The sequence below is a fragment of the Bradysia coprophila genome (assembly GCF_014529535.1).
Source record: "Bradysia coprophila strain Holo2 chromosome IV unlocalized genomic scaffold, BU_Bcop_v1 contig_144, whole genome shotgun sequence".
NCBI lineage: Eukaryota > Metazoa > Arthropoda > Insecta > Diptera > Sciaridae > Bradysia > Bradysia coprophila.
The window spans coordinates 1,210,314-1,326,350 of record NW_023503373.1 but is presented as its reverse complement, the minus strand read 5'-3'; the positions used below and the strand labels follow the sequence as shown (position 1 = coordinate 1,326,350).

General features: G+C 34.8%; 9 protein-coding genes and 1 long non-coding RNA gene across 24 annotated transcripts; 6 read left to right on the top strand and 4 right to left on the bottom strand.

Moving 5' to 3' along the window:
* Positions 1 to 717: 717 nt before the first annotated feature.
* On the top strand, positions 718 to 9,873 carry LOC119071194 (glycerol kinase). 4 transcript variants are annotated; one of them, XM_037175975.1, is made up of 14 exons: positions 718 to 865; positions 7,041 to 7,171; positions 7,235 to 7,391; positions 7,452 to 7,553; positions 7,620 to 7,709; positions 7,780 to 7,907; positions 7,970 to 8,185; positions 8,248 to 8,440; positions 8,506 to 8,588; positions 8,652 to 8,743; positions 8,817 to 9,022; positions 9,106 to 9,149; positions 9,215 to 9,267; positions 9,323 to 9,873. In XM_037175975.1, exons 2-14 carry the CDS (start codon positions 7,106 to 7,108, stop codon positions 9,552 to 9,554), a joined length of 1,662 nt encoding a protein of 553 aa, XP_037031870.1. In that variant the 5' UTR covers positions 718 to 865; positions 7,041 to 7,105; the 3' UTR covers positions 9,555 to 9,873. The 4 variants fall into 4 exon arrangements, with proteins under 4 accessions (XP_037031870.1, XP_037031871.1, XP_037031874.1 ...); XM_037175976.1 differs by lacking the exon at positions 718 to 865 and adding an exon at positions 882 to 1,034; XM_037175979.1 differs by lacking the exon at positions 718 to 865 and adding an exon at positions 5,690 to 5,872.
* A 3,411-nt stretch (positions 9,874 to 13,284) lies between these two features.
* Positions 13,285 to 16,668, bottom strand: LOC119071204. 2 transcript variants are annotated; one of them, XM_037175992.1, is made up of 7 exons: positions 16,360 to 16,668; positions 15,957 to 16,280; positions 15,734 to 15,809; positions 15,385 to 15,661; positions 15,060 to 15,323; positions 14,737 to 14,991; positions 13,285 to 14,677 (listed from the first exon to the last, which is right to left on the bottom strand). In XM_037175992.1, the coding sequence occupies exons 1-7, from the start codon at positions 16,421 to 16,423 to the stop codon at positions 14,366 to 14,368; spliced, it is 1,572 nt and encodes a 523-aa protein (XP_037031887.1). In that variant the 5' UTR covers positions 16,424 to 16,668; the 3' UTR covers positions 13,285 to 14,365. The 2 variants fall into 2 exon arrangements, with proteins under 2 accessions (XP_037031887.1, XP_037031888.1); XM_037175993.1 differs by having other exon boundaries at positions 14,737 to 14,988.
* Positions 16,669 to 23,760: 7,092 nt separating this feature from the next.
* Positions 23,761 to 28,965, bottom strand: LOC119071186 (poly(A) polymerase type 3). 2 transcript variants are annotated; one of them, XM_037175959.1, is made up of 10 exons: positions 28,731 to 28,965; positions 27,585 to 28,123; positions 27,270 to 27,525; positions 27,134 to 27,205; positions 26,925 to 27,049; positions 26,649 to 26,863; positions 26,415 to 26,583; positions 26,153 to 26,272; positions 25,866 to 26,082; positions 23,761 to 25,682 (listed from the first exon to the last, which is right to left on the bottom strand). In XM_037175959.1, the coding sequence occupies exons 2-10, from the start codon at positions 28,026 to 28,028 to the stop codon at positions 25,513 to 25,515; spliced, it is 1,788 nt and encodes a 595-aa protein (XP_037031854.1). In that variant the 5' UTR covers positions 28,029 to 28,123; positions 28,731 to 28,965; the 3' UTR covers positions 23,761 to 25,512. The 2 variants fall into 2 exon arrangements, with proteins under 2 accessions (XP_037031854.1, XP_037031855.1); XM_037175960.1 differs by having other exon boundaries at positions 25,202 to 25,680; positions 25,876 to 26,082; positions 28,731 to 28,956.
* Positions 28,966 to 32,477: 3,512 nt separating this feature from the next.
* On the top strand, positions 32,478 to 50,938 carry LOC119071178 (dystrobrevin beta). 3 transcript variants are annotated; one of them, XR_005086607.1, is made up of 11 exons: positions 32,478 to 32,651; positions 45,655 to 45,775; positions 45,835 to 45,989; positions 46,335 to 46,479; positions 46,545 to 47,515; positions 47,576 to 47,726; positions 47,784 to 47,894; positions 47,957 to 48,046; positions 48,263 to 48,307; positions 50,190 to 50,301; positions 50,359 to 50,938. XR_005086607.1 is itself a non-coding variant. In XM_037175946.1 (11 exons), the coding sequence occupies exons 2-11, from the start codon at positions 45,655 to 45,657 to the stop codon at positions 50,419 to 50,421; spliced, it is 1,896 nt and encodes a 631-aa protein (XP_037031841.1). In that variant the 5' UTR covers positions 32,479 to 32,651; the 3' UTR covers positions 50,422 to 50,938. The 3 variants fall into 3 exon arrangements, 1 of the variants encoding a protein (XP_037031841.1); XM_037175946.1 differs by having other exon boundaries at positions 32,479 to 32,651; positions 50,258 to 50,301; XR_005086608.1 differs by lacking the exon at positions 50,359 to 50,938 and having other exon boundaries at positions 32,479 to 32,651; positions 48,238 to 48,307; positions 50,258 to 50,301.
* Positions 50,939 to 54,495: 3,557 nt separating this feature from the next.
* LOC119071335 (lipopolysaccharide-induced tumor necrosis factor-alpha factor homolog) lies at positions 54,496 to 55,392 on the top strand. The gene is made up of 3 exons (XM_037176220.1): positions 54,496 to 54,684; positions 54,747 to 54,897; positions 54,964 to 55,392. The coding sequence occupies exons 1-3, from the start codon at positions 54,555 to 54,557 to the stop codon at positions 55,067 to 55,069; spliced, it is 387 nt and encodes a 128-aa protein (XP_037032115.1). The 5' UTR covers positions 54,496 to 54,554; the 3' UTR covers positions 55,070 to 55,392.
* Positions 55,393 to 58,256: 2,864 nt separating this feature from the next.
* On the top strand, positions 58,257 to 59,262 carry LOC119071310 (coiled-coil domain-containing protein 124). Its single transcript, XM_037176189.1, has 3 exons — positions 58,257 to 58,721; positions 58,784 to 58,887; positions 58,947 to 59,262. Exons 1-3 carry the CDS (start codon positions 58,374 to 58,376, stop codon positions 59,131 to 59,133), a joined length of 639 nt encoding a protein of 212 aa, XP_037032084.1. The 5' UTR covers positions 58,257 to 58,373; the 3' UTR covers positions 59,134 to 59,262.
* Positions 59,263 to 60,404: 1,142 nt separating this feature from the next.
* On the top strand, positions 60,405 to 61,203 carry LOC119071336 (dynein light chain roadblock-type 2-like). The gene is made up of 2 exons (XM_037176221.1): positions 60,405 to 60,753; positions 60,817 to 61,203. Exons 1-2 carry the CDS (start codon positions 60,745 to 60,747, stop codon positions 61,150 to 61,152), a joined length of 345 nt encoding a protein of 114 aa, XP_037032116.1. The 5' UTR covers positions 60,405 to 60,744; the 3' UTR covers positions 61,153 to 61,203.
* Positions 61,204 to 62,405: 1,202 nt separating this feature from the next.
* LOC119071341 (dynein light chain roadblock-type 2-like) lies at positions 62,406 to 63,073 on the top strand. The gene is made up of 3 exons (XM_037176226.1): positions 62,406 to 62,511; positions 62,574 to 62,652; positions 62,772 to 63,073. The coding sequence occupies exons 1-3, from the start codon at positions 62,509 to 62,511 to the stop codon at positions 62,981 to 62,983; spliced, it is 294 nt and encodes a 97-aa protein (XP_037032121.1). The 5' UTR covers positions 62,406 to 62,508; the 3' UTR covers positions 62,984 to 63,073.
* Positions 63,074 to 63,213: 140 nt separating this feature from the next.
* Positions 63,214 to 109,117, bottom strand: LOC119071232 (KH domain-containing, RNA-binding, signal transduction-associated protein 3-like). Of its 8 annotated transcripts, none has more exons than XM_037176053.1 (8): positions 108,777 to 109,104; positions 71,907 to 72,031; positions 71,106 to 71,222; positions 70,690 to 71,003; positions 70,555 to 70,607; positions 70,303 to 70,503; positions 69,672 to 69,852; positions 63,214 to 63,518 (listed from the first exon to the last, which is right to left on the bottom strand). In XM_037176053.1, exons 1-8 carry the CDS (start codon positions 108,988 to 108,990, stop codon positions 63,458 to 63,460), a joined length of 1,266 nt encoding a protein of 421 aa, XP_037031948.1. In that variant the 5' UTR covers positions 108,991 to 109,104; the 3' UTR covers positions 63,214 to 63,457. The 8 variants fall into 8 exon arrangements, with proteins under 8 accessions (XP_037031948.1, XP_037031949.1, XP_037031952.1 ...); XM_037176054.1 differs by having other exon boundaries at positions 70,303 to 70,479; positions 108,777 to 108,990; XM_037176055.1 differs by lacking the exon at positions 63,214 to 63,518 and adding an exon at positions 68,726 to 68,872 and having other exon boundaries at positions 108,777 to 109,109.
* Positions 73,652 to 80,032, bottom strand: LOC119071372. The gene is made up of 3 exons (XR_005086639.1): positions 79,786 to 80,032; positions 76,519 to 76,523; positions 73,652 to 73,662 (listed from the first exon to the last, which is right to left on the bottom strand). It is a non-coding gene; the product is annotated as an uncharacterized LOC119071372 (long non-coding RNA).
* Positions 109,118 to 116,037: the final 6,920 nt, after the last annotated feature.

Here is a 116,037-nt window from a genome sequence, read left to right as displayed (position 1 = left end):
AAATTTGGGTAAGAATATTCATTTTTTATGCACATCTTTACCGGGCTGTTTTTCGCAAACTAGAAAATTTGATAGTTGGATATTTTCTCCATTTTTCGACTTACATTAACAATATACTTACGTCATTCGACTTAAAACCATGCATTTTGGTGTTCCGCTCTAAATATTTATCTATCGCTGGGAAATTTGCAGGGCTACCACTCCTCCTAAAACTTCTTAAAAATGTCAAAAACCATCTTAAAACCTCCCAAAGCTCCTAAAATGGAACTCTGTACTCAAAAAATAATTGCTTGTTAACACAACTCATAAGGCTTTCGCCTGCGGAGCAGATGTCTTCCCTTCCTTTTTACTTATTGGAATTTCATTTTGAAGTTCACATGCAACCGTTATTCAGAGGTCCATACTTGATACATTAATACAAACATTTCCGACACCAAAAGAGAATCTCCTAAAATCCTCCTTAAATGAGGCATCAAAAGTCATAAAACTCTTAAAATCCTTCTTGAATCAAGACTTGTAAATTCCTCAAATAGGAGGCATTTTAAACCACCATCAAAAGAGGTCTTTAAGCACATGACAGTTCATCCACCTAGAGCAATGTTATTTGCAAAAAAACAACCAAATAACATTCGATAATAATATTTCAGTGATGAGAATAACACATGTTGAAATCGTCCAGCACTTTTTTTTATCAATGTGAGTGAATATGAAATACACACAGCGAAAAAAAAGACTACGAGACTGTGTTATATTGCTGTTAATTCACACAGTGATGTGGAAATCATCTAAACGTACCTAACTTTCATTTGAAAACAGTTCGACGCGGCTGTTCAAACCAATACGTGTTTTGTTCAGTAACTTTTTCGTAAGTCTTTTTTATCAGTACGATTGTGTCTTTCCGCTGTTTTTCAGGAAGCATGTGCTATTGTATCATGAGTTTAGTGTGTACTCAGTACTCAGTGCTACACTTGAACCATAGAAATTCGTTTCAAGCAAAGAATACTCTTCGTTAAAAAATTTCTGTATTTTTTGCGGTACGTGCAAAAATTTTGTTGTGCATTTGGAATGAAAACAAGGAGGTGTGTGTGTTAGAATGTGTGTCGATCCCGAATATAAAGTCGAATAGTTGAACTATCAGTGAAATGGACTGACTAAAAATAAACAACAACCGGTTTTAGCAGATTCATCGACATTTCAATCAACATGTTTTTATTTTACGTTTTCAAGTATTTATTATTACTGCCTTGCTGCAAGGTTACAAGGTCCCAAGGTTACATCTACAATCTACAATCAGATTAGATATAATATGTATCAAAATGTACGTTACAAACTGTGTTTACATTCTGTCAAGACCGGTTAAGTCGCAGTTGAGTCGCTTTTCAGCTTTCTAACTTTGAACGCCTATATTTCACTAATTTTGTTAATTTTTTTTTATCTGATCAAATTCAGAGCTTTACAATGAAACATTCAGTTTGTGCATGATGCTTGTCTCTACCGACTATCACTTAAATTTTCAGTTCATATCATCTCAATCAAAATTAAATGTTGTCTACACAAAACTGGAACAATCACCTAAGAATGTGAATGAATGAACATCAATTCATTCGTGATCAACAGGTGTAAATCTTTTATCATTTCACTTCGACTTCGTCTTATCTATTTATGGGATACAGACAATTCAAAATTCTAAACAACCAACATAAAACTTTTGGTTTTACACTTATTCCGCTAAAATCGTACATTACGCAAAGATTAGCAACGATAATTGCGCATTTTTATTTATTTACGATTTCTTCGTCATAAAATGCGTAATCACATCACGTGGAGAGTCAAACTAATTATCATAACTTAAGCTCTGCCGAATTCCATAGTTAAACACTAAGGCACGCGATTTGTTATGCAGACTGCAAGGTGAAGAGCTTTGAAAGTAGTATTCATAGTGAATAATCGCCATATCATATCAGTAAACAGTAGGGTGTGTCAAATTTTCAAAAAAGTCAAGCCGGGATTCTGGATCCATATAGTCCGAAATTGTCTTGTTCTGAGTCGGACTAGGTGGGTCCAAAATCCCGGTTTGACGTTTTAGAAAATGTGATACACCCTAGTGAACAACAAGACATTGTAATATAAAGAACACCAGGCATTGACAATTTCAAATGAACATTTCTCTGTCTAGAAATTTGATTCATTATTTAATTAATTTGCTAAAGAGTTACAGATGGAAAGCTATCTAAAAGCTTTCTTAAATCTGGAGATTCGGTACTTAGACGACCCCAGGCTTATGCGGTGGTACGTTAGTGACCCCATTTATACATACATGTAAACAGGTCAACCTGACCTCTAATATGTTTACTTATGAAGCACCAGCAGAGCCTATTACAGACAAATTTTTGTGAAATTTAGAGAAACTTAGTGAAACTTTTTGCATTGAGTTTCGCTAAACACCAATTTTGAGAAGTTCGTTAGACTGTTTTCATAAATTGTTGACATTTTACAAGAGTTTACCTTTCTGAACTTATATAAATTTTAAAAGTTTTACCTACAATTTTCAATAAATCTGCCAAAACTTCATGAAATTAAAATTGGTGAAACTCAGCGAAATTAGAGAAATAATTTCACTAAAATTTGCTCTGAGTATCGGTATGTGCAACGGTGAGCCAGTGTTGTTGACTATAACTCATAATGATTCATTCATTACTCTACTAGAAGTCTGCACTGCCTCAGATATTTGGTTTGAGTCTTTCTGAGTAACTGCTGTAACTTCTGGAGCCTTTCAGAATCACAAATTCTTCAGCAATGAAAGTATAAACCAGGTATGGTCTGTTCATACAAACCGGAGGACATGGCGATTTCATATAAACAAACTCACCTCTCATTAGAGGTGAGTTTCTTTATATGAAATTGCTATGTCCTCCGCTCCATACAAAGTTTGGCATTCGACCATACCTTGTGTTGACGTTCATTGTTCTTCAGGGATCAATCGTTGAGAGTTACGTGTATGAATCCTTGAGACTTTCGAATGCTTGAGAGATATGAATCCTCGCTAATTATGACTACAAATATGTGTTACAAATGCAACATCTTATTACAGACAGTTTCAATAAAATGGTAAATTGCACCAGGGCCTATTTTTGGGAAATCGATTTTCCACAATTTGCCATAATTTGCCAACATTTGCTAAGATTTTCCAAAATTTTCCGTTTACGAAACTTGCTAATGGGAAATTCTAGCAAATTTTAGCAAATATTGGAAAATTTCGGAAAACTAGCAAATTTAGGAAATCAATTTCCCAAAAATAGGCCCTGAATTGCACTCGCGGTAGAAAATACGTTGCATCCATACCATCATGTTTTTTCCTTTTTGCACTATATACAATTAGGAAGTACTTATAATGACAGTTGAGCAATTTATTGTGACAGTGGGCACGCTTCTTGTGCATTTTATTTATAGTCAACGACCAATATACAGACACCTTTGCAACTCGCAAAGTTTTAAAACAAAGACGTCAAAAATACACTTGCTGACTGTGTATACTCTAGTTGTATTACGCTACATATATAAGTCTTGATTATGTAAAATCGATAAAGTCGATCTTTGGACCATAATTGATTTTCGATTCTTAAAACCATAATAGGTTTATTGACACAATTTGAATGGTGTTAGCCTTATCTTATCGTAAATGAGAAAAATGTTCCTACAAAACAATTATCGGTTTTTTATTTCCATATTTTCTTTAATCTGACGGTTTATAGCTTTAACGTTTATCACTAAAAAACACTTTAGAATCGGTGGAGTTTCATGACAATTCTGAATTTAATCTCAAAAATCTAACAAACAAATTCTTACGAATTTAATTAGTTTATGACACTCTCCTGAGAAAAGCATTATCGAATTCAACAATTCACTTATTTGATCGACAAATATTGAATTTCTGCATCTATTTATAACACACAAAAATCCGTATTAATGTCTACCAAACGACATATTTTATTATCACTAAATACATGGTGTAATATGATCAGTGTAGTGTAGAGGTTTACGTATACACTCATTCTTATCGTAATGTTTTAAAGAAAATAACGATAAGGATGATTAAATGATTACATTCAGGTACATAAAATGATTGAATCGATTTTTTAAATTCTGACCATTCTGACAAGTAAAAAAGTAGTATCTTGGATGGTAACATTAAGTGATTTGAATTGTCAAGTAAAAGAATCACTTGATATACTAAGTCCAGAGATTACGTTACCTCAATCCTTCCATCCCGCCGGTCGGTAATGATTCTCGTGCTTTCATTATAAAGTGCGTTGTTTCTGAAGAAACTCTGTTGACGCTATTTTACGATTGATATACGTGATATCAAAATACAAACAAAACGCATAATTTTACTACAAATCTAGGCAATTTTACTGCGATCTAATACAGGGCCTATTTTTGGGAATCTAATTTCCTTATAATGTTCCAAAATTGTAAAAAAAAGTCCTGACATGTTTGACCATTTTTCCTAAAAATAATCGGCCTATTATAGTCCCTGAGTCAAATAGTTAATGACATAATTCTATAATAATTTTATCATCCAATCCTTAGCCGCAAAACAACCTAAGAATAATCGTTTTGAACCTCAATACTTGCTGTTAACAATAAGTCTCATAAATATTTAACAATGCCATAACTACATTACAACATTGGAAAGTTAAAGTCGGTAGAACAAGAAATTCCGTTGAAGAAGACTTGAATTTATTAACAATATGTTTGATGTTGATGCCACCACCAAACATTTTAGCCAAGTACAGACGGCAAGCATATGGCCAGTATGATTATTAGGGAGGAGTGATTAAAAAAAAATATTTCGGATATAGTGGGCCGTGACCGCCAGAGCTGATCATTTTTACGAAAACCATTTTTTTAAATTTTACATTTTAAGGTTACCGCACGACCAATTTTTGAGTAGAGCATTTTCATAAAGTTCACAAAAATATTTTTTTCAAATTCAATGTAATAGTAAAATAAACCTTGGCATTTTCTCTACACTTTATGACCAAGTTCAACAATTTAATTGTCATCGATTCAATGAATGACCCTAATGATTATCAGATCTATTACTTCCATCGATCAAAGTATTTTTAATCTGTTGATTTCAAATCTTGTACTTCAATTTTTTTAACATGGATTTTATATATGAAGAACCATATTACCCAGAGTTTGTTATTATTTTTGTCGTCGTCATCGATAACAGATGAATAGCCGTATGTGACAGTGGAATTTTTTCTGGAAATTGCATCATTGATAGAACATAATGCACATTTTGTATATTTGACTGTAAATCCTATTCGAAAAAGAATAAGAAAGAAAAAGTGAAAAGGAGAAACTTACGCAAAATGATTATTGAGTCAGAAACCACGCATGCCTTCTTGCGTTCACACGCACGTGGAAAACGAATTCCAAACAAATACACCCATAAGCCAGTGTAGAATGTGTGAGTGTGATGGAAATTTCATTGGATATTTTCAGAGGCTTGGCAAACACACCAAGTGTTGTATTTCTTTTGCTCATGTCTGTACATTTCAGTGCAAAGACAAACAGCGATTTCGTTCCATTGAAATTTTTATAAATAATTTATGAACAGAGGGAGATATTTGATTTTAATTCAATACCACTGGCAGTCAAGTTTTTCCTTTTTGTAAAGACACAAGATTTTTGATTTGACCAGTGATTTTTCATTGAAAATTTATTTTTGAATTGGATTACATTCATTCTTAAACTAATGAAAGTGTTCTGTTAAAATAAAATGCTTAAACGTGTGTGTATCAGCGGCGGAATTACTTCTTAGGCTGTGTAACATACCGTCTTTGAATTATATTAGTCGAACGTGCGTAAGTTGATAAAATTGTGATAATAAGTTTTAAATTTAGTGCTGGTTGAGACGGACCAACTAGTTTTCAGTTTTTATCAAAAATAATTTCTTTCTTATTGTGAGTCGATGGTGTTGGCTGTTATAGTTATTCATTTTTCGGTCTGTCTATATTTAAAACATTCAAGCGAAAATAAAGTGGCATTGAATTCCTTTTGAATAGAGTGTGTGTTATCGCAATGTTATGTCATTACATATCGGTTTTACTGTTTGCGAATCATTCATCAACCTGTGGAATTTGTTAGTTCTCTTGTAAACACAGCAAATTTATGAATGTAACTATTTGTTGTTTGATAAGTTGTCGCTGAATTTGAAATCATTTTTACAAAAACACTTATACAAGACGATATAAATACTTAAAGACTCATACGTTTCGATATTACCTATAATTCCCATTAGATAATGAAAGTCTTTATCCAAAGATCGTGATGGAAAAATTATTTTTTTTATGAGACTTCAATTTTCGCTATTCAGTATGACAATTCAAAGTAGAAGACGAACACACATTTTTTTTTCTAACATTTTGCTGTTATCGGAACCATACTTCTGTTTTGACGAATTGGAAAATTGATAAAAAAAGTGCCACTTGACCTAAACCATGCCCCCTTTTTTTGCATCATTTTCGCTTTTTATATTTAGATAAACTTTCAACGTTAAAAAACATTAAATTGACGATAACACAGAATTACATCGCCTGATGTACCATTCTGCGTCCGTGATTGTAATGGTCTATCGATGATTACTTTAGGTTTACCTTCAAATGAATATTTTCTGCTTTAAATAAACATGAAAATGGACTTTGTAACCAATACAGCAATTTGGATAATTGTGCGATAATTGAATTATTTAGATAATTTAGATTTAATCGGATTTGAATTCTGTGCATTATTCGAATGTGTGGTGTAGTATCAGCATAGCAAACTAGAAGAATCATAAAAATCGTGAAGATTGTACAAACCTCAAGTGGAATTAGTAGCATGAGTAGTTGATACTGCCACTTAACTTACAAATTGTTCTATTTTAACTTGCTTCGTTGATTATCTTCTTTTTAGGCTTCTTTGTAATTAAACAAATAAAGGATGACAACAAAAATGATAGAGATGTTCATTTACTTATTTTCTTTTAGCAATTGGTTGAAACGATAATTTAATATATCTAACTGGGACACGTTCAACAAAAAACAGCCCAAAAATGCACATCGACAGAAGTAAATTAGTCGGGGTCATCGACGAAGGAACAAACTCGGCCCAGTTTATCGTAAGTTTGCGTATCTATAAATGTGTTGTCAGGAAATAACGAGCCAAATTTCGACAATCACAGATCTACAAAATACCTGAATTTGAAGAGGTAGCATCACATCAAATGGACATCAAAGTTATAACACCTAAGGACGGATGGGTGGAACAAGATCCTTTAGAGATTCTAGAAACTGTTCGTCAATGTGCCAAGATAGCTTGTGAAAAATTGACCGCCTTAGGTAAATTTCAAATGATTTAAAATTACGACGAGTTTTTAGGAATTTTATTTTGATTTAAAGATTACCACATAAAGGACATGGTTTGCATAGGAATCACCAATCAGCGAGAAACAACTGTTGTGTGGGATAAAATTACCGGAAAACCATTGTACCATGCAATTGGTAGGAATACTTTGAAAATTGTCTACTAAATCCGTATTGATTCAACCAAAAAAAAATTTTTTTTAGGATGGAATGATATCAGAACTGACGAAACGGTGGATAAAATTCTAGCTAAGCTCCCCGACCAAAACAAAAATTATTTTAAGTCAATATCAGGTATGGCTCGGTAACTGATGCTTTCTAACTATTACAAGTCCACTAATTCGTAGTTATACATTCTGTTAAGGTCTCACTATTTCGCCTTATTTCTCGGCCTTAAAACTTCGGTGGTTAAGCGACAATATTCCAAGTGTGAAAAAAGCAATCAGGGATCGACGATGTTTGTTTGGGACCATAGATTCATGGTTAATTTGGGTTAGCAAGATTGTGTGAATATATTGTCAACGTGAGTTTTCATTGATTGATTTTGTTCTTAGAACCTAACTGGTGGTCCAAAGGGAGGTCTACACGTAACTGACGTAACAAACGCCAGCCGAACACTATTAATGAACATTGAGACGTTAAACTGGGATCCATTACTCACTAAAACGTTTTCAGTAAGTCCGACCATTCTTCCAGAAATCCGGAGCTCAGCGGACATCATAGGTCCAGTAAATGACGGATGCATCTTAAATGGTATACCGATTAGTGGGGTGAGAAACGTTACAGCTAAAGAATTGAAAACAATTTTGATTTTTGTTCAAATTGTCAATAGGTTCTGGGAAATCAACAATCCTCACTGATTGGACAGTGTTGCCTTAAGCCTGGTCAGACCAAAAATACTTATCGAAGTGGTTGCTTCTTACTCTGTAACACTGGTGAACAAAAAGTGTTGTCAACGCATGGTTTAGTGACAACGGTAGCATATAAGTTAGGAAAAGATAAGCCAGCGGTGTATGCATTAGAAGGTAACATCGAGAGAGTGCGACATTTTGATCTGTGTCATTTACGGTTCGTTTTTTTTTCGTTGTAGGATCAGTAGCAGTTGCTGGATCAGCGTTAAAGTGGTTGCAGAATAATTTGAAAATTTTGAAAAATATTGACGACTCAGAGCAAGTACGACCTGATAATGTTGCAATTAGGTGATTAAAATCTAAACATTTCTTGTCCGTTTTACAGTTAGCTGGGAGTGTATTTTCTACAGGTGATGTATATTTCGTGCCTTCGTTTACTGGCTTGTATGCTCCATATTGGAGAAAGGACGCTAGAGGGTAAACACTTGAATAATTTACCAAATGAAAAATCAACAATCAATGCTAATTGGTTTCCTATTCGTCTGTACAGAATTATTTGTGGTTTGACTGGATTCACGAACAAAAATCATCTGATTCGTGCTGCACTCGAGGCTATTTGCTTCCAGACCCGTGATATTCTCGAAGCTATGAACCAGGATTGCGGATTCGTATTGAATAAACTCAACGTCGACGGAAAATTGAGCGGAAACAATTTGTTGATGCAATTACAATCGGATTTGTGCGGCATTCCTGTTTGTGAGTTTCTCATTCAGTAACTAAATTGCAATAGTTATATTGGATTGACAGACAATTTTGAAAATTTCAATTTATTGTTTCAGTTCGGGCACAGCATAGAGACACAACTGCATTAGGTGTAGCAATGGTAAAAATTATGAAGTGTAGATGAGTGAAAGCAGAAAATTAATCTAAATTTTATCATTAAAACAGGTAGCTGCCCAGGCCGATGGAATCAACGCTTTTGTGTTAAAACCGGACACTAGGTAAAGTAACACTCAACAATGGGTCACGAGTATTTCAATAATCTTAATTCCATAGACTGCCGAATCACCTCCAAGATACGTACCTTCCAACAACCACCGATACTGAACGCAATTTACGATATACCAAATGGAAGATGGCCGTCCAGAGGAGTCTCGGTTGGGCTGTAACGAAAAAGAGCGAAGCGATGACCGACGAACGTTTCCGATTGTTAGCTTCGATTCCATGTAGTCTGTTTATCTTTTCGACATTTTTGATGCTAGTTCATTCAAGGCGACATATTTCTTGATCAACAACCGCGGCGGATTGATTTTTGATTAGTTTTATTAATTGGATTTTTTTATAGTTCATCGTTAAGTTAGCTAGGAATTTTAGGAATAATAATTACAAATGTTTTCATCTTCTTTTTTAAAGTTTATGTTTACTGCAAAGAATCGGAAGTGTTCATTTTTATTGCATTATTATGTTACTATTATATACAAACTGTCTCTAAAAGTTTACTATTAGTTGATATGATTGTATTAAGTTTGAATTTATAAGTTACAATTTTCCTGTAAATTTTAAATAAAATTTCGAAATATTATTTCAATAAAATAATTTATATTAAATTGGAGAGTTTCACTAGAGATCATCTCAGAACTGGCAACGTAAACCCTTCGTTCCGAAATTTTATAACGTGCATAGTGGAAGTCAATCGTTGTTTAAAATCAAAAATCTGAAAGATTTGTCTACACATACTGAGAACCTGTGTGCATGTCAGTTCCTCATTAGGTCATACCCGTGAAATATCGTCAAAAAAATGTTTGCGACTATTCGCATTCTGAAGATAAAAAAAATCAAAGGTAAATCTCAAAATCGGAAGAATAGCCAAGACGTATCGCCGAAATAAATCGATGAATTAAAAAAAACCCTAAAGTTAAATAGCCAAATAAGAATAATCGCCAAAAATCTTGACCTTTTACAGACGGTAAACATATGGCCAGTATTATTATCAGGTCTATTACTTCCATCTATCGAATCATTTTTAATTTGTTGATTTCAAATCTTGTACTTCAATTTTGTTAACATGCATTTTATTATGACCATATTTACCCAGCTTGGCCCAGAGCTTGTCATTATTTTTGTCGTCGTTATCAATACCAGATGAATAGCCGACAGGGTTTTTCTTGATTCTTTTCGTTGATCCCGATTAAAAAAAGCCAAATTCAAATGCCCAAAATGAAGACAATCGGCAAAACGAAAGAATCACCAGAATCAGAATCCTTACAGACCGTCCTCATGTTTAATCTCCCGATAATTGCGCCCTGTTTACAGAACACAAGAACAAGCGCGCGGCGGTGGAGAAAACAGAAGATTCTGACGTTTTTGAATTTATTTTTAGGTCTTTTTTCCATAGGAAAAAATACCCTATTGTGGACACTTTGTCTGTCTGTCTGTCGGGTGTTCCAACTTTATAAAAATTTTGGAACATATTATTTGATAATGCAATGTCACTATGAGCAAATCAACACCAGGCAAATAATAATTATTTGTTATCTGATAGTTGATAGCTGATAGTTGGCATTGCAATTCGAAAACTTGGTATTTGGTACTTGACTACCAAACGTAATTTTCCGCAGAGATGTTTACTATTCGAGAGCTGCTCACCGACTGATGAAAGTATTCTGCCTGCTTGTCTATTTATATTCGAGTATTTGGTAGTTGGTAGTTGTCAGCTGGATTGACATTGAAAATTGCAATGTAACCATGAGCAAATCAACACCAGGCAAAAAATAATTATTTGTTATCTGATAATTGATAGCTGGCATTGCAATTCGAAAACTTGGGATTTGGTAGTTGACTACCAAACGTAATTTTCGGCAGAGATGTTTACTATTCGAGAGCTGCTCACCGACTGATGAAAGTATTCTGCCTGCTTGTCTATTTATATTCGAGTATTTGGTAGTTGGTAGTTGTCAGCTGGATTGACATTGAAAATTGCAATGTAACCATGAGCAAATCAACACCAGGCAAAAAATAATTATTTGTTATCTGATAGTTGATAGCTGATAGTTGGCATTGCAATTCGAAAACTTGGGATTTGGTAGTTGACTACCAAACGTAATTTTCGGCAGAGATGTTTACTATTCGAGAGCTGCTCACCGACTGATAAAAGTATTCTGCCTGCTTGTCTATTTATATTCGACTATTTGGTAGTTGATAAATCAAATATTAGAATGGTGAACTATGTTAATAATTTCTATCAGTTGCCAATATTCGAGTTATGAAAAAAAGAAAAAAGACCTCACCAGGCTTTTAGCCGGTCGATTCTTGTTCTCTGTTTTTGGCAATTTTTATAGCCTGTTACAAATTTTTTTCGCTCGCTGAGTTCGCGCCATTGTTTTCTTAATAATTACACTTTTATTCGTCCGTAAGACTCCAGTTGGCGAGAAGAAATAGTGAGTTCCTGAAGAAACGTTGACTACTCGTCATTTCTCCAGTAACTGAGTGTTTCTTCAGAAAGTCACCGCATCTTATGTCGTCGAAACTTCAATGAATTGAAAACATGGATTCAACCATTTTGTGACTGACACAGAGGTAGGTTTTGATGTGACGGAAAATTTCCTAGTTTCTTGAAATTCCTTTTCCTTTTTATATTACAAATTCGTTGCAAATCGCGAGATAAATGAAATACTAACTAGAATCGTTTCATTCAAACCTAAATCTGTAGAACTGGGTTCTTCCTTTCGAACCATATTCAAGCCGCGAAGGTGCCTCAGAATTTGAATTGTCAATGAATGCTCGAATAAACCGAAAAGGAAATTTGGGGAAGAAGAAAACATTTATTGACTCAATAAAGGTGCTGCCCTTCTTTGATCTACCCAAATGACTTTTCATTTCAAATTTTAGCACACTTCCAGCGTCAATTCGGTTTTATAATTTAGTAACAAATACGAATTTCAGCGCTTAAATTGTATAGCAGAATCACATTTATAGATTCAGTACTAACTGTGAAGTGTGTAACTTTGCGTTGAAAACTAAAAAAAGTGTGTATTCGCAAAAAGGTATTATACACATTTTTTTGGAAAGTAATGATCTTGGAATAAACAGAAAAGACGCGTGTAAGAACTCGAATAGCTTAAAAGTGCCCGTTCCGTCATCTGTTATCGACAACGACTTCCAGAATAAACGACAAGCTCTGACTTATATAGCAAAAATCATCTTCAAAACAAATGAAGTAAAAGATTTCTGAAATCAATCTCTGAAAATCTTCGATGGAATGAAGTAATAGTTTGAATAGTAAAACTGTTAATATCTGTGACAGATTAGCGATTCGTCTAAATGTTGACGCCGATTTGACTTTTGCGATATTTCACTAGAATCATTATATGTTATCAAAGAGAATATTAACATACTTCGAGGAGTGGGTTGAAAGTCATGTTAAGCCGGTGGTCCAGCACTTCTTATTGGCCGTAAAAAGCTGTTAGTGAGGTCTCTAAACAAATCAAATAAACAAAGAAGAAAATTGACTGGTCTTGCACGGTCCATGCAGATTGCAGAGCACATGATTTATTCTATGATTTAGATTTCTAAACGTAGTCCTATGAGATACTGATATACACATGCTGTATGTGACATACACACAAGCTCTCAGCCTATGAGTAATATATATTATGCACTCACTGTTTGCCAAAATTGATATTTTGATGTGTAGGACATTATTGCCCTAGCCGAAGGCGTCAAAATACACGTCAAAATAACAGTCTGGCAATAGGTGCATATCAGATTTTATCTGTCGAGAACAGATATATCGAGATAAACAAAAACTCCATAGAGGGATAAGCTCGAGATTATCGTTCTAGACAGATACATTCATGTATTTAACCTGTTACGCCTGTTACAGACGTTAAGCATATGACCACTGACCAGTATTATTATCGGGTCTATTACTTCCATCGATCAATGTATTTTTAATTATTGATTTTAAATCTTGTACTTCAATTTTTCTAACATGCATTTTACTGTATAAAAGACCATATTACTCAGAGCTTGTCATTTTTTTGTCGTCGTTCTATCGATAACAGATGAATAGCCGTATGTGACACTTGACTTGCTTAAACATATATTTTGCTTATATTTTGCTGTGTAAAATACATCTGAGAGCTCATGGCTTATTTTTGTAGTTCGTCGTAGTCGATAGCCTGTAGGTTACCCGTCAACGGGTCTGTTTCTCGATATTAACTTGACTTGATTCGAAATACTAATTTGACTACGGCCGAAGAATTGAATATCCGTAATACAGACGAAATTTGAAGATCTAGACACAGACAATAAAATATTTATGGAATTTTAAGGAATTTTATAGAATTTTTAAGAATAAAATTCTTAAAAAAAGGCACTGGATCTAATCTGAATTGATCTCACCCCGAAAAATTTCTAAGAAAATTTAATAATGCCTAATACTTGACAGGTTCAGGTAAGTTCTCGTATTCATTATAAACTAACCTGGCCTGACCTAAACTTTCAGGTAAAAGTGATTTTTGCAGTGCCTATTTTTGAGAAGCCGATTTCTTTTGAAATTTCTAGAGTTCAAGAGACCGACTTCTCAAAAATAGGCACTGGGTTTTTGATCTTGGCAACGAGATTGGGTACGAGATTTGTAATTGGGGTGAGAAGTTAGTAATTTCTTCGATTTTTAAATCAACGACACACGTCATGCGTTTTCGAATGTTGTTATTCGCAGTTGTTTGGCTGACCATCGGCATTAAAGAGGAGAATGCATGTTAAAATAAGTGAAATAAAAGACCTGTGCACAACACATTGAACAAATAGTTTGAATAGGTTTAACGATTTCACCGGATTCGCCTGCCTGTTGCCCGTACTCAAAATATAATTTGTCGAAGGAAAATGTGAGAATTTTCATTTTAATTTCGTTGTACGATCTCTAAATCGTACTGATAAATGTACTGTAAATCTGTCATTGAACCTATTTTCTGTTCCATACGGAACATTCTCTTAAAAATTTAACAAGCAAAACACCTTAAAATTCTACAGTAAAAACAAATTATTTTCCAATTTCTAAACTATTATACCTTAAGTTACTCAGCTAAAATCTTTTCTTTAATTGCTTATTGTACTTATGCAATCCAAATTAACATTTTCCATACTCGTTTCCCACGAATTCAACTGTCCGCACAATGTACCATTTCCAAACAGATCGTCCACATTCGGATTCGAATTGATGGGATTATTGCCAGTTGTCACCGAACAGAGCAATGGAATCGTATCCATACCACTGGTTGGCTGGTTCGTGTCATCGTTGTTATTACTGTTCGATTCAAATTGTACGGCAGACACGGACTGTGAGTGACTGTTCGATGCAGTAATAATAACTGGACATATTGACGATGATTGATACAGAATGTACCAATTCTGTTGACAAAGGAAATTAGTGTAATAATGTACGGTGTGTGAAGGGTACAACCACTCACCAGTATATTACTAACAATAATAAATGCCACCGGCATAACACACGACTCCCGGTTTTCCAGAGCGACAACGCCTAGAAACCAACAGACCGCAAACGCTGGTTGGAAGAACAACGAAAACATGCATGCATGTTTGAATTCTGCATAGTCCTGGGAATCCGTTGAACTTTGCAACGACAGGTCAGCGATAGATAGTGCACCCAAATCGAATTTTGAATCGTAGAAGTCAACTCGCTTGAGATCTGTATCACAAACCTGCTTTAGAATCAAAAACTGAATCAAATTAGGGAAGTCTTGAATAATTAGTAACTTTGGTAAAATGTCACCTTATCCATCTCATCACAACATTTCTCCATGGTGGGTATGACGGCAGATACGTGCTGACATTTCTCGAGTATATTCTCAATACTTTCAACTATCACTTCTCGTTGCTTTGACGCAACCGATCTCAATGACAATGTTCCCAAAACCGTTGTGGCGACTATAAGAACCGATATCGGAATCATAAAATTTACTATCATTCCTCTAGCCACGGACATCCAACAGTAGTCGACTACCTCGAAACTTGAACTTGAAACAAGGAACGACAACTGTAACGAGATACATTAAGTGAAATGCTTTGATAGATTGGATGGAGTGGTGAGCACTTACCATCACATAAACTGCTGACCCAACGTAGGCAACTAGATTATGATACTTTAAATTTGGCGCATTGTCATTTATAATAAAATCGTAAATTGTATATGAGTGGGATAAACCCCACAAAGATGTCGATAAATGGAAGTAATGCAACAGAACGGCAATCATTTCACATTTGAATAACGTCTTGGAAGCCTGCACACCAACGATAAATACAAAATTGGAAGCACATAGTGTCGATAACAGATTAAGTGATATGGTGGCCAGGTCGTTTTGACGACGGAAACGACTGCAAAAATAAGTCAGAAAAAATTAATCAAAAATGATTCAGTACACCATCGAGTCTATGCTCTTAACATACCGATTACGCAGCAGCGACAAAACAATGGCCAATATTTGAGCTGCCAGTGCGAAAACAGCACCCACAATAATTATGCCTGAAAAAATGTTGGAAAATTATGTCGATGGAAGAAAGACATAACATATGTAAACACGATCGGACATCCATGAGTGGAATATATTCACTCTTCAAATCGAATTAAAAATCTGTCGAAAAATGGTCCACCTCTCAGATTGATACTCACTTCCACCCAGACTCTTTCGCATCGTTCCCACCGATCCGTAATAGATGTACATGATATTGTCAATGGTATCATGTTCCTTCAAATCGTCATTCCTTTCCACCAAATTTCCGCCAATCGTGGGTCTACGTGGTGGGTCTTTTTTGAATGGTATTTTCTTCGAGATTAGTACACCCTCCGGATCGGGATAAATTTCTGGTGGGATGCTCGATGTGTAGCCATCCTCGGACACATCTAAGTCGTAATATTCGATCAATTCCGGTTGTAGGTTGGAGATATTGACAAAGTTGTTCAAATATTTATTGTCATTTTCGGTGGTGATGTTTTCTGTGTGATAATGGAGGATGGATTTTTTAAAGAAAAAAAAAATTCGAATTCAACTGAGGAATCTGAACTGTTTACTTACCTCCAGCTACGGCAAAATACCAAACTGTAACAATGAAGCACACATTTTTAAAGTTTTTGCTCATTATTTGCGTTGTTTTTGTCGGGTTTTTGGAGGACTACGCCGCAATAAAAACAAATCCCATTTTCATCTTTTCACGAAAACTGATGGAATGAGAGATGGATGTACAGTACACACCAATACGCGGATGCTGGATATTGCAGTGCGTCTGTCGAATAATTTTCCTAGTAACAGGGTTGATACATTTTCAACAACATACACATACTGTTACAGGACACGATATCTTTGGCGTACACACACAAGCAACGATTTTCACCCACTGAATTGTACATTTGCCTGTGGATGTTTTTTAATTTTCGGGAAAATCGATAATTTTCACATTTTAAAAACACTGGGGAAATGTAGAAGTGAATGTGAGGTGTGAGCGTTTCAAAACGGTAGTAAACTTAAATTTATGTGAACATTGTCGGAAAATCGATATGAACACAATGATTGTTGCTTGGTGTTGTTGTTGATTCTTTTGTTTCACTCACACTTTTTTTTGGCGGTGCAAATCAGAGCTTTATTTAAGCTTGCACACACGACAACTACATACCTATATCAAATCTGCTATTTGATTTGATAGAACCAATTTCAAGATTTGGATATGTCTAATTACATTAGTTTCACCATACATTCTGCTATAAAAGTCCGCCTTTAACAATATACCATCGTTAATTTTTACTGTTTCAGTCGATAACAGTGAGGATGATATGTATATTACGTCCGTTATTACGGTCGATATTACCTTTCATTACATTGCTTTTGCTGCCTGATCCCAAGTTGTACGCAGAATGATCCAGAGAAATTTAGTTAAGTTTATTTCAATCACGGACTGATCATTTTACAATTTGATTTAAAGATACATCGGGCGTAACGAGCGAAGGCGCTATGATAGTGTGATAGTTGGAAACGCGAGCTAGATGACTTGAAAGAACCACTTTCTGGTAAAATTCACTATTTCTCTCTACCAATAGCAAAGATGACCTTCCCAATACTTCGTGTAGTATCCCCCTTGTTAAAATTCGAGCGATTGATCAGTCAAACCAACCTTTATGTTTCGCGTAATTCGAACAAGGCGAGCGAGATTTTTTTCTGGATTAAGCGATTCAGTTGGCGAACACTGTAATTACCCACAATTTCCAAGTTGTACGTCTAAGTGAAAATAGAATCTCTTTAGTACTGTCTTTCCTATTTACTTATAAATTAATAAACTGACGGATTCTGAAAGTTAGGTCGATTTATATTGGCCTGCCGACTTTGTCGAATTAATTTTTTCAGAAAATTATCCGGATATCCTCAAAGTCCCAACTTTTGACACTACAGAAATTTTTGTACGTTTTAATTGGGAATCAAAATGCTTCGATCGTTAGATTTACTCTTTCAAGGCTTTAGACATCCCATTGAACATTCAATGCCCTAGTTGGTCTCATGGTCTAATGGTCTCACAAGACGTGAATTGAGACCGTGAGACTACGTATTTCGAACTTTTAAGATTTTCATATTCGCAAGGGTGAGTGGAGTGTATAACAGCGAAGGGGATAAAACGTAGTGATTACTGAAACTCGGAATCGGTCGACCGAGTACCGAGGCCAAAAATTACTCTGAAACTTCAGGCCAGGTCAGGTTTTCATTTTCGAAGAAGCTTGAATTTCGGAAACCTGCAGGTCAGGTCAGGTTTCAGGTTAACCTGAAATTATCATACACATTTTTTCTATGGTCAATACTCTCGATGGTACCTCGATGTATCGGTAAAAGCAGCCGGCGAAGCGGATTCCCTTGAATTTGTTCTTGACGGTGAAATTCTACCTTGGGAATCGCGTGGTGGTGCTGGTTGAACGATGCGGGATTCTCGGAAGGTATTATCGCTTTTCTTAATCTAACCAGTACCTCGACCAGTACTTAATGGTATGGTACTCAAGGTGAACATACTTTTTGGCTCGCTCTAAAATCGCATCTACCAACCCTGCCATTCCAAGAATGATCTTTTCGGTAAGACTAATGAGTTTGGCAACGAAGGTGAGTTCCATATTGACAGTAGCGTGGTATCTGCCTGCATACCCTACTTGGTACGTAAGCAGACGTGTAACTTATCGCCCAACTAATGCAGGATGTCTAATGAGGAATATGACTCACAACGAATTTTGATCTGTATGTAAGGAGGGCATGTGGTACCAATAAAAGTAATAAAAGAGCTCAGTATTGAAACACCTATAAATAGTCCCAGTAGAACTCTACAAGACCACACAAAGTCTGGAAGTCCAACTAGTTCGGAGCGTTTCGAAGTAATGAACAAATTTTCTTTGAAGAAGATGGAAAAGGAGGCAAATTGATTACATGTTCGAAATTGATCAATTTTAAAACCTTCAACCACCGCTCCGGTATGATTTAAGGCTTTGTTAAAGTTATTCCATTCGTATGACGACTGCGACATTTCAGTATCGTATGAAATGGAGGTAAATTAATTTTCTTGGACGTTTCAACCGCGTGTGCAAATAATGTGTATCCTTGGTATCCCGGATGCCGGGAAATTTTTTGGCCGAAAACCGGGATACCAGGAAATCCACCAAAAGAAGACACAGAAAACAATTCGCCGAATGCGAATTTTTGTTGTACTGGGAAGTGGGAAGCCAGGGGAAAAAGAAATTGACGGGAAATCGAAATTGAAGGGAAATCGAAATTAACGGGAAATCGAAATTGATGAGAAACCGAAATTGATGGAAAATCGAATTCACCGGGAAATTGAACTCACCGGGAAATCGTACTTACCGGGGAATTGAATTCATCGGTAAATCGAAATTGATGGATCAAACTCATCGGGAAACCGAAATTGATGGAAATCGAAACTGATGGGAAATCGTACTGACCGGGAAATCGAAACTGACGGGAAATTGAAATTGATGGGAAATCGAATTCACCGTGAAATTGAAATTGACAGTCAATCGAAATTGATACTCACCGGGAAATCGAACTTACTGGGATATAGAACTCACCGGGAGATTGAATTCAACGGGAAATCAAAATTGTTGCGAAATCAAACTCACTGAGAAATCGACATTGATGGGAAATAGAAATAAATGGGAAATCAAACTCTACAGTAAATTAATATTGACGGGAAATTAAACTCACCGGGAAATCGACATTGATGGAAAATCAAAGTCACCGGGAAATCAAAATTGTTGAGAAATCAAACTCGCTGGGAAATCAAGTTTGATGGTAAATCAAACTCACCGGGAAATCGAAATTTATGAATAATCTATACAAAATATGCTCCATTTATGTTTTCGTATGTAGCTTAAAGGTTTATGAAATTATTGGGAAAACGTCGAACGCCGTTCAAAGGCCTGGAATCCCTCAATACTATGAGTACTATCCAGACATACATTACTACTTTTAAAAAAATTAGCATTAATCTAAAAAAATTTAAAATTGTCTCTCTAAATCAAGAGTCTTGAATCAAGACTGAAATTTCGTCAAATTTACAATTTATCTATTTGTTAACATGTACAAACAATTCTTAGCGTCAACGTTGACATTTTAAGTAATAAGTTTTTACTTTACTAGTGAGGTAATGTGGCCATTCCCTCACTAGTGAAGACCCTTTCCCTCGCTCGTAAAGTAAAACGCCATACTTTCCACGTAAAATAATTTGATATCTCGTATCACGATGAGTAAAAGTACCTCGGGCTGAAGCCCTCGGATACTTTTACTCATCTGGATACGAGATATCAAATTACTTCACTGGTATAGTAATGTACTATTGTCTTGCTATACTTTTCTAATACGAAAAATCAGAATTGTAAAAATCGTAAATGTAAGCTACTCGAATTTGAAGAGCGTAATAATTTTTGGATGACTTGTTTTCAGAAGTCATCCTACAATACAGTACTCTTAAGTTCACTTTTTCTTTGTTACGGCAAATTTTTACCAGCTCAGAACTCACAATACTAATCGCCGTACTAACTTATCTTTATTCCAAGTAAAATTACCTTTGATTGCCTTTTAAAATACAACAATTAAACTCGAAACTCTAATATAATCCGGGAGCCAGTATACCAAAAATTTAGCTCGCTTCGCTCGCGATTACTAACATTCATACCAATGTTTTCATTCTAGTAATCACAATCATGTTGATATGCCAACTAGAGCTGTTGTCATATTTTGTAGAATCATTCCAAAAATAGTTTGGGTCCGTTCATAAGGCATGCGAGGAGAGGACCTGGCCTACGCAAAATTGAAAATGAAACCATTTATAGTCAGGAGAAAGTTAACACCGACTTGTTTTCTAATTTGACTCTGACTTTCTATGTTTCATAGTGTATGTTTGCGACGACTGTTTAACTGTACAGCACCCCAACTTGATTAATTAAAAACAAACTTGCACCGGGAAATCAATATTCCTTTCACCGGGAAATCAGAACTTTTTACCGGGAAATCTAGGCAAATTTTAAGGATACCAGGAAAATCGGGAAATCGGATTTTGGATACCGGGAAAAAAACATTATTTGCACACGCGGTTCAACTGTATCGGAGTCCTCCAATAAATCCATTTCTGCCTCAATGTAACAATTCACCTTAGCTATGCCACAAATTGGCGTTGTTCTGTCGTGAGGCATTGCAAATTTAACGCATCCGCAAAATCCCAGTGAGTAATTGGCCAAGCATTCCACTTCACAATTTCGTTTACTGTACGTTCTCATGTAGCGCAGTTTGCGTTCAAAGTTGAAGTTCAAAGTTGTAGCTCAAAACAAGTCATGTTAGTCATGTTTACCTGACCTGTATCTGATCTAAAAATACCTAAAGGCCAGGTTAAAGCGGTTTACTGTCGCAATGTTTACATACGATGTAAGGCGCTCTAACCTGGCCTGAACCTGATTTTAATTTTCTGATATTAAACTGACTCCTGAAAAATTATGAAAAATTCAGGTAATGATGAAGATGATATAGATAAAGTTGAAATTATCATACACATTTTTAGGTTCCAGGTTTGAGTTGACTTTACTTGACTTGAGTAAGCAAAACATGCTCTTGTGAGCAATCCTATGAGAACATTGGACGTGAGGTCTTTGGTTTGATTGTGGTGAGTCACACTCTAATCCCCCCTTTTCGTTCTCCTTGATTACATTCAAAGCACACATTAAAACGTCGTCACTCTCCCTGTCCAACTCCCACCTTTCGACCCTTATGTGTGTTCTGAATGATATCAGTGTAGACTCTGGTCTACTATTTTCTTATATACCACAGAGTACTTTCTGTGGTAACTAACTCAACCACCGTCGCAAGATCTATGTGGTCGGACTAGCTACTTTATGTAATTCGTAAATAGCTACTTTATCATCTTTCATCAATTACCTTTGCCACTTGTCTTTACCTTTTCTGATACTGTTACGCTCTTTACCTTTTTAGTTCCTGCCATAATCTCATACATCGTTCCTTCATTAATGATTTTTCACTTGTGTCCGCGGTTGACTTTATTTTTCGCATTGCACTTCGAGCGTGGTAAGAAAATCTTGATATGTTCAGAGGTGAGGTGAGGTGAGGTCAAAATTGATTGAATCACGTTCAGCTCAAAACAGGATCAGGTATTTTCAGTTCATACTTCGGATAACCTGACCCGTTTCGAGCTATACTGGTGATACGCACGTTCTCACTTCACTGTGTGTCCAAACACCAACGTAGTTTTAGCACCGTAGAAACAGACGAGGCAAATACGTTTAATGAAGGGACCTGAGGGACAGTTAAAATTGTTTTTCTCAACTTATGCCAAGTAAACTTAGACAATGAAGAAAATAAAATCCAAATTTTGACGGCGCAATGAAATCTCTTTATTCAATTCAAAAATTCAGTTACATTAAGTCGTACAATAAAAAATTAAATCTATTTTTCTAAACCATTTCAATGCAGCGAATTTTCAAATTATTATTTATATTCATGCAAAACGAATTTTCTTTCCGTTAAATTGTCAAACAAGAAATTGATTTTTCATGAATCACATTTTGTAGCAATTGTTTAATGGATTATAACCGAATGATATTTTCTGCGTTGCTGTTGAACCACGTCGTCGCGCGTCTTTCAATTAATTCTTCTTTTTTCATAATTAATTTAATTAATTTTTTTGTTTATTTTATATATTCCTCAAACCATATTTTGTTTACTTAGGTAAATTTATTAATAATATATAGTTTTTCTGTTGATATATAAATATATACACATTTTTGAATTCGTTCATTTTGTGGAGAGAAAAAAAAACAACCAAAGACAATTATTGAGTCTAAGTGTTCGAATAGTAATAAGATGTCTTTCGGACCATGGAAATTGTGCTTTTTGAGTGAAGTTCATTAATCCGAACCGAAGACGATCAGGGTCAATAATCTCACAATAAGTCATTTCCATCATTAGACCCTTAAATATGTTAGATATTTTACTCAAAAATGCGAGATAACGTTTTTCAGCTGTGACTCGCGTTGTAAGTGATTTACGACATTGTTTAAACGTTTCAATTTGACAAGTGAAATGAAAGCACCGAGGTAAAGACTACAGTCCCACTAGCAATGTCCAAACAATTACATATGTTATTTTACTAGAGATGCTCAGTGGAAGTGAACATTATCCAAGGCTTATTATTGAGAATTGTAATTATGAAAATTCTGACAGAAAAAAAAAGATTTTTTCGGAATTTGTCAGAATTATTCGGATATTTTCCGAACTAAAATTCCCAATAATAATCCCTGTCATTATCAGGTATCATTTACGCGAGGTACTACGAGTAAAATAATGAAGAAAGATTTTTTGAGAAAGTTGCGTAAGGAAATGTTTGTTTTTTGTTTGCGACTAAACAAACCGATTATAAAAATCTATTCGCTAAAACATTTTAGAGAAAAAGCAAATTCATTTCGCTAAATCGTTCATTGTTACTGAAACATAGTTCTCGTTTCAATATTCAGGCCCTGAGTTTCAGAGAAAACTCTTAAAATACACAAGCAAAGGCATTGTCCGAACTGAAGGCAAACAAAAATATTTCACATCATCACCACACAAATTTCCTATAAACCAGAAGGCACAACCACTCATGCACTGCACAGGATTTCTAATCGAAAAATAATTATCTGGCTCGGTGGGATTGTCGTATTATCATTGTTAATCGGAATATTTTTTTTAAAATTATTAATGGACCACGTAACACGAAAATGTTTTTAAACTCTCTGCCTGCCGCATTCACCTAACTTAGAATTAATCCTGAGATTTTCATTGTGTTCGGGCCGATAATTTTGTTATTTTCATCCCCAAAAATCTTGTTATATGGTTTGTGCTGAGTGGATGATGCAACGATATGTAAAATAATTTTGTTTACTTTACTGAATACTTTCCTGAATTCAACAGAATCTAGAAGGACTAAAATATTTGTGAACAAATTCGCTAGAATTTACTGAATGTCAGAGAATTTTAAGCGGATTTAGCGAATTTCTATAGTGACATTTCAGGCCCTGAGAACAATTGGTAATTAAGTATCAATAAGTCAAGTGGTTGTGTCGTAAGAATTCCACTTTATCCGGAAACTCTGTCAACTACATGGCTTGTTGGTAGTCAATTATTTACTGTTTGGTGTTCAATTCTTGAAATTTTTGAATCGTTTTGTCATATTCATGACGATATATCATTGTCTCGGTACGGCTAAGCAAATTTCATGTGATTTTATGAACAGAACAAATTTACGCAAATTTCAAAGTAAGAACTAATTGAGAAATAATTTCTCTAACATCTGCATCGAATGTAAATTGAAAATAAAAAACAATCTTTCAGCGGGCGATATGAATATAGTGCAACTGTGCAACGTTCTTATCAATTACCAAGAACTCACAAATTCATTAACAATTTTCGGTCAACATTGAATGCCGTTTCAATTTCTCGGTGTTTCGTTAAAATGAAACTTGTATGAATCTGCGATAAGCGTCGAGTGCTGTGTGAATGTGTGCAAATATTATGGCAGAACGAAATGATTTTACTTTTTACTGTTTCTTGTTGAACTGATGAGAATTTTGTAATCGAAAATTATGTTCGGCTTCAGAACAACACATTGAAGCATTAAGCAAAATTTCACTAAGAAAATATGGTCGCAGTATGAAATGATTTGCTTGAAAAGATAAAGATGATGTGAATAGACTGAAGGAATTACCCGGTATGCGATTAAAAATTGCAAAATTGGTAATATTCCGGTACTGTGCAATAGAAAGTAACTGAAATGAATTCGTCCATTCATGATTTATTTCAGAATTTTTACATGGAGCGTTGAATTGTATGTTCACTTGAATTAATTTACAAAAAAAAATTGAATCGCAAAAATGAATCGCGAAATTTTTTTGACTTCACATTTAAGATTACACCTCGTTTTTTTGCGTTTTCTTTTTTTTTAGTTTTTTTTTTAATTTTTTAAGTTTTTTTTTTGTAATTTAAATTTACGTTTATCCTTTTAGAATTCATGAAGAAATCCGGTTCGCAATTTCCTCTCGAAAAATGATTGGAATCATCCATGAACACGGTTTCGATTGCATTATTTACATTAAAAAAAAAACTTTTAATCAGAATCGTGAAAAAACGAAAAATTTGATATTTTAGTTTAACCTTCAAAGTCTTATTATATGTGAAGGGCGCGACACATAGATTGTAATATCTTTTTAAAAAAATATTTTAAACAGAGGGCGGATAAAAATCAAAAAAATTAATTTCTAACTGAAACGATCCGTCTGAACACGGATTTACATATTAAAATATACAAAAAAGGGTCCAAACTGACCGAAATGTTCAGTTTGTTTCTTTCTTTTTCCTATTATGCACAAAGTTATACACACACAAAATACAAAATGTCTGGTCCGAAGTCGGTACCAATATGTATCCATCCGTTATGTCGATATTTTTGTATAACTTCTCTCTCTTACTGGCTAATTGATTTCTTTTTTTTTTGTTGAATTTTTGCATTTTTTGACTTAATTTTTTTTGTTTTTTTTTTTTTTGTTAGATTTTTATGGTTCGTTTAGTCTCGCTGCGTACTTACATATTTACTGTAGTTGCAACTTGAGGAATAGTAATATTTGTTCCACCATTTTTCGACAATGGCTGTCACGACGAACAAGCAACCTCAGTCGATGTTGCTGTTGTGTTTGTGGTTGACGTAGCTGCAGTCGATATTGCTGCCGTCGACGAATCGGCGTCAGCTGTTGTGGTTGTTGTTGATTGCTTTTCGGTGGTTATCGATGTGTCTGGTGTAGCGTTTAGGCTATCGTCAAACTAGAAATTATGTTTAGAGAAAATCACAGCCGAAACACAGTCTTTGTTTGGGGATTCGGGGGGAGGGAGAGAAAAAACAAATAGAAGAGAAAAGCAAAGTACAGGACGAATACGAGTATACACAGTTAAGATGAATTGAAATGAATAGTGATGTGATCATCAAACATTTTTTTTCCTCTTAACGATTTTACTCACTGATTCGCTGACTCTTCCTTTTTTCAGCGATGCGTTTTGTAGCTCGCTGGACAGTCGTTTTTTAGCGGCCATTAGTGTCATTAAGCTCGGTTCGGTATTTTTGCGTTCGCGATTTAAAAGATCTTTATCGAGATATTGGCACAGTTGTTTTCGTCGTACATGGCGAGCCTCGATTTCCATGCCAGTTTTTAACATTTTTATGTTAACCTGAAACGATTGAAGATTGATTAAATGGCGTCCCGATTGGAGTGACGAGGAAAGGTGAGACTTGACTTACCGCATGTTTATGCACAGCATTTGTGAAACCTTGAATATTTTCCGTTAAATCAACATTCAGATTTTCGGTCTTTTCGAATTCCAGTCCTATGAACCACATGGAACAAAATGGTGCCTGTACCTAGATTAATTTTTGACATTTTAGATGAGCGAAACAAAAGAAAATCCGAATTTTAATGGAGCTTTCGAATATCGAGTCTGGGGAGACCTCGACCCCTTCACTGCCTTCGATTCAGATACATTTTAAAAATTGCAATCTTTACCTGTTGGATTTGTTGAAAACATTTTGGATTGACGTGGGCTAGCGCAATATGTAGATTTCGTTCCAAATTGTTGATTAACAGTCGAATTTTCGATTCAACCAAACCACACCATTCCAAGTGGTCTTCGGCTGATTGAGAACTTACTAGCAGAACGATAAAATGACGGTACCTGAAACGCGACAATCGATGGTCATTAATATCAGCCCTGGAAGTGGATTTATCATGTTGTCATACCTGAAGAAAAAACTCGGCGCTTCGAATAACCGTTCCCATGTAGCTCGGCCGAACATTATTTCGTCGGTTATAGCCATTCCTCTTTCGAATTCGTTCATCATCACTTTCTTATTCGATATTGCCACGTTAAAAGTCGAATTCTGTTGTGGATAAGCGGGGGTTATGATTGGCATGAGATGATAACGATCTCCTACACTGACTCGGGGATCCCAAACCTAGACGGAAGGAAAATTGAAAGTTCGGATACGGCGATAAAGTCGAGTCTGATTTTCTTACCTGAAAACCAAGGTTTACGTTATCGGGTTGCTTTAGCAATACTGGGTGTGGCCACTTCCAACGCGAGAAAACTAAGAAAAATTTATGTACAAGTGTCGCAGCACATGCGTTAGGATACAATTGACCTAAAAAGGAAAGATAGAAAAATCAAAATCACTCAAATCACATCTGCTATCGGCAACTTCGTAACTATTCAATGTTATACTTACAGGTTCGAGCGACCAGCATGGCCCAGGATACGCCACCAAAATAGCCCAAAGAATTGGAATAGATTCCGTGTTCTGCAACGAAATTGGCTGATTAGTTTCATCGGGTCGATTTGATTAAATGGCGCAACAAACTTACTCTTTGCCCACAATTTTATAGCTCGCAAAGCTAGACGAAAGTTTTCGATATTCGGAACAAGTCTCAATATTTCATCAGTCACTCGGCAACCATTTAAACTACGCACACATTTCGGATCCAAATTCTTAAGTAATGAGTCGTCACGTAAATCGAAATTGTCTGGAATTTCTTTGAGATTTAGTCTGGCGAATAGTAAATCGATTTCTATTCCGTCAAAGTTCATTTTAATAACAGGTACAAATGCCTCTTCAACTCCCTGAAAAAGAAATTTTTATTAGCAAAATTCAGTCTCGTCCCGAAAAATTCTCTACTTACTCGGCACTCGGTAACTTCAGGTTGCTTCTTCAACAATTCCATAAAAGACGTGAAATAATCGACCCGATCAACATTACACGGCGCCACACATAACGCATCGATATCGGCTCCTTTGTGGTGTACACCTAAACGGTACGAACCGAATGTGTAAATTTTTCCGCCCAATTTCTCGGCCAATGTCGGCGGCATATTCTTTGAGATCGACACTTTCTTGATCCATTCCTTTACAAGTGCGTTCAATTTGGCCAATATTTCCATGCGATGGTTGAGCTCGCTTTCCGTTTCGAATACGTTGTACGGTTCGAGTGTTCTCTGCAATTCCGCCGTATGAACGAAATCTTCTGGTTTCGGTTCAGCCAGACTAATGGCTGATGTCATGCCTAACGTTAGGATTTTCGGTGAGGTGCCATTGGCTTGCAGTGGTTTCGGTTCTGAGTTCCACATTGTCCGGGATTTCGATGGAGAGCCGCAATCAAAATGCCAAACTAATGTTGATGATGATGATCAGATGCGGTTTATTGATGAATTTACACAGAACCCTGGTTGGAATAAAGAGATAAAAATTAGTTTTGTATTCCAGGTCAACCGAGGACCATAACTTCAAATAGACAATTTGAAATCCGCAAAAAATGGTTTTCCACTAGATCCGCCAGACGAAGACTCGTTCCGAATGTAAGAGTTGAAAACTGAATCGTAATGGAAAGTACGAAATGACAGAAATGATAAGCAAAGGAAAAATTTGAGCGTGAGCAGCCGATTCAAAACACAACAAAACAGTGACTAATAAACAAAAACAAACTTCAACACTTTAACCGATGGTAAAATTGATATTTAGTTGGCTTCAAATTGGCTGGCATATCACAATCGTAAAATGTAAAAGTTCCCCAAATTGTGAAACACAATGTCATTCAAAAAAGCAAAACAAAAACTCATCAACAATGACGCCACTACTATAAGCTGTACAATAATAATGAAGATGTGGACAACTTATGACGGTTGTTTATTAACCAGTTAATATTGGAAAAAACACACAAAAAATCAAAATGAGAATTAAATAACAAAAAGTGAAAAAAATCTTAAACATTTTGACAGATTCAAAGCGGAAAAAAAATGGAACCTTCCAAATATATCAGAAAGTATATTCACCTGTTTCAATAAGTACATTCCATTTACGTCAAACTATTTCTGAATTCTTTTATTTCACTGTTCTTCAGCACATTGTCAACATAGTTTTTATTACTTAACCGTTACTGTCGACCATAAATGATAGTTATTTTGGTGTGAACAAAAAAATTAAAAATAATAATGCAGAAAATAACATTCGATGCGCATTCAAAACGCAATGTAACGCGTTATGCACGGTTTTGCTACTAAAACAAAAAAAATGCTCAAACTTCTTCTCTTTGAACAAGTTCCCACCCGCACTATCTGTGTTGTTATTGGCTGGGACTGGAAGAAATTGGTCGTCTTGCAGAGACATGAAAATCAATCACAATTTCTTTGTTTTTGAAGAATCAAGTAAATTTACTGGAGCCTATTTTAGTCGGTCAAAATCGTCAAAAGAGATTATCTCTTCCGGCTCTTGCCGAACAAATTCCTGGAATTACTTTGGTCCTGGTTATATCATTGATGTACGCGTTACTTTACAGGCTTCGAATTAGGTTGCCTAAAACTCGTATTTGGCTGAGCGTTCTATCCTTTATTATAAGAAAATTTGATCCAACGAATGAAAATCGTTGTTGATCAAAAATTTAATTGGTCGAAAAGTCGCAGCATTTACAGTAACGAACGAAATTAGAGGTTACAGCTAAATTCACGTAGACGAAAGCGGCTGGTAGCAATAGGGGCTTGTGGAATTTTCCACGAAAACTTTTTATTGCACAAAATGTGTACTTTTGAACCCTTTCCAAACGAAACGTCTCCGGAATGGCTATGATTCTGATTAGAGCCTTGATTTTTATAAATTATTTTAATTACTTCGTACTCCCAGCAGGCGGTTGCCTCATATTCGTATTTAGCTGAGACGTCTATCCTTTATTATGGGAATTTGGTCCATAGAATAAATATCGTTGTTGATCAAGATTTTAATTGATCGAAAAGTCGCGACATTCAGAATTGTTTGCAGGATTTTTCAGATATTACAAATCATTAGATGCCTCAGTTAAAGTCACGTAGACGAAGGCAGCTGGCTGCAATATTTGAAGGGGCTAGTGGAATTTTCCACAAAACTTTTAATTGCGAAAAATGTGTTCTTTTGAACCGACTCTTTCCAAACGAAACGTCTCGGGAATGCCTATGGTTCTGATAAGAGTCTTGATTTTTATAAATTATTTTAATTACTTGGTGCTCCCAGCAGGCCACGAATTAGGTTGCCTAATATTCGTATTTGGCTGAGAGTTCTATCCTTTATTATGGGAATTTGGTCCAACGAATGAATATCGTTGTTGATCAAGATTTTAATTGATCAAAAAGGCGCGACATTCAGAATTGTTTACAGGATTTTTCAGATATTACAAATCATTAGAGGCCTCAGTTAAAGTCACGTAGGCGAAGTCAGTTGGCTGCAAAATTTTAAAGTGTCAATAGAATTTGCCATACAAAGATAAGAGCCTTGATTTTTATAAATTATTTCAATTACTTCCTATTGCCAGCAGGCTACGAATTAGGTTGCCTAATATTCGTATTTGGCGTATCCTTTATTATGCGAATTTGGTCCAACGAATGAACGAATGTTGATCAAATTTTTAATTGATCGATAAGGCGCAACATTCAGAATTGTTTACAGGATTTTTCAGATATTACAAATCATTAGAGGCCTCAGTTAAAGTCGCGTAGACGAAGGCACCTGGCTGCAAAATTTTAACGTGTCAATGGAATTTTCCATAAAAATTTTCGAATTTCTCTTTACTAATTCGCTTATTAACTGAAAATTTGAGCGTTGCACTCGAAATGTTGAAACCGCAATTGAAAAATTTGACTTGACTTTCAAAATTGTTAAAATTTTCTTCTTTTATTCACACTTTTATAACTCGATTACAATTAATTTATAATGAGATTCGTTTTAGGGTCCGTTCAGCATTGGCGTCAGCCTTCATAGTTTCAGGCTCAATAGTTTTATGTAAAATAAAATTTCTTTGCGTTATCCAGGATTTGGATCATTTTACGGAAATGATAGGATATGATTCTGTATCTCAATTTATGAGTGTTTTTGTAAGTAAGTTTTTCAGTTTTTTTAATTGAAGAAAAATTGATGTTTTTTTATATTTACCTTTTTTGAAGTTCTTACGGGCGTTGATTTCAAAATAATTTCTCCAACTCGTTGTTCTTTTTCACTTTCCGAATAAATGGAATCAATTCTTCCCTTTTTACTGTATATCTTTTTCACTTTCCGTAAAAACGGAATAAATTCTTCAATTTTAATTGTCTATTTAATTTCACTTCTCTATTTACTGATTAGTTAAATAATTTATTTGATTGAAATGTGAATAAATGTTAACAACTTCACAAGCAATGACTCACTGTTCTATAGAAATAGGACTCTATTCAATTCAAACAAATTCTTAGTAAATTTTCTTTGACACTGACACTAGCTCTAAATTAGATGTGTTCCGTTCGGAGGTCTCAGGAATAATGAACTCTTCTTCGCAATTCAGATCGGTTTAAATACAAGAGCTCACGTCATGTGAGGGTGCATTACTTAACAACCAATAGAATCACGCGGAAATTATATCCAACTATTCTGCTGATAAGTACAAGGGTTATAAAGTCATTAAAATTCAATTAAGATACTTGTTGGATATTATACAAAACAAAAAATGTAAAGAACACTGTACTGGCGGTAGGTAATCTTTTCGGAAATCGTGAATCGTTAGTCGCTAAAAATATTTTTTTTGGCGATTTGGTTTTTGGTGATGTTTCACAAGAATGGTGAATTGAATGGTTGAACGTAAGTTTGATACCCATTTTGGCCCTATTTTTAAAAGGAACATCAGATCTGGACTTTGTTGTCCAGCATTGATATGAGTTTGACTTTATCGTACAGATTCGTACCAAAAAACCGGATTTTCCCAAATATCATTGGCCGCAAATCAAGGTTCGGCATTACCATGGCTACTAGAAAATAAATCATAAGCGAATGATAGAAGGTCATCTTTAGGTCTTCATCAAAGTCGTTTTTGATCTAACACAAGTTTGGAAACATTGCCAAGATGAAAAGTTTTATTCGCTTGAAATGAAGGTTTTGTATACTTCTAAACTTTACAGTCTTATAAAGATCAAAAACTCTCCATTCCTAAAATGCTAAATTTATCCTATTCAATATAGCTAATGCAACTTCTTTTCAAATATATGAGTGAGCCGAAATGTTCATAAGACTTTTTTTTACTACAAATTAAGTTAAACGAAATGTTTTTGGACAGATTTCATAACATTTCCTTGTAAGGCTATACATTCCGACATTCCGACTTATAAACTGCCGGTAATCATTTCTCTGCAATCTGCAATTAAAGAAATTGTTTCAAATATTGGCGCCATAAATTCCTTGTACGATTGTATAAATTTTTCACTGGGATGTACAAATTAACAAGATCAAAATCGCTGAGTTTCTTTTTCGATGAGTATTGAAATTGAATATTTATTATAACGACAATATTTAATTCGAATTAGAATTCGGCGATTTAGCTCAAATTATCCCATTATTTTTATGGGAAGAGAATGTTTGTAGCAGGTAAACTCATGATCCTCCCAGGAACTATAGTAGCTATGTATACTAGGCCCAAGCTAAAGCACTGTTAATACGATAAACATCAACCGAAGATGGATTTCATACATTTGACATTTCCATTGGAGATGGATTCTAGGTCAACTTTCGATCTGACTTTTGCGATTTTAGAAACTTTTTGAAACTTTAGTCAACTTCAGTATCGTCGCGAAGGCAGGCATCAGTCTTTGCAAAACTTTTTTAATGGCGACAGTGTTTTGTTACTAATAGTGATTGTTTTTTGTGCATAAGAATCAAATTGGATTAGTGACTGTTCTACATAGGAATTTGAGAAAGTTTTGAATAGAGTAAGTTGACCAGAGTTCAATTGTCTTGATAAGATTGCGTTGATATACCGGATTTTTTCCATTGAAGTGCCCAAAGTTTTGAATGGAAAATTGTAGGGTAGTTTTTTATACGTTCGGGTGAATGATTTTTTATGTGACGGAATGACGAAGAATTTGGATACATAACATTCCTGTTAAGTTGTCTGATTTATTTGAAATTATACATGTTTTCCGTTCCATTCAATTAAATTTAAGTTCATCCATCGATTGAACTCGGAAAAACATAAATTTTCTTATCTGTTTGTTTTGGTTGGTGTAGCTTAATCGACAAGGTTCTTTAAATAAACAACTACTTACAAATTACACACAACGAAACGTTTCTTCGGGTTAAGGGTTTGTGTAACATTTTCGACATTTGTACGTATATAAATCCATCGTATTTGTTGATGTGCAACATTTTTCGATGGTAAATATATGAAAATGTTTTTTGGCTGTTCGACGTGCTCCGGGAAATGTAATCTAAATGTTTTTTTTTTGCGTCGAATTTGCAGATTAGTTCTCTGCAGTGTGTAATATCTTTCCACAACAATTTATTGGTGTGAGGCTTCATTCCTTTAAAAAGAACATTTTCTCATAAATAAACCCGTATTAGTGTGCCATATTAATGTCAGGGATTTTAACCCCATTGCGTTTGGGGCAGACAGATTTGATGAAGAGTCACTTGGGAATGGTTATGACGATACAGAATTCTTTTTTACTTACTGTAATATAAAAAATGACGTTGCAAGTGGTATTGTCGTAGTTTATTACTTAATCTATGAGTTAGCGGTTAATAAGGTGACATTTTCTTAGAAATTTTACCTATTTATCACAATGTTCACACGTAACATTCAGCTTCCAATGGACATATAAATGAAAATGTGACAGACTTGATTAGCTCAGTCGGCTATATTAATGGTCGATGCTGTGAATTAAATTGCATTTACCACCCACAGTTGAATAAAACCGACTCCCTTCTGTTTAATTTAGGAGAGCTCACATTGAACGGTTTCTTGTCAGTAAAAATAAACCGCGATGCTGCTTATAAACGCAATAATTTCAATTTATCACAAACTTGTTTGTTTTTAGATTTTTTTTTACGCTCGAAGACAATTTTATTTCCACCTTATTGATGATAAGTCGTCGTTTGTCTCATAAATATTCATATAATTTTATCTGCTTGCCGCCGAGTGATAACACACATTTTTTATTGTGTATTTGTGTTGTTTTCGTTGTTTTAACGACGTGTTACGTTTCGGTTGGATAATATCAAAAGAAATATTTGAGAATTAAAAAAAAAAATTATCGGGAGTTGTAACGTTAAAAATAAAATGTAGTTAATCCGCCTGGTGGACACTCACTCTTATGTTTCGATAACGATCATGAATTGACTTTTATTTCGGTAAACTAATTAGAATTAACGCGATGTTTGCCATTACGTTTCAAGTATTTCAAAGTCCTTCTTTAAACGATTTTCTTATGACGAGTTTGTAGCCCGACCCGAAGATAATAGATTAAGCCTACTAGTCAAAATAATAAAGCCTAAACAAGAACTATAACTAGCGAAGCCCCGTGCAAATGAAATGTCTCTCAAATATCCTCCAGCGATTGCGATAAATCATTTCAGTGGTGTGCTTCGAGGAATAGTACATTACTATGCAAGGGAAGTTTGACTCTTATAACCACATTACTCGCCTTCGACTGCAGCTGTCACACTCTTGAAAATGTAAATTTCGAACCAGTGCGTCATCTACTATTTCGTCATTACCCACTACCCGACGCTCTTCGTATCTTTTGTTTCCAGTCAAGATGACTATACTATTGCTGTTTCTAAGTCGTTCGTAAACGGTACTTACGATTTCAGAGCGCTCTCCCCTACGTTTCCTGTTTACAGTTTGCTTTTTTGCTTCGGAAAGGTTTTAACAACTATTTCCGAATTTATTTTTATGTGGGGTTGATCGGCGGAGATACACCACCCTTGACTTATTTTGTAAATTCTCACCGTATATCATATCAAAGAAACGTACGCTTTACACATTTTCTAAATTTTCTCCATACATACGCGAGGGAAAGCGGTCTGAAATTTTCATTTTCGTGTTGTTAACAACACAGCCCTTGCTGCACTCGAATATTCCAGAAATTTAGTGACTTAACAGCATTTTTATATAATAAAAAAAAGCTAACCAATATAGGAAATTCTGTAGCAGGTCTGGCAACAGTGACAATAATCGATATATTCTATAACAACAATGAAATACTTACCATGCAATCGCACACAACCATTACCTCACATTATTACCTCCCATTCATTTTCCGTTGATTATTTATTTATAAAACAAAACAAACAGCTTCTCAATCAGTGCATATTTCTCCACTTTTTAACATCTCAATGTCTTTCGGTTTCACTATAATCGATCCAATCAATTAGCGCTTTTAACTCGTTGTAAGTCTGTGATATATTTATACATAACCAGAACATAAATAAATAAACTGAAAATGTGAGAGAAAAACGAGTGTATTGGAGAAAAGTGTTTTAGATGGAAGTAAAGACAGTTCACTAAATGTATCATATTTAACACAAGCCATACTTGACTTCAAAACAAAATATTTTTTTGTTAAACACAAATGTTCACAAATGAACTTTTAATTTCTTTTTTTTCGTGGTTTAAGTTGATGATTAACATGTGCCAGCAATTTGATTTTTTTTTTGAACAAAGAGAAATGTGTCTATTTTCATAATGATCTTAACTTCTCTTTACTTTTTTCACTGTAAGTTTTCTTTCATGTTTATGATTATTGCTGCATTGACGATAATGTACCGTTCAATTGCCTGTAGCAAGCATTCTTTTCCAAAAGCTTACCGGACGTAGGTAATTATTTGCCAAAGTAATGAATTGTAGCAGGTACAATATATTACCTGCTGCAGCTTCGTAGAGCTGAAAACATTGCCTGTTCCACGTATAGAGCTTAAAACATAACCCGTTCCACCTGCTGCAGCTATTCAACCATTTTACTGTATCAGAAGGTTTTTACTTAAATTGATTCTTTTTAAAAGGTCGGTCGGTACCTAAAACTTTGCAAGTACTATTGGAATTTTCCCTATAAGGGCGCCTGATGAGTCAAATGACCAATACACATGGTTAGCTAATTTGTTTAACAGTCATGATACGTTAATAGATATTGGGCCGAATTCTTCAGATCATTTACTGCACGACTCTAATTATGCGATTATGATACCGCAATCCCTAAATACTATTATTGAATCCCAATCTAGTGATGGGAAACCTTGTAACAGCAATCACTATTTACGGTTAATTAATTGAACAGGTGTTCCAGACATACTTATTTCACAAACCAAAACGCTTCATTCAATAGTCTTCTAAATCAAAACAAATTTCTGCAACCATCAGCCAAATATTCCGAATCTGTCGAGTTGATTAACCCAATAAATTTCGTTATCGCTAACTGAAAAATTTGGTTGATATCAACAGCGATACGGTATAACTAACAACGTACGCTGGTAGCCTGAGCTAATAAATTTATCACAAAATGAATTAATTGGCAACCGTATTGTAATCACTATTTGGGAATTTGTTTGCACCCATTAAACGCCACATTGGCTACATTCCACTCGACGAAAAAAATGTTGAGATATTGCTGAACGGAGGAGATGATTTCCTAAACGAAATTACTCAATCATCTTCCGTTTCTCGATATGTATTATTATATAATATGTGTGTATGCAGTATACTCGTTTCTGTTTAGAGATCGGATTTTGTTTACATTGATGAGTGATGTTTCACAAATCATTTAAAATATATTTTTTATAATCTTTTTGTTTTGTTGGACAGTAGGTGGAAATTAAAAATAGTATCCGCATATGTTTCGATACAAGAATAAAGAAAAGAAGAAAAAAAAACTAATTAACGATTAATTCAGACACGAAGGCGTTGGCTATCTCTCTTCGATCATTTCAGCAGACTTTTTTTTATTTCTATTTCAAGAATTTAAGAATTTTTACGTAGATGAGTGTTAAATTGAGACCGCTGACAAACTGTTTGTGTAAATAAACAATTTGTTGTTTATTTTTCATCGAAATAGGTCACAAAGTCACTACAATAATTGTAGAATGTATAGAAATCGGAGGATTGCTATTTCCACTTATAATTATAAGTCTACGTTAAACTTGTGATTATACGTCGACTCTCCATACATTTCACTGAGAGAAGTAATTCATGTTTTTACATCGGGTTATAATTGGGTGAGTTCTATTCACACATTGCACTTCGTATAATTGACTATTCGCACATTATGGTAGAGGTGAGTGGGCTGCCCATAAAAGTGGGCTGCCCACGCCCATGGGCATGCCCACGGAACATGGACATGGGCATTTTTCAATTTCGTGGGCATAGGGCGCAGAATGGGCACTTTTCAAAAATGTGTGAGCCCACAAACTTAAGTCTTAAGTGTAGTCAAGATTTTCCGTACGATGTAATATTCATCAAGAAATTTTAAAACGGCTTTCGCACATAAATCCAACTCATCAATTTACTAGAATTTTGCACGAACGATGTGCTGTCAACCTCAGTTTCGCCTCAGATTGACAATTTTCAAATTTTTTGCGAAAACTTCCGATGTGGGTCTTGGGCATGGGCTGGGCAGTGGGCATGCTTTTTAAAATTCTTGGGCATTGGCTGCGCCGTGGGCATGTTTTTTTTTTAAATTATTGGGCTTTGGGCAGGGCGGGCATAAAAATTAGGTATGCCCATGCCCACTCACCTCTACATTATGGCAGTACTGAATAAACTAGACGTCTTTAATGGACAGTCCCTTTTAGTGATATTTCGTTAAGGGCTACTAAATTTGTATAAAGGATGAATTCAGTAGTATCAATTCAAACATCTTCTCTGCACCATTTTTATAAGAATGAATTCAATAGGATCACACCAACAATTTGTATGAAGATGAATTCAGAAGGATCCAACCAAACATCTCCTAGTTGTTATAAGGAAAAAGTCTCAAAGACTGGTGTTGTTCTATAAGTTCTGTATTTCTTTTTTCATTTGCACCTGAAATTAGGGAGAATTTAGCAGCAATATGCACCTATTGTAAACGGATACGATATTTATGCTTTCGATCCTCTGCACTTGTATGTGATTACATTCCTCAAAATGATACTTAAAATCAACCAATTTCCCTTACAGTGTACGAATAGCAAAGAAAAGATTATTCGCACATTGTGCGAATAGACTCTTTTTATTATTTTGTATATAAGTGAAAAATGAAAATCGCAATCTCCCTCGCAATCCTAACAGGATCCCAAGAACCAATTTTCTAGTTATCATATGAAAATTTGGAAAATTAGCGATTTTTTTTTCTTCTCTAAAAATGACCTCTACGTGAACTAAATGTGTGAACTATAACAAATTGACCCTAAATGTCGTTTAAATTCATTTTGATGAAGTACAGGTGATTACAGCCTGTAACACTTGGCTCCCTCTCAAAATAAATTTATTGAATTTATCGTCCAACATTCCTCCAACCAAAATTAATAAAAGTAATTCGTTTAACTATGTCTACATACATTGCCATTGCAACAACTATTTGTCTGGAATTTCCATGAAGCTGTGGATGTTTTTGACACATTTCATGAATGGAACTTTTAAAGCAGTCGCCACCATAGCGCGTTGGTAGAACATTATCCTCAATTATCTCGATTCGTTTTTTTTTCTTCAATTTTCTAGATTATGTTTCAAGCGAAACAATATTGATTGTTATTTTATCGGTATTATCAGCTGGAGAACAGAATACAGTTCATTATAGTCGTTTAGTAGTTAAAAACTCGATAAATTTGTCTCAACTTTCACAGTTTTTCTTGTAATAACAATGGAGTTGCGGTTATCTTTATTTATTTGTTCTGTTCCTAGTGTTTGTGCGCAATGAAACAAATAGCGCTCGGTGAAAATTTATTAAAAAACTTTAATCAACAAAACTCATTTCTTCTGCTTATTTTTCTATTCTAAACTTCGGTGCTGTGTACGAAACATTGATGTAGCTGTATGAGAGAAGCTTTATATATATTTATACACACAACGTAATCATATCAACAATAAAAAATCTATCTGAAAGAGTTAGTTAGTCACAAGACTAACCAAGACGAGCTATAGAGATATCTTGTTTATTATACTGCATCACATAATTTTTTGTAATTATGTAACAAGCAGAAAACACAAACTTAGCCCACATCCTAAAGAAGTGAGACTATAATCTGTTGGTTTACAATGAAAAATCTGTAGGAAAAATAAAGAATCGTTTTAACGTCACGAACCATCGCATATGATAATTAACAACTTCAAATTGTTAAGTGAAGCTGAACAAAACGTTTATTTATTGGTTTCACTACATTTATCTACATCTACATAATAAACGGATTAACGATTAGCACACGCTGTCTCTGTTGAAATAGACATTCTTTGTTATTGAAGATGAAAATCAGTTTCAGAGTAGTTCGCGGAAAATCACCGAAAGCCAATCAAAAATTTAATTCGGGATACCCATTTTGATTTGGATGTTCATTTAGGATCAACGAGAAATGGTTGAGTGAATGTTTTTTTTTTGTTATGCTAGCGGTGAATCAGGGTTTTTTCTCTCGTAAACAAAAGCATCCACAACACACAAGATACGATAAATTCGTTTGAACAATAAATCTTGTTACCCACACATGGTGGAGTGATGTATATGTTATGATGGTCACAGACGTCGAGTGGATGGGTTATTTATTATGTGAGTCGGTATATGTTTTGGCTGTGTTTATTCTTTGACGAAAAATAAAAGCAGTTTTCTGGACTCGAAGTGTAATGATGAATAATCGAAGGACTGCAGGAGAGTGACCGAATTTCGTTCTAATTTTTAACAATTTCTAAAAATAATGTCGTTATCCACTGTTTTTAGCTTTTATTTGGAATGTATATTCAGAGAAACTGTTATTGGATGGTTTTTGTAATAAATCAAAACAATTTCGATTGGTGAAAGGGACTTAGGTAGTTACTCCTACGTTAAAATGTTTGTCTTAAACTATTAAAAACGATTTGAATTCATATGAAATGTCTTATAGAATATGGAGACACTTTTGTCACAGACTTATACAGAAAACAATTTTTTTCAATTTACTTTTACCTAGCACATCACTTCGATGCATTATAAAGTTATCTTAAATATCTCAGCATAGCCCCCATTGAATTACAAAATTAATTTCATTTAAATCTATAAATCAAAATCTTTGTGTCGAATGGTTAAAATGTTACTTTTCACAAATAAGAGTTAAGAAATCAAATGGATGGTATACCACATTCGTATCGACCAATATTCAAAGTGACGAGAAACATTCTTTTTTTTATTTGATAAAAGTCCACGGTGCGCCTAAACCAACTTTAAATAGAAGTGTCGGATAACAAAAAATTTTCTTTTGTAATATCGACGAGGGGTGAGTTAGTAATTCATTTATTCATAAATTAGCTCGAACCGCTGGGAGATTTTTGAGGTGCAATGACTCCTCATGACCACCCATGGTCCGTCGAGTCGCCTAGCGTCCCAATTTACATTGTGATTAGTAGAGTGACTAATTGCAAGAGCGTTCGTATAAAAATAGTTACTCTACTCCACCTGGTTGCAGAGCAGTGGCCTTGGAAAGTCAAAAAATCATTGCAAAGCTTAGACCTCAAATGAGGAGGAGTCATTGCATTCCGACCTCAAAAATCTCCCAGCGGTTCGAGCTAATTTATCAATAAATGAATTACTTACTCGTCCCTCGTCAATATTACAAAAGAAATTTTTTTGTTATCCGACACTTCTATTTAAAGTTGGTTAAGGCGCACCGTGTAGTCTCAAGTAATGTATTCACAACACCTAAGAACGAACCCATAAAACATCAATGTAATATTCCTCAAACAAGAACATAATAGATTCACTGCATCAAGTTCTTCAAGCGGAACCAGTCGTATGAATCAAATATATTTCCAATGATTCATAGCAATTGTAGGAGTAAGCATCGATGAGAATGTTTATTGCAGCTAGAACACATCAATGATTTACATAACAACAACAAATAGCATACATAGACAAAAGTATCCCCATAATTTATTCCCTTTTAATACGTTTCCAATGCGATGAATCAAGTGAATTATAATATATTGACCTTGTTCTCTTTTAGCTTCTTGCCACGTCTGGCACAATTCCCACTGAAATAGTTTTTTTTTTATAGCGAATAAAAACAGACGTCATAAAAATTCGTATTATTCTTGGCATTTTTTACGTTTTATTCTCTTGATCAATTTGATAGAAGCGACAGAAAGAAAAATCGGAAAAATCCCTTTCATGAATTAATGTTTCGGTGCATCCATTAAAATTGCCTTGACCTTTTGTTGGAATGCATTTTATTGAGCATTAGATAGACGGATAAAAATATTTTAATATTCCGAATGACCCAATTTCGAACCCACATACAAAAAAATTATGTGATAATGTCCGCATTATATTGCCTTCCAAGAATGATGGCAGCAAAACTTTATTGGATGTTCTTTCTTTTTTGAAAGCATATTTTACGAAGCAATAAGACGGTCTCCACTTTCGTTAATAAAATGTTGAGAAGTTATTATAGTTTTCAGATCAACTATTCCGTGAATGTGAATTTTGGGAAGCTGTGCTCATGAATAATTATTGGTAATTTTAAGTTCGTAAAGTTCGTAAAAGTTTTAGCAAAATCTCCGAAATTACTAGGTCGAGATATTAGTATGATATACTGTTGTTAGTCACATTGTGCTGGTGTACGCTCCACTTGACTATGATAATAAAGTTACACGAATTGTTATTCGTTACGTTATCAAAATACTGAGACGAAACGTACCGTGTCTCCGAAAGATTTACGTTACTTCAGAAGGTAAAAAGTGGCAAACAACAATGCACTCTCTCCACTACAAATTTGTCTATATTTTCTAGGGCACTTGCAAAGTGCATAATTTAAAAAAAAAATGAAAAAACTCGTAACAGGCAAAGATAGTTGCATTAATATTCAGCCACATTTTGTATAAAATGCATGCACACACACCGCATATGGGTGACATTATACGGTATGTCGTGTGTGGGTATGTAGGCAACCCGTGGCATAAAGCATTCATTTTTGTTCAAAAAACTGCAGCATAATACTGAACGTAACATAGAAGAAAAAAACTTTACAAGAAAATGTGAAAAATGAAACTGACACAATAGTATGAAGTTTCCATTTATTTTAATGTTCATAGTAAATGAAGTATTTAAAAAAAATGTATCTAAACTTATATAAGCAATATAAGTACGTGCAGTCGCTATATTGTTGCTTGTAAGACAAGTCACAATGCCTTTGCAAATCGTCTGCCTAACTGACAATAATATTGTTATTGTTTTTACACTGATGAAGATTACGTGCATTACAGTACTTTTGCGAGTCTTTAACCTGTGTATAATACCCATACCCAATGCATTCGACTGTTTCAATGAATTTATTCTTTACGCTATCACATTCAAACCGAAAGCATCTTGGTCATAATTTTTACAAGACGAAAAGAAAATCGAAAAAGAAAGTTCTTCGTGGAAACTTTTCCCATTTATCAGTGAATGTTCAAGAATTTTGTAAATTCTACAATTCAATGCTCAACTTGCTGCCACATAATATATTTTAAAGTTGACACATAGCCACAATTGCAGGATTATTCTGTTAGATTTCAAGTGCGGCTGTTGTACACAAATTGTTTCAATTGTAAGTGGTATTGTCGAAGACAGAGAATGAATTCGTATAATTTAACAATTCACCGCGTCTGCATATTTGCATCGAGAGTGAGATGATTTGTATCGCTGCAATGCATCGATAAATGTACACCCAAACAACATTTACAATTGAGCATATCAATTTTTCAATGAATATTTAAAATACAAAAAAAAAGTCTTCGACAGAAAGTAATACGAAAATTCGTTATAGATATCACATCATTTGTCATTCCGAGGAGCGTCACCGGTACATAGTTTATCTTCGTTCACACAGTGCTGAGACCTCAGACACATTCTGCACACAATTCGTTTTCCTTTTAACTCAAACATTGAATGTTAACGTAGCTACATAAGACACCTGTTCAATTTTTTTTCTCTCGACACCTTCCGCCTTATACGTATGAGAAATACCACCTTGGATTAACAGATAGTGTCTTGTCGTTCGATACGGCATTTCGAACGGAACAATGGAAAATCAATTACCAGTCCATAATATCTATCTTATTAAAGTTTTAATTCATGAAGACATGAAATACAACGACAGACGTGCTGTTCAATTAACATTTATAAAGTGAATTCACTTAACACCATATATTATTGGTATCTCTGTTTGTATCTATTTGTTGGTCGATTCATTCGCAAACGAGCACATGAATGCCCTATCTATATATACTCTAAACTTCTTTCTGTTATGTTATTTGAGCTGCTGATTAATGAGCAGTGATTTTATAATACAAAAACTAACTGGAAATGTGTGTTTTTGCCATATTCAGTTTTACATTACATAGTTTTGCTGTAAAATAAGGTTTCTTTTCACATTTCTTTCGGCTGGAAGCTTGTCTTATCGAAAAGTATTGCCCTATACATTCAAATGGGAGATATTGATGATGAATGGCATTCTTTTTTCGATGTGAGTTTTAGAGTGCATTTGTGTAAGACTGGTAGATTTGTTTTGTTGTTGAAGCCAATAGTGACAAGTGAGTAAGAGGGATTTTTTTTTTGAAAGTAGACCAGGCTCCGTCGGAGCTATTTTTTTGCGACGGTTTGTTCATATGCCCAGATAGCCCTTGGTCCCAACAGCCCAAAACCGCAGTCGTTTAATTTTCATGTTTGCGTCTTTGCTGGTGGTGAAGGTGCAAAAGTCGAAAAAAGGGTGTTTTTATACGTGATTTACTGCCGCTACAGACAATGGACACACATGTGTGGCGGCTCGTTGAATAGGTACTGTCCAGGAGACCCGGGGCAAAGACAGATGTCAAATGTGTACTCAAGCACTATTCAAAAATAACAAAAAGTATGTATCAGTCAAAGGCCGGAAATTTTGATGAGCTTTATTAGGTGATATTTTGTACCTGGTGACTGTTGTTGTACAGATCAGTGGTTGCCCTGATAGAGGCTTAACCCAGCTCTACTGGTCCACTTTCAAAAAAATCTAAAAGGGTTTTTTGTGTTTTTGCGTCAGGGGTTCGCTCTACCCATTTTACTGAAAGAATTAAACCGAATTTCTTCTAATAGAAATTAGTTTCTCTAATTTTTCTTTCACTTGTAACACATGCCCAATTTCAGTCAAAGTGATGGTAGATGTTGAGTGGTAAAATTGATTTTCGAACCGTTCGATAACCATTTTCTCTTAGAAAACCCTTACCCTCCGAATGTTTTTAAACATATCTCTAAAACCCCAAAGTTTTCTTATCCGGCCGACGTTGAACGTTGTAATAAATGAGACAGTTTCCCAGTTTGTACTGAGTTTAAAACAACAAAGCCCAGAGAAAATACATGTCCTTGAGTGATAACGCCCTGGACCTCTGTTTGTATATTTTTGTTAAGTTGATGTTTTACATAACATTGATCCTTTGATTGTCAAATTAATTTCTTCAGCTTTGATACGGTGTGTGAACCTGTCTTCAGATGGATTATGTTTAACATGTAGTTACTGTCTATTGTGGCATAATCTTTGCTTCGAATTAAGATGTTACGTATATCGCGATATGTTCTTGTGAAATGGCTCTTAATTTATTATTATTTGTGTGTGTGTGTGTGTGGAATCACTTTGTGCCACCAACGATCAACCATAAAATATTAAAGTTTATGTTGACTTGTTTGTCAAAACGATTTGAAATAGATTTTTCTTTGTAATTATATTACTAATTCCATATCAACGATGGACATTTTTCGTGAACATTTTTCATTTGTCTGTGCATCTCTTTCGCTCCAACATTTCAGACATATTAACATTAATGTATTTATGGAAGCCAAGTGACGGCAGTCAGCCATCAGCGAAATTGTTAAATTTTTAAAATTAATTTTTTTCGAACGGTTATTTTGCCATGCGATTGAAAAATTGGATGTGTTTCTTTTAAACGCAAATTTTTATTTAGAATTTTCTCTTTTGCATTTTGGATTTTTCATTGCCGTTTTAATTGATGTGTTTGGGAAACTATAAATTAAAAACGAGACGAAGGAAAAAAAAACTATTTTAAAATCTTCCCAAATTGTTTTTAATAAATGTTCAACGAGAATTAATAAAATTTATTTCGATCAGTGACTTTTAGCATGGTGTGTGAAATCAATTGAAAATTGATTTGTGCCACCGAGAATTGAAATACGACGGATTTCAATATCGATAACTAGATTGAAATGTCCAAAATTACAACACCCGTTTTCATGGCTTATTACAACACTCAAACCAGTGTTGAAATGAAATTCGTATGAGTTATTACAGCATTCGTTTTAAAAAAATGCAAAGCAACGTGATCGATCAAATTCGAAGAGTGATTGTTTACAATGAAAATTCTGAATTTTTGTGCATTTGTCTATTTCAATTCTCGGTTGGCACAAAGCATGATGTGTTACACGTATTGTAATGAGATTTTTTCAGCACACGACCCAATTTTCCTTACTCGCTCCGCTCGTAAGGAAAACTTGGGTCTAGTGCTGAAAAAATCAACATTACAATACTTGTAACACAACATACTATTGTAGAATTTAATTTGGAATCGACCTACTATTTTTAGAGTTGTTGTAGAGTCAAGTCAATGTTTATGGATTTTCATTGACAATAACTTTTTGTGTGGATGCTTCAGCGTTTATCAATTAGAACACAACCATTATAATGACCGTAGCTAAATGTTTCCTTAATTGAGACACCTTCCATTTTGTTCACAAAACATTTCTTGGTATTTTCCAGATGGAGGTGGAACCTCGGGTGGCCATTTTGCAGGACCTCAGACTACAGTCGTTTGACGCAATAAGGTTTGCATCGTACAGAACCGCATCAAAATTGCGGTACATTCAAAAATCGACAAATCGTAAGTTCTAGCTTTAGGCAAATCAACGAAAAATTTATCTCACGGTACAAATGCTCTAGTTCACCTTGTCGACATATGGAACGTCATCGAGGCATTCCGGGAGAATGGTCTGAATACGCTCGAACCGCAAAGTGAAGTTAGCGTGGCACGACTGGAAACGTTGGTGTCGTCATTATACCACAATTTAAACAAACGTCTTCCGACAAGAGATCAAGTAAGTTAAACATTTGCATTCACCTCATAACTGCTTGGGTGAAAATTGTTTTAATGCCACATTCGTCACAGATTATTAACACGCAGGGGATAATGCTCTAGCAGGCACTTTAGGCACGCCGAAAATAAATTTCTAAAAATCAAAAGTCAAATTTTTGATTTTTAGAAATTTATTTGGAGTTATTCCTCGACTCTCTTAGCACTTTCCGGTGTGTCTAAAGTTGACAAGTCACAATAACCGGCAACATGTTAATTGTTTTCACTTGTTCAATGCACCAGCCTTTTTTGTTACGTTGCTGCATTCACCGCTGTTTAGTCGACTCTTCTAAACCACTTTTTCTTTCAGGTTCCTGTCGATTCTAAAGCTGGACTTTTATTAAATTGGCTGATATCTGCTTATTCGAATGACAATTCTGGCAAAATTCGTGTGTTCTCCATCAAAGTAGCATTGGCAATTATGTGTTCCGGTAAACTTGTAGATAAACTAAGGTGTAAGTTTCCTTCCTTCATTCCATTGAAAGATAGCAGAAAAAGAGTAACCCAAATCATCCTGCAGACATATTCTCCCAAATTTCCGATGGTGCCGGTCAACTTGTACAATGGAAGCTCTGTGAGTTTCTACGAGAAATTCTGGCACTTCCGGCTGCTGTATATGAATCGCCGACTTTCCATTACAAAGACGGACTGGAGAGTGAAATGTTTTCGTTGGACTCACGTGTAACCGTAAATGATTTCATCGGTGTTCTAGTGAATGAACCAGGACCTCCAAATTTGGTCTGGCTTCCTCTGTTACAACGGCTGGCAACCGTTGAATCGATAGTCCATCCAATTATATGCTCTGTATGCCACAAAGAAAATTTCTCAGGTTTCCGTTACCGTTGTACGCGTTGCAATTCTTACCAATTATGTCAAGAGTGTTTCTGGCACGGACGAGTTTCACTCAGCCATCAGAATGATCACGAAGTGAAGGAATATACGAGTTATAAATCACCAACCAAACAAATCGGACATTCGTTACGCAAGAGTTTTCGATGCGTACCAGAGAAGTCGAACCATGTGCTTCCTAGGTTTCCAGAGCAGCCAGAAAAGACATTAAACCTATCGCATATTGTTCCTCCGTCTCCACTTCCATCGCATAACGGATTCGAATCGGGATTGCTAGCACCATTCGACCGAAGTAGTACACTGGATTCGCGAGCAACCGGCCGTTCATTAGACAGTGCAGGCGCTTCACTAAATCGAGCTAGCACTTCCAACGATGAAGAACACCGTTTAATTGCTCGATATGCTGCACGCTTGGCTCAAGAGAGTCGAACTCCAGCGTCATCATCCGAAAATGCTTCCCTGGCACCAGACAATTCACAGGCTCAGCGTCAACTGATAGCCCAACTAGAATCAAAGAACAAGGAGATTATGAGAGAAATTGCGCGTTTGAGACGGCAACAAGAAGCAGAACAATTGAATCAAGAAAGTCCAGCGTTAATGAATGAACTGCGTGCATTAAGACAACGAAAGGGTGAATTGGAGGTATGAATGATAAAGCAGCGTGTCAGGCAAGCAAAAATGATAATTGGTGTCGATTTCTAGGGACACTTGGGTGCTTTGCAAGACTCGAGACGACAATTAATGGTGCAATTAGAAGGTCTGATGCGCATGCTCAAAAGTCAACAGACATCAAGTCCCCGATCAACACCGAATTCTAGTCCTCGTTCCGGAAAAAGTCCTCCAATGCCGCAAGGTATAATCAAACCAATCTACCAATGATTGATCGGTGGTAATGTTATCTCCGTTTCAGGACCCCAACAACAACAACAGATTAGAAACCAAATGCCACCACATTCGGGACAAATTTCACAGGGAACTAGTAATCATTCTGATCAAACCAGTGGTGGCTTTGCTCCTCAAAGTAAGTGTTTGCAGGATTGTCTCTGTGGAATAATGGAATTTAATCTTTCTTTTGGTCACTAGATGGAAGTGTGAGAGGACGAGGTGACCTGCATTTTGCTGCCGATTCAGTTACATCCGCAATGTCAACGCTGGTCAGAGAACTTAATTCCGGTTAGTCTACGATTCTATGTTTTCACATTTCCTATATTTTTCCTCGCACTTTTTTCATAATTTAAATTTTTTTTCCAACTTTCGGTGTAATATTTCTCTGCGTCGTTTCTATGTTTTCCTACACAATTTTTTTGTCTGTCCAGTCCATTTACGATATTTACAATTTTATTAATTTTGTAAAATATTTTTAGTGGAATGTTGAATGTCTTTTTTCAGGAGAATCGGACGAAGAAACTTCGAACAATGTGCGGAAACAAATAGGTGAGTTGAACATACTTTATGTAAAATGGATGCATGACTCATCGACGATCTCTGTTTTTTGGAAAAATTCTTTTCTTGTGTACATAAAAGTTGGAAAATGTTGGGACGCTCATTCAAAATGATTTCCTGATTTGTCAAGGTGATATGAAAGGCATTGTGTTCATCTTAGTACGATTCAGCATTCCTGATTCGATACTCTTTAGCCAAATCAATTATTTACGAATAGAGGAGTAGAAACTCCGTCACAGGGCCTATTATTACTAAGTTTGTCACCGAATTTATGACATTTGCTTATTGAAATTTACCGAAAAATTAATTGAATTAAATTCGGAAAATTTTCGGTAATCTTTGGTGAGTCTTCTAGGTTCGTATGGTGGCCCCAAAATTTGTAAAAAATTTCTTCGGATCCTTAAAGGATCTCGTGCTCTTCACAATCTGTGCAATTTTCAGCCCAAACGAACATGAGAGATTCCATTGTAAAAACCTTACCCACCATCAAGACCCTGCTCGGTCACTTGTTTTAGGTCTAGAACAAATCTCGCTTGCAACGAAAATGTTCTTCTGAACAGTCTGCTAGTCCAGGTACTTGTGCGCCTTGTGCGTCCAAATGTTAGCCGAAAAAATTGTCAAAAACGTGAGAAATGTCTAGTGTCTAGAACAAAGAAGAGCTAGAAACGTAAGGATTCGACATTATTTTGGATGGGTTACTCCATAAACAGTAACAAAAATTATTTCATCCTGGAACGGGACCAATATAACAGTTATGTCACACGAAAATGCTTTCGTAAAGTAAATAAGTATTTTCATAGGGAAAACCATCAATAACATCCCAAATATGGAACTTCCCATAATCCTTGAACCGAAATCAAGGAGAGGGGAAGTAGTGACGAGTTGTATGTATAAGAAACACTGAAATTGGTATCCCAAATTATAGCTACCTATCTTTTATTGATCTAGAAAAAACTTGAAAAATCCTTATATGGACACACATGACTTTCCCAGGTCATATCTCAGGCTCCCGAACATGGATCATGCCCGGCCGGCTGAAATCGGAAGTACTTGAATGTAGCTTTCGAATGACACCACTTTTATGAAAAATAGATTCGAAATGGCCAGGGAAAATGGCTTCAAAGTTGATGAATTTTTCAGGACACTTTTTAGGTGAACCCTAATAACGACTCCATTTCAACTATTCTAAAAAAAAGTTCTTCCATGAAATATCGGTAATGAGCCATACTTTCCAGAACAGAAGAAATTTTTCAAAAAAACATTGTATTTTCGGAAATATTCGACTTTGAAGGTTTTCATATGAATGGATTTTCCGGCCGGAAAAACGATTTTCTATTTTCCGGAAAAAATTTTTGTTCCACAACTTTTCGTGGCAAACAACATGTAACAAAGAAAAATCTTAAAGAACTTAAGGCGCACGGAGCCCTTTTTTACGACCTGGACCTGGACCGGCTGTGATGCTATATAAATTTAAGAGATAATTAGTCTCCTAAATAATAGGCGATGCGATGACACCACTTTTTCGAAAAAATCATGAATGTTAGTCTACTTGCTTATGAATTAGGCAGCCTAGCTCGCTATAAAAATCGAAAATTGTAGTGAGAAAGTCCTACTTTTACAAGCTAATTTACAAAAACTTATGAAATTGTTCAAATTCCAGTGAACACTTCCTCCAACAAACAAACATTTTGATTTGCACTAATAAACCCGACAGATTTACCGTTGAAATGAACCAAACTTGCACACTTTACATTAAGTCCGATGTAAAACGAATTCATTTTCACTCACCAAAACATTTCATTTTCTGATCTAATTGTTTGCATTTATTCGTATTAATATAACAAAAAACTAAATGTTTATCCACCTTGAATAGTTGAACCATTGAACCAACACAACCCGGCCATATAAATAATTTCAACTCAATTTTCCATTCAATTTTAGACTTTGAGGAGTCGAAGGGATTACAACAAGACTGGAACGATATGGTAGGTTTATAATGTGTGTAACATTAAAATTTCCGAAATTAAATATCTGCATTACAGGGCAACGCCAACACACAATGGCAAGAGCAATTCGCTCAATGGAATATAAATAATCAAAATTAAAAAGCTATTGAGTATAGATGATGAGTGAAACGAAATGTTAAGTATTTGCAGTTAGAAGTTGGTTTTTGTCTTAATTTTGTCAAAGTTAGTGAAGCATATGTTCTGTTGTCTAGTTTGGTAGGCGAAAATTTGCATTTAGAATGTTTTATAAAATGAAAAAAAAATAATCAAATTTTAAATGTTACATCCGTTAAATTGACATCGAAAGCGACGAGTTGTTAATCCGTTGATGTGCGATAATCTTTTGATCATCACTGTGTTAGCGTGAAAAATTCAACGAATAAATTGATGTTTTCGAATTTTGATTCATTGTGCAATTTCCATGCATTAACGATTAGGCTGAGAGGCAGTGTGTGAATTAGCCCCTTGTACGTTTACGGTTTGAAGTCGATTTTCTGTTTGAGTCTTAACTCAATTCGAAAAACATTTGTTCTACCAGTTTTGAGTATCTTAGCACTCATACATTGTAGAAAATTGACATGAAATTGAAGGTATTGATCACAAATGACAATTGAAATTGAAAAATAAAATTTTGGATGAAAGGACGGCTTTTTTTTAGCAAATGAGGTGTTTCCAGCACTAGCCGGAGGCGATTTCTGGAATCAAACTCGCTAAAAAAGCCTTTTATCATACATTAGGGAAATAACTGAATTCACTTTCGCCGCACTTAAGAGGTAAAATAAACTACATAATTGTGCGGAAATCGTTGTTTTGACTCGTGTGGTTGTAGACTTCACCTTCGGCTCAGCATACAGACTCCACACTCGATTTTCCGCACAAGTATGTAATCTACTATTGTTGCACACAAAAATCGCAAAAACGTTAAGAGCAATGAGCCCTTCGCAAATTTGTAGCCTACATTTAGGCGGAAAAATATTCCGTTTTTTTGATGATTTCTCTGGACACAAAAATTTAAACCATGCACGCAAAAATGTGTTACTTTGAATGGAAAAATTGGCTTATGGGTGATAACTCATCCCACTAGGAGAAACCTTTGCAGATTGTGCAAATTTATGTAATCTGCACAGGTCTCTCCAAGTGGGTCACAAACCAATTTTTGCTTTAAAAGTAACACATTTTTGTGTGCTTTAATGGTTTTAATTTTTCAAAGAAAGATTTTGGTTCACAGAAATCATCAAAAAACGAATATTTTTCCGCCTAAATAAGTATACAAATTCGCGAAGGGTCTTAATTTTTAAATCAACGTGGAATTTAAAACCACGGACATATTGGCTAGGCCAACACTCGTTGCGGCCTTCCAAGCTCTCAAACACAAAAGTCGTAGAGCAGATATGACTGGTTTGGGTAATAATATTGCACTGGTTTCGAACAGTGGCCGTGCTGAAGGCTAAAATAGTCTCGGTCTACGACAACACATACAACGGATTAAAACAAAGTTTAATTGAGGAAAAAACGAAAAAAAAAATGAAAAAACAAAAACAATCAAAGTTTTAGTAGAAAATACTGTTTTGTTAAAATCAAAAAAGAAAAATTTAATTAGATGTGTAAATCCCAAAAGAATGACAAAAATCCCCCTTTTCAAATTCAATTTTTATTCACCAAAATTAGAACTTAAATTATGTAACTCTTAGTCTAAATGAGAAAAGGAAAATGCTTTATTTACTCGATATATATGGATATGCAATGTGTATATAATGTAGGAAACAAGCAAAAACTTCAAGATATTATTTCATAGGAAAATGTAGAGATGATATATCGAGCCGCGAAAGATAAACTTAAGCAATTGTGTACAACTATTAAGTTAAATTCAGATTTTACCAGTAATTTTAGTGATTTTTATTTATACTTTTAGCATTGCTCTTACAAATCACATAAATTATATAGTAATCGAATTGAAATTGTAATTAATGTACATTATTTTCCGTTATTAGTGGCATCTAATCGCCTCCATAATTTAGTTGTACTTATTCAGAACGTCGACAATTAGAGAAAGAAAATACTGACCCATACCCAAGGAGAAATGAAAATTGGAATGAGACAGAATTCACAATTGATCGAAACTTCCTATTAAGAGCAATGGATTATTTGCAAATTTGTAGCCTACATTTAGGCAGAAAAATATTCGTTTTTTGATTATTTCTCTGAACCAAAACTTTTTTTTTTTAAAGTAAAACCATTAAAGCCCCCAAAAATGGGTTACTTTGAATGGAAAAATTGATTTGTGAGTCATAACTTATCACACTTGGAGAAACCTTTGCAAATTGTGTAAAGTTATGTAATCTGCACAGGTTTCCATTCAACGTAACACATTTTTGCGTACTTTATTGGCTTTACTTTTTCAAAAAAAGATTTTGGTTCAAAGAAATCATCAAAAAACGAATATTTTTCCGCCTGAATGTAGACTACAAAAATATAAAGTGCCCATTGCTCTTAAAGCCGGAGACTTCTCATTACCGTCAATTGTAGCCTTTTTGTCTCTTTGAATCTTCATTTTTGCTCGGGAAATTTAAAAGAAACGAAATTTCTATATCCGTCTTCAATTAATTATAGTTCAATACAATACACTGCAATACGTATGACTCACGGCTGTAACTACAAAGATGTCGTCATCAATTCGATGATTTCTATTATACCAACCCTGAAACTGATCGTGTTCGAGGCAAGTGGAACACTAAAAATTCTCAATTTCTTACCGCATTATCCTTCCATGTAACTTCTGTGGACACACTTTCATGCTTTTTACCGAAGTAGTGTTTGTTACTTTCAAAAACAAGCTTTTTTTAAACGGCTAATCATCTGCTATTGACAAAGACGTTATCCCCAGCTGAGGTTATCTTTTAATGCTGAAATGTATAGTAAGACTAGAGCAGTACAAGATCGGATATCGTACATTACATCGGATATACGATACTCAAAACAAAAGAAGTAACAGATTGACGTTATGTGACGACACCCTTTCCGTTTATAAAAGGTTAAAAGTGAAAAAGTAAATTTTAGTCAAAACAGAGAAAATCAGAAATTACTATGATCTGGTCTTCGTAAATGTTAGTCTAGTGTTTACTTAAAGCTTATCTGACATTTCCTTATGGCAGATACCGACGTTAGATGCAATGAAATAAAAATAATAAAAGAGAGAAAGCGACCGCCTTTTCTTGGATTAAAAAAAAATTAGCAGAAAAAACTATGAATAAGTCAATATAGGCCTAAAGTGAATGTAGTGGCAGAAAGCAAATGAAAATCTTTTTATGAATTAGAAACCAGATCTGAGATAGACTTACTTAAAACAAAAACAAAATAATTGCAAAATTTAAAATTGAATGAAAACAAACAAACAATAAAAATGGAAAATTAGTGAAATGAAAAGAAATCTTTACCAAATGTACGATCGTAAAAATAAATATTTAAGAATTTAATCTAAAAAAAGTTTTTTTTTGTAATAAACAGAAGCTTTTTTGGACACACCTAGGTCGCACAATTTTACAAAATGAACTAGAAATTTTGTAACTGAACGATTTACAAAGAAGAAATAACAAAGAAAATATGAAAATCAAACTTTTACTAAAATTAAAAATCTTGTCTCTTTTTTGATTTTATGATATTCATACATAAAAAAAATTGGTTTTTACAAGCATTCCATATTGATATTTACTCCTATTATTACCATTTACATTGTATTGTGTAAGTATTTATTGCAAGAAAAAAGATGAAAATATAAAATTAAATCAAAATATCCTTAAACTTTCGCCTTTTACTTACCACCAGCTGGTTATCTACTCCATTCTACATCCGCTACAACCTTTGAGAGAGTATTACAAGTATAAATAAATGCCAGGTCTTCTACTTCGCTGGAGTTCAACTATTCTGTTCAAAGTTTTGGATGGTACAAGATCTGGGAACAATGACGAAATCACTGAATGAATCTTAACTCGGTGAAATTTTCCGTGGGGATGAAACTTTGAAGAAAATTAAAGAAAAAGTTTTCATTGTTTGCTAAAAATAAACCGAAAGTATCACCTTGTGCATCTGAAATAATGGGACTGAATAGAGTAAACAAATTTGATAACCCAAAGAGGTCAACATCATTTTCATATTCATATTAATATTGCCGATCATCTTTCATTCAGTTCATAGCATTTTGAAAAGAGTTTGCACTTGAAGCGAAAATATAAGAGATGGCAAATCCGGAAAATTTCGATTCCCCTCCGCCATACAGTACAGTCACTGCCGAAAATGAGAAAAATCTGGCTCTAGTTTCACAAGACAGTGTTTTGAATAAGAAACCAGAGCCCGCAGTGCAAACAGGTGATTAAAATTTGAATTGACCTCAAGAATTATCAGTGAAATGTCTGAATTTTTGTTCAAAGTGGATCGAATAATTTATGTTGGTACTCAACCTGTGGGACCAAAACCAGCGGTTTTAGTTTGTCCCTCATGTTACGAAACGATTCAGACAAAAGTGAAGAAAAGGGCAAGTTCCAACGCTCACATGGCATGCTTATTGTTGGGTTTGTTTGGGTGAGTTCAGGTTTAAATATCCGTAAAATTCAGTCTGTTAAAACGCCTAAAGTTTTCCTTTTTCAGTTTCTATCTATGCTGCTGCATTCCCTATTGCATGAAATCTTTTAAGAACTTTCATCATTCATGTCCTCACTGCGGTGCATACGTTGGCCAATACCAAAATCACTAATTCTCGTTTCATTGACAAATAATTGAATAAAGACACGTCGACAAAATAATCCATCGATTTCAAATGAATCATTGCATAGTATAGTCTGTTGCGAGTTGTCCTTTCGCTCATATTGAATGTAAAAAGCGATTTTATGGTTGATTATCGTAGGTGGGTCGGCCACGAACTCGAATCGCAATGTTGCCAAGCTGGGATCGACCTGGTTTTTGTCAGGGAGCCGCCGTCAGCTAAAACTTCTTTCGGCTCTATAAAATTGAATTTTGATCCGAATTGAGTGGGAAAAAAATCTTGTGTTCCTTGAACCTTTCTGCATACGAGAAAAATATAAGTGATTGAAAAAAATATGCAGGTGGCGCTGTAATTCAAGATGGCGACCATCAATACAAAAAATGTGCAAATCTGGAAAATCCGGTAAATGCTTTTTTTAAAGTAATGTTATTTATTTTTAACATAAAATAGACACTATTCGGAATAATTTCGCCCATGGAACCATGTCAAAAATATTTCATTTTATATTTTTAAATAAATTTTCAAAAATCAAAATTTCATAGAGCGAAAAGAAGTGTTAGGCAACGTCGGCCCCCTAGACCAAACCAGGCCGATCCCAGCTTGGCAACATCGCGATTTGAGTTACTGGTCGATCCATCTACGATAATCAACCATAAAAACGCTTTTTACATTCACTATGAGCGAAACGGCTTTTTTGAACAACTCGCACTTGACCCTTCCTTAGAATCCTTTTTGTAAGAACATTTTTATCTGTGTACTGTTCAAAAAAAATAAATTGGATTTTCTAATTTTGATAACTTCCTTCGACTCACTTCGCACTTCAAGTATGGAATTGAAACTGGACAGTGTATCGAACAAATTTGGCACTGTAAAGAATGTGGAACATATTCCATACAAAATAGTACTCTATGTGGCAGCTGTCATTGAAAGAACTTTTGCTTGAAGTGCGTTGCTGCTGTCGACAACGTCATTTTTTGCAGAAACATTTAACATGAGCTGCTTCAATTTTTTTACAGTCCTTTTTAATCGCGCGTTTGCAGAGTATCTGCCAGTCCCATTTAGAAAAAAAGAATTTTTGTACATCCCACATGCGTCAAAAACCGTACTTTTCATGTTTCAAGCACTACTTTCGACGCCCTCAGCTAGATTTCTAAATTTCGTATCTCAAAATACCGACTCAACGGTAGTGCTGATTTTTGCGGGAGTGATACAATTTTAATAATCTACAGAGTTATGAACGCACTAGGCTACGTTCTCTACTCGTATTTTTTTTCATTGAGAACAAGAAAAATGCTCAAAGACTGAAATTGAAAAATTTCTTTTGTTTTCAGCTCTTTTCGCATTGCCTTAAAATGCCAAATTTGCATTTGCTGCTAAATTTTCTCAATTGAAATAAATTAACCAAAGAAAAATGGTAGCAAATGCAAATGAAAACAACAGAAATTTTTCGTTAATTTTACATTAAATCAAGAGTAGGATATGTGAAGCTGATGCTTTCCAAGCAGCTAAGCCGCCAATGGACCTGTTGTGCATTACCTATATTTTCGTGAGATTTTACAATTGTGAATTGTAAATCGTGTGATTCATCTATTAGAAGATAGGTGTCGTTAGTAGTTGACATTTTAGAATCACGATTGTGACTAACGTATGCAACGTATAAGAACTATGTTCAGCATTTTTGGTTTGTTTTAGAGACCTATTTCGATCGATAGATCTGGCTAATGTTAACTTACAGCAGAGACTAATCATTTACGAATATGAAAAACCCTATGAAGAATGTCTGACACGGGAGTCGAACCAGTGACATATAGAGCGTGAATTAAGCAAATTAAATAAAGTGTGGGGATAATGTCATATTTAATCGAATCAGATGTGGGGTGGCTCGAAAGAACGATGCAAATGTCATCTCCTAGCTTCATGAAAAACAAAAAATGGAATAGAAACCAAGGCTGTCTACTTTGAGGAGGTCACGCAGATCGCCATTTTATTAGATACGCGGGAACACACCACTTCTGACGGTTTTACCAAGGCAAATATTGTGAGGAGGTAATGCCATATACAACCGAATCAGAAGTACAGTGGCACGAAAGTTTGCTGTAAACGCCATCTCTCCCTGTCTTTAAAATAACAAAATTGCTTAGAAACCTGGGCCATCTGTTTTGTGATAGACAGAACATTTTGTGAAACACAAATAAATCTTAGTCACCCATTTTAAAAAAAGATGTCAGTGGCAACGAACTATTGTGCTAGGCCGCGCGTCTGAATGACATTACCTCCGCCCATATATTTATCTTGGATTTTACATTTAAAAAAAATTCACCACATCATCAAGACGACTACAATCATCAGAGTAGGTGAATTTTTGTATGAAATCGGCCATTTTATCATCAACTGTGGTGTGTAACCCGCGTATCTGTAACTGCGTGACCTGTATCTGTATCTGCGTGACCTCCCCAAAGTATACAGCCTTGATAGAAACTCGGGCCATCTGTTGTGAGACAGTAAATAGTTATTTACATAAGAAGGGTAAAGAGTTGAAAAGTAGAGTTTTTGTGTGAATTTTAATGAACCAAGGCGAAGCCGCAGTCAATAACCACACGAAAACGAGACTTTTCAACTTTGATACTGAGTTTCGTAATTGATTTTACATGCTTTTGAAAACTAACCCAATTTTTTTGTTTTCCTCGGTGTGTAATAAGCCACTTTCGACCCAAGGAGTAAAGCATGGACAATATTTTGTTGAACACAAGAAAATCTTAATCAACCATTTTAAAGAAAGGTGTCATTAGCATCGAACTTATGTGCTAGGCCGCGCGTCTGAATACAGTGCCAAAATTTGTTCGATACATTGTACCATTTTACGCTTTAAGTGCGTTGAGTGAGTTCATCACTACCTGGACAATCAGGAGAAAGTGGACGAGTCGACGAGTGGCTGAAAACTGAACGAAAAACTAAATTTCAACGATTCCTAATTAAGTGAATTCATTAGTTTTTCAGTTTTAGGGAACACTCAGAAAACTTATACTGAAGCCCTAGTCAGCACGGCACTATAAGTTATAGTATAAGCAACGCAACACCAACAAAAAAACTTCATATTTTTGTTTCTATTAATTTGCATTAAGTATCCGTACTATACATTGCACTGTTGTGTAAACCATTCAAAACATCAGCTGTGGAGCTGTCACTCGATTTTATGTGTGTTTATTCTTTGTGAAGGTCTACGTTTTTGAACTCGTAAATTTTATTTTTCTAAAAAGAAAGTTAAATTTGGTTTTTTAACTAAAATTTATTAAAAATGCCGAAGAAATTATCAACGAATACAAAGTCTGCCGAAGCTCGAGAAAAGAAGGCAGCACAAAAGAAGTCAGCCAACGACAAGGCGGCAAAGGAAGCTGAGGATAAATTGTGGGAAGATGATGATAAAAATTTGGCCAAGAAGAAGCAAAAGAAGGAGGAGGAGGAAAGAAAGAAAGCTGAGCTGTTGAAAAAGAAAGCTGAAAAGAAGGCATTACTGGAAGAGGAAATGGCATCGATAAAGGTTACGGCTAAGCAGTCAATACAGAAAATTACCCAAGCACAAATCCAGGCTGAAGTGGAGAAACGAAACAAAGTTATCGAAAACGTGAATGCTCCTCCAAAATCGGTAAGCTTTGAAATATTCTGAAAATATTCTTTGCGTTGTGGTCTACTGTGTTTATAATCTAGGAACCAAAAGTGGTACATCCTGCACCATTAGAAGAAAATTTGAATAGACTGTTGGCTGATACCAATTTTGCTACGACAGTCGATGAGGCCATAGCGGTTTTAAGGTAAGAAATGTTTTGCTTGCAAATGATATTTGGGTTTGCAAACATTTCAATCATTCCAGTGTTAACGATGACGAAGCTGACCGACATCCAGAGAAACGAATGAAGGCTGCGTATAAAGCGTTCGAAGCTGAACATTTACCTCGCATTAAGTCTGAAAATCCAACAATGCGCATGTCTCAATGGAAGCAAATGCTACACCGCGAGTGGACCAAATCATCGCAAAATCCTATCAATAACAGAGACTAGATGTTTCGGTATTGTTGCTTGAGACGACTGCTATCGGTGATGTACTAAATATAAATTGGCAAAAATGTAACGTTCATGTGGAATGCGCACTGAAAATGGAAATTTCTAATTAAAAACTTAATGCGAAAATTTTGGGTCCTTTCCGTTCCTGGAATATCTCAGGTGGGAGTAAGTTTGGCTTATTTTCATTTCTCATCCTCTCATGCCTATAGCCAAGTACACATTACATTTAACGAAACAGATCTACCTACGGTGTGGCTCTTAATTGCCTTCATCTTAGACTAAATCGTGTGGGTGTTAATGGAGAAGTATACGTCAGCACTCGCTTTAAACATCAAAGTTTAAACTGACAGTAGGGTTGGGCGTCTGAGTGGGAGAGTGAAATGTCGCTAATAGAAGCGGTTTGTCATCCACAGATGAATGAAAGTCGGAATAAGGGACAGAAGCAGGGGTTTTCTCAGAAGAGGTGGACTTCGATATTTCTAGGTGAAAACGCTACTGTCTTAACCATAGGTGTTGAGGAGATGATCCGTACGAGGATCAAATACAGGAAGTTTCTATTTGCACTGATACCGAATCGTCAATAGAATCGCTGTCATCAGTCAAGCTTTCGTCAAGTTTAGTTCTCCAATGTTTCTATGTGTATCGAGTGATAACGATGTTAGGCTAGCTTGGGCTTGAGAGAACCATCAAGACAGGTGGCAAGCTCTGACTAGCTGCAGGCAATCGAAGGAATTTCGGGTGGGTTGTAGAGCGAAGAATACCAAATTCCATCTAAGCGAGGATCGGGTCAAGCTACGAGGAACGGTCACACAAGTTTCAAATACTACCTTAACAAGATAGGGACCGACCCGATCTGTAGAAGATGTGGTTTAGAACCAGAGACAGTGATGCATTTTTCGTATACGTGTCCTGCGCTGAATAATCTAAGACACAAGCATTTTGGGCATTTTTACAAGTTCCGAAGAGCGGTCTGAACTCGATCTAGTTAAATTTCCTTTTTTAAAAGGTTGACGACCGTAGGTAGGAAATTTATTATTATTTTAGAAGAGAAGGACAGCGCAAGGAATGACCTAAGTATCTTTTACTTGATTTATATTGTCCTCTAGACGTCTGATATTGAACGGGAAGAATTCTCTGACACTACTAACTGCTAAGTAATAGCAATCATAAAATCGTATTGCGCTAGTTTTAACTGCTCTTGTTTATATTTATGTTAATTCATAACAATCTTGTTCCCCCTTTTAAAAACCCAGCAGTTCATAAAAAAACGAAAAGCAGCTAGGTACGCATTTAATGTCATTCAACCTGAAGGCAGAAACAAAAATCACTTATACATGAGGTGAAATTCATAATACAAATGCAGAGGGGGGAACAATTACAATAGATAAGATCAGCAAATCTCATAAAAGCCTGTCATAGTAGAACAATATATAGAAATATCAACTCCCCTTATGTGTATCAATTGTGCTGCGTTAAAAAGAAACTCGAATAAAAGAATTTTGGATTCCGTTGGCATTGGTTGTCATTCATACAATTTCGGAACAAATTCGCTGGAGACTCGGCTGGAGACAATTATAAGGACATATTAACCCATTGATATAGCTATAAATGGCCAATGTATGGTTACTTATTGATAACAGATTCCAACAATTTTTAATGGCCATAAATAAAATTCCTCAGAGAACGATTCGCGAGCACCGAGAGTATATAGAAGAATGTCTCCGCCTGATAATGCTGAAGAAAGATGTTCTGGACGCCCTAGTCATCGATATGAACGGTTATCCTGTGAAGTCAACGATGTCTGACGAATTGACTCTGCGATATATTGGTCTCTACGGTCAGGTAATAGATAAAGCACGACTTATGCTCACACAGTTGGATTCGACCGATGAAATAACATTTATGAGAATACGTTCGAAAAATCATGAAGTGATTATAACGCCTGACGACAAGTGCATTTTCTTGGTTATTCAAAATCCAAGATCGGAATATCGTCTGGATGGTTCGTCAGAATAATTTATTAAATTGGTGAAATTGAAAAAACCTTGCAGAAATAAATAAATTTGTTGAATGTGGCTTTTTTAACCTTCAGTACGGACGAACAACAATAGTTTTACATTTTAAAAAGGCCGCACATATCGCAAAAGTGTCATTAAATCTGCTACTTCGTTTGTGTAAAGGATTTTTTTTAGACTCTTCAAGGATTCAAAGCGAAAATTCGTAGAAGAAATGTTCCTCGTATCGGGTAATGTAATAATTTCAAATAGGTTTTGAACCTTTGTCTTATGAAAACTGAAAGTGATGTACTGGCTGTACTGGCCTATAATCTAGTTGTTGCAAAGGAAGTATTTACATATTTCGGTCGCAAGTAATTATCGAAATATCAACGTAATGATCGCAATATAGTTAACTATGCGAGGAGCGTAGCAGTAGGTAGTACCGCTGTCAACTTTATATTACTGCAAATAAGTAGAAAGCACAGGTCACTTCCTGTAAGGATTTTCTGCTTTTTTCCCCTTCATTAGAGTAAGGCTTCATTTACACTTACATAAAAAGTACTCCGTGTGAGTACTCTCACGGCTCTCACCCGGAGTACTTTTTGTTGAGTGGAAACCATACTTACACTTAGAGTGTCTACGTCGCCATCGTATCCGGTTTGGTCTTCACGTGTGCGTCTACACTTTGCTTCCTCAGTAAACGCAATGAAAGTATGCAACGACCAAGGTAAATAAATGGGCGGAGGTAATGACATTCAGACGCGCTGCCTATGATTTACTTGTTTTTCACGAAATGTTGTGCCTACCACAAAACAGATGGCCCAAGTTTAAGTCATTTTGTGTTTTTAAAGAAAGGGAGAGATGGCGTTTATAGCGAACTGTCGTGCCACTGCACATCTGATTCTGTTAAATATGGCATTACCTCCCCCCATATATCTACCTTGACAACGACTGCAATATTGAATTGAGACTGCCATGGGTCCAAAACTGTAAACATTAGGGAGGTCACGCAGATCGCCAAAAAAAAAATTCAACACATCGTCCCGGCGACGAGAATCGTCACACGATGTGAATTTTTGTATGAAATTCGCCATTTTTGTTCAACTGTGGTGTGTCACCCGCGTATCTGTATCTGCGTGATCTCCCCAAGGTTCACAGCCTTGCATGTGTCAACGTATAATTTTGAAATTTTCAAAAATGCGCGCCATAACATACTCACCACACCAACATTGGTATCGCGATACCACTAAAACCGCTGACTTTTGTGTTGAAGTTGTAATGTTTTGTTTGACGTTTTCTTCCATCATTATACAAGTAGTAAGCTCAAACAAGATTCCATTCTGTCACCGACACCAGACTTTTTAATTATTGTAGAATGGTAAGGTTGATCCCATTAATTATTTAGCGAGACTCGCATAACTATTCATAAAACCATTTTAGTCACAAGAAGTCGAAGAGACATTGAAACGAATAGCAGGACATAAAGGTGTCGTGGGAACAATAGTTGTTAATAATGAAGGTGAGTGATCTCATTGATTTTCATAATGGGTGTTGACGTTCATTCCGTATTGACTAAACACCTCATCGCTCCAAACTGCAGTCAAGAAAATTATCGAACAAACTTGTTTGCTCTTTCAGGGATTCCGGTGAAAAGTACTTTGGACAATACAACAACCGTTCAGTATGCAGGTCTGATGAGTCAATTGGCTGACAAGGCAAGAAGTGCCGTTCGTGATTTGGATCCAGGCAACGATTTAACGTTTCTGAGAGTTCGGTCGAAGAAGCATGAAATTATGGTGGCTCCGGATAAGGATTTCCTGTTGGTGGTCATTCAAAATCCGACCGACTAATATATGGATCGCTTTTCGAACGGTTGTTTGCTATGAAATTTTTCGTTTTCTTTTGGGTGCAGTAAATTAAAACTCAGTTATTTAAATCAATTTTCTGGATTTTATTTCAATAGGTTTCATAAATTATTCCAATCCGCAATTAACGATCGGGGTATAAATAGTGTTCGGTTGCAGTATAGGGATTATCGTAAATTTATTTCGTTCACAAAAGAAAAAACAAGAAGAAAAAATATGAAAAAAGTATTTTAGATCGAAATCAAATTTCGTATAACACACATTCAGTTACTTTCCTTTGTTAAAGACAAAAGTGTTGATTATTTTCGTATCACAGTTTGTTGGTCCATATATATTCATAATTTACCACGCACCATCTGAAGTAAAAATGTCTAATGCTGAGGAACTTGTCGGCTCCACAAATCGTCTACGTGTTGACCATTCATAAATTGTCTTATACTAACTGGAACTTGATGCAATTCAATGCGTTATGTATCTTGTGTATCCGTGCGGCTCCATGTGGTTCTTTGATTCCGGTAGCCTATTACCAGAAAGAATGAAAGAAAGAAAAATTATTGAAATGGAATGGAACAGAACGACGCGGAATAACAATGGAACTTCAAAAAGTTCACGGCAGCAAGTCTTGAAATACAAACGTTGCAATAGACTAATCCTTTTAATTAATACATACGAACGGCCCCAGATAGTAGTCCTTCCAAGTGTTTGTTGGAATTAAATGTACTCAAGTTCAAACCGAAAACATACACTTTTCTTCCAGAAATTTCTATAGTTACACGAACCGTACATGGTCCGTGGGGTGTCATTAGAAATGTAGTTGAGCAAATTCCAAATGGGGTTTGGACGAATCTACAGTGCTTCCAAACCCTTAAAGGCCATATTTGCCTCAAACGTACATGTAATTATCTTTCCACACGACCTTGAACGACCTCGAGAAATTTCCATATGAAAAGTGCATGTTTTCGGTTTTTGATCACCTACCACTAGCAACAAAAGCTTCAAACATTTTTTTTCGTTTTGGATTCTAGGGTCGAATATCTTTCTAGGCACATACCACTGCGGCAGATTTGGGTGGGCTGTTTTTGAAAATAATCCCTCAAAACGAAAATTAGTCGAATGATATTGCGGATCTAATGGGAAGTCAGTGTTGCAGCTTCTGATCAAAGTGTAAAATGGTTCGGTTAAGAATCAAGCGCGAAGTCAATGTTAACAAATACGGGAAAACACGAAGTTACAATTTTCTCTCGAGTTTTGTGTATTATTTCACCCTAAGATCGTCTAATATTATGAAATGAGCTCGGAAGTGAGCAATTTTCAATCTACATGCATTATGTAAAGTAATCTTAGCAATATTTCGAAGTTTCACAATAGTAAAACATAACAAGTGACCTGCGTAGCTCCAGTTTGTAAACAATTCTAAGGAGCTACTTTATATTGGGAATTTAAAAAGTGAATTTTTGTTCTACAATGCAGGGATCCCCAATAACGTTATTAGTAACCGAAATCATTTCGGTTACTCGAATAACGATATTCGATTACCCAAATGAATTCGGTTACTCAAATAACGTTATTCGAATATCGAAATGAATTCGGTTATTCGAATAACGTTATTCATAAAACCGAATAATTTCGGTTATACGAATAACGTTATTCAAAAATTCAGTTACATAGATTTCTTTTTTAAAAAATGAAATACGGAGCTAAAAAACGAAATTAATTTCAATAATCGAATAACGTTATTGAAATAACCGAATTCATTCTGTTTTTTGAATAACGTTATTCCGATAACCGAATTCATTCTGTTTTTTGAATAACGTTATTCCGATAACCGAATTAACTTTGGTATACAAATAACGTTATTCGAGTAACCGAATTCATTTCAGTTATCGAATAACGTTAATAATAACGTTATTCGATAACGAAAATGAATTCGGTTACTCGAATAACGTTATTCTTGTAACGAAATCGATTTCGGTTATAACGTTATGGATGCCTGCTACAATGTGTTCACCTTTAAAAAGCACAGTTGTAGATTGATCAGAGCTTTAAGAGTCATCGATGTTCCTAGTCAATTAAATTCTTCCCAGTCTGATATTTTGGAGTGAAATTTGAATTCGCTGAGTGGTTTTTACCAAAATATCATAACCTGGAACCACTTTGATCACTGGGAACATTGATGACTTTTAAAACTCTGATAAATCTAAAATATGTTCCAAACTAAAAATAAACCGACTGAACCAAACATACATTTTGTGTCAGCACAAATAATTGTGTTACAGTCTCGCAATTATAAGAAGTAACAATTACAATCCAACCGACGTTGTTTATTCCACATGCATTGCCAACGTTATGACATTTACGTATGTGGAATGAATAACGTCGGTTGGATTGTAATTGTGGAAAATGTAACTTCTTACATTTCTTCCACCATACAACGAAAAAACTGAACGAAATTCAAAAAATTTTGTCCTAACACAAATAGTTTGGGTTATCACAAAAATTGTCAACACAAAAATTTGCTACTTGCACGGAGAGAGTATGGTAAAATAATTATACACCCGGAAAAGTGGATACCGATATATTTTCTGATTTGACAGTTGTTTTGGTTTGAAATTATTTCCACAAATCTGGATTTTCATTTTCGGATGAACTCTAAAATATCGAATCTAGATCTTTATTTGTTAGACGAAATTTATGTGGAAACAATTTCCAATCACAACAACTCTCAAATGATGTCGGTATCCACTTTCCGTTATGATTTCCTTTTAAGGAATAAAAAAGGTTTCTGGTCTCGAAGATAACTTTCTCAATTTGATGACATTACAATCCTTGCAATCCTATATATGCATTACTTGCATGGTTAAGTTTAACGATGTAGTGATATACATGATAATGTTAACAACTAACTTGACTTGAATTGCGACCATTAGAGACGAATTGAAACGAAAACGTAAACGAATGCTAAAACCTTATTTTTGGCAAACGTAATCTTATGTGGTGAGGTATTAGGTAAGTCTTTGAAATGGAATCTGTTCATTGTGGGAAGAATGAAGTATTAAACGCTTTGAAACGATACAGAGAAGAAGAAACATATCAAAAAGATTGAGATAAATAGGAGACCTAAACGTACAAAAATGTGTAGAATATGCAACTTAAAAGTCTTAAATACATAAAAAAAAACTGCCACATCCAAGAATAACGAACAATAAACACTGCAACAATTTTACTGTAGTTCTGGTAAATGTCCTGTTTTCCTTTGAATTAGAACAACGGTTTTTTTTCTGTTGAACTCATTTAAAGGGATTATTTATTTTATTCTTGTTTATTCATAATTACATCATTATCCTTATTATGTTTTACCTTCTTTTTTTAAATTTATTTATTTAATTATTCAAGTATACAGAATATGTATTACATATGCGTTGTCGTTTATTTGATTTTAGATTTTACAAAATTATTTTTTTTACGCTTTACGCTTTGTGACATTCAAAGCTAGTAATTTATTTCATTTTAATATTTTAAAAATGTTTTACTCATAGAGCTTAAATGTTTCACACACATTGATTTGTTTTTTTTTTTTTGTTTTGTTTTTTACTTTTGGTTTGTTGATAAGAGAGCTGCTTTTCACTTACGGCCATAAACTGGCTCATTCTTTATGGTCAAAGATTATTTTTCAAGTTTGCAATATTTATCTTAATGCATGTTGAACGGTTTGTTTTTAGCAAATTAGAGATTTACCGCACAAGCCTGAGGCGAATTCTGGAATCGTATTCCCCAAAAAAATTAATATTTTACCACACGTTAGGAACACAATTTTTCCGCCGGACGACGCTAGTAAGCGACGAAGTCGCGGTTTATCAGCACTAGTTCAGAGTAAGTCTCAGAGAGTAAGGTTTCGCATCATGACTTTTGACTTTGGTTTCATCATCACTGCAATTATGCAAGTACTGCATTTGTGTTTGTCACCAAGTATTAAAATCTAGTTGTAATAGTCAGCCACTTATAAAGTCGTTTCAGCTGCTCTATTGTTTGTATTTCTGTACCAGAACGTCTATAGTTACATAGAAGAACATTGAATACGCGTTTTATGGATCTATTATGTCTTGTCTGTATAGACAGTACATATCAATACACAGAAATACAAACCACCTATTGAAAACAGTTCAACAAAGCTGAGTAAAATTTGCAAGTTATCCGATTGTATTAGCTCGATTTTACATAACATGTCGACAGTGCAGCCTGTGTGATATCAGTATCCTAGCAGCCAGCCAAACACAACTCTTCATGGAAACTTTCGGAATCCTCAATGAAAATACAGAAATTCTAGTGAACTAATATAAAGTGTAGTAGTATAAGGTGTAGAGAGAGTATAATGATGGTGAATGTAAATTTTTGAATTAGATAATTGTGTGTAAAAATAGTTAAAGATTTGATGTGTCATGGGTGAAGATAAAAAAAAAAAATCAATCTGTAACGTAGGGAAAGATGTGTAAAGATTTTCAATAGCTTATGCTAAATAAACGAATTATTATTATTATTATCAAAGGGCGATGGCATAAAACATATTTTTTGGATTTACAATATCTAAACTGGAAAACATTTGTTCTATTGCTTCAGTTCGTTGGGGGCTAACAGTGCCCTAACGGTGGTGGGCTTAGTATATCAGATGTTACAGATCGTAGATAGCCGTAATTAGTGTCAAAATTAAGGTCCTTCATACCAGACAAACCACATTGTCAACTTGCATTCATCATTTGACATTAGTTTTGGTTTTCTACGATGTGTTAACATATGTGACACCCTCGGTCAGACACTCGTAGCGCTCAAAAATAAATGGCGAAGAAGCATAGGCTTCCAGCTAAGTATTTCTGGTTGTTTATACATCTGCACAAATCTGCAAGGGACTATTCAATCAATACAAGCGTCATGCCCCTATGAGTCTCATTTGCACACAGGCTGTAGGTCGATTGGCATTTTTACTGCGTTTGTCAATAATTGGCAATATTAAACCGCGACGTGAATGTTTTGGATTTAAAGTAAATATGTCTTTATAGCGGAACATTACAAAGGACGGGTTGTTTTACTTCCCGTCCTAATGAGCACTTACACATTGCACGAATTCTGTTCTCATATTTTACAATCTCTTATCAACCTTTAAGAATATAATTTATTTATTTTTTCGAGCAATTTAAACAGACCTCACATCTAGCTCGATTTTAATTCATTTTTAGTTTTATATCATTCCATTTGGGAAAAAGATAATTTCAAATTTAAATTGGTTTCAATGTTTTCATATTTTCTTGATTAATTGAAGTTATTTTCTTTGTCATTTAATTGTTTTTAAAATAATTTGTCTGTTTATTGTTTCAGGTCAAAACGAAAAACAAAAATCGTCACATGCATTCGCATTATGTAAGAATTTTTTACTTCCATTGATCGAATGTTTTATGGTTGATCGTAAAATTTGTATCAATTAACTTTTGTTCACATCATATAAATCAAATTAATTTCGAATGATTTTTGTTTTGGTACAGCGGGTCAATAAAATTGAATATTATTTTTGGATTTGTCTGTTTGGTGATTTCATATCATATTTATAACGCCACCTTTTTATGTAAATTTGTTTTTAATTAGAATATTTAAGTTTCAGTTACAGATTTAATTAAGTTTAATTTGCACAAAGAAACTAATCATTAACTTCAACTCTTCTAATTGAAGTTTGGTTTTTTGTTTAAAGAACAAATAACTATTTCTTGTTTTACTCCATTTATACAAATAGTTCAAGTCCATTTGAGTTTTATCCGTATATCCACCATTTATGTTATTATGATTATGAACGTTGTGTTTAGCGTTTACGTTTAACATTTTTAGTATTTTCTGTAGAGGAAAATTTTTCATTTTAAATTGGTTTAAATTTTAATTGCGGTTGGTTTGCTAATTAATTTTAACACAAAGAAGATATCTATGCATCATCACAACGGAAAACAATTACGAATTGTAGGAGCGAAAAAGGATTTTAAAATTGCGAAATGAATTTGCATAAATAAACACAAGAGCCAAAAGGAACGTCTAGCAATTGCTCATTAGGATTACCTCATATTCAAACGTGAACAAGAAAACATGAGACAAGCAAATTTCACCTTTGTTAAAGCGAGCAATTAATTTGTCCAAAAAAAAAATCTCATCTTTAATGCGACAAATTTAGTCAGTATCCATCAACGGTTGATAAATTAAGAGAGATACCGAATGACGTAATTTCATGGACATATGTAATCGTTCGGGGGAGAATTCTAATTGAATCACCGAACAAAATTACGACCCACAAAAAAAATCAGACCAAGAAAATATTCAGCATTGATTATGTGAGCTGCTACATATTCAACGAAGGATAGAAGGGTTTAAATTGACTTTCTGAACGCATTATCAATCATGTTGGGATTAAGAGAGTAAATCCACTTTGTGAGCTCCATGTAATTGCTGATGGATTCATATCAGCGACGAAAGGCGAATCGGTCTCATTCAAACGAAAAGTTTCGAGGAAAATTTTTTTCCCTTCAAATTTAATAAAATGCATAGTATTAATGCCATTGTTAATAAGAATGATGCAAAGAAATCTCTTCGTAAACATTTTTCGAATTGGTTATCAAAAGAGGAATATAGAAAATGTTTTATTTACTTTGATGGTCGTGTGTACGGTGAGCTACGGTAGCGACTGTCACGACTGTGACTATGTCCACTATGTCCGCTAGCATGTGAATGCTTTGAACTGCTAGTCTCTTCATGTCGACTAGATGAAGGATATCCACTACTGGAACCCTTCCACGATGAACGACTGGTTGCTCCAGATGATGTTTTAACTACAATTTTTAGCAAGAAATTTTTAGTTTTTTATTTCATTCGACGACATTTCCAGATTTTATTTGGGATTCCCTTTTTTTAAAGTGTTTTTAAATCACTGCTGGTTGAATGAGAACGTTTATGTTTGTCTATTGAATTTTCGTTTTGTTGAATTCGTTTTTAGAACCGATTAACGATGGTGATTTTAGTTTTCTCATTTTTAAATGTGTTATGATTAATGTACGAGTTTAAAATTGTTATCAAAAAATTCAGTTAAATTGCCAAATTAATTTTAAAGTTTGAATAATGTCGGGGTTTTATATCTCCATTGCTTTGTTATATATTTAAAAAGTTCGCGCCAAATGATTTTATTTTAAAAAAATTTATAAAAATATTTTCTTATTTATTACTCACACAACCTGTAAATGTCCCACAACCAAAATAAATTACCAAAATATGTGTCCACTTACCTGGATATGCAGTCGCTTCGCGATGATAGTAGTCACGTCGATATTCAGTTGGCTCGTAATCTTGCACTTCATAGCGAGATGATCGTGATGTCGGTGCAACCGGCGGATAGTACGCATCGTAATGAGCAGCTGGTGGCGGTGCTTCATAAATCGGTTCCTCGTAACCACCGTAAGATTCTTCCATAGCATTGCGAGCACGATCTAGAATCGATAAGATTTTTTGTTTGGCAGGCATAACTGTGCGAGACGAACCTGATGTCGGTGATCGTGGTGGTGGGCCGGATGTGGCGACGCGTGGCGGATATCTGTTGTACATCGATAGAGAAAAATGAAATTAATTTCAATTCTTTAACTGTGAAATGAATAAGATCATTAGTTTCTATTTACCCATATGATGGATAGGCAGCTCGAGGTGGATGAGTGGACACTGTCCGATGCTTGGGAATATACGGCTTGTATGGATTTATGGGTTCTGTGTCGGGTATTTCGGCCTGAATCGTTCCATCAGCAATCATTTCACGCATTTGCTCTTGTCGAATACAGTCATTACTGTCGGGAATCAAATATTTCCGAACTTCGGCTAGTGCGTATGCTGCTCTCGCATGAGCTTCAGCTGGTGGAGCTAATGCCGATATTTCAACGTGTAAATCGTCGTTCAAGTGAGCATACTTAGGGTCCAGTGATGCTCTCAACTCTTCTTCCTATTGTTTCCCAAAAAAAAACATTCGACAACAACACCAGAAAAAACACGATACCATCAATACAATTGAAAATCGGTATCGGAAAAAGAAAACGTTTCGTACCTTTTTTCTATCTTTCATTGAACCTCGACCCAGAACGGCCATTTTGCACATTGTCTCCTCTTGCAATCGTTTCATTGAATTTCCCTTCGGTCCAAGTAATTTCCCAACAAAGTTAAACTATTTGATATCGAAAAAAGAAAATTGTGTTAGAGAGATAACATGGTTTCAATAACTATGATGGTGTGTACATATAAACCACCTAAAACCAATAATAGATAAAACCATCATGTAATCACAGAATCATGCAAGCATACATTGGGTTATTGTAAGAGCGAAATTTGTCGGTTTTGTTGGTGGATTTTACGGAAATATTTGTGCACGTATGTATACTTAAACCCTCTTATAAAATGTAAGGTTAATGTAAACGTACACAGTGTACTGATCCACTGTGGCATTTTCTATACAATGGTTATGGGGATAAAAATAAAAGAAATGCCACCCAATGGAATGTATCCACCATTTGATTAAAATAAAGTTTTATAAAGATGAACAAAACTGTTAACCGTACGAGAACCGATTGCACCTAACGCGAAAAACAAATAAATATTATTTCTCGTTACAATCGTCTCTTACCCATTTCCTTATTTTTTATAAAGTGAACAGTTTCGCCTCGGTATTACAAACTTTTTATCCGAAAGTAAAGAACAAAAAAAAACTTTAAAATTCAATTCACGTTTCTTTCCAATATCTAAACCCTCAAAGCTATGCTTTCAATACATTCGTCGCTTCAATAAAATAGAAGCACAAAAAACTGAACAAGCAAAACTTATTTTTATTGTTTTCCGTTCAATACTCACTTACCTTTGGGTGTTCCTTAACTGGAACAAGAACTTTAACAGTGACACGAATTTGCTTTTCACGATAAATGTCCACATATTTCTGGTCTCGTTGTGGAATACGTCCACACTGTTGTACTTTTGTCATTTCTGCAAGATAAAACGAACATATTTTTTTGTTAAAATTAAATACAAATTTAACACTAAGTTAACGGGTGCAAGATGAAATTGCAATAATGTAATTGATGGACGACATGAAAACGAAACACTAATAATTCCCTACCACAGTGGTACTTGAATTTGTGGAGAGAATATTGAAGACATTATCAAGCATCTCAGTCATTTAAACTTTTTCAATTAATTTACGTACTTCCTACGTGTTTGTGTCGTTGTTACAATTTCTGTATGCAAATGTCGTATTGCTTTCATAAACTATTTCTAATTCCGAAACAAATTGCGAAACACTGAGCATACTCTTTAAGTACTGTAAGCAACTATGTATTCGCATTGTAATGGAGATTCAACTTCAGAATATTACAATGTAAACTCGCTCCGCAGAATTTAAGTTGTTAACAGTTATGGTTTACCATTTGCCATATTGTTCGTGTGCACTTTACCGTATATTGTTTTTACTACACATGTGCATTTTATAAAATGCAACACACTGAATTAGTATGGTAAGTAATTTACCTCTTGCAAAGCAACATATTAGCAAATGTATTCATCTGCAAGTGATGAAGTTTCAAGATGAAACGATTTTTGTTATAATAATTAAGTGAATGTGTTACGTGGTGAGAACTCTAAAATATTGCAAATGCAAATTTGATTTTCCGTAAATGTTTTTGTAAAGAAAGATAAATATCATTTCCACGACGATGCTTTCAAACACAATGCATTTCAATGAATACCGAATCATACGAAGGAATATTTTAAGTCAAACTCAAAATTTCCACAAAACATTTTGATCTATTCGTATGGGTTAAAGTGAAATATTTCGATCGAAAATGTCCTTATCTGTTTACATTACACATGAATGTAATGTATACACACGAAGCGTCAAAAAAGTTATATGAATGGCTATAGAAAGCAAATGCTAAAGCTAAAGAGTAAACACATTAGGTGAATCAGAAGAAAAAAAACTCATATGTCTCTTGGGAAATTCTTTTCAATTTTCTACTACACCAGAAAACAAGCCAATAACGAGAAAGTGAAGAAAAAAAGATAAATCACGAATTGCAAAAGCAAAAGAAAAGTTAAATCAATAGAAATCGAACGAAAACATATCAAGCCAAAAGTTCTATGATTAAGTCTTTATCTTTGTTTCTTAGTAATTTGAACGTTATGGGACCTCGGTAAGTAATAGGTAAAAGTTTGAAATTTTTATTTTACTTTAGCTTTATTAATCCAATTTTGTAAGTTAAAAAAAAAAAACAGCAATTCTCGACGTCAAGTTTTTATTTTAAAGATACCTATGGGTCGGTCTTTATCGACTTGCTGTAAAAGTTTAAAAAATTTCGTGATATGAATGTATATAATCCATACGAGAGCGTTGAATATCTAGATAAATGTTCTGACTGAGTTTTTCTTCAAAGTTAATGAACTTTATTTTTTAGCTAATCTGCTTAAAGTAAAGCAATATTTTACTATTATGTGCAACATTTTCTCTAGCGCACTATTAAATAAAGAAGAATTTTCAGTGCCGTACGTAGCACTTGGGGCTTATAAGTTTCATTTTTCGTTTAAAATGTTTTTTCATATAATCGGGGAGTAAGAAGAAAACCCTTCCCTTTGTTCAGTAATACCAAAACCAAAAGGTCTGTGCGTTCTTCCGTAAGGTAAATTTGTATTTTTTTTTTAACTTTACTTCTATTTCTTCTACTTGGCACTTTTGCTTCTGACTATCGTTAACTGTCGCACAGAGACTAAACGAACGTTCAGATCACACTTTTTCGGTTCGACTTCAGATGGTCGTTTTCTCGGTTTTCATCAACGCACTTCAAGCAAAAGTGCTTCACTCATTCTTGAAGTGCGTTGTTTTCAAGGGTCGTGTGGAAATGGAATGTGTTTAATGGAAAAGTGTATTAAAACAATGAAACGACCAGCTGTTGCAGGAGCATAAAAGTGTTGAGCTGAATCTTCCTGTAACTTAATATCGAAAATTCGCATTAGGTGGATTAGGTGGAAACCAATTGGAAGGCTCGAAAATATGTCATTTTCCAGAAGTTTCCAATTCGACCATAGCATGAACCGAATAAGACTGAAGTAGAAAACCAAAGGCAAAGTTGTACGAATTGTATATAAGTCGATGATGACTAAAAGTGAATAGACCGTGTGCGATTTTGAGAAAAAAGTTTCATATTTCAATAAAAAGAAGATTTACCATGAAAACCATTGAAAAAAATATTTATTTATTTATGGAAATTATTGAAAATATTGTTGCCATCCCACTTATTAGAATCTTAGTGAGAATCCAATTAGAATGAATTAGAATGGTTCGGATATCCTTTTAGTTTCATTCAAATTACAGCTTTTAAAGTGAGATATAAAATCAAGCAGACATTTTTCAGATATTCTGTTTACACTTTTGTTCTACAGAATAATAATCTAAATCAATTAAAAATAAATTATTTATACTGCACACGGTCTATCATTGTTGGAGAATTGTTTTAATTATATTGGTTTAAATGTTACTTTATCTTATAAAGCATGGAAATGGGAAAGTATGATAAATTTGTATCGATTTTTGTGAGGGCTTTTCTACTACTTGTACTTTTTGCAGAAGTCTTGCTGAAGGTTTTATATCACACGTTAGCTTCACGCACGCACTAGATGTTTGTACGGGACTTCCGTTGCAGCGTCTGCTACGTTCTCAACTGATTTTTTTTGCCATTTTCAATATATCGAAAGCAACGTAATATTATAAAATGTAACGGAATAATTCATGTGTTGTATCGTATGTGACTATACATATATGTGATGTAAGGTAATACATAAATTGCATCAATCATTCTGACTTTATATTATCTCTCACTTGCTTTAAAATCGACCAACGACAAAAGAAAGTAAGTTACGACTCTACGATATAATATAGATTTAAAGACGGCACAGAGTAAACATCTTCCACAAAAAATTATATTACTTCTTTTAAAAGGAAAACATAAAAACTTTTAAATAATTTAAGCAAATTGGTTATCAAAAGTTTTAATGCATTTTCTTTTCTGGTATAATGTTTGACTTTTGGCTTTGCGTGGAAAAAATGAGTTACCTTTCCTTTAAAGAATCGGAACTTTTCGGAATTAATTTTATTCAGCAAAATATGGTTTTTAAAGTTTTATTTTATTTCAGTTTTTTTCCTCTCCCAAACATTATCATTCTCTATACGGAATAAGAGCAATGCGGTTTTGAATTGTGGTTGACTTTTTCGAAAACTTTTTTAATGATGTTTATTAATGCCATTTCAAAGAGAAAAGAAAAACATTTTTCATAATTGCAAAATAATCTTCGATTCTTCGAAACCAACCCGTTAGCTTACAATAACGATGCCAAAGTTTACACATGAGCTCATTCACAGAAGTAAAACAAAAAAAAAAAATACGAGAAAACCGAACGCAAACATAGAAAATGTCGGTAAAGCTTTTTTCCATTAACTTTTCAATTTCAACTCGCATAACAATACATAATTTATACGTTACCTCCATGTACTCATTTAATTACCAAACGACATGTTTCCACTTAAAAAAATACAACGACCCAATGTGAGCACAATTTCTGCATTACATTTTTAACCTTTATCACGTTGGTTTACTTATAAATTAAAAAGGGAGCAAATGGATGTTTTCTGAAAAAATATTTAAATGCAAATTTGAGGTTGTCTCCGGCTACATCATGCATCTGCTTTGTTCGTACTAAATTTGCATATGAGGGTAACGATTTCTTGATGGTGTACCTTGTCGTTGTGATAATATTCTACAAAGTAAACATCTCTGAATATAGATAGAGAAAGTAAGTCCATGACTAGAATTAATAACTACTCTACGTACGGTATTTGGTCGATATTCAATAAATTTTTTGTCGACAGAGGAAGTATTAAGACTTTCGATAAAGAATTTATTTACTTGGCTGTGCATTGATATAAGAAAGGCTGAACGGCAACAAGGCATCGCTTTTTCACAACTAACTTTTTTTTGTTATTTTGTTAGTACTGTTTGCATAGAGGGATAATAGGTACAGAGTTGCTTTTTATTTTCGAGCACAGATTGAAAACAAACAAGTAACTTTCTCACAGAAAAACGAATTGATGCAGTTGAATTCCCCAGAAAATAAAACTAAAAGTTGTCTTCTCGATGTTAACATGAAATTTATATCGCTTCAACTCAACCTGGAACGTAAGATGTATACACTCTCTATCGAATAACAAAACAATAAAAGTGTGCTCAACATTTCACCTGTGTAAACCTACATTCGGAAAAAGAAGAACGAGAGAAAAAAAAATATGGCAAAAGAATCAAAATTTAAATGTAATAAATAATTCAGAACAATGTTGTACCAACAGAAATGCATTATGCACTGTGACGTGTACACAGCGTAACAATATCACGTCCTTTACGAGAAAATCTAATTTACGTTTCTTCTTGCACAAAGTCTTAGAAAAGGAAATACAACAGCATCATATCACAAGCAACAGCATACAGCTGTAAGACTTTCTGCGCAAAAAAAAACAACAACATACATCACATGATGGATATTGTATTGTGAGTTTATTTTGTATATGTGTGAGGCACACGAATTTGTTCCCTTTGTCATAAGACTTCAAATATTTCGTGCTGTAAAAATCTAATCAAAGAATGTAAACATCACAAGACACACCGTCGTCCCCCAGTTCATAAAATACCACATTTTGTTGAAAATGGAACGAAATACCTTTCAACATCAAGTCAAATAGTCACAACGTGTACCACAGACTCCACTGAATTAAGACTTTCATATAGAATGGTGTCACTGTTATCACTTTCATTCCGATTGCATTTTAACATTCTTTCTTGTGTCGGTGACGGTATAGTTAAAAAAAAGTCTCTACAAGAAATTTCAGACGCATTATTGCCAGCTATGAACTTATGGGGAGAGATGGTGTTAAACAAAAAGGAAGTCGTTTCAAGTTGAGTTAAAAGATGAAAAAGTTAGATCAGACCAAAGTCATCACAATTGATTATCCTCCTCCTAACAATGTTAGGCTAACATAATATTCAAAATTCGCAAAGATAGCTCAACAGAAACTATATTTCGTAACAAAGTTTGTGAAGAATTTCTATTAGTTTGTTTCCCATTAATTTAAATTTTAATTTATTTTCGAAAACTATATTTCTAACCGCTCGCTAAGAAAAGGAATTGAGGAGATATAAAATGTCTTAAGGGCTATAAAATATGGATGCTTCGAACAAAGCATTTTACATATAATTTGATTAATACCATTCCATGCGATTCTACGGTATTCGAGAAAACTGTTAAATAAAAGTAGACAAATTATACAATTGTTGGGATACGGAATTAATATTTAATAGTGAAACGCTCTTTGTTTGCTGTACACAATTATCATGAAGACGAAGCGCTATTGTAACAAGCACTGGATAATTATTTCCAGTACGAATTTCTCAAAACAAAACACATTAAGCATTTCTGCCCGGTTCCGTCGTAAAACCTCTATTATACCTAAAAATGTTTATAAAATGAAATGATAAACAGGGAAACACAAACACACACAGTTCCATCCATTGAAGATGTCAAACGGAAAGGATCATTATCGTTTCACTATTAAATTTTTATGGGATTCTGGGTGGATTATTCTTTGTTCATGTATTATGGATGAAGATTATATGGGAATAAAAATAAAAGACAATAAAAAGGGCATACATTTTCTCCAGTTAAGACAATATATTATAATCTTACGCTGTTCTCTTCATATATGTAAACGGAAGTAATATGAAACGAATGGAGAGTACGATGGATTTTTTGTATTTATGAGAAATAAGTCATTTCGCCACGAAATTTTTATGTTATGGTTAAGAAGAAATTGAATTTAATATGAATTTATGGGAATATGAAACGAATAATAAAATGCTCAGTGCGGGAATCATTACAATTTTATTTGATTATTATAATTATCAAAATTTACTCTTATTGAAATTGGAAATTAGATGGTTATATTGAATTGGCATAACCGAATATAGCATTTGTAATTAACATTTCCGACAACCATACTGTGGTGCTTTAATTACACAAATTTAATCAATTAGTCAATTGGAAATATAACGTTGAATTATGGTAATTATTCCTTAAAATTTAATTTTTATTTCCAAACTAATTTGTCGATAAATCTTGGTAATTGTGAAGGCATAAATTGGGATAAATTTATTTGCAAAATCTTTTTGAGCTAGGCTACAATCTGCGTCTGAAAAATACCTTTCATGTGTTCCACAAGTATTAATATATTGAACTCGCCTACAAATTGATACATCGCTTCAAGCGCACTCGTACTCAAAACTCCGCCCGGTGATAGTTTTTTTGTCAGTTATCTGGGTGAAGTTAGGAACTTAATGTGGTCAGCTATTTGTTAGTGAAGCGAATGTATTAGTAAATCTATATTTTACTTCTTTTTTCATGATTTTGTCCCTAACATTAACACATAAGCAAAATCGTTTAACTTCTGATTTTAACGAGGATTTTAAGTTTATCGAGACGAGAAGTTAAATTTGTCAGCCTTGAATGATTACTTCCGACGGAAATACACCTATTAGTTACCTACATATGCTCATCTCCGTGAAGTATCAACCAACTTTAAACATACCAACTTTTTTATAGTCGTGACAAAGATTTTTGCGAGTTTTGCCAAAAAAAGTTGGTAGGTTTAAACCTACCAACTTTTTTTTCCAAACCTACCAACTATTTGTCAAATGTACCAATTTTTTTGCCCAACCTACCAAGTTTTCAGCCTTGCAAAGTTGGGTAGCTTTGGCAAAAAGTTGGTAGGTGCGATGCTGATGAATTCTGTAGGGACGAACTTATCTCCTTTACGTTACATTTCGAAAAAGGATGAATTCCCTAGGAACGGCCTGAACGCCTTTACGGCGAGAAGAATTACACAGACTAGTTATTAGACGTTGCGAGAGAAAAACAATTAACTCCTAAGTTACCGACACCGTGTTAAGACGCTTTTTGCCAAAATTGTCGTCACAACGACCGGACTATAATCAGAAGTTGGTAAGTTTAAGTTGGTCGATACTTCAAAGCCATCATATGCTCCGGTTTTTTTTAGGGTAAAGACATAATATTTTCCACAGCTGAGAAATAACTAAGTTTCAACGAAAATGCGAAAATGGAAGCAGAAAAATTCGAAGGTTATGAACCAACTTCGTTTCCCCACTCGAAAGCTGTGCTCCTCGGGGAGAAAGACGCCAATTCCAATTAGTTGATAATCGACATTTAAAGGATTTTTTCTTTTAGAAACGATAAAGGTACAACCATGCAGTTATTGAATGTGTTACCAAGGTTGCACTAGCGTCGCTAGTCATTAGCGACGCTATTAGCGTCGCTACTAGCGCCGCTAATAGCGACGCTAAATTTCAAAATTTGTCGCTACTAGCGTTAGCGCTCGTTAGAATGTCATTAGCGAAAAATTTTCCTCTGATCGCTAATCACTTCGCTAATGAAAAATAGAACTTTCTAGGAATTGAACAATTTAACATTGAATTATTAGAATAGACCCTTTAAGTTGAAAAAAAGACTAGATGGTCTGGAGGGATGAATTGACAGCTGACAGCTGTAATCGGTTCGGTTTTGATTACTTTCGTTCACTTTAATTGAATAAAATGTGAAAAGTGAACGAAAGTGATCAAAAGCGAACCGATCACAGATGACCTTCTGCATGTCAGATGACCGTTTATTGAAAAGTCATCCTGAAATTGGTCATTTATCCATAAAATACAATACAGTTATACGCAGTAGTGCCGCTCCTGAAAGGCTTCCCAATTTTTCGAAATTCGTTCAGAGAACCGATCGCTGTCAATTAAGAAATGAGAGCTTTGCAGATTCGTAATCATAAAATCTAATAAATTTTCCTCAAAAAATGATTGAACAATGTTCAATCAAAGTTCATCAAAAACAATAATTAAAAAATTATTGAGATTTCATCATGTTCAGCATGATCAAAAATAAGTTTAGCGACGCTAACATTTTTCGAAATTAGCGTTAGCGTTAGCGTCGCTAATAAAAATCGTTAGCGATCGCAACCTTGTGTATCACTTTCTTTGTTCAAAGTTTCGCCTAGTGTTTTACAAAATCTCTTACTTCATTCGTTTGTAAATGCGATTTACTATATGGCGAATCGGTCAAAGAACATGGCTTTATGGTGATAAGCCGTTCCTCAAAGGTTAAATCAATGCTCAATAGCAAATTAGTTAGGGATCATTCATAGCTTACGTAAAGTTTTAAAATACCCCCTAAATGGGGGGACTCAGATTTACCGTCATAGAGTCAATCTGTTAAAATGTGTATTTCCCGAGTTATTTAGGATTTAATTTTGATGACAGCACTGAAAAATCGTTACGTAATTTATGAATCATCCCTTAATGGTTATACCAGAACAATTGCTAATTTTTATCGGTAACTTTATCTATACCTATTTACTGCATTAACGCCTTTATTTGTTGATAAATAATTCATAGATTCTCGGCTACAAAAAAATCGATGCATAAGAAAAACTTTGCAAATTAACCTCTTGGTGATATCTCTACTACTCACACCCCCGGGATCGATAAAGTTATATAAGGAATGAATAATTACCAACAAAGTTATTTGTCAAACAAATATCTTGTAGAGGTTGCCGTGTAAAATGTAACTAATTGGGAAAAATAACTATAACTATAACCATAGTAGTGAAGAGCGTGTATTTTTTGTAGAGAGTAGGAAAGCTTTTAAGTTTAATAGAATTTGAAAATCAATCTCAGATTTCTATTGTAACACAAGAATGTGCTAAGCACCAAAGAACGAAGTCGATGTATTGCAGTCACAGTTCATAAACATTAGAAAATATTTTGTTAAAAATATTTTCGATTCAAATATTTCTTCAATAGCGATTATCTAAAATTACTTTTTTGTATTACCAAAATAAAAGAGAATAGGCGTCACACGTATATCCCAGAACCCAGAGTAATCTTTTACTAACAAAGGCTATCTTTCCAGTTAATATTTTTTTTTACAATCCACTTTTCCGTTCTTAATAGCACCGACAATATTTATGATCTTGTTTACACATGTAATCCGTGAGACCGCTCAGTTCAGCACTGAAGTCTATATATCGTTATTACGGAATACAAATACGCCATAAAGTTTACATTATCTCCCCTAGGTCCCAAGATTAAAATTGAATTTATTTTGTGCTTTGTCAAAAGAATGTGTATTTGTTTAGAATGTTCGGCTGATGTTATATAAATACCCTCATATTTTCAAGGGTCACACACCATCATATTACGTTGGAGTTGTTCTTTAACCATTTTAGTAAAGGAAAAAAAAGCGAACGAACGAACAGCGAAGATTTTTTTCTTCTTTATCACAATGCTTTTAAAGATTGCTGTGAGACAATATGCTACCACTGCTCGTCATCATATTTTTTTTTCCTCCGTGGTGAACCTATTTATTCCGAAAATCTATCTGTTTTCATTGCTTTTATTATTGTTCATTTTTTTGTTTGTTTTATGTGAAAGTGACAATTTCTAATATGTGGGGTGGGTAAGAGGATACTGTTTTTTTTGCTTCATCTTTTTATTTTGATTTAATGGAAATGGAAAAATGAGATAAAAACGATTTGTCTGTTTTGATTTTTTCGATTCCCTGGCGTGATAAATTGCCAGTAAATGCCAAGTTATTGTCACATGAATATTTGTCAGGCAAAAACGGAATAAAACCAAAAAAAAAAAAAATTGTCGTAAAATTACGCAAGTTTATCTACCCGCAGGAATGACATCAATTATTTAAAATAAAATATATATTTCCATCCACCACAGAAAAAAGTTATGTTCTTTATCCATCATCTTTGTTATTAACCATTGAACCATATCGAAAGTCATTAAACATTTTTCGTTTGTATACAAAAAATTTTGTAAAATAATTTTTCCCTCTAATACTCACCAACAAAAGATGAGAGCATATTGTTTATGTTTATGTTTATTTATTTAACGATCAGGAACGTACAGGCTATCGCCCAATTATACAATGATCGAGAGAGCATAATTAAAAAAAATAAATTAACATCAGAAAAAAGTTCAAATAAATACAAAGGAGAAAATACAAAGAAAAAATTTCAAAAATACAGGATAAAAATCCCATCACTAGAGGCATCAGTCACTCTCTAGAACTGATACGCACTCTTTACAGCCGCCTTGAATTGATTAAACGGCAAATTGAAAATATCCAGACTCTTGAAATAGACATTGTGATGGTTCTGCATACGGTGGAGTGGAGAGTTAAGTTGAATATTCGACGCGGGTGTTGGTAGGTAGAATAGGTAATGAGCATTCTGACGGGTGAATCGTTGCGGTTGAGATACACACAGCCGTGACGATAGATTAGTTTCGATTTTACCATGAACGATCTTATACAAAACCATTTCATCCAACTCCAGTCTCCGAGTTTCAAGTGATTTCATTTTTAACCGTTTGAGTCTTGTCGGATAGTCTTGTTTAGGCCAGTTGAACTTATAATATAGCATTCGTGTAAATTTCCGTTGGACTCTTTCTATTTGCTCACAGTATTTATGATAATATGGATTCCAGACAGTGCTGCAGTACTCCAGCCTACTGCGTACATAAGCATAGTAGAGCTTGATGAGACTCTCTGGTCGCTTAAATTGCTGCGTAGACCGGAACAAAAACCCAGTTAGTTGATAGCATTTCTTTGTGGTCTCATATATATGATCGTTGAAACTGTGCTTGCTGTTGAGTCTGACACCCAGATCCATTTTGGATGATTTCTTTTCAATCTTGTTGTCATCGACGTAGTAGTGATAATCAATTGGTTGAGGTTTGCAGGTTACCGACAGCACGGAACATTTTTTCGGGTTAAGGCTCAACTCATTTTCGACACACCACAATGAGAAGGACGATATGTCAGATTGTAAGCAAACACCGTCAGCTGCATTTTCGATCTTACGGAATAATTTGTTATCATCGGCAAATAACGAACAGGTGGAAGTGAAGACATCTGGTAAGTCATTGATGAATAACAGAAACAGTAGTGGACCAAGAATTGAGCCTTGTGGAACTCCTGATGATGGCGTGAATCCATTGGATTTACCTCCTCCGATCAAAACGAATTGCGTTCTTCCTGATAGATAGGACCGGAACCAGCGCAGGACATTTGATTTGATACCAAAATTCTGAATTTTTAGCAGCAGCAACGTGTGTGGGACTTGATCGAATGCTTTGGAGAAGTCCGTGAAGATTACATCCAGCTGACCACCATTAAGTATAGAGTCGGTGATTTGTACGGCGAATTCCAGTAAATTTGTTAGGGTTGACTTGCCAGTGACGAAACCGTGTTGAACAGGAGTAATATATTCTTTTACATGGTAGTAGACTCTGTTGAAAACAATTCTTTCGAAGACTTTGGATGCAGCTGCAAGTATACTTATCGGTCGATAATTACATACATCAGATTTCTTACCTGACTTATACACCGGTGTAACGCTGCTGACTTTCCAAGTGGATGGGAACACACCTTCATGAAGCGATTTGTTAAAAAGGATAGCCAGCGGAACACTGACTGTTGCAGACAGTCTTTTGTAAAAAATCGATGGGACGTTGTCAGGGCTCGAAACCTTATACTGGTCCAACTTGTCCAGAATGACTTTCACTTCATCGATGGTAACGTCGCAAATGTGAAGGTCCGGAGCTAACTGACTCACAACAAAGTCACGATAGTTATTATGCTTAAAGACACTTGCGAAATATTTCGCGAACAGATTACACACAGAATCGGGATCCGCAGCAGATTCTGAGTTATAATGGACTTGACTAGGCACGGAATTGGTTTTCCTCAGAGACTTAGTGTAGGAAAAGAAAGCTTTGGTATTCACGGTCACCTTCTGTTCTATATCGTCAATATAAGCCTCTTCACACAGCCTCTTACGAGACTTAAACTCCTTTCTCAAGAGAGAAAACATCGAGTAATCAACTGGGTCTCTCGTGCGTAGGAACTTGACTCTCGCTCTAACCTTCAACTTCAACAACTTTACCAGATCACCCGTGAACCAACAAGGGTAGGTCTTCACCGCGCTCTTAACTAAGGGAACCGAGTCAATCAGACCTGACACCAAACTATAAAATCTCTGAACGGACTGATCGACGTTAAGCCCATCAAACTCTCTATTCCACTCGATACGACTCATCCGTTCACTCATCACATCGAAATCGGCTCGAAAAAAATTTCTCTTTGGCGGACGGCTTTCATCAAGAAACTTGAGAGGGGAAACATCGAGCATAAACGAAACTGGAGGGTGGTGGATATTCTTACGAACGATCGGGTCATCGTCATCATCGACAACCAACTTATGAGGTTCGAAATTCGATAGAACGAGGTCTAAAGTCCGATTATTAACATTACGCTTGGTATTAAATTGATTGAGACCTGTCAGAGAGAGCAAATCCACAAATGAACCAGCAATGTTCCCTACGACGTTGCAAGCCTTGCAGCAACCATCTGTCTCGGCAACCCACGCTATAGTATCGGCTAAGTTATAATCCCCGACCAACACAAAAGATCCGTTCGGCTTGATCACATTTACTACCTCATTAATCTTTGACAGTTGGATGTTATAAACATCAAAAGAACTCCTGCAGGGGACATACCGAACATTAAAGTAAACTTTGCTACCATTGAGCTGGTCTAACGATACCCAAACGTCTTCCTGTTCAAGTTCCCAATCAGTGATCCTCATCGAGTAGTACTCCCTCTTTACGGCAATCAGACATCCACCACCATCATTCTTTCCTGTCAGCAGCCGGTCTCGATCGTGACGGTACACTATATACCTATCATCGAACAACTCAGAATCATCATAATCATCAGTCAGCCACGTCTCACACAATATTATAACGTCATAGTCATTGTAAAGGACGCCAGACCTGAACTCGTAGGTCTTCGACTTAAGACCTTGAACATTCTGGTAATACACACGCAGCTTCATGACTGGCACTAAGCAACCGAAATAGTCAGAAAGAAGATTTCTGAAAACAAAAATTTCGGGTATAGTCTTACGTTTCGATCTTACACAATTTATAGAAACCAGTTAGAGTTAAGTTAGTTGATTCACACGAATGGAAGAGCGGGATAAAATTTGGTCTTTCGTTTTGGACTTACATAAGGTTGCTCTTACAATCGGGAATCTCACAATAGAAATTGCAAATTTATCGTTCGGTTTTTCGTTTCGGTTTTACGTATGGAAAATGAAAAGGAAAATTAATTAAAAGATGACTGAGAATCGTCTATAAACAGCAAATGGAAAACATTACCCACAAAAATTCGTCGACCAATGAAAGTTGGTTTATCAGCAGGCTTCTTTTGATGCTAACGCAGGCGTGCAAACGCGTAATGATACAAAGGTAATTGTGACTTAATCTCTGCACAATACAGAACACATTTCTGATGCAGGTGACTTAGCATCAAGCAATGTTACCGTCGTGGCCTTTGTATATCCGATTGTAACTGCAGCAATCCGTACAAATTTGTGTATTTGTATGTTTTGACCGGATCTGGTGAGGTTATGTTTCGCATTCGGCACTTTATAGTTCAATTTCCTAAGCAAAATGCAGCGCAAACGATGAAACTTCAAATACACAAGCTTGAACATGCACTAAAATATTGGATAACGCTGACTTGGGTTATTCACATTGGTTTTAACTCTTATTTTTCTAAATTATGTCAAGTCAACCCGTTTTGTGTAATAAATTAAAATTGGTAAAACTTCGTTTTTGCCGCAACAACGCCGAGAAGACATTCCATAAATCTCGATACTTTAACGAATAATATTATTTAAGCTATAAATGAAAAACCACAATAGATTCATTCGTTCCATTTGAAGAATTTTCCTTCAAAGAAAGCATTTTCGTACATATTATCCGTATATAACCAATAAATTTGGAGGAAAATAATACAAATAACCGAAATACATGCTTATGGATGATGGGAATATGGTAGTATATGGAATGGATGGAGTGGAAGGCTGTATGGAATGGGAACTGGGTAAGGTATTTTGTGGTGAATCTTTATTAATTTATGTGGAATGATTGTTATATAACAAGGGTGAAAACGGAATTGACGAGCGAACTTTTTTTTTATTGTATTTGTACCATTTTGCCGTTTTCGATTCGAAGTGATTTCACTTTGGTAAGATTTGTAAAAAGGAATGTTTGAATTATTTTAGAGAACTGAGGGGAGTGGGTGAGAGAGACGAACCGCATCTATAAATTTTTATCAACGAAATAGAATAAAAAAAACGAGCTGACATTCAAACAGCTTAGCGATATTTCTATTCGAACGTTTTGTTTTCGCATACAAAGCGGGTCTCGTTTTTTTTCTAAAATGTATACCTGCTGTAGGAGTTCTATCCGCACATTAGCGAAATTGTTTGTAAATTGTATCGAGGGAAATTCTGATTAAAAATGGAAATTCAATGCGAATTGAATTACGATGAGCTCGGGGATACCTTTCGAAATCTATAATCGAAAAATCAATTAGATAATCTAGGATTTGTTTTGTATCGTCGGGTCTTTTTTCTCATTGGATTGCAGAGATCGTTTTATTTATTATTTTTTACATTCTGCGAAAAGCCATAGAATTGAAAAGTTCTCCGACGTTTCTTTATTAATTTCTACTTAGCCATTTACCTTTATCAAGAAGATGAAAATGAAAGATTCTTTGCATATCATTTCGATTTAGTTAAAAAACATCTGTCTCACACCTGTTCCATAAATTTCCTTTCATTTCCCTCAACATCATGAAACATGCGATAACAAACTTTCAAGTTTTCGTTTCAAATTGTTCGTCAGTTGTTATACGGGAGTACCGTAACGGTACCCCATTGAAAATGGATAAAATGCCCTCAAAACTCTGCGGAGAAAAAAAAAAATATTCTGAAACACACTCACGCGCTTTAGAATTTCTGCGAGTGAAATTAAATGATGTGAAAACTGAAAACATAATGTTGACGAGCAAACCTCACATCCAATGGTGCTTCATTTTCATATTTTGGTATACAGCAAACGTAAAACATTGAGGGTACAGTACAGTGTGAGAATAATTTGCTTTATTGGAATTATTTATGTTGATTGCAGTGCTTTGAACAGATATGATACAACAATCACCAGCCAAGAAATTTACCGATATAGAAATAATTACAGATATTATAAGTAAGTACGACACGTGTCGAACAAAATCGATTTGCTGTTTTATTGATTGTTTGATTAATTAACTTTCCAATTATGAATTTTAGGGATTCACATTCATTGAATGTTTACAAAAACACATCGAACGTAAACGCAAATTTACATCACCGATGAACATTTAAATTTAATAGACACAAGATAAAGACACAAGTAAAGCTAGAGTTGGAACTTTTAAAATGATTAAAGTTGTTACGTTCCGAAAGGAGGAAATTATTTTAATTATCAAATTGAATTAAAACTAATCTCAACTTCAATTTGTTTACGATGTAATTTTATGTTGGAAATAGTAAAATTTTCATTAAATTAAAGAGCTTCATGAAAACGTTGGTTTAAAATATGGAAAAGGAGGGACTATGCTCATTCATAATTTAATATGGAGATGTTTATGATTTAAGTTTTTGTAGTAAATTCTATCTAATACAACGAACGTAATTTTCGTTTTTAGTTTGTAAAGTAGTTTAGCAGTTTATCTTCATTAATGCATGTTCTATGTAAATTGCATCCTTCACCGGTTCTAATTAGGATTTATGACGCATATTGACTAGGTATCGTTCATTAATTAGCTGATAGTTTTACCAAGTATAAACATCTTTTGCATGGAATGTTTATGATGAGACAAAAAACCGTTTGCTATTAATCAAATTTTATACACGTACACCTGGATAGCATACGGTCGTGTTTTATAAAATCAATTAATTTAGCAGAATGGAACAAGTTACGGTACTATAGCAAGCACAAAAGAAAATATCCTGAACATGAACAATGTTTTCTTTTCATTTCGCAACCATCGAGTTGGAGAAAAATTCGAAACGCAAACCTAGTTTACCACACCGAGATTCGAGAGATGCCATTTTACAGTTCTATAGTAGCATTACTGGTTTGATATAGGGAGCGTCTGCAATTTCGTTGATTCGCCTGTGAAACGCATTTTATAGCCGAGAGGTGCACAACCGTGTTTTCTTTTGACATATCAAAACATCTTCGCTACATTAATTTTTATAATTGAACTGACGTATGGTACAAAAAGTTTATTACTCTGCTGAGCAATGTAACCGTGAAAGCATCACTGACTATAATTTTGTTTGATGATTAAACATTTACCAGAGAGGCAAGTGCACTGTACAATTTCCATCCACTGTAGAATGCTTGCTTTAAACTCTGTACTTTAATAATAATAAAATTTGCAACTTTGAAACCATATAAACATGTGAAATTCTGGCTAAATGTCATAATACCGTCGCAAAGCTACTTTTTCTGGCTTTAACATCAGTCACATAATATTACACTTGATATGGTATGCAAATACCTTTATTTCGTACGTCTGTTACAAATTACAGCTCACAGAAGGAAACAAAAATAAAATAAATATATCGTTTGGTTGGGATACTAAGCAATCCAACCATTTTTATGCATGCACGCGAGTCCTAATAACGAATATTATATAGAAAGATACGTAGTGCAACGATAAAATATTTCATTTTATTTCTTTTGAGTAATTTTCTACAGGGTTGGTTGTGGGACTGGGGATGCTTCTTTTATGCGGAAATTTTATCTATTTACTTGAAGAGTGGAGTTTGTTCTTGTCACGACTACAATAAAGGAGCTATGCGAATTACTAGAGAAAAATATGGAAGAGTTTTCTACGAAAATTTAATTTAAAATAAATTTCTTGAGGTTTTTTAACGACAAAAAACGGGATTGGTTTGTATAAAATGCAGTCTACCAGTTTAGCATGATGATTCAATTTAACATTGTTAACTCTGTTTAAAGACGACTAAGCTCATATGTTAGATTAACTTTTTATTTATTACATCAAACGTCCTTTTTGAGATTTTAGAGTAGCAGAAATTTTGATTAGTGAGCACCAGTCACGTAGAAAGGTTGGTTATATCACATTTAAATTACTTGTAAACTTTTGATCATCATTTCGAGGGGTTGCTCACTTATCTGATTAACATGATTAACCACTTGTTAACCAAGTGATTAACCACTCATTAGTCAAGTCAAACGTCTTAAATCAGTTAAGTCTGATTAGACGAGATCCAATTTTAGCGTAATCAAAGTGAGCAGCCCCTTGCATCATTTGCGTATGCATGTAAGGAGTACAGTACGATACATAGCGACTTGTACAGACCATATGAAGAAAGTACTTGCCAGTGATGTGTATAGTAGGTACTCCACACTACCTAATTTGGTGGAGTTCCCATGTCCAATGTTAATATGAATTGACCAATAAATTTTATTAAAGAAAATGTGTTCATCCCAAACATTGAAAATTGATTAGATGCTTAATTTCCAAAAAGCACCCCACAGTTGAGTAGCCAAATTTTGTTGACCAATGCAAAATTATCCGGCAATTGATTAAAATTGGCTAGGTCCTACCGTATAAGTGTGGGCGTCATAGAGCGAAAACAAAATCTAATTACTAAATTTTGAACTGAAGCAATTTTTGCGTAATCAATTCCCACAATGGAAGCGTTAACTTTCTTGTGATCAATTTTGTTTCCATTTCGAAAACATGCCCATTCCGTATAATGTAATTAACGTAAATTATTATCTAACGCAATGATGTTATGTGTATACAATGTAAAACATCGATGATCGATGCGATACCGCACACTTTCCACAGGGATAAGCACCCGGAAACACTTTGCTACTTTTGTTAATCAATCCTGCATAATTAATAGCTTTCAATATTTTAAGCCAAATGACCTGACTTTGTATTTTGTATCACGTTACACATTGCATATTTCATGCAACGTAACGAATAACACAGATAGAGTTCATCCCCTGTAGAACTTTCTGGTGTTGTTGAAATTATTGAGTTATAGATAAGGTAATGGAACACACTTAATTCGTATTTATGCAGAACACATTTATGAACGTTGTTCCAGTGAAGGTATTCTCATCCGGCGTTAAAATGTATTTCTCTGGAAATATAGTAATGTTTCTGAAACTATAATCCTATAGCAATGTAGTGCATGAAATTCGGAAAGTTTTGCGAGTTTTGGTGAATCATTTTCGAATGAGTTATGTATATCGGGGTATGATTAAAAGTTTTTGGTGAACATCTAGCACAAATGGGTATACTGTGGGAAGACAGAAAGCTTGTGGATGTTAAATTAATATCATTAGGGGCACAAAATGTTAAATTTAATTTAAACTGTCACACATTTTCGGAATAAATATAAATTCAACCGAATAATTTTACCATTCGTTCGGGGAGGATAGCAGACATGTTTGCCCAAAATAAAATTATTTTGAATCATTCTATCACATCAAATGGAATGGAAGAATCGATTTGCTTTTTTTTATGCAAATAAAATTTCTCGTCTAGTTCTGTCTGGCTTTTTGGCTGTTCACATTCAGTTCATGGTGAAAGACTGTTAATGGAGTGCTGAAGTCCAACTCTTGCATCATTGAAGTGCATAATTTAATGGCACCTATTGTTTGACCAGCAAAATAGTGTTTTTTATCAGCAAATTTATTTGTGCGGAAAATTATTCTCTCGCACAAATAGTTAAATTCTAAGCAAAAGAATGGTGGAATTGCGGCTGTAATAAATTTCGTAAAAGAAACAATATAATGTGGATGCAATGAGAGTGTGGTATTGAGGCATATTATGGTAAAGAAGTACTTTTCACAACGCAGGCGAGTAATAGTTTATTTTCTTCCCTCCACTGAATTTTCATAAGCCTTTGTTGTGAAAAGCGTTATGTTAGCCTCTGGAAAAACGTTGGATAACAGATGACTTTTGATCGCATAACAAACAACACCCTCGAAATGCAATTTCCAACTTTTGTTCACTCGTTGAACAATAGTAGATTAATATCTCAGTGAAGTTAGATATCTCGTATCCCCCGATATCAAGTTACTTCACTGATACAGTATGACATTTAAGGGGAACACCGAGGCTGCTGTAAATGGCAGTTATATTATTCGGAGACTTAAATGGTAAAACCGCTTAAAGACGTAAAGTAATATTTGTTTGTATGAGTAGATGGGCTGAAAAACAGCTGAAGCTAAATACGTCACTTATTTTTCAAAGTCGCCGACTGTAATTTTGCTGGCCTACGAATTGCATCCCTTAATTTACTTCATTATTGAATTATTTCGTCAATCTCATTAAAATGTAAATTTAGTAAAACTCTACCGTTTAGAACTATGCCGAACGCGATAAATCTGTAGATCGTAGGACAGAATTGTATTTCGTTAGTTAAGTCTTGCATACTTCAACTTATAATATATTTCTTTCCATTCCAAAGAATTTAGATCTTTGTTTTAAAATACTTTAGAGATGTGCATGTATGCGCTATCTGAGCAATTATCTAAAGTGTTAAGAAAATTTGGTTGTCGCAGTACAAACTTCAAACTTTCGCAACTCGGGAAATTTAATTTCCTTTGTTATCTTTAACACATTCGAAGAGACAAATCAAAGTTTGCGGTATATTTCCGTTTATCAAATAAAGTCGTTGGTAAAGTGAGCTTGTAGCAAATTTGCATTCAAGACACACGTATCTTTTCTATTCGACTTGATAACTAAATATGCAGACTGATTTCATTAGATTCTCTAATAATATTTGACAGAATGGAAGGCGGAACACACATTCATCATTATGATAATATGATATACATCTCAAACAATACATATTCGTCACTTATGTATCGGCCACTTTGCACATCCATTACGTTTCTTCGCATTCTCCAAAAATAATACCGTCACTCATATCAACACCATTAAGTAATTACCTTCAAAATGTTCGCACAAGCTCTTATGCAATCAATTTATATGTTCATCCAACACTAGATGTCTATTCAGTACAACATACTTGATATTTCACACCACCAATCAATAATCAATCAAAACCAAATGAATTTATAATATTTGTAGTGTTGATGGAACTTCCTTGCACACATATCGAACATATAATATGCGAAAGAGAATGTACACGTTCGGCTATATGGCTGTATGTTGGGGATGTAATACGAGTAACATTTTATATAGGACGAGAACATTTTATATATCAATAAAAACAACATCCATCATTCCATAATCTAGATGTAACCTACACCCACTTCAATTTATACATCATCACACGTATCTCTATCTATATACGTTTCGTTTTACCCTCAGTATGTACCTGAACGTGATTTGTGGCTGAAATGTTCTGAACAAAACAATATTACAAAATTAATTACAATTTTGAAATCATATTATTTGCTTGTTAAACTTCAATTTACTCTGGGCTGTGTGTGTGTTTCTGTGTACCTTCGCAATTGACAGAATTAATAACATGGATGGATAATAATATATATTTGCGAACAATATTTTTCGCTAGGGGGTGTATCGGAAGAAGAAAATTATAATTGTGTATTAAGGGTAGCTTTCATTAAATAGGTCAAATTTTGATCGTCAGGTGAAAATAAATCATGCCTGTGCGGTCTTAATTATTCATGTTCAATCAATTACCCATTTTTTCTTCGTTAATTTGATCAAGTTTATGATCCACAAATAAGACTTACAGGTTCTGCATCATTTTTGAGTAAAACCAAGTTGTACATTACCTGAAAATAGTTAAAGGAAACAGTTAGAAATGCAGTTTCGTGTAAGAAAGTCAAAGCTTGAGATTAACTACAATTTGTGTTAGATCTAGACTGATTAATTCTTAAGATTAATTAAAAGATGTTACATTTCTATATGCCCAAAAAAAACATTTTTTTTTAAATCAGAATGACCGTATCAATGAACCAAGCACTAGAACATATTTTTTGATTGTCACAAGAAAATCTCTACAAAATCCATTGAAAACCAGAAATTTTTTGCATCAGAAAATCTTCACGCAAAAAAATTAAATTTCGGATGTACGTTCAAGCCGTAAAAAATCTACATTTTAGACGTACATTCTACGTACTAGACGTAGTGATGTACGTCTAAGACGTTAAATGTACGGATAACTCAGCCATTGGTCTCATCGTCGAAATGTACGTTTTAGCCGTAACATGATTTACGTTTCAGACGTAGGATGTTTACATGTAAGACGTACAATAATATTTTGTTTGGTGTTGATGTCAAAAGTTATTTCTGAATTGTTTCACCAATTATTTAAAAGAACGTGATTTTAACGTTCATTTTAATATTATCGCGAAAAATCAACTTGTTGCCATTAGGAGTTCGATCGAATTAATTTGTGGTTATTGAGACTTCATCTAAGAAAAAGAGGTTCGTATAATGCGTATGGAAAGGAATTCTACTATTTAATTTTTAGCCCTGGCCTTTGATGAGACCATTATAATTTCACAAGTTTCTGATTGACTCGGAGTTGCCATTGCCAACCAACAAGCCCGAATCCGACATCAAAAGACGCGATGATAGAATTCCGACTTGATAAATGGACCAAATTGCGACTAAAAAATCGGATCTATTTTTGATTAAAACCTTCAATCTTCTCAGAGCCTAAAAAAATATAAGTACTGCAACAACATCCGACCTTAACAGCTCTAACTTACTCGAAAATTTAAGAACAAGAATACAAATTTGGATTCGGTCTCACCAGTCATTATTGCCTTAAAAGTAGTAAGATTTTCTAGCTCAATAGCTATAATTACATAATAAAATATCCAAATATGCCGAGAATCGTATGATCATGTGTTCCAGATGAAAGGAAACATGTGGCAGAAATTTCATAAATTATCTATAATAGTACATTTCGTACCTAGGACTAAAAGTCTTTTTAGCGTGTGAGAAGTTTGAATAAAAAAGGCTTTTAGTCCGTGGTACGAATAGTATTTTTTATATTGGACGGAGAAAAAGTGCGACGAAGTCGCACTTTTCGGGTCCTAGGTATGAAAGAGTACATTTCGTACCTAGGACCAACATCCAACAGTCATTTTTAGCGTGTGAGAGGTTTCCAGAAAGAGCCGAAGGCGAGTAATACAATAATATTTATCATATCCGACGGAGAAAACGTGCAACGAAGTCGCACTTCTTTGGTCGTAAGTATGAAAAATTATTTTTTAAAGTTTGAAAACTCGACTTCTTTTGGAAGTCTGAAATTCGATGTTTAATCATTAGAAAATATTGCCTGAATATTGCTACTACGTCTAAAACGTACATCCTTTTTCAACTATGTTTAAAAAGAAATGTCAAACAAAAGAACTCTTCAAAGTAAACTGTTCAAAATTCAACATCCAGTTAGCTCAGCGCGAAAATCATTGACTCAAGATCGAGAGGTCCCCAGTTCAATTCATGTAGGCATGTTCGATAATTCATTCGATTGATAAAATATCGATTATTTCCCTGGAATCGATTATCGATATTTTCATAAAATCAATATCAATCGAATGTTTTATCGATAATCGATAAATATCGACTGAAAATCGATAAATATCGACTGATAATCGGTACATAACGACTGATAATCGGCAAATATAGACTGATAATTAGATTTTCAGTGAATATTTGTTGATTATCAGTCGATATTTATCGATTATCGATAAAACATTCGATTGATATAGTATCGATTATTTGGAAATTTTATCATCGATTGATGATATTTTTCAGTGAACATGCCTAAATTCATGCCCATGACAATGTTTTTTTTTTGATTCGTGTTTGAGAAACTAAGCACTTTGTTTTGTATTGAGTAATAAATCTCACATCTGTAAAGTGGACAAAGGACGAAATAAAGCGTGGAACATCCTCAGAAAAATAAAAAAATCTTTGGAAATGCAAAAAAAAAATTGAAAATCATAATATTTCCTTGAAAACACAGCAAAAATAGGAAAGAAAATCTTCAGAAAAACACCAAAAACCCTCAGAAAATCATTGAAAATCCTCAGAGGATATTCTTTTTGAAAATCCTTTGTCAACAAAAGGAATTTCCTCATGTAGTGTCCGTTTGACAAGTGGATCACCACCGGTTCTCAGTAGCTTTTTGTCGAGTTCAAGTTTTTTATAACACGGTTACGGTTGCTTCGTGAAAAGAGACTTCACCTTTTCCAAATTTATATCTTTTGAATATTTGACACTGCAATTATGTCAAATATAAATGTATTATCCGAAGTGGACTTACCAATGTTTATCAGCATCAATTTGAACATCTTGACTGTATTTTCGTAAGTTCGGTACCTTCTGTATATCTCATAACTCTCATGCCTGTAGGACGTTGCAGATATAAGAATTAACTCCATTTCAATTTATCATGTACGTACAGCATTGACGTTGACACAAAATTAATAGAGCTCCATATCAAGTGTAGTTACATAAGTATTTCCTTAGTATTTGCATCATCTGCTAAATACATTGGAGCTGGGACTGAACAGGAATTATTTATCAACATTGCTAGTTACGGAAGTTACGCATCGCATGACATAAACTCTCAACAGAAATGCCAGATTATAATTAAATTTATCTCGACTCACACATTTTATAACTGTCTAATTTCCCTTCAGAATTCTTTCACATCTTATCCCGTTAACATGGATGAAAGCTGTTAAACATTTTTAAATCATCAAAATTTCGTATGGCATGGTTGCTGAAGACGATATGGAATTTAATATCATCTTTCCTACGTTTAATACAAAGTAAATCGGACAAAACAAAATAATTTTATAAAGGCAATCTCGAAGATGATGTTACGTTTGAGCCAACGTTAAAAGGCCATAAATTGTGAGTAATGATATGTGTCGCGAACACATACACACACTCATTAACTTTAATCCAGCAACAAATTTTTCGCCGCATCCATCATCATAACTTTTAGTTCTGCTCATTAAACTTTTCTTGTTGTCGGGTTTAATGAATATGTCTCTCAAAATATGTACATCACAACGTACATGTACAAGGTAAAATGTAATATGCCTCAACTCAACTCCTATTAATGGCATCTAGGTGCATGGCATTGTATGTGGTAAAGCAAAATGATATATCAAACATATAATACTGTGTGTAAAATCATGTTGTACAGATATATCCTAGGGCACGTTTTATAATTGTATGTAACATACTAACATGTAAGGAACATTCCTTAAATTAGATATGACGACAGAGTAGATAAACATAAATATCTTATGTAATTTTTACTTTACGATCGTACACATTATTAACCAAGATATGTATATAACGATATTCAGAGGACATGTTATAACAAAATTTTGTCTAAAACATCATCATCATCATCATATTATATGCGAATGCCACATGCGATGTGTGAAATTTCTAAAAACACTCGCTACACAAAGCTTAAAGCTAATTGAGTTGTTTTCGTATGAAATATTTTCGGTTCATTTTCAAACATTCTTACCCGCCTCATAGTGTCACTTAAATAAACATAATAATATGGCTGTGTGATATCCTTCAATAAAAGGATATTTTTGCAGGCGGCGAATGTGTGAATGTGTATGCATGGAGTCAACATATGTAAATTAGATTTATGTGTATATTAGCATAATTTTCAATGTAAACATTTTGATATTGAATAAGTTTATTTGAATTCAAGTGAGGTTGTCGGTTGATGAAGCAAAGATGCTTATGCTTTTTTTTCCAAGCAAATATTTACATCTTTTCAGTTCAGATACTTTGAATAATTGGAGTAATTGAAATGGAATTCGAGAGCAGCGTAAACGTTAGTTAATTGATCTAGATTCTATGATTTTGCATGTTATAGATGATTCGGTTTGCGATCGATTACAAAGTCTCAATAGATTGTGCAGTGTCGTGAGTTCAGCTGTTGTTATATGCTTGTTTACTCTGCAATTATGAACCTTGGGTCGGTTTAATAGTCGGCTATAACATAAGACCATGTGTATAGAGCATCTTACGCATAGTTTACACTGAGATCTACAACAGAGCCATATTCAGCTATTGAAAAATTGCTGACAAGTGTAACTGTCAACAAAAAACATGCTCAATTCCTCCATTCCATAATTTCAATTTATAAGTCGACTTTTAAATAACATTTCAAAATCGGAATCACTCTATCAAGTAAAGAGTTCAATTCTTCTTCGAACAATACAAAGATTTAAAACAAGGTGGTCATGCAAGTGATACAAATTTTTGCACCTCACTAAACAATTTAATTAAAACTAGGCCCCACCTGTTGGGTGGGTCAGATCCCTTGACTGTTTGTCTGAGCTTCTCAATAGTATTTTTATTGACAATGATTTATTGATTTATTTCAATGAAATGTAATTTTGTATATTGATTGCCACAAAAACGCATTTAGAAGAAGAACTACTAGAACGGTCTAATAAATCTCTCATTGATGATTTAATTCTGTTTAGTTTCACTGAAAATCTTCGAAACTATGTATATAAAATGCCCCGGTAAAAAATGACGTATGTTTTCAATAACATTTAAACTCGTGTCAATTGCGACCCTCGCTTCGCTCTGGCCGCAAACTTCACACTCGTTAATTTTTGTTCTATTTATTCGGTTTTGTTTACAAGGCAAAGTCACATAACAAGAAAAATACTATTGAAATAGATACACAAATTCTGTTAGCAACATCAGTTTGTTCGTTACACCAACATAATCTATCTTAGAACCTAACCTCAGGAATTGATTCCATTCTCCACCAAATATTTTGTTTTTAAATCGGTTGAGAATTACTCCAGTTGTCGTGGTAACAAAAAGCAGAAAAGGCTGCTTCGAGAACTACTCCCAGATGGTTGAACCGATACCGCCCATTTACGAATTTGACCTGAGGATTTCAATACTTCGTTGATTAAAAAAAAGTTTTTGAAAATCGGTTGAGATTTACTCAAGTTATCGTGTTAAGAGCAGAAAAGGCTTATTTCAAGAACTACCATTAGATGGTTGAACCGATACCACCCATGTTCGAACTTGACCTGAGGATTTCACTACTTCGTCGAATAAAAAAAAGTTTTTGAAAATCGGTTGAACTTTCCTCCAGTTATCGTGTTAACAAAGAGCAGAAGAGGCTTCTTTCGAGAACTACCACCAGATGGTTGAACTGATACCACCAATTTTCGAACTTGACCTGAGGATTTCACTACTTCGTCGAATAAAAAAAAGTTTTTGAAAATCGGTTGAACTTTGCTCCAGTTATCGTGTCAACAAAGAGCAGAATGGGCTTCTTTCGAGAACTACCACCAGATGGTTGCACCGATACCACCCATGTTCGAACTTGACCTGAGGATTTCACTACTTCGTCGAATAAAAAAAAGTTTTTGAAAATCGGTTGAACTTTCCTCCAGTTATCGTGTTAACAAAGAGCAGAAGAGGTTTCTTTCGAGAACTACCACCAGATGGTTGAACTGATACCACCAATTTTCGAACTTGACCTGAGGATTTCACTACTTCGTCGAATAAAAAAAAGTTTTTGAAAATCGGTTGAACTTTGCTCCAGTTATCGTGTCAACAAAGAGCAGAATGGACTTCTTTCGAGAACTACCACCAGATGGTTGCACCGATACCACCCATTTTCGAACTTGACCTGAGGATTTCACTACTTCGTCGTCTAAAAAGAAGTTTTTGAAAATCGGTTGAACTTTGCTCCAGTTATCGTGTCAACAAAGAGCAGAATGGGCTTCTTTCGAGAACTACCACCAGATGGTTGAACCAATACCGCCCATTTTCGAACTTGACCTGAGGATTTCAATACTTCGTCGATTAAAAAAAAGTTTTTTAAAATCGGTTGAGATTTACTTGAGTTATCGTGTTTACAAAGGGCACAAAATTTTACATTTAACGTTTTTTCATCACATTTCCATACATTTTTAATCATAGTGAACGTGTTATGTACGGTGTATTTGTTTTCGTATAACCCATGACTTACAGTCAAGGGAATTATGTTATTACCTCGTACACTACAACTGGTCGTCATCAAGCTCCTAATATTTTTGTTTAGCTTCACGTTCCAGCAACTAAAGAATTTCGGAACCTGTATCTTCCTTCATTACTTTATAATATTAATAGAAGAATGTAATATCATAAAGCTTGACTAGCTCAGCAAGTTTGTTTTTATCGCTTTATCATAACAGATTCCATAGATTTGTTGTTTTTTTTAATTTTCTAAATTCTTTCTCCAGTATTCTCGAATGCAATCTTCATCAAGATCATAAAAATATTCTCTACGATTTATGGTTATGGTTTATCTTTTAAAATAATTGGTTGCATTGACTCTTCCATGCAGTTAAAACTTTTAGAGTGAATTTGCGGAAACTTCGAACAGCTTCAAAACAAGCAATCGGCGATTGATAAAAACGATGTATCAAATGATTCAGGGGGCATTTCTGAGTAATTTACAGGACGAATTTAGCTTGAAATAATTTCGGTTTTATGACAGAACTGGTCAAAAATTGGTCTTATATGTTAATAAGCATTTAATACAGTGCAGAACTGGTCATACTTGGAAGTCGGCCGTTTCTCGAAGGATTTTGAATTTTTATACGAAAAATTGAATTAATTGGCCTTTTTCAATTTTTATTTCCCGAAGTGCCTTTTGGTAGTGAGTCAGACCCTGACTTGATATTGTCTCAAATTAGAAAGGTGCGATGAAAATTGGAATTCCAGAGAATTTTTTGAGTAGTACAAGAATGTATAGTGGATTCCTAAAAGAGTGGGTGTGTCGCCAATAGTAGAAGTCATTACCTGTCCAAGGACATCAATATCTTCCGAGTCGGGTACTGTAAAGACTTGAAAAAGTTTGTAATTTTTCTACTTCTTAAAATGTCTCCTACGCTGCTCACACGAAGGTTTTCTGAAATTTTTAAAAGATCAACGCCACGTTGGCAACTTGTGCGTCTCTAAAATGCCTACCAACTCCTATAAATTTAGCCCGTTTCTTATCGTCAGAGATAAAGAGAGTGTAAATACGAATGGAGAACGTAATATATTGGATAGATCAGCGTGGTGACTGATGTGTGGCAAACAATATTCATGCGAGCCTGTGAGCTAGTAAAGACGTGAATATTGTTGGCATTAGTGGTTAACGTTAAATGTGGCGCATAAACAACTGAAATGACTTCATTTTTGCTCGTCTCGTTGGTCGAGTTAGATAGGCGCTAGATTCATAAACCAGAGGTTGCTAGTTCAAGCCCAGCTGTAGACAACATGAGCAAAAATGCTTTCAGTTCAGATTTTGATGTCTATTATGTTTAATAAGAATTAAAATTTGTTTGTTTTACACAAGAGTTCACAGGTACTCATAGTTCTCGTCAGAACGATAAAAATCAAAAACAAATTTGATCACCCCAGTACAGACCAATTTTCGACCAGAGTCCTATCATAAAAACGAAATTATTTCAAGACAAAGTTTTTCCTGTAAATTGCTCAGAAAAGTCCCATGAAACATTTCATGAAGCTTTTAACAATCACCGATGGCTTGACTCTTAACTTTATATAGATAATAAATTGCAAATATGCGACATGCAAAATAATGAGTTCGAATATAAAAATATAGCCGATATTTACGACTCTACCACCATTATTCTAAAAAGAATGGATGTTTTCCTTGAAATGAAAACGGTAGAAAAATGTCTTTTGGTAATAAACTGTCCATTAAAGTCACAGAATTTTATTTAATCGGTTGCAAAATGTCGTTTTAAAGCTCAAGTTTTTTTTCAAATGCAAAATACTTCCAAATATTATTATTACAAAAATGGCGGTCCTTCAAACCTTCTAAAATGTATTTAATTTTTGATATTTTCCCTCATTAAAATAGAAAAGAGAAAAGAAAGCAATTTACGTTGTGTGCTTTTCCGTCCTCTTTTTCCTTGTCAAAATTAAACCACCCACAGATTGTTTTGTTTTCTTATTTTTTTTTTTTTATTAAATTTTGCTCTCCATATTTTTTGGTGGGTTGGAAACTTAATTTAACTTTTATGCGAATGTGGATATAAAACAAGTGAAGTGATACTATGTACGAGCCACGAAATTTATGTTAAAAAGCAGCGTTTTTCTATCGGCAAACTTTCTATTTGTTTTTATTTTCAAAGTATAATCTATTCGAAGCAATTTTCATCTTAATAATATAACCCGTGGAGTGTAATATGCATAATTTTTTTTTCGTCTTTCTTTTCGGTGTAACGTTTGCTACAAATTGAATGTCTCGTTAACCGCATTCGTACTGTACGTTATGATGTTGTCAAATTTTTGGTAAAGGCCCGTTGAAATAAATTATTCATTGAAAATCTTAAGGTTTATTTATGACAAGGGATATAAATTATATAGAAGTCAAATCAAGAAATAAAATGTACGATGGGTTAATGAATTCCAGCAGCTAACAAATTTATGAAGCAAAATTATTTATCTAAAGAAACGGAATAAGATATGGTAATGCTTGCCATAATGTATCTGCCTCGTGAAAATAACGCTAAACATTTGAATCGATGCATATGCCTAGTTGGTGTACTTTTATTATTACTAGACATTATTACCATTTTAACATTGCCGGCAAGGAAATTGAAACAGGAAATTTGTGGATTATTTACAGATGAATTAGTATTCCCAATATTATAGGAAATTCGCATGTTTTATAATGGAAATAGTAATGAATTAAGTAGGTAAAGCACACATACATATACGTATTGTTCTATGATGGAATCTTGCTTTGAACGTTCTCATATTCATTTCAAAGGATTTATGAACAAAGCTTCCTTGGTACGTGAACAACTTTAAATAAAGTAAAGCAATTAAGAAAAGATAACAAAATGCAGATCCACCTAGCAGACGTTGGGTAAAACATTTGAGTTCTGTTACATTATAAATCTCGATTTGCTTTTCAACTGAATGCACATAAAGTTGTAAAGTTTGAGAACTGTAGCCTGAGAGAACGCTTCAAAAACAAAACAGTAAAAAACTGAGCAACAATAAACGTATTGTGGCTGTTAACTTCTAGCAGACATATAATACACTGTGCTCTTGTTGGAAAATATTTAAACGAATTTCGATTTCATGCTGCGAATTTCGTTTGCCATGCTGGATGTAGGTTACATCTAAGAAAAATAAATCAATTTCGTTCACTTAAGTGTAGAGAAACAAGTTCACCGCTCCAAAATGTGGCTTATCTTCAATAACAATAATGAATCAAATGAAGTGGAGTAACTAAACTTCGATGGAAAACATCGAAAAGTTGTATTTTCATATATATACGACAGGGAAAGTTGAAAGCTCTGCACATTTTACGGTTAGCCCAGTAAGTACAATAACTCATAAATATTATGCTAAAAATAAGTTGTTTTTCTTCGTCACATCTTTACGTGTGGAAGAAAAAGATTTATATCTTGGATTGCGCAAACATTATAACGACAACATCACACACAGACGAAATGGAAAGCTTAACGTATATTTTCAATATTATATAATAAGAATACATCATACGTATGACGCCCTCCAAAAATATTTTCTCTGTAAATCCTGGTTATAATAAATGTACGGCATTCATATAAAATACGACGGCATACAATACCATTGGCATATACACCGAAAGATGATGGGAAAACGTAGATACTTTTATCGAAACACATAAAGGAACGTCGACATCTAAATCTCTTTCTTTCTATGAAACTGGGAAGGCAACGTACCTATACTGAAAGATAACAATAATATTAAAGTGTGTGTACACAACTCATATATATGTATCCACAAATGTTTGCGGTGGAGATAAATGTGGAGGTGGATTATGCATTTTTAAAATTTACAAAGCTTTCACATCTCACACTATGCCAACAATAACATAAGAAACAGCTGTATCCCACGTCTTCAAAATTACATATCATAACGACTTCTGAGGGTTTTTCGGGTGCGATATTATTATTTATTCGGTGCGAGAAGTAAAGTTATAAAAGAACGGGGAGATTTTCTTTGACAATGTAATCAGCTTGTCGAAATCTTTAGATTTTGTGTGGAATATTTGTGAGCAAACAATACTTTGATTATTCATACAAAATTGTGTTTGTATTACGAAACATAATCGGCAAAGAATAAGGGTCTACGACACCATATAGAAGAGAAAGCATCTGTAGTTTTATTGTTGTTATAGTTACACTCTTATTATGATGTTATAATATAGACGAATCGCGTCGAGTCTAACAATTGTGTTTTCGTAAACACGCTGATTCTTTTGTGAAGCATAGTAACATAACTGTAAACAAATATGTACCTGTCGTGGATGAGGTAGGTCGAAAAAATCCACTTCAAAAAATATATTTGTTTATCATTAGTTAAATGAGCTAATTATCCAGTTTGTCAGCACGGATAACAAGAGAAAATTACATGAGCTTGATTAGTTGACTAGAAGGGGTGGGTACAGTGATAAACTGTTAGTATATTTACGTGTTACGGCATGTTTCATTTTCATTTACATTGCCTAATCACGTAAAGCATTGTACTTACGAGGTTCCAAGTCGTTATTTGACAAGTGGGGAATACAGCCCTACCCTTCGGGTCGGGCTGGAACACCCCACTTATCAAATACACAACTTAGAACCACGGAAGTAATATACTATTAACTGTTAACCATAAAATGTAAATGAAAATATTAAAATGATACTTACAACAAAGGAAGTAGTAGATTTATTGGGCGATATAGTCATAAAATCTACTACTTCCCTTGTTGTAGCAAATACCGTCGGATATGCTTTTCGTTTATAGCAGGTTAACGAGAAAGGTCACCTTCTGCTTCTTCTTTTTTTTATTTAAAATATCTAAACATACTTCATATTTCGAATAAGAACCACTTGAAATAAAATGAATTCAATGACCGAAAGATGTAAACAAACAAAAACGTCTCCAACCACTGTCGATCATGTCATGGAACGTGACTGTATTCATTAGCCAAATGTATCAAGATACGATAGACATTTATGCTTAAAGTTTATTAAATGCTAACGAGAAACATTGTTTAGTGCACAATTGATTCGAAAAGCGTTCGCCTTTGTTTTATTCTTTACACAGGTTATCCAACTCTTGTGAAGTGTGAACAATAGACTCTTGTATTTTGCAATTAATTCATGAATAAAGTAATTAAATTCTGAGACAATCAACCTTTACTTCGCTGGAGCGCCAAAACATGAGCACGTTTGAGCGGAAGCGTGTATGTTTCGCAGCTTATTTGCATTCGCTCTATGAACATAAACATTTTGTTCACGGATCAACGATATATAAAATGCAGTGCATTAAAACGTACAAAGGAAAACTTAAATGGTATCCACTCGAAACATCAGAGAGAAGAGAATGAGTCAGTTGTGTGAAAATGATGTACAACTGTTGAGACAATAAAACGTTCGTTTGTTTACGTTTTTCGCGCTGTTATAGTCTACTCAGACGGAATCTTTCCGTGTGCTTGACGATGGGAATTATTTATGAAGTCGTAGACTCCATAATCGAATCATGTAACAAAGCTTGTAACATATATACCTCTCTGAATATACTGATTAAATTACCCCATCAATCTTTCATTTGTGTTGGATCGAAAAATTAATGAACCCTTACGTTTCACCCCATTTTAAGTTCGAATTCGATAAAAACCAATCGACTGAACATGTTTTCCATATTCTAACTTTGTCTTTGTGTAACGGACTGGCCCTGCTAAAACGTAAAAAATACTGTTTTTGTCAAACATTTTCGAAAGTTTCCAACAAAAGAAATTCAATTCAATATCTAATTAATTATCAATTTGACAAATAAAACGATTCTAATGAAGATTCATGGAAAACGACAAAAGGGTATACGGATTTGGCGAGCTGGCAGAATATATCCATCCTACCGTACGTATGCACATCTAATAAAGGCATAAATGAACCGAGCGAAACTGGTGGAAGGATTGATTAATTCGTTTGGAAAGAAAAGGTAAAAATTTTTCATTCAAAAATACTTTCTCTGCTATTTCAACGGATATAGATGATGTTATCGTAAATGTTGAGTTTAATTTTCTTTCAAAAGAAGGATATTACATGAAGCTTTTGTTTCGCAACAAAAACTCAGATCGATGAACATGTTAATTGAATTCGGTGTTCAGTTTCTAATAGATCTACGGTTTTCACAGTTATCGACAAACAGCTTGAGTTTGTCAGATAAATCATTGGAACAATGGAAGAGAGGGTAGATTTGTAGATATGTACACGTTTATCTGGCACGTTTGTATTTTATTTCCAACTTTCTGATATTTCGTTCGATATTCTTTTTTGTTGGTGTTCGTAGTGTTGAACTGAAATTTGTTGATTGGATAACAAACATAAGTTTTTATCATTTCCTTATTTTTCAATTTTGGGAAACTTTTCAAGTAATTTTCAACGAAGAACTTGTGGCGTATTCCAATTTAGTTGTAATAAATACAATGGGTAGACAGATTCAATAGGAACTTACCCAATTGCATTAGTTGGATTACCTGCAGTCTAATTGAATGAGACTGACAGTAATTGTCTTTGTTTCAACGGACGACATTTCTGCTTACGCTTTTAGATTTTTTCTGTTTAATTGAAGTCAAAAGAATTTCGAAGCATAAAAAGAACCACGAAGCGAATTAAACTTTTCTAATTAGTGTTACTTGAAGTACCTTTTTTTAGTGGAAATGAAAATATTAAGCGATCTGCTCAAGTTGACATTTTCTGTCCTTCCCCAAGTTGAACACAAAGTTTGTCATGAATACACTTCGCGAAAAAAAATAAGAAAAACAAATAAAAACGAATCAAAATTTTTTAGTATTTTGTCGTCGCACTCTTTTGTCACAAAGATTGAGTTCGTGTGCACACAATTCTTCCTTCCTAATTATATTTGTCGACTAAGAGAGTCGAGAAAGAGAGGACCCGAAAAACACTTGGCGTCGATCAACTTGGACCAAATAAATCCAACGGTCGACCATCGAACGAGATACAACGACACTTGGGGTCTCAAGGAATTATGGGTCTCGGCGTACGAGATGGAGACAATTTGTAGATGTCCTATGTCCAGTATAATAAACGAATAAACGAATCAACAGTTAAAGACAATATGACACTCAATATGTCCCCTAACGGTCAACATTTAAAATATCACCTGGGGAATAAAAGTCGGAAATTGCATTTCGAGGGTGTTGTTTGTGGCCAGAGCGTAGCGAGGGTACGAGTGAGTACAGAGGCTTTCGAAGTTTAAACGAAGGGAAGAAAATGACTATCTTCTCGTCTGCATTCTGACATAGCTATTCGCTCGAGTTTCCTATTTCTCCTCGAGGCGAACACATAATTTTTCATCCGTGCTTGGCGTGAATAACGGTTTTTATCCTCGAGACAAACACATCAATTTGTTTCACAATTTTTCAAAACCAAATCAAAGTGACACTTTGAAAACAAACCCTTGATCACGTCATGGGATAAACAAGAGCTGAAAAAAATAAAAATTCTATCATCTGGATCATAGAGGGCGCGGCGTCAACTAAGCACCATCTTCTCACTGCAATCAGCTTCAATCAAACGAAGTAAAAGATTTAATATGTGGCAATGAATGAGTGTAAGGGTTAAAACGTTCATTGATGTTAAAATGAATGATTAAAATTTATTTGTGCGTCAATTCCACTAGAAGAATCACTAGTCAAGTTAAGATTGTTTTTAATAAACGTTACAAAAATAAATTTGTAGAAATGAAATTGAACATGAATTTGCCGAGCTTTAATTCAATTCTGGTGCTTCTCTCTGATATTGTACGAGAACAATTTAATATTCTCAGCTATACAATACGATAATATATTCGTAAAGAGTTGAAAGCTATGCTTTATACGTTCTACATTAGACAAATTGAACTGTACGACGAGTGGTTTTATTTCGGTAGAAATTCTACCGAAAAAAAGGAGCAAAACGAAACACTATATATGTGTACCAACCATTTTCATCTAATTTTAAGTAGTAGTTTCGTTTGTGCTTGGAATATTAAATATTTTTACGATATGATTTCCAGTACTTGTGATGCGAGACGAGTGAAAATTTTCATCGGGTTGATTATGTCGTTCGATGAGAAGCTTCCATTTGGGAGTGGATGATAGTGCGAAACAAATGCGAAAAAAGAATTTTGATTCGTATGCATGAGGTTTTATGTACTTAATCTGTCACGTATTTGTCTGCTTGTCATCAGTGTCTTCAAACGGGTATTTGCAAAAACACACCTTGAGTATGTAGATTTGGGAAGTAAGTTAAATCAAATAGAACAACAGTACTTGTATTTTCAGATAAATCAGATGAATGCCATTTGATTGGAACGGGCTCCGCATTCGATTAAAATAAACTTCAAAGAAATAAATCCAGGGTATCAAAGTGACTTGTACATCGGCTGGTAATTAGTAAAAAATATTCAGGCTTCCACATTGTTTCAACGATGAGTATCAGTGGTCTAAAACAAATATCTCTTTGAACATAAACAAAGGTTTGCCAGAAAATGTTTCCTAATTGTGAAGGACTTCAATTCAATTAGCTCTCGTCGGCTAATTTATATTTTAATGGAGGGAATGCATGGTGAAGGTAATATGAACTGGTGTGCCTCTCAAGCACATAAGTTACAATGAGCATAAAATTGAACCACGCCATTATTAATTGACCATGCCTACTAGACATTGCCTAGATGATGAAAGAAATATCGTCTGTGTTCAAGTTCGGTGTTCTCCGAATGCGTTATATTTGGGCTAATCGAATCCGTTTGAGACGAGACAATAGCGTTATTTCTATCCATTGTATCCAGAGCAGGGCCTATTTTAATTTTTGGTAATTTTTAGTAATTAAAATTACTTAAAATAGACACTGATCCAGAGTCTGAACCAACTGACTCGATTGTCCAAACATGGCCGGAAATGTAAGTCATCAGGACGAGGTCAGGGTCTGAACATTTTTCTTCAGTCCCAGACAATCGCAAATTTAAAGTAATTGGAAATTGTTACCTGACAAAGATGATTACAGAAGACAACGCTTTGGGTGTAATTTGGGCTTCAATCAGATTAAACCTCAATACCAAAAATGAAAAAAGTGGCGACGCACCCACATAACCTACTAATATCCCAGGTCATGGTGACTACTAAATTTAAAAGACGATTCGAGTTGGCTGTGGTGGTTCATCAAAAAGAGATTATAATTTTTGAACACCTTGGACATTGAACTACGGAAAAACTAATTGAATGGAAAATGATGAATTCAACTAGTTCGGTGTGCCGAATGTCCCATAAGACGTTAATCTAATTATCCCATTTACCGGTGTAAATACAGACTTCCATACAGATTGAAACATCGACTCTGGCTGTGACATCGAAGCTTAAATCTATAATCCCTAGAATCAGCATTAAATTGTACCAACACCAGCAGCTCAGAGAAAAAATATTACGAGAAAATTTATAAAGCCGGCGTAAATCGATGACCGCCATGATGTCAAAAGGCATGCAAGACAGCAGAGCAATCGACAATAATATTTAAAAAAAAACAACATTTACCTTGTTCAAGTAACCGTTCAGCATGCGGATATTTATGATCGATTGACACCTTCTCACTCAACAATTCACGTAAATATTCACTAACTTTTTCGGCAATTGGATGATCTTCTTCGTCATCTGATTTTTCGGAGGTTGCATTTTTTTCCCGTCGTTTAAAATCACTTGAGCCATCCCCATAATTAAAATCACCGTTTGTATCGTACTGTTCAGCCATTGTATTAGTCAAAGGGCTAGACTATAAAACAAATTAAATTCGAGTCTATCTTAAACAAAAAGAAATCAACAAAATCTCAAGAAGAATGTAGTTAGTTCTTTTCATTTGACAGATAAGATGCCATTTTGGTATTTTGTGGTAGAAATATCACAATACCAAAAAATGTGTGTACACCATGGTGAATATTGAGAGTTACCAGCGTACCAGTAAAATTGGCGCGCTTTCATTCAATTTTTTATCGAATTTTTTGGCTGATAATTTTTTTAATGACGATTCCTTCATTAAAAAAATGTTTTTGTTTATTAATCTAAATACTTATAAATTAGTATCAGTATAGTGATGTTTCATATAAATTGTGCACTTGTTGTACGGCTCATTCTGTTGGCTTGTGTCTATAAGACTGAAGTTCCTATTTTTATACAAAAAGATTGTCTTATGCCCTTCCATTAATTAACTTGATAGAAGGTTAGGGTCTCACGACAGGAAATGACAAGCACTATTGATTTACTATGAAATTTCATTTGATTGTAGAAAAATAGCTTAAATAACATGCAATGCAATAATGCATCGATTGAATTATAGATTATAGTAACTGTGCTTGCCACAGGCACTTCTAGATATTTTTGGTTTACTGATTAATTGATAAGTCAGTTCTTAGTAAATGACGCCCCTACTTTGACAATAAAACGTATCAATGAGTGTTAGGTGCGCTACTTCATCTGCTAATGACTACGACGGCGTGATTCACAATGATACACAAAATCAAGGCTGTAAACTTTGGGGAGTTCACGCAGATCGTTATTTTATTAGATACGCCGGAACACATCACTTTTGAAGATTTTACATATAGGTTTGTTCCAAGTAACTGTAAACACGAACTTTGACAACCCGAACAACGACAATTTCATCCATAGCAACGTCGCTTACGTGATATTTCATACAAATCGAGCAACGTCGCCTACGCGATTTACACTGAGATATTATTGAGGTTATGGTTATATGGATGAAATTTGACAATTCATATGGCCTTGGAACAAACCTATTAAAAAAATTCACCACATCGTCACGGCGACGAGAGTAGGTATGTTCCAAGGCCATACGAATTGTCAAATTTCATCCATAGACAACATAACCTAAACAATTGCTCATGAAAAATGAGCTCCCGGGTGAAAATGTCGGTCTCATGAGACCACGAAATACGTATTCTCAACGGTCTAACTCCAGTCTCAAAATTGCTGGAATTTTCATTTCGGTCTCAAAATATTTTTTGTGTGCTAAATACATTTTGGATGAACGAATGAGAATGCTGTAGGCTGAACGAGTACTCTTTTCGATAAATGTCTTTGCCAGACCTTGTGAGGCTGAATGAGTGGTCTCATTGCTTATATGTTTTCAGATCGCTTCAGACGGAAGGAGTAGTCTCTTTGCTAACATCTATGCGTGATCTGTACGAGACTGGATGAGTGGTCTCGTAGCAGTTATATCTCCAGATCGCTTGAGACTGAACGAATAGTCTTTTTGCTAACATTTATTTGTGAACAGTGCGAGACTGAATGAGTGGTCTCTGTGGCAGAAAATATTTTTTTGAATTGTGGAGACTGACTGAGTGGTCTCACGATGGAAAAAATATTTCTTTGGACTTGTGAGACTGGACAAGTGGTCTCATTGTAGTTATGTTTTTATTTCGTTTTTTCTTGGACTTGTGCGCCCGGTTGAGACGTCACATTTTCAGAATTTTTTTTCCGTTTCTGAGACCGGTAGAGACGTCTCTTTGCTAGAATAATTTTTGTTGGACTTGTGAGACCGGTTGAGACGTCTCATTGCTAGAATAATTTTTGTTGGACTTGTGAGACCGGTTGAGACGTCTCATTTTCAGAAAATATTTTTTTCCCTTTCTGAGACCGGTAGAGACGTCTCTTTGCTAGAATAATTTTTGTTGGACTTGTGAGACCGGTTGAGACGTCTCATTTTCAGAAAATATTTTTTTCCGTTTCTGAGACCGGTAGAGACGTCTCTTTGCTAGAATAATTTTTGTTGGACTTGTGAGACCGGTTGAGACGTCTCATTTTCAGAAAATATTTTTTTCCGTTTCTGAGACCGGTAGAGACGTCTCTTTACTAGAAAAATTTTTGTTGGACTTCTGAGACCGGTTGAGACGTCTCATTTTCAGAAATTATTTTTTTCCGTTTCTGAGACCAGTAGAGACGTCTCTTTACTAGAAAATTTTTTGTTGGACTTGTGAGACCGGTTGAGACGTCTCATTTTCAGAAAATATTTTTTTCCGTTTCTGAGACCGGTAAAACGTCTCTTTGCTAGAATAATTTTTGTTGGACTTGTGAGACCGGTTGAGACGTCTCATTTTCAGAAAATATTTTTTTTCACTTCTGAGACCGGTAGAGACGTCTCTTTGCTATAATAATTTTTGTTGGACTTGTGAGACCGGTTGAGACGTCTCATTTTCAGAAAATATTTTTTTTCACTTCTGAGACCGGTAGAGACGTCTCTTTGCTATAATAATTTTTTGTTGGACTTGTGAGACCGGTTGAGACGTCTCATTTTCAGAAAATATTTTTTTCCGTTTCTGAGACCGGCAGAGACGTCTCTTTGCTAGAATAATTTTTGTTGGACTTGTGAGACCGGTTGAGACGTCTCATTTTCAGAAAATATTTTTTTCCGTTTCTGAGACCGGTAGAGACGTCTCTTTACTAGAAAATATTATTTCTGTTTTTGAGACCGGTAGAGACGTCTCTTTGCTCGAATAATTTTTGTTGGACTTTTCGAGACCGATGGAGACGTCTCTTTTTCGTGTGGTCTCACAATGGAAATTTTTTCAAACTAGTGAGACTGACTGAGTGGTCTCATGATGGAAGAAAGGTTCACGTGAAGTCCACTGTAAATTCAAAATGAAACGCACAACAGCTACATCAAATCGTTGAATTTAATCTACTCGCTTTATTGTCATTTATTTTTTGATTCATTGGTTCATCATTCAAATTCTGAAATGCGCTTATAGCGTGAAGATTAAAAAATTTTCTTCAGAACTGTGAGACTTGTGGTCCACGATGGAATTTTTTTTTAAATTTTGTGAGTGTTAGTGCGTACAAACAATCATTCAATCAAAAAAAAAAACAAAATTGTACTTCGGGTTTTGAAATCGAAGTGCAGTGTAGAAATAACAACAGAGACATTCAGTCTGTGCAAGCTTTAGCGAACGAACTAAATAATTTTTGTTCAATTTACGCAAAGTTTTGCTTTCTTCCATCATGAGACCACTCAGTCAGTCTCACTAGTTTGAAAAAATATTTCTTCCATTGTGAGACCACACGAAAAAGAGACGTCTCAACCGGTCTCAGAAGTCCAAAAAAAAATTTTATAGTAAAGAGACGTCTCTACCGGTCTCAGAAACGGAAAAAAATATTTTCTGAAAATGAGACGTCTCAACCGGTCTCAAACATCCGAAATAATATTTTCTGCCAAAGAGACGTTTCAACCGGTCTCAAAAATCCGAAATAATATTTTCTACTAAAGAGACGTCTCCACCAGTCTCAGAACGGAAAAAAATATTTTCTGAAAATGAGACGTCTCAACCGGTCTCAGAAGTCCAACAAAAATTATTCTAGCAAAGAGACGTCTCTACCGGTCTCAGAAGTGAAAAAAAAAACATTTTCTGAAAAAGAGACGTCTCAACCGGTATCAAAAATCCGAAATAATATTTTCTACTAAAGAGACGTCTCCACCAGTCTCAGAACGGAAAAAAATATTTTCTGAAAATGAGACGTCTCAACCGGTCTCAGAAGTCCAACAAAAATTATTCTAGCAAAGAGACGTCTCTACCGGTCTCAGAAGTGAAAAAAAAAACATTTTCTGAAAAAGAGACGTCTCAACCGGTCTCAAAAATCCGAAATAATATTTTCTACTAAAGAGACGTCTCCACCAGTCTCAGAACGGAAAAAAATATTTTCTGAAAATGAAACGTCTCAACCGGTCTCAGAAGTCCAACAAAAATTATTCTATCAAAGAGACGTCTCTACCGGTCTCAGAAGTGAAAAAAAACATTTTCTGAAAAAGAGACGTCTCAACCGGTCTCAAAAATCCGAAATAATATTTTCTACTAAAAAGACGTCTCCGCCGGTCTCAAAAATCCGAAACAATATTTTCTACCAAAGAGACGTTTCAACCGGTCTCGCACTGTCCACCCATATTTATTAGCGATGAGACTACGCACTTAGTCTAAAGCGATCTGGAAACCTAACTACAATGAGACCTTTCATCCAGTCTCAGCATTTGTAACAACGGTTCAAAAATAGAACTACCAGTACATATGTCAGATTTAGCAGCAAGCGTAAGGTCGTTGGCGGTCCGCACTGGAAAGTTAAGCATCATTGGTCGCGGTTAGTACTTGGATGGGTGACCGGAAAAAACATCACGAAATAAAAAAAAAAATAAAAATTAAATTCATAAATTCATAAAATTTACTAACACTTCTCTACATTTACAATAGCGAATTATAAAAAAAAATGAAAAGTGGTGGCCATCTGTTGACTCAATAAAGAAGTATACGAACAAAAAACTCGAAAAATGATAGACGTCTCAAACAGTCTAAAAAAAACTCGAATATGAGAGAAGAAAGAAGCTCGAATATGAGAGACGTTTCAAACAGTCTAAAAAAACTCGAATATGGGAGACGTCTCAAACAGTCTAAAAAAGCTCGAATATGGGAGACGTTTCAAACAGTCTAAAAAAATCTATTTTTTCCTGTCTTTAAAATAGCAATTCGCAATGAGACCACTCAGTCAGTCTCACCAGGTCTAGCAAATCCAAAACGAGACCACTCAGTCAGTCTCACCAGGTCTAGCAAATCCAAAATGAGACCACTCACTTAGTTTCAGGACGTCTCGCAAATTCAAAACCATTCTCGAATGAGACGTCTCACCATTCTCGGATGAATTCCGATGAACAATCTCGATGAATTTTCGGTCTCAAAGGTCAAAAATACGTAGTCTCACTGCCATACAAGCGAACCGGTCTAAAATAGGTCTCAGAGACATCTCTTTTTTTTCACCCGGGCTGCCGAAATTAGCGCGAAGCAACTTCAATACGTAATTCTTTTTTAAATCTATCACTATAAGTATACAGCGCCTCAAAATTTCAGCAAAATTCAAAGGTTATGTCGTCTATGGATGAAATCGTCTTGGTTTGGGTTGTCAAAGTTCGTGGTTATTCGTCAGCTGTAGTGTGTCACCCAAAGTTCTTAAAGAACAGGTTAAGACAACCACAAAGGCGGGTGACACCAAATTTTACAAACAGATAGTGTGAGAAATCAACTTGAAGAAAATATTTTTCTAGAAAATTCAGAATTTTGTTTTTGTTAAGTTCTATTTTACATGTAAACTTCGCAGCCATTGACGCAATTGTGTGTTACCGCCTTCGTGATCAACTCAGAGTTGTCTTTCAGAACCTTGGCGTAACCCCGCGTATCTGACACATTTTGTTTAAGAAAAATGTCACCTTGTGAGTCAGTGTCAGCTCGAGATTTCTCATTACCACGACGACATCAAAAATAAACTTGACTTATGTCGTCTTATAAAACAAATTCGCTAGCTACACCGGGCACGGAAGTAATGTTTTCTTCTTTGTAACTAAGTCAAAATTTCCCGGTAACCAAAAACGTAAAACGAAGTCGAGCTTATGCGTGCACATTAAAGTTGTTTACATATAACAAACCTTATAAATGTAATAAAAACAGTTAAACGGATCCAGAAAAAAATTTAGTTCCAAAAATTTAGTAACTGTGCTTGCCACAGGCACTTCTAGATATTTTTGGTTTACTGATTAATTGATAAGTCAGTTCTTAGTAAATGACGCCCCTACTTTGACAATAAAACGTATCAATGAGTGTTAGGTGCGCTACTTCATCTGCTAATGACTACGACGGCGTGATTCACAATGATACACAAAATCAAGGCTGTAAACTTTGGGGAGTTCACGCAGATCGTTATTTTATTAGATACGCCGGAACACATCACTTTTGAAGATTTTACATATAGGTTTCTTCCAAGTAACTGTAAACACGAACTTTGACAACCCGAACAACGACAATTTCATCCATAGCAACGTCGCTTACGTGATATTTCATACAAATCGAGCAACGTCGCCTACGCGATTTACACTGAGATATTATTGAGGTTATGGTTATATGGATGAAATTTGACAATTCATATGGCCTTGGAACAAACCTATTAAAAAAATTCACCACATCGTCACGGCGACGAGAGTAGGTATGTTCCAAGGCCATACGAATTGTCAAATTTCATCCATAGACAACATAACCTAAACAATTGCTCATGAAAAATGAGCTCCCGGGTGAAAATGTCGGTCTCATGAGACCACGAAATACGTATTCTCAACGGTCTAACTCCAGTCTCAAAATTGCTGGAATTTTCATTTCGGTCTCAAAATATTTTTTGTGTGCTAAATACATTTTGGATGAACGAATGAGAATGCTGTAGGCTGAACGAGTACTCTTTTCGATAAATGTCTTTGCCAGACCTTGTGAGGCTGAATGAGTGGTCTCATTGCTTATATGTTTTCAGATCGCTTCAGACGGAAGGAGTAGTCTCTTTGCTAACATCTATGCGTGATCTGTACGAGACTGGATGAGTGGTCTCGTAGCAGTTATATCTCCAGATCGCTTGAGACTGAACGAATAGTCTTTTTGCTAACATTTATTTGTGAACAGTGCGAGACTGAATGAGTGGTCTCTGTGGCAGAAAATATTTTTTTGAATTGTGGAGACTGACTGAGTGGTCTCACGATGGAAAAAATATTTCTTTGGACTTGTGAGACTGGACAAGTGGTCTCATTGTAGTTATGTTTTTATTTCGTTTTTTCTTGGACTTGTGCGCCCGGTTGAGACGTCACATTTTCAGAATTTTTTTTCCGTTTCTGAGACCGGTAGAGACGTCTCTTTGCTAGAATAATTTTTGTTGGACTTGTGAGACCGGTTGAGACGTCTCATTGCTAGAATAATTTTTGTTGGACTTGTGA

Coding starts and splice junctions, on each gene's coding strand:
- LOC119071186 (XM_037175959.1), bottom strand. CDS start 28,028: ATGTGGAACTCAGAACCGAAACCACTGCAAGCCAATGGCACCTCACCG. Junction 27,526..27,584: donor CTGAAGTTACCGAGTGCCGA/GTAAGTAGAGAA, acceptor TTTCTTTTTCAG/GGAGTTGAAGAGGCATTTGT. Junction 27,206..27,269: donor TATAAAATTGTGGGCAAAGA/GTAAGTTTGTTG, acceptor ATTTCGTTGCAG/AACACGGAATCTATTCCAAT.
- LOC119071194 (XM_037175975.1), top strand. CDS start 7,106: ATGCACATCGACAGAAGTAAATTAGTCGGGGTCATCGACGAAGGAACA. Junction 7,710..7,779: donor TTATTTTAAGTCAATATCAG/GTATGGCTCGGT, acceptor CATTCTGTTAAG/GTCTCACTATTTCGCCTTAT. Junction 8,186..8,247: donor ATGGTATACCGATTAGTGGG/GTGAGAAACGTT, acceptor AATTGTCAATAG/GTTCTGGGAAATCAACAATC.
- LOC119071335 (XM_037176220.1), top strand. CDS start 54,555: ATGGCAAATCCGGAAAATTTCGATTCCCCTCCGCCATACAGTACAGTC. Junction 54,685..54,746: donor AGAGCCCGCAGTGCAAACAG/GTGATTAAAATT, acceptor TTTTGTTCAAAG/TGGATCGAATAATTTATGTT. Junction 54,898..54,963: donor TTATTGTTGGGTTTGTTTGG/GTGAGTTCAGGT, acceptor TTCCTTTTTCAG/TTTCTATCTATGCTGCTGCA.
- LOC119071232 (XM_037176051.1), bottom strand. CDS start 108,990: ATGGCTGAACAGTACGATACAAACGGTGATTTTAATTATGGGGATGGC. Junction 71,223..71,906: donor CAGTTAAGGAACACCCAAAG/GTAAGTGAGTAT, acceptor GATATCAAATAG/TTTAACTTTGTTGGGAAATT. Junction 69,853..70,302: donor CGAAGCGACTGCATATCCAG/GTAAGTGGACAC, acceptor TAAAAATTGTAG/TTAAAACATCATCTGGAGCA.
- LOC119071204 (XM_037175992.1), bottom strand. CDS start 16,423: ATGAGCAAAAACTTTAAAAATGTGTGCTTCATTGTTACAGTTTGGTAT. Junction 15,810..15,956: donor GCGAAAGAGTCTGGGTGGAA/GTGAGTATCAAT, acceptor ACATTTTTTCAG/GCATAATTATTGTGGGTGCT. Junction 14,992..15,059: donor GTTGTGATGAGATGGATAAG/GTGACATTTTAC, acceptor TTGATTCTAAAG/CAGGTTTGTGATACAGATCT.
- LOC119071341 (XM_037176226.1), top strand. Junction 62,653..62,771: donor AATAGTTGTTAATAATGAAG/GTGAGTGATCTC, acceptor TTGCTCTTTCAG/GGATTCCGGTGAAAAGTACT.
- LOC119071310 (XM_037176189.1), top strand. CDS start 58,374: ATGCCGAAGAAATTATCAACGAATACAAAGTCTGCCGAAGCTCGAGAA. Junction 58,722..58,783: donor TGAATGCTCCTCCAAAATCG/GTAAGCTTTGAA, acceptor TTTATAATCTAG/GAACCAAAAGTGGTACATCC. Junction 58,888..58,946: donor GAGGCCATAGCGGTTTTAAG/GTAAGAAATGTT, acceptor CAATCATTCCAG/TGTTAACGATGACGAAGCTG.
- LOC119071178 (XM_037175946.1), top strand. CDS start 45,655: ATGGAGGTGGAACCTCGGGTGGCCATTTTGCAGGACCTCAGACTACAG. Junction 48,308..50,257: donor CAATGTGCGGAAACAAATAG/GTGAGTTGAACA, acceptor ATTCAATTTTAG/ACTTTGAGGAGTCGAAGGGA. Junction 50,302..50,358: donor AACAAGACTGGAACGATATG/GTAGGTTTATAA, acceptor TCTGCATTACAG/GGCAACGCCAACACACAATG.